The sequence below is a fragment of the Kogia breviceps genome, chromosome 13 (assembly GCF_026419965.1).
Source record: "Kogia breviceps isolate mKogBre1 chromosome 13, mKogBre1 haplotype 1, whole genome shotgun sequence".
Classification (NCBI taxonomy): Eukaryota; Metazoa; Chordata; class Mammalia; order Artiodactyla; family Physeteridae; genus Kogia; species Kogia breviceps.
Window position 1 is genome coordinate 23,205,386 of NC_081322.1, and position 141,933 is coordinate 23,347,318.

The following is a 141,933-nucleotide window of genomic DNA, read 5'->3' on the forward strand; positions in this document are numbered from 1 at the left end:
AAAGAACCTGAAACCTGACATACCCTAAGATATTCCTGATCTTAATTTGTAACGTTACTAGTTTGTAAACTTACAGGTAGGCTGAATATGGTGTTTTGAAACATGTGAACCAAACATATGCTTAAAATCACATAATACATTTAAAAAACATTAACCCACTGAGCATCCATCTATCTCCACAAGTTGATACTATTTCTTTTCATAAATTCAAAATTGTGGTACATTCCTAGAACATAAGATTCAGGAAAGACTAATCATATAAACCTTTCCCCAAAATAAAATAAAAACATTATACCCTTTTTGGGGGGAAAATACTACTGATGTGGTATAGTATCCTATGTATATTTTAAAATTCAGTCTTTCCTCACATGATTCCTTTAAATAAAAAATGGTATTTGTCATTATTGTAAAGTACTGTTTTAACTTTAATGAAGTTGAATCAACCTGGAATATCTAACACTTCTATAAGGGAATATTATATTTCTAAATAGGTTTTTGACTATAATATCTTTGTGCTTAATTTGCTTAATTCTTTTTTTTTTTTTTTTTTTTTGCGTTACGCGGGCCTCTCACTGCTGTGGCCTCTCCCGTTGCGGAGCACAGGCTCCGGACGCGCAGGCTCAGCGGCCATGGCTCACGGGCCCAGTCGCTCCGCGGCACGTGGGATCTTCCTGGACCGGGGCACGAACCCGTGTCCCCTGCATCGGCAGGAGGACTCTCAACCACTGCGCCACCGGGGAAGCCCTGCTTAATTCTTTTCAAAAGATGTACCCAATTTAATTCCATAATCACGGTCAATCCATCAATTACAGTCCATTCACCTTCTCCGCGGGCTGTCCCAGCTCTACTGTGTTCCTGGGGTGGCATCAGTGCGTTAGGGCATTCTCTAAGCAGCGGGGCCAGGCCCTAGCCCAGTCAGGAATGAAGTGCTTCCTCCCGCAAGGCTGTCTATGTGAGGCAACGGGGCCTTGCCTAGGATGCACAAAGCTGTGGTTAATTTGCTTAATTTTAAGAGCATCTTTTTAAAGGTACATGATATAAAATTTCCAGAGGGCCTAAATTGACATGGTTAGATCAACGCCAGAGCTAATGTTATGATCCTAAATACCCTAGTTTCATCAAGGGAGTAATTTAGATGCTGTTCATAATCTTCATTTAATACTTAAATTTTCCTAATCAAATATGTGAGTTTTGAGACTAATATCCGTATGTCGCACTGAACCACTGGTCTTTAAAATACCGAGAGTCATGGACTTGTTTGAATATCTACAGGACCTAGATCTGAAGCTTCGGTTTCATGATACCAGATTAAGATCTTCTGCATAAGTAGTGTGTATTTATTTATACAGATACCCCAAATATTCTACCACCCTGTTTGGAAAACAAATTTAATTTTTAACTCTAAATAAGAAATTACAATTTTAATGTAGTATAGAAGAATTATAAAAGTATTTCTAAACGCTTCTTCCTTTAAACTTCGACTAATTTTGCCTCATGCAATGGAATTGGAATAAAGGCAGAAATGCATATTTATTTGTAATACAACAGCATGTCTTAGAATACTCGTATCTCAGACAACATATAAAGTCCTGAAATTAGTTAATATTTTACATTTAAAAATAAACAGCCCAGTGCCACAAGATTAAACCCCAGACTCCAGATAAAAAATTTGGCATATTCCCCCATTACGTTTGCAGCTACAAAATACCAGCTGCTATACAGAAACTGTGTATTATTCATGGGGAGAAAGAAACCGAGCAGTCATGGTGGCCACTTTTACCTTCTTTGACATTAACTTATCCTCTATGAATCTTGAACAAATGGAGGTAGGTAGTGCCCCTACACTAAACATAGCAAGTACCTGAGTAAATATATTATCTTTAAATGAAATGATCACAGATGTGTGATACATTTGCTTTATTTAACAATCTTACCCTAAGTATCCTCTCTTAAAAGGTCCAAGAAACAATTCTACAGCAGAAGTGAACTCTAGAATAGACGTACCCAGAGGACAATTTTCCAGGATATCAGCACAACTGCCAATCAATTTCCACTCAGTCACAGAACCCATTTTCACTGAACCCTATAATAATTTTCTTTCTGAATTCTATTCTCTCCTTTTCCTCTCAATATTATCTTAGTTTAGCATATATCTGTCAAAGACTTTTCTCTTCCAAAAAGACAAGCATGGTGATCAGGGAGGGCCGTATGGAGCCCAGCCACCACCCAGCTCCAAAGTGTGATGGTTGTTGTGACCTTGTGCATGTCATTTAACCTCTCTGCGTCTCACTTACCTTATCTGCAGTGGTACTGACCTCATAAAGCTGTCGTGATGAGTAATGTAAAACTTACAGAGCAGTGCCAAGCACATAGTAAATGATCAGAAAGTTTAAACTATTATCATTCCAGTTTTTCCGTCAAACCAAACAGTATCCTCCTAAGCAGACCAGGGATTACAATGGAAAACCAAATCAGAGGTAAATCGAAGGAATAAGCATGTTCAGAAACACTGCCTTATTAACTTTTTCTAAGATATAATGATTAAATGTAAAGACACTATAATCAACTCCTAGTTAGTATTTGGAATAACTACATATATGTGTATGTAAACCCAAACATTTATTTAGAAGATACAAAAAAATCAGTATTTGTCTTGCTCTTTCTTCAGACTGTCCTCTCAATTTTCAATACTGCCACATAATTTTATAACTAAATTTTTATTACATTTAACACTTCAAAGAGCTATAATTTTGAAATAAATTTTGCTATGATTAGATAGAGAAAATCTACTCAGAAAGTACAGTATACATGAATTTATGGTACCTGTCCAAATATTACCAACATATAAATTATTTTGTAAAGTTATCTTACATACAGGATGTAAAATGCAAATAAAAAAATGGAATTTGTATTCAGAACAAATAGAAGCAATATTAGCTCCTATATGCTAAAAATATAAGACATTTTTTTTCTAAAGCACTCTAGATACAAATATTAACTGTATGGGCTGAGAACTTTTAATTTCAATATAATTCAACAAGGTACACAAGTAGAGCTCTATAAATATATCCCCTATAACAACCATATGCAAAACCATTTTATCACAAATACTACCAAAACCCTCTGGAAAACGTAATCTACAAACACATTTTTAAAGAAATTCTTAGTTTTAACAACTACAAAAGCAATGAATATCAATAAAGCTATTTGGCTTAAAAAATGAAGGGCAGTGTAATGTCAATCTCAATACTGCAAAGTTGTTTTTTGAGGAGGCAGTCTTGAGTTTCTTAATACAAGGTACTAAACATTTCCAAAAATAAATAAGACTTATTCTATACAATTTAAAGTCATCAGCTAGAGCTCTAAAAAGAAAAATTAAGCAGTAGATGAAAAGAAGGTATGCAGAATTAATGGTATAAAGTATGACTTTTATACAAAATGTGTACCACTCTTCAAATGTGTAAGGCTTGATATGAATTTTTTGGACTGAGTGTTGCACATCATTTTTAGAGTAGTCTCAAACCATTCAAAATTCAGAATTTTTATAACGTTTCGGTATTTCTGAAGTGAATAAATATGGTATAGGATGCAATTTAATGTCAACTTATCTATACTGTTCCACCCAGTAAAAATAAAACCTTTTTTGAGCTCAGGAAAGAATGTATCTTTTGAACGCTTTATCTCTCTATAAACTCCACTTTTAGAAATGTCAGAATTTTGTAATATGAACTAATATCCATCAGGAATTGGCCCAAGTTTAAAGAGAAAACTAAAAGGAGACATAAGATGTCAAATAGTCTTAAGTTTGCCCTATGTGATTATACAGTCATAATTACTTTTTACATGAAAGAAAAGTGCTTTAAAGTAAAAAATACTTTTGTAAAAGTTATTAGTATTATTAATACTTAACATCCAAGTCCAATTTTCCAAATTAGTTCCATTTTATCCATTTCCTTTGAAAAGTACCCTTCTGCCACAATGTAAACAAAAAATGGTCCATAAAATGGGACATTACTCACATCATAATTTGTGGTATGGGCCCTTAAATCGAGACCAAATCTTCATTAACCCAAGCTAGAGAGATTTTATCTCTTGCACATGCCCAAAGTAATTAATATCAACGCACTTTTTCTGTAAGCCTTGAAGAATTTTTATTTAACATAATGAGAGGTTTAATAACATATTAAATACTATGTAGCACTCTTCTGTTGCTGTTCACCAACTGTTTTTGTGACGGTAACTCCGAGATCTGGAATGCGATCGAAAATGAGAGTGTTTTGCTGTTTGTGCTTTAGTTTCAGAATTGGTATACCCTTTGGGGGATTTACATGGGGATCTTGCTATGGAGTCAGAATGTCTTCCATGTGATCTTGATTTTGTTCCTGAGCTAGTCTGCTTCTGAGGTGAGCTTGATTGTGATTTTCCTATCGACTTGGACCTTTTTTGCAAGGACTTGGACCTTGACCGTCCTCTAGAACCAGAATTCCTTCTTGGGGTTCTTGACTGCCTTGCTGAGGTAGATCGCCTTGGTAGTGATTTGGAGCGAGATTTAGACTGGCTGTAAGAAAATCGCCTGTGTCGGGACCTGCAAACATCCATAATATCAGAGTATATATTTCACACAAAAATAGTTAATAGGTTAAGAAACAACACTTTCAGGAACTTATATACTTTACATAACATTAGTTATGTTTTTATTGGTTAAGCTAAAAGAAACAACTCTAATTTTACCATGCATGCTTCTGGTTCAAACATAAGTACAAGTTTGTAATATCTGACCAAAAGATTTTGACTTTGCTAGATCTCAATATATCTTATGAGCCAGTTCTGAAAAATATATTTATTTTGCATATTTAGTCTGGGTTACATAATCCTAAGAGGTTAGAAAATCTGAAGGGAAAAAAAAGAAAGAAAATATTTAAAGCTTACCAAATGTTTATAAAGACAAAAACCTAGATGGAGGACTTCTGAATCTTGCCATGACAGAGTAGCTTGTTCTAGACTAATCTTCCCATAGAAAAGAGCTATATAAAAAAGCTAGACAACATTTATAAAACAACTGTTAAAAGGTTTTGGAGAATTACCAACACAAGCAGAACTCAAGGGGTTACAAGCCATGGCTCTTTTCCTAAGACCATTTTCCAAATGCCAGCATGGGAGACTTGAGCCCAACTAGAAAACAGCTATTAGACTAAGCTGCAGAGACAGAACTAGAATTCAGGGCCACGAAAATGGCTAGGACAGGAGAGACGAAAATCCCAGAGGTGAGGACACCACAGGCAACCCCCAACCCCTAAAATCTGCCTACAAGTTCCCCTCAGGTCACTGGCCATCTTCCAAGTTGCACATGCACAGGATGAGACTCTAAGAGGTCAGCAGAAAACAGCAGCTGGAAGATTTAAGAACTTAGCTGAGCAAGAGGGAGGGGATATGGGAATATATGTATATGCATAGCTGATTCACATTGTTATAAAGCAGAAACTAACACACCATTGTAAAGCAATTATACTCCAATAAAGGTGTTAAAAAAAAAAAGAAAAGAACTTAGCTGAAATTTTCTCAGATACAGATGCTGGTGAGAAACGCTGGAATTCAAGCCCCCCAAAATGTCAAGGAGCCTTGAGTGACAACACAGGCTTTCAATTAAGAAGTCAGAAGGGCCTCATCCTCCAGGATAAGGGTCATGCCCTAGGAGTAAGTGTAAAGCTGAAATGAACCAGCCTTAACAGTGCCTCAAACCAAGCCCTGACAGGATCAAGGTGATCTGCCAATGCTCTGCCTGCTAGAATAAAACAGCTCTCTTTGGAGAATTGTATCATCCAAAACCTCTATAATCTATCAACAGTAATGTCCAACATCCAATAAAAAAATTATGAGGTATGTGAAAAACAGACAAAAATGACTAAAAGCTAAAGAAAATAAAAGACAAAAGAAAGAGACCAAAATAATTTGGATATTGGCATTATTCAGAAAATATTTTTTTAAATTACTATGATTAATATGTTAAAGAAAATAAAGGAATTCCCTGGCATTCCAGTGGTTAGGACTCTGAGCTTCCACTTCAGGAGGCCCAGGTTTGATCCCTGGTCAAGGAACTAAGATCCCACAAGCCATGTGGCACAGCCAAAAATATACAAAAAAAGAAAAGAAGAGGAAAAGACAAAGAAATAAAAAAGATGGGGCATTTAAACAATACTGGAATCTATAAAAAGAATCAACGGGACATTTTAGAACCAACAACATGATATTCAAACTTAAAAAGTCATTAGGTGGATTTAACAGCAGTATAGATAGAGCAGAATTAAGAAACAACAAACTGGTTATTAGAAAAATATTATAGTGAAACAATGAGAAAAGAAATTTTAAGAAATCCAGAACAGAGCATAAGAGTCATCTGGTACATACTCATGTGGCCTAAGGGAAAAACTGAATAAGGTACAAGCAATGTTTGAAGAGATGATGGCCTAGAATTTTCCAAAACTAATGAAAGGCATAATAACTCACAATTTCAAGGAACTCAGTAAAGCTCAGGTAGAATAAATACAAAGAAACCTATGCTGGGCATGTCACAGTGAAATTGCTGAAAACCAAAGCCAGACAGAAATCTGAAAATCTGCTAGAGACCAGTAGACATATTACCTTCAAAGGAGCAACATTAAGACTGACTGTGGATATCAAACAATGGACTGACATTATTAAATAAAGAAAAAAACTTCCTATCAACTTATAACTCTATCTTTAGCAAAAATACCTTTCAAAAATGAATATAAAATGAAGATGTTTTCAGACAAACTGAGAGAATTCACTGCCATTAAACTTGTACTCTAAGAAACGGAAAAAATGCTTCAAGATGAAGGAAAATAATCCCAGGTAGAAGCATGGAACTACAGGAAGGAACAAAGAGCACTGGAAAGTATAAACATATTGATGTAGAATATATTTTAGAATAAAAGCACAGTCTTTTATTTTATTTTTATTTTTTTAAAAGCACAGTTTTTTAGAAATTATTGTTTCATTCCTGTTGTAGATAGTTGTAGAAAACAAAATGGGAAAATTGTCCTTGGGAAAAAAAAGAAAAAAAAGGATGCATATAAGCACTACTACATATACAACAGATAACCAACAAGGACCTACTGTATAGCACAGGGAACTACACTCAATATTTTGTAATAACCTATAAGGGAAAAGAATCTGAAAAAGAATATATGTATATATATATGAATCACTGTGCTATACACCTGAAACTAACAGAACACTGTAAATCAACTACACTTCAATAAAACTTAAAAAAAAAAAGGATGCTATATTTGGACTAGGGACAATTTTAACATTCTTCAGGAATATTTAGGAGTATATACACATTCACTGACACAAATTTAACAAAGATTTATGGAATATCTGAGTAAGGGACCGCTGATAAATGCTAGGGATATTAAGCATTAAGACAAAAGTCCTTGCTCCACAAAGAGTTCACAGTCTAATGATAGCAGCAAACTAGTTTTTTCCCACATCCACTAAAGGCAAAAGCAGTGACCTCTTTTTATCTAAGGTAATACACCACATACACTGAATATATTTTTAGTACGTTAGACTTATCTGTATGCTGACCCATACACATACACACACATACAACAATCTGATCCTTATGAAACTTAAGAGCTGGGTAAGATTTGCATTCTCTATAATACAACTTTACAAATAAAAAACACTGAGGTCAGAGAGGTTAAGCAACGGTCTTATAACTAGAACAGAGCAGAACAGCATTGTCTTGCAAGAAAATGTGTTTTTTTCTTTTTCTTTTTTTTTTTTTTTGACGCTCTGCATGCAGGATCTTAGTTCCCCGACCAGGGATCAAACCCAAGGCCCCCTGCAGGGGAAGTGCGGAGTCTTAACCACTGTACCACCAGGGAGTCCCCGTTCTTTCTATTCCTGATACTCCATGATAACTGGGATAACTGACACACTTCTTTTTTGTTTTTTTCTCCAGCCAAGCAGTATACTTTACTGCCACTAGAAGGCAGAAAATGCTGTGAATGTTCTGGTTAATCAAGGCTCTAACACATTTGGAAACTGCTTATATTCTTAATGAATCAGATGGGCAATTTTTTCCTTTTCTTTTACAAACTAAGTCTTTTTCACCAAGGCCAGTAGATATTATTCAATAAATTAGGGCAGTGCTACTTTAGGTACAATATTACATCTACTTTGATTTTTGGTTTATTAACCGTTCATTAATTTATAGTAACATGAACTGTTGAACATCACTTTCTTACTATTCATGTCCTTCGTGAAGCCAGAAGCAGTACCATTGGTACAGGTGTGACTTTCCTATACACATAGCATGTAAAATTTCTTAATTTGTTCCCACATTTTAGGTTCTATAAATATAACTTGTATTTGAGTACATCAGTGTTAAAATCTCAAATAATCGATCAGTAGGAAAATGGCTCTCCCTTAGCCATGGAACAAAATGAGTTATTCTCCACAGACAGACACAAGGGAGGTTTATATTCTTATACTATCAAAGTATGACAGAAAGAATCAAATTTCAGAACACAGTATGACTGTTCCTAAATATTTCTTTACCAATCTTGGTGATGGCTCAATCCTGACCTGGGTTCTTCTGGTTTATAAAAGGAGCTTAAGGCTTCCTCCTACTTGCATGCCTCCCTCAGAATGAGCCAAAATCAAAGCATTTGATTCATACCCAAGGGGAGGGACTGAGCTGACATGTAAGATTCTAGGGCTCTGAAGAGGCCACATTTTCTAGTAATCAAGATTCTTGGGGCTTCCCTGGTGGCGCAGTGGTTGGGAGTCCGCCTGCCAATGCAGGGGACGCGGGTTCGTGCCCCGGTCCGGGAGGATCCCACATGCCGTGGAGCGGCTGGGCCCGTGAGCCATGGCTGCTGAGCCTGCGCATCCAGAGCCTGTGCTCCGCGGCGGCAGAGGCCACATCGGTGAGGGGCCCGTGCCCCAAAGAAAAAAAAAAAAAAGATTCTTGGATATTTCTCTCTTCCTATCTTTTCTTTCCATTTGGCTGGAGGGACTGGAGCCAGGCCACTCCACAGTCTTGTTTTTAGAACTAGGGACTTGGGGCAAAGACTCTCTGTCTAGCTCTGGTACATATACCCTATGTTGGGCTTTTCCTTGCCTAGGCTCTTAGAGTTGAGGAATGGAAGGACTGGAGTTAAAGCAAGCAGTTCTGCAGATCATTTTTGATTTGAGGCTATGTCGTCATGGGATAGCATAGGGGTACGACATATGGCCTAGGAAAGCCAACTCTTTTTCTTTCTTTCTTTCTTCCTTTTTTTTTTTTTTTGGCTGCGCAGCTCAGCATGTGGGATCTTAGTTCCCCAACCAGGGATCAAATCTTCACCCCCTGCAGTGGAAGCACAGAGTCTTAACCACTGGACCACCAGGGAAGTCCCCAGGAGAGCCAACTCTTATTATTCATAGAAAGAGGATACTAGTGTAAACGCTGATCATTCTTCAAGGACAGAATTCACCTTAAAATTCTACATGACTATGAAAAAAATCACAACATTAAAACTCAAGATAAATAGTACCTAAGTGTTTAGGAATTTAGGCATGCTAGTACAATTTCAGTTATTACTTAAATAGCTTCACCAAGTAATTAATTTCCATTGTGATTTACTATTATTCTAACAGAAACAAACTCCTAGCAGGCAAAATAGATAACTTGCAAATATCTTTTTCTGAAAAATCTACCACTTTTATGTCTTCTTCCTACAATACTACCATACTTGGAATTTATTCTTGAAAATAATTTGCCTTTTATAAATATATTGATTTACATTAACTTTAGTCAACTTCCTTTCACAGTGGTTACACTGTATTTCTTATGAGTTTTTAATATAAGACTTCAAGATTCTTAATCTGGGAGTTCATTTAGGAAAATTTTATTTTTTTTAAAATCCTCATTTTATTTGTCAAGTATACACTTTTTAATATTTTGTTTTTTCCTCAGTATATATTTTCTACTAAAAAGGTTAAAGTTAAGTCTGTCATGAAATGAAAACACTGGAAGGTATCTAATAAACCCAAGTTAAAATAACAATACATGACAAATAGAGAAGAGCATATCCTTCTACAAAAGTTGATTCTTTATGTATATTAAATAAAATGATTCTGGTGGCCTGTTTTTGAAAACTCTTTAAAATGTTTTCCATTTTAAAATTAAGAAAATTAAGTTTTCAATCCCCTTGTATTTTGTACTCACTCTTTAAGGCTATCAGACCGCCGCCTATTTCTTCCCCATGAAGAACTTCTACTTCGAGTTCTCCTTTGGCTGGGACTTCTTGATCTCCTATGATCACTTGGAGAACAAGGGTGACGTTCTTTTGATTTCATTTGGCCTGGTGCTAGAATATGAAGTTCAAGATTTATAATTCATTACCCGAAAACCTCAATAAATAACCACTCAATAAATAAACTACTCGAACAGTATTTTCTGAAAGAATTTTAAATTTAAAAAATCTGCCATTGCTGAAACTCATTCTGCTAAATAAACAAGATCCACTATTTAGTCACACTTACTTTTGCGATCACCTTGTGCAAACTGTATTTCAATCTGACGGCCACATACCCACTTTCTATTGAGGTTATAAAGAGCATCTTCAGCATCACGAACATCTTCAAATATGACTAGCTGTTAAGGACACTTTGAACATCAGATATCAAATAAAAATATTATTTTTAAAGAATTGTTTACATGTGACATGAAATTATTAGGAAAAACAAGCTCAAGTTATTAAGCTCACATCTCATATAATATGAATAATCAGAAAAAAGTCACTTATTATCAAAACAAATGCCCCATTATGATTCACAAGAGTGAATCTAAAAATAAAAAGAACAGAAACAAATCTCTATATTTTTAATGTATACATCAGTGTAGCTGTAGTATGCATGTATAATTAGAAACATGTTATGAGAAAATGGTAAGTCCAACATTGGCCAGTATTATCAAATAAACTGTTTTAGACTCACCCCCTTCTCTTAGGTAAAAGATTTATCAGGTTTTTCACTGAAAAGAAATCAGCATGCAGAAATATTTATTCTGAAATTAAAATTACTCTTTCATTAAAAAGCTTTTTAAATTAATTTAGGAGAAATTACTTATAAACAAAAGTGCACACATATAAGTGAGCTAAAACATATTCAAAACTGATTTGGTTCTTTAAAAATGATATTTCTTCGAACCTACTGCTTTAAAATACCTGTATGTTTTTATTATTTGGGATATGATTATAAAAGAAATATATAAACAATCTGCAAACATCTGGAATTACATATATTGATTCCTAATACCCCACTAAACTCCCTTATCTATATAAATTATATATTAAACCTAAATAAATGGAAACAAATTATATAAAACAACTAAATAGTTGTATTTCAGGAGGTTGTTGCTGGCTTAACTTTTTAAAAAATAGAAAACAGAAAAAGCTCAAGTAATGCAATACAAAATGAGACTTTGGCAATTACCTCAATGTCACTTGATCTTGAACCTTGACCTTTATTCTTTAGGGCTTGCAAGATGGACTTTATAAGAGACGCAGAACCAACAACATCAGACTTGGCTTTGATTCTGGAACTCTGAGTAAATGTAGGAAAGCCGAAGTCTCAACCTGGTGTTGGCTTTGTCTTTTGCTTGATAAAGACTTCCCCTCTTCCAGGTCTTTATATCTGTGTCCACCCTCCCTCTTTACTCCTTGATGCTTGAACTTTAGGTGCCTTTTGTCTTGCCTGCTCGGTTTATGCTTGGATTCTAGCTAACAGGTTGGTTCAAACTGAGGGGCGCTTGCCAGCTACTGTGGACTGCTTTAGATTTTCTGAGATAAAGAAATAAACACATTTAATTAGGCAATATTAATCTCATAAAATATACTCCTGAGTACATATATGTATATGCACATGTATGTAGTCTATTCACATGCACACAAGTAAAATAAAGGATATTGAACATAAGCAAATCCTCTCGGGCGGCGGGTGTAGAAGTCAAGTGGAATGTAAACGTCTACTATAGGGCCATATCGACCAAACTCACGGCGCAAGTCCTCAGGCCTGAAGTGTTTTAGAAATAAGGTAAAGAAATATGAAGAGCTGGATTAAAATATTTTGCCTACAGAAATCCAGTTGAAACCTTCAAAAGAAAGTATATTATCTGGACTAGCATTATCTAAAATTGTCTCTCACAGGAATCACCCAGGGTTTAGCAAAGAAGGAAAAAATAAAGAAAACAACAAATTCTCAGGTCTCATTTTTGGAGATTCTGATTCATGACATCTGGAAATCTGTATTTTTACAAGCAGTCTAGGTGGGCTTTTACGCTTTAGTCAGGTTGAGGAAACACTAACCCAGGACATCCACTTTTTTTTTGCTTTTTTTTTTTTAATTTAAGTATAGTTGATTTACAATACTGTGTTAGTTTCAGGTATATACCACAGTGATTCAGAGTGTGTATATATGTGTGTGTGTGTATATATATACATTCCTTTTCAGATTCTTTTCCCTTATAGGTTATTACAAAATACTGAGTAAGGTTCCCTGTGCTATACAATAAATAGGTCCTTGTTGGTTACCTATTTTATATATAGCATATCCACTTCTGAAAGTTACTCCTATTATAAGACTTTTCAATTGTCAATATATAGAGTTCTATTAACTCTTTCATTAAGAACACATTCATCTCACTATAATTTCACATTTCTGTTCACTGTTTTCAGATAGCAAGAATTAGATTCTAAAGAAGTCCTAAAATTATTTCTCAGGCTTTAAAGAAAAATTGTTGTTTTACTAGTAAACATAAAGCAAAAATAACTACCATAATCTCAAATTTGACAAGTATTTTTGAGTCACTTATATGCTTTCTACTGTGATAGGTACTAAAGAGGGGACACCAAAGAAATACATGGCATAATATTTGTCTTCATGGAGCTACAATTTAACTGAAGAGATAAAATACTTAGCATTAATAGCTGACGGTTATAATACATTTATAAATTCCCCTAACAACAGATGTTTACAGATGAGGGCACAGACAAGTGAACTCACCTAAGGTCACGGAGCCAGCACACGCCAGAGCTGGAAGCAAACTCCCACAGTCTGACACTAATCTGGGTTCGTAACCACTCTACCCTGCTGCCTCATGGAGATCTTAGAGATTCAAAAATCAAGCTATGAGCACAAAACACGGCTCAGGAGATATGAGTATTTCAAAACATATTGTGTAGTAAAAAGACCCTAAGATGACCGCAAAGCTTCTAACTTGGGCAAATGGAAGAAAGATGGTGTCCATGATAAAAATTAGATAGCTGGAAAAGACAGTTCAATAGAAGAGGGAGGAGCAGCAAAAGAAGAAACTTTCAGGTTTAGAAATGACAAATTTGAAGTGATGGTGGAACATCCATAAGAATTTTGTAAGCAACTGAAAACGGTGATTATACGAATTATATTCGTTATTTTCTTTTCAAGACTAGAAGTCAGTGATTAATGCTAGAGATTGGATTTAGGAGTTATTACATAAAGATTCAACCAACACTGACTAAGTAGCCACTATATACCAGGCAGTGCCAGCAATATTATGACAAACTTTATTATATTTTTATTATTTATTTATTTCATTTACTACTCACTATAACATGTTCAATTATCTGCCTTCCCTGTGAGACTATTAACTTTAGATTTAGAGGACAGTGACAATGTCTTTTTTCTTTTGTTTATTCATTCAACAAATACTTATTGAGTATGTTCTATGGGCCAGGCTCTAGGAATATGGTAGACAACAAGAAAAACACAATTCCTGCTTCCATAAAACACAGACTACAGGGTAAAGATTCTCAACCATTCCTAAATATTGCAATCATTTGTGAAGGAGATATTATAGAAACAGGCATTCCAGCCTGATGCATTAATCCTTGACCTAATTTGTGCTTCCCATGGTGAGCCCCTGTTATGTTTAAAGTTTTTAAAGGCAATTCTGAGGCTCAGGATTGAGAACCGCTTCTACAGCAGGTGTCTTCACTAGTGTATCTCAGTACCTAGCAGAGTTGCTTGGCACACAGTAGGCGCTCAGTATGCATTTGCTGTATTAATGAGCAAAGAACACATTGTTACCATTTAATGGTCAAGGAGACAAGAGTGAGAGCAGTTACCTTGCCCAGAGGTACACACAGCCAGTAGCAAAGCTAGTATTCAAATAAATGTCTTAGGAGGCAACCAATTCCATTAACCAAATGTGAGCAGCTGACAGAAGAGGATCCTAGATAATATAAAAGAGGCTGGAGCAGTGTGTGTGTCACAGAGGCTTAGAATCCCAGAAGTCTGAAGGAACAAATCTCAAAAGAGCTGGTTCCCTTTCATTGTCTCCACTCCCTCACCTGTGAGCTGTCGTTTTGTTTTCATTTATTTTTGCATTTTTGGTGTGATCTATTTTGACATTCAGAAATGTATAGAGATAATAAAACAAACATCCATGTATCTACCAACAAGTTTTATTATATCTCAACACTTGCCCCATTTGCTATAATTTTTAGTATTTTTAAAGAAATATTACATCCTCCTACCTTAGAAACAATCGTTGGTGTTCCTCATTCCTCTGCATAACTTTGTATTTCTACTGCAAATGCACATAAATGGTATCAGACTATTTGTAAAATTCTGCACGTTTCCTTCTCCTCCCTTGAGATTTCTCCACGTAGCTCTAGTTCACTCATTTTAACTCTGTATTGGTATGGTTATGAACAAACCACAATTTATTCATACATCTTTCTGTGGATGAACATTTTAAAATGCTGCTTTTTTAAACTGCAAACTGTGCTGGAGCGCACATTATGATGCCTGTGCTTCCTAGAGCTCTTCAGAGTTCTCTGGAATGTACCACTAGCTATGCAACTGATGGGTTGGAGAGTACAAATATCTTCAGCTTCATTACATGTTCTCCAAAGTAGCCAAATCAACTTAAACATCTCAAGACATGCATCAGAATTTCTAAGGATCCAACTCCTCACTAACATCTTTTACTCCTTGCCATTCTGAAGGATATAAAGTGAATGTGTATCTCATTATTTGAATTTTAATTTACCTAAACACCAGTGAGGTGCAACATCTTTACATGCTTATGGGTCATTTATTCTAGGGGCAGAATTTCTGGGTTTTTTAAGAGGATGTATATATTTAATTTCTATGAAAGAGCCAAACAGTTCTGCAAAGTGGTTGCACCATTTTATACTGCCACCACCAACATGTAAGTTTCAGTTGTGCCAATCTTTGCCAACACTTGGTAATGTCAGTCTTTTAAATTTTAGCCATTCAAGTGGGTGTTAAGTGGAATCTCACTGTGGTTTTAATTTGCATTTCCCCAACAACAAATGATGCTGAGCACTTTTTCATGTGCTAAATGGACATTCAGATATTTTTCTCTTGAAAGTGTCTGAGTTTCTTGCCCATTTTTAATAACATTTGTCTTTTTATTATTGAGTTGTAAAAGTTCATTATTATTGTGAGAAAAAGTCCTTCGTGAGATATATGTTTTGTGAATATCTTCTTAGTCTTTGGCTTGCCTATTTACTTTCTTAATGCTATTTTTTAATGAACAGAAATTTTCATTTTGGAGAAATCTTATTTATCAATATTCCTTTTTCTTTTATGGTAATTACTTTCTTTTTCCTATAAGAAATCTCTGCCTATCCCCAAGTTATGAAGATATTCTCCTATGCGTTCTTCTACAAGCTTTACAGTTTCATCTTTTACATTTCAATTGATGATCCAGTTCAAATTACGTGAGGTAGAGGCTGCAGCACATTTTTTTCATATAATTAGTACATACATCCAGTTGTTACAGCACCATTTGTTGAAAGCCTTTCCTTGTTGAAAGACTTTCCTTTCTCTAATGGCTTTAGTGCCTTTGTCAAAAATCAAATGACTCTATATGTATGGATTATTTATGGACCCTCTATTTTGTTCTACTGATATATGTCTATCCTTAGGCCAATATCAAACTGTTTTGAGTACCATAACTTTTTAGTAAATCTTTAAGTCAGGTAGTATAAATCTTCCAGCTTCAGTGACCTTTTTCAAAATTATTTTGGCTATTCTAGATCCTTTGCATATTAATATATTTTAGAATTAACTTGTTAGTTTCTATTTTTAAAAAAGCATTTGATCAGGAGTGCCTTGAATCTATAATGTAATCAATTGGGACTGAGTTGATAACTTAATAAAATTTCGTCTTCCAATCTAAGAACAAAGTATATCTATCAATTTATGTTGGTCTTTGATCTCTCTTGGCAACATGTTATAGTCTTCTTCAATGCAAAGGTTTTTCATGTTTTTTTGTGAAACTTATTCCTATGTTTTTATGTGTTTTTTAAAAATAAATTTATTTATTTATAAATAAATAATTTATAATTTATTATAAAAATTATATTATAAAAATTATAACAAATTTACTTATTTATTTATGGCTGCATTGGGTCTTCGTTGCTGCGTGCAGGCCCTCTAGTTGCGGCGAGCAGGGGCCACTCCTCGCTGCGGTGTGCGGGCCTCTTATCACAGTGGCTTGTTGTTGCTCTAGGCGCACGGACTTCAGTAGTTGTGGCACGTGGGCTCAGCAACCACAGCTCATGGGCTCTAGAGCACAGGCTCAGCAGTTGTGGCGCAGGGGCCCAGTTGCTCCTTGGCATGTGGGATCGTCCCAGACCTGGGATCAAACCCATGTCCCCTGCACTGGCAAGCAGACTCCCAACCACTGCACCACCAGGGAAGTCCCACCTAAGTATGTTTTTTTTTTTTTTTTTTTTTTTTTTTTTTTTTGTGGTACGCGGGCCTCTCACTGTTGTGGCCTCTCCCATTGCGGAGCGCAGGCTCCGGACGCGCAGGCTCAGCGGCCATGGCTCACGGGCCCAGCCGCTCCGCGGCACGTGGGATCTTCCCGGACCAGGGTACGAACCCGTGTCCCCTGCATCGGCAGGCGGATTCTCAACCACTGCGCCACCAGGGAAGCCCTAAGTATGTTTTTTAATATTAAGATAAGTGGAATTTAAAAATTTTTTTCATTGTTTGTTTGCTGTTAGTATACAGAAATAGAATTTTCACTAAGTTTACCTCATATCCTAATAACTCACTGAAACTCATTACTAGTTACTATAGCTTTATGTAAACAAACATGTCACCTAAGAATAGGAACAGGTTTTACTTTTACCTTTATAATTTTTATGTCTTTTTTTTCTTGCCTTGTTGCATTGGTTAGGACCTGCAGTAAAATGCTGAATAGAGGTTGTGAGAGTGGACATCCTTGTCTTATAAGAGGAAAGCATTCAGTTTCACCATTAAGTATGTTATTAGCTGTGGGTTTTTCACAGGTGCCCTTTATTAAGCTGAGGAAGTTCCCTTCTCTTCCTAGTTTGCTGAGACTTTTTATCATGAATCTTGCTGGATTTTGTTTAATGCTTTTTCTACATGACCACTGATATCAAAATTAATGTGTCCTCATACACACAGTAACCAAAGAATGCTACTAAGTATATCCAAGAGAAGTACTTAGGTTGTACTTAGCACCCAACTTAGGTTGGGTGCTCCCCAACCTAACATGATGGTAAGCATCAAAATGGGAATGTTTTGAGATTTTGACATTACTTTGTTCCAACAGAAAACTATATCTGACATTAAAAAGATTACTGTACACAAAATGCCAAGATTTAAAATTAATATTCTTCCTGGTCCACATCTTACTTCACCAGTGAAAAAAAACATAACACTAATTATAAAACTATAAAATTTTAAAATTTTTCTTTAGTTCTTGTGCTCAATGTCATTCCTAACAAATTTAATGATAACCTATAATGTGTTTTAATGTCTTGTGCTTTATCATATGTATTAAAATGGCCACTTCAAAGAAACATTTAAAATAAAATTTGGCTTTGTTATAAAACTAACATTAAATAAGTATGAAAACAAGACAAAGAAAACCACTCAAAGGGATTTCTTTCCAGGATCATTTTCTATAATATATATATATAGATTTTCCTTTCATTTTTTATGTAACTGAAATCAAACTGTATTTATAATTTTATACCCTGTTTGTTTTAACATATATCCCAATGATTTTCTTTATAAGCATACCAAAGGTTAAAGCTAATTTAAAACGTGTCTAGGAGGCTTCCCTGGTGGCACGCAGTGGTTAAGAATCCGCCTGCCAATACAGGGGACACGGGTTCGAACCCTGGTCCAGGAAGATCCCACATGCTGCGGAGCAACTAAGCCTGTGCGCCACAACTACTGAGCCTGCGAGCCACAACTACTGAAGCTCACGTGCCACAACTACTGAAGCCCATGTGCCTAGAGCCTGTGCTCCACAACAAGAGAAGCCACTACAATGAGAGACCCGTGCACAGCAACAAAGAGTAGCTCCTGCTCGCCACAACTAGAGAAAGCTCATGTGCAGCAACAAAGACCCAACGCAGCCAAAAATAAAATAAATTAATTAATTATAAATAAATAAATAAATAAAATGTGTCTAGGTGTCATATTGCTTGTTAACTTATACTATATGCCACCTTGTACAAAAACAAGCTATTAATTAAGGTTACATGTGATGATTCTACTTTCATAACATTACTCAACAGCTGTGCAGTTTTAAGATCCTTAATGTCTCTAAATCTCAGATTCTTATCTGTTATATAAGGTTACTGAAAATTTAATAAGATAACATAGTACAGTTTTTAGTACAGTGCCTGGTATACAGTGAGTACTCAACAAATGTTAGCGATTATTATAATTTCATTAATACAAACCTCCTAGATTTTGACTGTCCCCCAGTGGCAGTGCTAGAAAGTCGTGAAAAAAATGGAAAAGGAAATCAATAAATATCAATTATCAGTCTTGATTATCTAGATCAGAGGTCATGTGTCACATGTGTATGTTTTATTTGGCCTACACAATGTTTAAACATTTAAAACAAGTCCAAATGTCTATACAGCAGTTATCAGCTGAAGCTTGGTAGCAGTCACTGTCCCCTTGAGATGGCACAAGTTCTTTTTCATTTGCCAGGGTCCATACCATCCTACTGTCCCTTAACGTGACACCTTCACTCCTTCATAAATTATGATGATTGCTCCTGATGGCTCTGGAGTCAAGCGCTCCAATATGTTTCCAGCTGTGAAGCCCCAGGTAAGTCATTAACACGCTGACTTGCAGCTTTCCCTTATGTACAATAAGATAATCCTGCATACCTATAAAGTTTGGGATGGGGGGCTGGAGAGTAAATTAAGCAAGCCCAGTGATACGAAAATGTCTATTATTTTAGACATTTATTAAAATGTCCACCCGCCCCGGCATTCCTTCTGGCCCCTATTAAGGGAGAATGACACTGTTATAAGAAGTCATTCCTTAACATCTATGTTCAGGTACTATGTAGACAGAATTCTCCAAAGAGGGGCGGGTGGTTTGAGTGCATCAGAACCGACCAGGGAAGTCTATCCAAACCGTTATGTTGGGTGTTTATATTGCACTCGGAACTTTAAAGAAAAACACAGAAATCTCATTCACTGAAGTTATCCTTTGTATATAGTAAAAAACTGCAACGAATAAAATTTAACCAGCACCACCTGTAAGTAGACCAGACTACCGACTACAGGCAAAAGGAATCGTAAGGCCCAAGGTACGCATTATTCCGTAACGCGTTCTCACCATCCCCAATTCCTTCCCATTTAGGAGGTAAGATGCGCGGCTTTATCCCGGTACGGCGACAAAGGGGCGAGACGCAGGCACTCACCCGAGGAACACTCAGGTCTAGAGGCGGGGACGAACCGGCTCCCGGGCAAGGGTCAGCCGGCGTCCCGCCGGTTCTCGCGGTGGGGATGGGTACCGGCCCGCCGCCCAGGTGCCGGGGGCGGTCAAGCGCGACTGGGCCCGGAAGCGGGGCCGCGGCGAGGCGCAACGCCGGCCGGGAGGGCGGAGGCGCGCGTCCCGCCCAGGCCCCGAGTAGCCCGAGGGCTCCCGCCGGCCCCGGGAAGGGCTCCTCCACGGAGCGCCCCGGCCCGGCCGGCGGGGAGGTGCTAGGCAGACCCGCGGGCCGCCGCCGGGCTCCGCCCCGCGGCCGTTACCCGCCCCTCCCCCGCGCCCCAACATGCGGCGGCACCGCCGCTCACCTGGTGGCGTCCGCGACGTTCCTGACGAACAGGGAGGTGTTGGGGGGCCTCGTGTAGCGAGACATGACCGCTTCCTCTGTTCCCTCCGGGTCTGCCCGTGGCCGCCGGGCTCGCTCCGTCTCCTGCTGCCGCCGCAGCCAAAGCAGCTCCGCCGGCCCCCGGCGCGACCCCCTCCCCTCCGCCTCGGCCCCGCCAGCGCGCAGCCGCAGAGGCGGGCGCGGGGGAAGCGCTGTGCGGCGCGAGTCAGTCGGTGCGGACCTCGCGGGGGCGGAGGCGGGGGCGGTGCCGACGCCGAGCGGGGTGCGGGGAGGGGGCGACGCGGCGTGCAGGGATTCCAGGGCGTCTGAGAAGGGGGCGGCGCAGGAGGCCAGGGATTGAGGGGATCAGGGGAGGGGGTCGCGCGGGGGTCCCGGAGTCAAATGGGGTTCGGGGAGAAGACGACTGGGGTCAGAGTGTAACAGGAGGGCAGGGACCAGAGAGGTCGTAGGGGCTGAAGCGGATGAGCCGGGGGCTAGAGGGCTTCCGGAGACAGGGTGGCACGAGGGGGGTTGGGCGGGGTGAAGGCTGAGTTCAACCGCGCAACAGCCGCTTGGCCGCTGGGGCCTTCATTCTTGCATCCTCAGCCCAAGACCTTGGCAATTGTTCCGCCTCCTGTCCCCTTTAGTGTTGAGACTCTTTAGGCTTTCAAACTGGGAGGATTTTTTTCTGTGTGTTTTGATTCTTCATCCATTATTCATTTAGGGTACGCCGCCGTTCAGCTCTGAGTACATTCATTCAAGTGTTTATTGAGCACCTGCTATACACCAGGAACTATTTTAGGTGCGTTTTAGAGCAACGAACAAGAGGCCAAGTCCCAGTCCTCATAGAGCTTACATCCTTGCGTGAAGAAGACCAGACAATAAAAGAATGAACAAATGCATACTTGGTGTAGAAGAAATCAATGAAAATGCAGAGGCAATTAAGCAAATTTAAATTATCCTCTCCCCGTCTCTCCAAAATGTCATATCCATCCCCTTCTGGTTATCCTGCCTTCACATTTGCTCCTGTGGTCAGTACAGCCTGTTACCAGGACTGTAGCCAGGTGACTTGTAATTGTTAGTAGCACCCCTTTTCATTCTCAGAAGTGGTTGCTTTTGGAGGGTAAATAATACGGTCACTCTACCTAGCCCACGGCGGTCTCAAAGGCTGTGAGAGTTTACCAAGGTCGGCAAATGCTTCTGTAATAGTAGCCATTCATTCAAAAAGTGATTGCTATGGCACAGCAAGCTCAGGCCTGGCCTGGGAATATAAGGGGTGGGGGAGGGCCCCCATTCTCAGGAAGCTTACAGTTCGGCAGAGGAGGCAGACTCGAATTATGGCACTAATGAACACACAAACTAGGCTAAGGGCTATGAAAAGAGCTACATGCTGCTAGAAGGGTACCTTATGGGGCTTGGCGAGCAGGCCTAGAAGGTCACTGAACTTTTCCCTGAGGAGTCTTGGAGAAATATTTGAAGAATGAAGAGGAGCAATCCATGCACTGGAAGAGCATGTGCAAAGGCTTTGAGGCAATACAGGAAATGAAAGGAGGCAAACAGGAGCGTCAAGCTGGAGAAGAACAGGAAAATGAGGCTGGAGAGCAGGCTGGGTGTATGATAGGAAAGTTTGGAATGCTGACTGTATGGGTTTGCTAGGGCTGTTGGAACAAATTACCACAAACTCAGTAGTTTAAACTGACAGAAATGTATTCTCTCACAGTTCAGGGGGCCAGAAGTCTGAAGTCAAGGTTTTGGCAGGGCCACACTCTCTCCAAAGGCACTTGGGGGGATCCTTCCTTGCTTCTTCTGGTCCCTGGTGCCTCCCATCTCTGCTTCCGTCTTCATGCGGCTTTCTCCTCTTTGTCTTACGAGGACACTTGTAATTTTTTTGTGTTTTTTGGCTGTGCCATGTGGCATTCGGGATCTTAGTTCCCCCACCAGGGCGCAAACCCGAGCCCCCTACAGTAGTAGTGTGGAGTCTTAACCACTGGACTGCCAGGAAAGTCCCAGGACACTTATCATTGGATTTGGGGCCCACCCAGGTAATCCAAGATGATCTCATCTCAAGATCCTTAACTTAATTGTATCTGAAAAGACCCTTTTTCTAAATAAGATCAGGACTTGGTCTTGTCTTTTCTGGGGCCACCATTCAACCCACTACACTGACCTTGCAGAGAAAAGAGACTTGGGAGGAGGTGAGAGTCATTAATAAACCTCCCCACTGACATATTAAGTGGAGTAAAAATTCAGTAGACTCTATGTAAACCATGAACCTATTTAGTTAAAAATATGTGTATTGGTATGTTCATTTATAAATAGAATTGTTTCTAGGTGGAGGCATTACACTCTGATTTTCACTTTCTTCTTCTTACCTTTGGTACTGTCAGATTAATTTATTTTAATTAATTTATTTTTGGCTGCATTGGGTTTTCATTGCTGCATTCGGGCTTTCTCTAGTTGCAGTGAGCGGGGGTTACTCTTCGTTGCAGTGTGCAGGCTTCTCATCGCAGTGGCTTCTCTTGTTGTGGAGCACGGGCTCTAGGCGCGAGGGCTCAGTAGTTGTGGCTCGCAGGCTCAGTAGTTGTGGCTCACAGGCTAGAGAGCAGGTTCAGTAGTTGTGGCGCGTGGGCTTAGTTGCTCCGTGGCATGTGGGATCTTCCCGGACCAGGGATCGAACCCCTGCATTGGCAGGTGGATTCTCAACCACTGTGCCACCAGGGAAGCCCCTGTCATATTATTTTTAAAATACTTTTTATAATTGGAAAAACCCTACAAAGCTCTTTACAGTTTGAAAAAAGCTTTTATTGGCATATCTGAAAAGACTTAGTGACTAGGTAGGAGGTTTTTTTCCTGTTCCTATTGATAGAAGTATTTGAGGAAAGGGACTTAAACTGTGGAAGGAGGTTCAATTAGAAACTTGAACTTTCAAGGTAGCTGGAATTGATTTAAAATAAGTTATGGAGCACACAGCTGTGGAGCGCTGAGCCACGCGTCATGCCCTGCGCTGCCCAGACTAGCGAACAATACAGTCAAGATGGCTAAAGCTGACCCAAGAAACGAAAGGGCAAGATGTCTGCTATGCCTTCTTTGTGCAGATGTGCACAAAGATGTGCCATTTTATGAAATGGCAAAGACAGATAAAGTGCGCTATGATCAGGAAATGAAGGATTACGGACCAGCTAAGGGAGGCAAGAAGAAGGACCCGAATGCCCCCAAGAGGCCACCGTCTGGTTTTTTCCTGTTCTGTTCCGAATTCCGCCCCAAGATCAAATCTACAAACCTAGGCATCTCTATTGGAGCTGTGGCAAAGAAGCTGGGCGAGATGTGGAATAACTTAAGTGACAGCGAGAAGCAGCCATGTATCAAAAAGGCCGCGAAGCTGAAGGAGAAACACGAGAAGGATGTCGCAGACTCTAAGTCTAAAGGGAAGTTTGATGGCGCCCAGGGTCCTGCTAAAGTTGCCTGGAAAAAGGTGGAAGAGGAAGATGAAGAAGACGAGGACGAAGAGGAGGAGGAGGAGGAATAAAAAAACCTGTTGATCTGTCTCCTTGTGAATACCTTAGAGTAGGGAGCGCCATGATTGACACACCTCTCGCCCGAGACGTGTCTGTTGCCCTCGTTAAGTTTAATTACCCATTTGGATCATGATCATATCGTAGTCTCTCAGAGTGCTCTAGCAATTGTCAGTGGTTCACATGAAGTGGCCATGGGTGTCTGGAGCACCCGGAAACTGTATCAAAGTTGTACATGTTTCCAAACATTTTTAAAATGAAAAGGCTCTTGTGTTCTCCTCACTCTGTGCACCTTGCTGTTGGTGTGACAAAGCATTTAAAGATGTTTCTGGCATTTTCTTTTTTTTTTAAATTTGTCAGGTGGTCTGTTAACTCTATGGTCATTGGCTAGGAATCCCGAGTTCTCAACTGTACATATCTATAGTTTGTAAAAAGAACAAAGCAACCGAGACACACTCTTGACGCTCCTTGCTGGCGTGGCGGCTGTAGGGGCGATGCCTTCCGGAGGGGCCGTAGCTCAGGGCGTGCACTGTGGGGCTGGACCTGTGGACACTGCAGTGGGCATACGTTTAGCTTCAGGATGTCTTGTTTCTGTATATAGAGACATAGCGTCCCGCTGCCATAGGCGGGGGGTTCAGCTGGCATGAGAAGTGTTTTGGATCCTTTTTAGTTGAAGTGCGGTAGTTTTAAACTGTTTGTTTTTTAAACAAGTCATAGACCTCTTCACTGTCAGCCAAGCCAAGAGCCACTGCATTGATGAAAGTTCAAGAACCTTCTGTACTAAACACGATCTGCAACATTCTGTTACGTTTTTTGTATGTTTAGAATGCTGAAATGGTTTTGAAGTTAAACAGTATTACATTTAAAATAAATAAATAAAATAAAATAAGTTATGGACATGGTAACTATGTGAGGAGATGGATATATTAATTAGCTTGACTGTGGGAATCATTTCACTATGTGTGTATATCAAATTATCATGTTGTACACCTTAGATGTATACAATTTTAATTTAAAATAATAAACAAATAAATAAGTTATGGAACCCTAATTCTTTATGTGGCTGTGCCAGGTCTTAGTTGCGGCAGGCGGGCTCCTTAGTTGCAGCATGCAAACTCTTAGCTGCGGCACGCATGTGGGATCTAGTTCCCTGACCAGGGATCAAACCCTGGCTCCCTGCATTGGGAGCACAGAGTCTCATCCACTGTGCCACCAGGGAAGTCCCTAATTCCTTATATTGCATGACATGTACGCTCTTCCTATTTCCAAGTCTGATTCGAGGCAACGGAGTGTAAAGAAGCATAAGTAAACTGCTTTCTAGTTGGAAGGCTGGAGGAGGGCCGTTATCAGGCGTGGACAAGTGACGAATGTTACACAGGGCTAGGCTGTGCCAGCATCTTGACCAGGTCCTTAAACCAGTTGACATGAGTGACCGATGCAGCTATGCTTTACCCTTCCCTTGGCGTTTTGGGGTACTCTTAAAGATGCAGGGAAAAAAGGCTCAGGTCAAGACTAATTACCCTGCCTGTCACCAGGTTCACAAACATATTAATATTTACCCTAAGTCCTAGAATTTAGCTAGGTGCATTTAGTAAAAGTATCACTTTAAGAACCATTGCTTTAGGGGCTTCCCTGGTGGCGCAGTGGTTGAGAGTCCGCCTGCCGTTGCAGGGGACACGGGTTCGTGCCCCGGTCCGGGAGGATCCCACATGCCGCGGAACGGCTGGGCCTGTGAGTCATGGCCGCTGAGCCTGCGCGTCCGGAGCCTGTGCTCTGCAGGGGGAGAGACCACAACAGTGAGAGGCCCGCGTACCACAAAAAAAAAAAAAAAAAAAAAAAAAGAACCATTGCTTTAAGGCATTAAATGGTACCCTACAGGCTTGGGAGAGTTAATGTTCTCTAAATTGCCAGAGAATTCCCAAGGAGTGTACCACTGGCAAAACCTGATAATTATTTAGTAACTATAGCCCCTGTTGTACAGCTGAGTTGAATGTATTGTTCTTTGCAGCAACTACTATGTCCTTTCCATTTAACACAGTTTTAATAGGAATTCCCTGGCAGTCCAGTGGTTAGGACCCCATGCTTTCACTGCCGAGGGCTAGGGTTCAATCCCTGGTCAGGGAACTAACATCCTGCAAGCCATGGGGTGAGGCCAAAAATAAATAAATAAAATAATAATAATAATACAGTTTCAAAATTACACTTTATCCTCACCACAAAAAAGAAATAATAATTATGTGATGTGATAGAAGTGTTAGCAAATTGTAATCATGTTGCAATATATAAATGTATCAAATCAATATGTTGTATACCTTAAATGTACACAATGTTAGTTAAAGCTCCAGAAAAATAAATAAGTAATTAAATGTTACAATCTAATGCTTCTTGGTTTTTCCCTATAAGAGAGAGACTTCGATTGGAAAATATTTTAGGAAAACATATAAGGTTATTTCTCATTTAAATAATGTCATTACTTTAGCTCACTTTTCAAAAGTAAACAGATTGTAAACCTCTCCATTGAAATCACAGTTCCATAAAGCATATAGCAAGAAAAATTCAAAATCTTTTTTCAACTTGTTAAAACTTGTCTTAGTGGACAAATCTTTAAGATCGATCATCTGTAAGTTATGTTTAAAATAGAGGCACATACGAATTTATTTCTAATGTTTGAAACTTTACTCCTAAGCCCTGTCTCTGGGGAAACTGCTGGTAACACACTTGTTCTCATTTAGAATCTAGGCGCTTAGATTTCCCCCTCATTTCCCACCTACCTTCACACACTCAGCTGGCTATTTCTTCCCTTTTTGTCCCTCTAGAGCACCTATTCCAAATGGTAAACAAGAGAAACACTACCCTCTCAATTTCATCTATAGATTTTTGGGGAAGGAGTGTGAAAGGAGAAAATGACTGTTTCTAGCTTATTTGTAAAGTTTAAAATTTAAGGCTACCTCTATTTCTAATAACCACAGATAAGAGATACCAAGACTGGTTTATAAGAACAAACAATGTATTTTTGTTTTTTGCTTTATATATATATATTTATTTATTTAAAGTTTAGTTGATGTACATTATGTTAGTTTCAGGTGTACTACATAGTGATTTCACATTTACATACATTATGAAATGATCACCACAATAAGTCTAATAATCATCTATCCCCACACAAAGTTATTACAGTATTATTGACCATATCCTTATGCTGTATATTACATCCCCGTTGCTTATTTATTTTATAACTGGAGGAAGTCTGTACCTCTTAACCTCCTTCACCTATTTTGCCCACCCCTCTACCACCCTCTGGCAGCCACTGGCTTGTTCTCTGTATCTATGAGTTTGTTTTTGTTTTGTGCAACACATATTTGTTATTCTACAGCAAACCTATAATTCACGTGGCTGTATAATGTTACTAACCTTTTTTCCATTTCTTAAATGGGTCAAAGTAGTCTAATTATCAGGTCTGTAATTAAAGAATCATGAAAAACTAGTACACTATAATCAGATTAATTAAAGAGTTTTTTGACTATCATAGTAGAGAACTAGACCTGACTGAAAATTAAGTTGTACTTGGGTATGCATGAGTGTCTTGATATTTGTATGATCAAAAGAAAGTACTTTGGAGAAATAAATTCTGGAGTAATGAAGTCAGCTGATATCATCTTATGCTGTGAACTCACTCCCCAACAGATGGTGCTAGCTCACCTCTAGTGAGAGCTATTCTGGTCTACCCTCCCTTAAAATGTACCATGACCTTGATGGTGAAAACTGATGTGGTGATTGGAATAGAATGCATTGTTAACCTTCTTCTATTGCCCCTGAACTTTGGCTTTTAAGACCTCATTCCACACAATCCAGTTGGAGAATCTATGGTCGTATCCTCTTGTGAATTTGATTTCTTCCATGGTAGCTATAGGAAATCATTTTAAAGGTCATTTATATGATAACAATGGATATTATTTAACTTTTTCAGAAAAGTCTGATTACAGAAGGCCTGTCACTTTAGGTATATATCCCCCCAAATGGCATTGAATCTTGAAAATGTTGGAGGTGGGTGTTTCTTCCTAACTTAATTTGACAAATGTTTAGTGATGATCTACTGTATATTAAACATAGTACTAGGAACTGGGGATGAAAATAGAAGTTATGCCTCCTGCTTCTGAAGGACCTAGCCCAGTGTTTCCCAGAGTTAAGTCATTTTCACATATCCTACGAGAATTTTGCCATAATGATGTACTTTGTTACCATTATATGCTTACTATTTTTCTTTATCTCATTTTTATTTTAAAAGAAAAATCTATCATCAATATTAATTTTTCTTAGAAATACAATTGATTTTATATGTTGACCTTGTTATCTTTTTAAAATATTTATTTTATTTATTTATTTGTTTTGGCTGTGCCAGGTCTTCATTGTGGCATGCAGGATCTTTTAGTTGCGGCATGCAGGCTTCTTAGTTGTGGCATGTGGACTTCTTAGTTGCAGCATGCATGTGGGATCTAGTTCCCCAACCAGGGAATGAACCCAGGCCCCCTGCACTGGGAGTACAGAGTCTTACCCACTGGACCACCAGGGAAGTCACTCATCAATATTCATTTTTAAAGTTTCATAGACAGAAAGTAATCATCGGAAAATATCATGAAGAAATAAATTCTAGCCAATTATTGTTATCTACAAAGTTTTAAGCCTGAGGCCTGCTCTCTCTTAAAAAAGGGAAATTAATCACACAATAATAGAGAGATGTTAAAGCCATAAGCACATAACTAAAACCTTCTCCCTAAAGTATTAAAAGGGGAATAACTCTCACACTATGCAATTCAATATTTAATGTCATATCAGTGTAACACGTAAAACCATCTACAGTACCACTAATGGTAAGTGTCCAACATTTTGGGGGACATTCTAGCTAGAGAGAGATGCATGTAAACAAATCATTATTATATAGTTTCATTAGTGCTATGTAAAGACATTTGGAATACTGTGTAGGATATGATGGAAACAGATTAGTCCTCTGTAGGGAAAGGAGACTGCAATTTATTTTAGAGAAAATTGATGTTTGAGCTATTTATTGAAGGATGAATACAAATTTACCAAGAAATAGAAAAATCAGGGCGTTTCAGAGAAAGTGAACCAGATGAGAAAAGGCCCAGTGTGGCGGGAGCAGTATGGTGTGCTGAACTATAGGAGAGGGAAGAATGAATGTTAAAGAGGTTGGAATGGAACTAGGAGACAAATTTTTAGAGGATCTGTATGTATACCATGCCAAGGAGCTTTGGCTTAATCCTTTTGGCAATGGGATTCCATCACAAGTTTTTAAGCAGGGGATTATGAAGATCAGATCTGTGTTTTATAAGGATGATTCTGACAGAAATGCAGAGCATGAGTTGGAAGGAGTAGTGAAGTAGAAACTGGTATAAGCAGATCAGTTAAAAGGTTCTTGCATGTGGTATGCTTTCTCTCTCTCTTTTTTCCTCATATGTCTGGGAGTACATTCTTTTATGTATGTATGTATGTATGTATTTAGTTGCGTTGGGTCTTTGTTGCTGCACACAGTCTTTCTCTAGTTGCATCGAGCGGGGGCTACTCTTTGTTGCGGTGTGCAGGCTTCTCACTGCAGTGGTTTCTCTTGTTGCAGAGCTCGGGCTTTAGGCACGCGGGCTTCAGTAGTTGTGGCACATGGGCTCAGTAGTTGTGGCTCGTGGGCTCTAGAGCGGAGGCTCAGTAGTTGTGGCGCACGGGCTTAGTTGCTCCGTGGCATGTGGGATCTTCCTGGACCAGGGATCGAACCCATGTCCTCTGCATTGGCAGGCGGATTCTTAACCACTGCGCCACCAGGGAAGTCCCTGATTTGTTTTCTCTTTTAAAAAAATATATTTCTTAAGTCAGATAGAGAAAGACAAATAGTATATGATCTCACTTACATATGGGTTCTTAAAAAATGGAGCTCACAGATTCGGAGAACAGACTGGTGGTGACCATTTTCACTCAACAAAATGAGTGAAGGTGATCAAAAGGTACAAATCTCTGGTTATAAGAAAATAAATCCTGGGGATATAATGTGCAACATGGTGACTATAGTTCACAATACTGTATTATATATTTGAAAGTTGCTAGAAGAGTAGATCTTAAAAGTTCTCATCATAGGAAAATAAAAATTTGTATCTATGTGTGGTAATGCATGTTAACTATACTTTTTGTGGTAATCATTTCACAATATATACATATATCAAATCATTGTTATATGCCTAAAACTAATACAGTGTTATATATCAAATATATCTCAACTTAAATAATATTTCTTAGCTTTGTTCACTGAAAAGGCTTAGAAACAATGACCAGTCAGTAGCACTCAGCACCCCGAGCACAGACTATAGTCTCTAAATATCATTTTCTCCTCAAAGGAGCCATGACTCTGAAAGAGTGGCTAATGTCATGTCTGGGGCAGGAAATGTACAAGATAAACCCAGAATAACTTGTCACATCAGAAGGAAAGAAGCCATCAAAGGCTTCTGGCATCCTGTCCAAAGGATTCAAAAGACAATACTAGGTAAAGAAGGGATAATTTGAGTATTGATAATAATAGCAACTGCAATGAATTAAAACATATCAAATATCTGTAAGAGTGCAAGGTCATACTTACACTAAAAAGCAAGTCTAATTGATCACCTTTTAAACCTAACTTTTCTGTACAAATTTATACCTCAGGGAAACCAAATGGTTGATGAGGGAAGTTTTCTTTCCCAAAGTATTTCAGTCAGTAAAATAAAGGAGGGGGATGGGAGGAGGTGGAGTGAATGGGGAGCAAGAGGAGTGGGCTGATGTCCAGTCATGTGTGCTTGTACAATGGCATTCGACTCAGAATGAAAGAAGGGGTGACCAACATGGGTGAACCCCAGACACATGATGTTGAGCAAAAGAAGCCAGATACAAAAGAATACATTCTGCATGATGCCATTTATATGAAGTTCAAAAAGAGTCCAAATTGATATATGTTGATAAAAATCAAAAAGATGATTGCCTTTAGGGAGTAGGGACTCCTGGAAGGGGGAATGAGGGAACTTTCTGAAGGTGATGAAAGTGTTCTACATCTACATTGGCATATTGGTTATACAGGTGTATATGGTTGTCAAAAGTCATCAAAGCATATACATTTACAATATGGTACATCACAGAATGTATGTGTATATATATATATATATATATATATATATATATACACACACATATATATACATATTTTTTAAAATTTTTATTTACTTTTTGGCTGCATTGGGTCTTTGTTGCTGAGCGCAGGCTTTCTCGAGTTGCGGCGAGCGGGGGCTACTCTTCATTGCGGTGCACAGGCTTCTCATTGCAGTGGCTTCTCTTCCTGCAGAGCACCGGCTCTAGGCACATGGGCTTCAGTAGTTGTGTCTCGTGGGCTCTAGAGCGCAAGCTCAGTAGTTGTGGCGCTCGGACTTAGCCACTCTGCGGCATGTGGGATCCTCCTGGACCAGGGATCCAACCCATGTCCCCTGGCTTGGCAGGCGGATTCTCAACCACTGTGCCATCAGGGAAGTCCCCTATATTTTACCTTAATAAAAATGTTTCAGGACTTCCCTGGTGGTCCAGTGGTTAAGACTCTGAGCTTCCACTGCAGGGGGCATGGGTTCCATCCCTGGTCAGGGAATTAAGATCCCACATGCTGTGCAATGCAGCTGAGAAATAAAAAGTTTCATAATTTTTTCTTAATTAAGAAGAGAAGAGGGGTAGTGGACAGTAATTTTGAGAAAATTTTAAAGTTGATCTCTCCATTCTCTGGGCCAGCTCCACTGGTGGCCTGCTTAGGCTGCCAGTGTGGGACGTTGCAGGGGTAACTACAGGGATCTCAGAAGTTTTTGTGAGCTGGTAGAGGTGTGGTTACTCCACAGAACTCTGTGGTGGGCTTCAGTGCCACGGAAGGGCTTCAAGCCACCACAGAGCTTGGCTTAGGCATCCTTGGAAAGCCACAGCCATGGTGGTGGAGCCATGGCTGGATGATGGGAATCCGGGCCCTACCCTCTGCAGCCTCCAGCCAGAGTCCATGGTGTGTGCACCTGTCATCGGCTTTTTAGTGGGTCTCATATTTGTTTAGACTTGTCTAGTTGTCTGGAAGCTGGCGTCATGTGAAATGGGAAATGCTGCTTTCGCAATGCTGGCTGAAATTTCACAAACGCTGGCAGCACAAATTCAAGAGAAGTGTCAACTCCTTGGCAAGGATGGCACTGTTCAACGGAGGACTGAGTCATCTTTGGAGAATATTAGCCTAGAGAAAGAGTCAACAAAATTTCAGAGCCTGGCGGACACCCATGGAACGCTGACGAGTACCAACTCTATCCTGAAGGAGGAAATAATAAAATAATACTTCCCTAATAAAAGAAGTAGATGAAAGATCCAGACACTCAAGAAAAAAGGAGCTGATGGCTGAAGTTGCAAGAATGATTTGGTCACTGAACTAGGAGTCACCATATCTCAATAAATTTTCCAAACAATAACGCCCTGTTGTCCCTCCAGATGGTGGGCCTTGGTCTGAAAGCCGAGGCCTCCTGTGCTGCCAGGCCACATTCACCCACCTCCCTCCAATGTGACGTTCTCGTCACTCCATATGCAAGCAGTTCCTGCAGAGACCTCCTTTTCCCTCTCATCCTCCTCTGGGAAGAGCTTATAGAGCCCCCTTCTTGGGCTGGAGTTTCTCCTCTACCCTCAAATCCTAAAAACAGAAGTGAGTTCCTTTGAAGTTAGTCCAAACTTCAAATGAACCGACTATTGGAACCAACATCAAGAAACTAGAGACTTTTAAAATCAGGTCTCTTCAGAATGACTTTTAATCTCATTTGTTAGCATTTTAAAAACTTAAAGGGCCATACTTGTGCTCATAATAACAATCAATAGAACTTTAGTTCTCAGAATAGGGTTTGTAAAATTATTTTTATATAAATGTTATAATTAAATAATTTTTACTTAATTTTTCTCTATACATAATATAAATATTATGTTTTCTTTAATTATACGTGCAGTTTACCAATAGCATACAATTCCAAGAGGATTCTATAGTTCTTTAGAGGGTCCCAAGCAGGATCAAGCCCGAGCTGTACAGGGTGGTAACCATCCAATGACACACATTTTATTGGCTTTCTCTCCTTGCCTGTATCACTCTCCATTTTCTGGGATTACCTTCCAAATAAGTTACATGCACCTGAGAGTACGTCTCCGGCTCCGCTTTCAGGGGAAACCAAGCTAAGATGGACATCGGAATGTACAGCCAGCCACACAATACATAACTAGGCCCTTCGGGCTGACTTTCCCTTGCCTTCTACTACAAGGGGTGTGGACACTGTCATCAATAAATGAAGCTTAGTCACATCTTTCTGAACTGTAGTGCCCGTTGTTAGAAAGACAGCATGTAATGGGGATGGTGTCATTTCCAGGCAGTGGATGCCTCCGGTCCATGAATTCTCTAGACCCCTCCCTCCCATCCTGCCCCCTTTCACACGTTCCTGAATGTATCGGTCACATTAAATCAATGAGACTAACTGAGCTGCTCCTTCCTTATTCCACTGTTTCTGTGACATCACCCAGGAAATTACTGGAACCTTTGGTCTTAGCTGTCCCTCAACTGTGGTGCCGTCTCACCCAGTGTCTGGCAGGCTAGTAATTCGTTTTCAGTAGAGAAGTAGCAAGCAGCTACATTGGGTAGTTTTAGGGGCCAAGAGCCTCGAGTTCTACACTTAAGCCAATCCTGATATACGTCAGAGACCATCTCATTAGAGCATTTATTGCACCCCCTCAATCTTGTGGTGCAATAAACAACAAGACCAAGCAGAGTACAGCACAGAATACCAAGCATAAACACTGTCTTTTTTTTGTTTTTTTTTAAATCACCTGCAGCCTTTCAGGCCAACATATGCTTCTCTGAACTGAGAGCTTCGGAAGTAGCATAAATGTTAGTTGCAAGCATCTCTGGGACTTATGCTAATAGGCCTTTAGATTGCCAATGAAAGCGATCTTGCAGAGACATTCTTAAAAGTCTAGTGATTTTTGGCTCTCTGTTCTTATTTAAGAGAGAAACACCAAAAATGGCTTGGAAACTTGGCCAGGATGTGTTAACTAGTGGCTTCACTGTACAGTTTACTGTAGACCTGTACTCAGGCCTTACTTTGTAGGTGTCCAAATGTTAGTGTCTGTAGGGGTTTTTTTTCTCTTGGGCTAGTTTTCTGTTTGTTTGTACTGTTGTTATTGTTCTGTACTTCAGGAGAGGGTGTAAGCCTGGCTGCTATTATTCTAGGAGTTGAGTAAGGGCAGGGGACTAAAGTTCTCACAACTCAGTATGTAAAATTTAACTTTACCTCCCTATTTTACCTTTTGTCTTACTTCCCTGAAATATTCCTGAGGCTAGAGCTCTGTTTTGATTTTTCCAGTGAGGATACCTGGAATGTCTTCTTCTGTTGCGGTGGGAAAGGTTTAGGTGCCTGGCTATGCAATGTTAGGGCCGGCATCTAGAGAACTAGCTGCTTTTTATTAGATTTTCAACTAGTCTTGTTTTAATCCACACCCCATTCAAAGTGACAGGTGCCTCCCATTCTGCAGCCGTTCTTGTCTTGCTTTATGGCTTTTCCGACTGCAGATGCTTAAATTTCAGCTTTCTCTGCTTTTTTAAGTTTCCACTTGTCCACCTGCTTGCCATTTTCCAAGTTGTATTCGAGCAGCAAATCACCTATCTGAAAAGACTACCTGTCTCAGCCTCCTTTGCATATAGTTCTGGCCAAAGGGGAAATGCTCTGAGAAACATCAGGAATGGCCCCTTAACGGGATTTGATTCGGCTGTGGAGCACATCCTTTTATCCTTCTCTTCTCCCTTCTCCCTACTGCCTGGAATGTGGACATGATAGCTAGAACACCAGCAATTATCCTGAACTCATGAAGGAACCTTGAGGAAGGAAGCCACATACCGAGGATGACAGAGCAGAAATATAGGAGCCTTGGTCCCTGGTGGCTGTGGAGTTACCCCGGACTAACGGTGGACTTCTTTTATACTAACAGAAATTCTGATAAATTCTATCATGTAGAATTTCCTTCAAAAGAGGGGAAAAGACTACGATACATTGATAACTGTGTATACTGCATTACTGAGTATCTTGCCTACAGGACAGAACTTCCTTTCTGACCAGGAGGATAAAAATAGACTTCTCTCTCCCTAACAATTTTACATATCTAGTGATTGGAAGAATTTTGAATAGACTGACTCATACCTCCTTTCCTTTTCATCTTTGTATATATGGTGCCATCCACTGCAGGGTAAAGTCACATTGTGATGTAACCTCTGGCCCTGCACCTTTACATGACGGGATCCCAGGTGAGTTGGCACAGAGAGCAATAGGAATATTCCTGGGAGCCATTTCTATTCCTGGGTGGCTAGCATCAACCTCTACACAGAGATACTGCATCACACATTATCACATTCCATGAAACCCAAACCAATGTATGCTCGGTTCAACTTCCCATTAACTGGCCACACTGTGGCCATTCCAATGTGACATGACTAAGGGAAGTCTATCAGAAGGAACATCAGAATGGAAGGAAAGAGAGGTCTTAACTGATCGTGATGGAAATAGCTTCGGCGAATTTTACTCAAACAAACATATGACCACATGAGATCATTTCTAGGCCCTTAATGGGCTTGGAAGGAGTCTGTGTAAGTGAGGGACCCTGAAGCTGAAGCTCCATTAGCTTCACAGTATATCTGCCTTGGGTAGGACAGGTGGAATAACATTTATCAAACAGGAACACTTAGTTTATTTATGGTGTTGCAACCACAGTACCAGGAAAAACAACAGTCACGATGCCCAAAATTTCTTGTGTTGAATGGGACTCTGCGACATTCTTTTATTCACAAACCCAACACTTCTCTGTGCTCTTAATCACTGGCTTCTGCGTAAATTCCTCCCAAATTTCACTTCTGTTTTTCCTTCTTTTTTGTGTGTGGTTGCAGGAACTTCAAACCTTTTTGTTGGACCTATTTCCAAGTATCTTGCTGACCAAGACACATTCTTAGCAAATGAGTCATGTTTACCTAAATCTGCTAATTCAGTACAATTTATTTCTAACTTATTAATACACAAAGTAGTTTTCAAACACATATATCCACATGATGCTTTAATCCTTTATGTAACTTCTATCCAGATATATCATGCATAATTTTATACTCAGGAAAGTTCCATGTTTTATATACTTATTAATTTTATAAATGTCCTCAGAATATATTCTTCTTTTGATCAATTCTACACTTCATTATAAGTTAAAGAAAATGGCAGTGTAGCAACGGAATGGTGGATAATTTCTCTGGCATGAGTAGCAGAGGCTAAAAGTAGAACCATTACTACAGTACTTTCACCTTACAGAGCAATCGATTATTTTTCATAAGATTTTTCCTCCGGATTGTTCTGTCAGCTTTTTAGGTTTTTCAACTTCCACAGGCTTGCTGTACTATCAGAATCGTGGGTTGGTTTAGCTGATTCTCTGTAGAGAATAAGTGCTAATAATTGCTGTTTCAGAAAACAAGTCAACCAAAGTTAACTGAGAAAACACTTGCTGAGATTCTATATTGATTTAAAAATATACAATAAAGCTATTAGTACTGTCCAAAAGGGACATAAGAAGCACTTTATAGAAAGAATTCAGGAATTTGAAAGTAGATTCTAGGTTAAGGTTTGAGGAGTTTGTTTATTTCACAGTGTTAGTATTTGAAGATCAAATTCTCTTAGCTTAGCAGCTATGATGGATCATCCTATTGTACAATGCAGAAACCCAGGTTTAATATGATCTCACATAAAACTCATTTAGCCATTAATTAAAAGTAGACAAATAGGCTGGTCACAGATTGGCAATTTTGGCCTTTTTACTTATTTAATTTAGCCTAGTTTGTTTTCTTCAACTTCACCTTCATTGTGTATTCCTGGGTTAAAAAAATGCATATTTGTTTGTGTGTTTAATTGTATTTATTACAGACTTAATTTTAAAAATAAAACTATTTAGATAAGACTACAGCAGTAGTAACATTTCACAGCTGCAAAATGTCTCCTTATTCCCCCTCTTTTTCTGTCTCCCCTTTATACACATTGCATTGTTAGTTTCTCTTAATAGTTTCTCTAGTGTTCTAAAATTATGTGGTATAAGGTCTGTCTCTTTTAATGATGAATATAAACCTTGGACATTTCAGTGTAGTAACTTTGACTTCAGGCCTTTTATTCCGACTTCAAATATAATTTTGGTTCACTTCCACTCAGTGGTATATACACTGTTCCACGATTAACTTTGTTCTGTGCTAAACTCTGGTATTAAATGTTATGGTCAAATCTGGGCTTCAAAGCTTTCAAAGCAACATGATAGATCCATATTACATGTCCTCATGATTGCAGATCTCTGCATGGTCAAGTGTTCCTGGAGAAAGAAACTGATCTCTTGGCAACAACAACTCTTGGGTAAAATTATAAACTAATTTTGGACAAGAAAAAAAAAACAAAAGCATCAACTGCTGCCATTTGGTATGAATTAGACAATGATAAAATATTTGTTTTTGTGAAATGATAATAGAAGTGACATTCTAGATTTTAAAAAATTGGCCAGCTATCATCATATTTGCCTGATAAAATATTGAATGAAATATCTCTTCTCTCATAATTCAGCTGGAATAAATTTTTCTCCTAATCCATATTAATTTATAACAAAGGGAGCTAGTTTTAGTGAAGCAGAGTAGCTTATAATAATTAGCTTATAATAACAATAATTAAATTTTGTTAGTTGACATAAAATATATGAGAGTAAATAGGACTGTGAAATGCAGCTTTTGAGGAACGCTTTAATCTGATTCATATTTATCACTATGAAAAAACATGAAATTTCAAGGAATGATCTCTTGAAAGGAAATGAGCATTTTCAATTCTAATGTTATCATAAATGTATATTAAGAATTTTTAATTTCTCAAGAAAAATACTCGGGAAGCCCTTATGAAAAATTTATCTAATTCTGTTAGGTGTCTACCATATGTCTCTTTTTAGAAATACTTATTATTATAGCCTATAATACCAAAATAAATCATCTGCTTTACTGATATGTAGTTAGCTTGGACTGCTGGTGTTTGGTATGTGTTATGGACTGAATTGTGTTCCCCCAAATTCATAGGTTGAAGCCCTGACCCCCAGTGTGATTGCCTTTGGAGATGGGACCTTTAGGGAAGTAATAAAGGTTAAATGAGGTCATAAGGATGGACTCCTTATCTAATAGGATTGGTGTCTTTATAAGTAGAGGAAAAGACACGAGAGACCTCTCTTTCTCTCTTTCTCCACTCTACTCCCTCTCTTCCTCCCCAGCAGAGATGGAAGGTCATTTGAGGACAAAGTGAGAAAATGGCTGTCTGCAAGCCAGGAAGAGAGGGCTCACCAAATGCCAATCCTGACAGCAACTTGATCTTGGACTTCTAGCCTCCAGAGAGGTGAGTAAATAAATTTCTGTTGTTCAAGCTACCTAGGCTCTGGTATTTTGTTACGGCAGCCTGGGCAGACTAATATAGTAGATAAAGGCACAATACAGACATAAAAGGGCTGTACATTTTATAAAATTCTGAATCTGCAGATTGCCAAGGTCTGATGTGATGCACAGGGTGGAGATGGCAGCACCAGGTTCACCCTGGAAAACATCAAAATACCACTTTTGGGGATTCCCTGGTGGCGCAGTGGTTGAGAATCCGCCTGCCGATGCAGGGGAGACGGGTTCGTGCCCCGGTCCGGGAGGATCCCACATGCCGCGGAGCGGCTGGGCCCGTGAGCCATGGCTGCTGAACCTGCGCGTCCGGAGCCTGTGCTCCGCAACGGGAGAGGCCACAACAGTGAGAGGCCCGCATACCGCTAAAAAAAAAAAAAAAAAAAAAAAAAAAAACACTTTTGAACAGAGGCAATATTTCCAGGTAAGACATTACAACATAAGTAATTTGATGGTGGTGATGCATCAACTTCGTTCAGCTGGTCACTAAATCACAGATGCTAACAGTATTTCAAGAGCTGCAGAAGAGACTGGGGACTTGCAATTTATATTACTGTTGATATTTCTATTATTGTAGAAATTCTATTATTTTCTTTCAAAGCATTTTGGATGCCTGGACTTTTGCAAATGGAGAGATGCAAGGCAAGGGCTTGATACTCTTATAATTAACATTTTTGAGTGCTTACATGATTACATGGCCAGGCCCTGTTCCAAGTGTTTACATAAACTGACTTTGTTTCATTCAGATAACAACCTACCTATGAGATTGCTATACAGGGACCATTACTTCCATTTTACAGATGAGGAAACGTTTACAATGCATTACATTTAAAGATCAGAGGGACTTCCCTAGTGGTGCAGTGGTAAAGAAGCCGCCTGCCAATGCAGGGGACATGGGTTCAATCCCTGGTCCGGGAAGATCCTGCATGCCGCGGAGCAACTAAGCCCGTGTGCCACAACTACTGAAGCCCACATAATCTAGGGCCTGCATGCCACAACTACTGAGCCCACGTGCTGCAACTACTTAACCCCGCATGCCTAGAGCCCGTGCTCTGCAACGAGAAGCCACCGCAATAAGAAGGCCGCGCACTACAATGAAGAATAGCCCCCACTCACCGCAACTAGAGAGAAAGCCTGCTCGCAGCAACGAAGACCCAATGCAGCCAAAAATTAAAATAATAATAATAATAAAAAATAAAAATCAGAAATAAGGAAAATTATATTTAAAAAGAAATTAAGAGAGCAAAAGGGAGAGGGGGGATGGGAGGGAACAATCAGAATCTAGGTTGTGCTAGGTCCTTTTTTCTCCCCACCCATGATCAACTAAATCACAGTGAAAAGCATGTCTCACTAGTAAACTGCGCTTTAGAAAAGAAAATATTTTATTGAAGCAGCTAAGCAGCATGATTAAAGAATGGGATCCTAGGGGAGTATCTTTACCCTAGAATGGGTCTTACCCATAACTGAGTCTAATCTCCTCATTTTACAGGTGAGAGCCTGAAGGACCCAAGGAGACGGGTAAAGTGTCAAGGACCCGGATGAGATCCGTCTCTTGTTGCTACATAAACAGAGGCTACACACAATTCAGAGGCATGTTTTAAAAATGAGAGCTCAACTAAAATTTGTTACCATAACCACTAATATTCAAATGTTCTCAGCTATTTCTTAAGCTAAGCTAGGAACTATCCCTAGAGTTGAGCAGAGTCCCCTAAAAGCTTTTAACTTGGAAATCACCATGCTATGGGAGAAATATATACAACACTGGGAAAGGTTTTGAGGTTCTTGCAGGCACTTCTTTTTCAATAAGCCACTTTATTGAGGTGTGAATGACATATAAAGAGCTATACATATTTAACGTATATGACTTGATGATTTTGGATATAAGTATATACCAGTGAAACCATCACCACAATATATGCCATAAACATATCCGTCACCTTCAAAAGTTTCCTCCTGCCTTATTATTATTAATTTTTGTGATAATGACACTTAACATAAGATCTACTCTCTTAGCCAATTCTTAATATTGTCAGCACAGCCACTATGCTGTTCAATAGAAAAGGACTTTTTCATCTTGCATAACTGAAACTTTGTACCCTTTGACCACTTCTCTCCAGCCACTGAACCCTCTAGCTTTGCTCCCGTTTCAATTTAACCAAGTGCCAGAAGCTTATTTTGTGTCATATTAACAAACAGTAAATATTTTAAATGTTATCTAGTAAAAAGACTTAACTTGGCTTTTGTATCTTTTCTGGTCTGCTACAAGTTTCCACCAGTGTCTCCTCTTTCCTTATTTTGGTCTCACACTTTGTAGCAAAACAGAAGAGGAAGCACTTTATGCAGAAGACCTTTGGGAACATTGTAATTGCATTTTTCCTAATCGGTTTTATTGGGTATTTCTAGTTTGCTTCCTATTTCATGTTCCATCATACCTCTAATTGTTAGATGTTTATTAATTTTTAGACCACACATCTTAAAATTTACTTATGGCTCTTCATTACCACATCTTTTATAAAACATCTTGGGTATTTTTAAGCACCCTGTGACCATCCACGTAATCCATTCCTGCTAGCAACTTAAAATAAGTAGCACCAAAATAACTGAGAAGTTTGAGAGGTGAATCCTCAGTAGATACGCACACGGTCAAAGTGTACACATTGCTTAAGAGAGGAATCTCTTGAAGGACCCTCAAGCACTGCACTGGGTCCAAGTTCTAAATGTTGTATCAAGAACAGAGGAGCCAAAAAAGTTCTCTCCATTTTCCCAAATCATAACCTTAGGAGAGAAATGCTCTCATCCAGCACAAGCCGGGCTGTGTCTTCACAGTGTTGTCGTCTACCAGCCTTAGGGAAATCAGGCAGAGGAGAAGCCTTTCCTCTGAGAGAACCTCACTGTCCTCGTTTCAGGAACCGTTATGTTCACCGGAGCAGCTAATCTCATTGCCAAGAGGGAGGGAAGTCAAAGGGAGCCTCAAGTAACTCAGTACCAGGACATTCCAGGCTTTAAAATAGCTGCCTTTACCTCATGAGCCATTTGAAGAAATCTATATAGAATTTGAAAACAAGCTGTAATAGAACCTTAGCCAACTGAAGCAAGATCCTGCCAGACATTTTTGCTCATTCCCTTTGCTTTTATTTTCCAGAGTTTCTTCCTCACCTTAAATTTTTTCCTGCCTACTCACTCACTCCCTGGATGGTTTGTCTTCTGGGGTATAACCATTATGCATAGTAGATACATGGACATGTACTTTCCTTAGCTCCTCCACTTTCCTTAGCACCACTGCTAGTCTTTTGGATGGTGGCATCCACCTCCTCTAACACACATCCATCCACTGGCCCCTTACACTCCCATTGGATGATTTTACCATCCACCCAGCTGTTCACACTAGAAAACTCAGTCATCCTGCCTCCTTTTCTCCATCATGTCCCCTTCCTCCAAACACATTCCATCAGACATCAGGTTTGGCCACTTCTGTCTGTGGAATGTTTCTGGATTCCAGGGACTTTGCAGGAAGCTTTTAGCTTGTCTCAGCTCAAAGTCTGTTTCCATTTATCTTTCACATTGTCATCAATTATTCTTCCAGAACAAAAATCTGGTTTTACTTTTCTCCTGCTTAATAATGTCCGATAGTGATCCACTGTCTGGATAGAGTTTTATCTCTTTAACAGTGTATACATAATTCCTCTATGTCCCTTCCCCCACCCAATCAAAGTGCACCTTTCTCCCTACCTGTTCTCTTGGTTCACTGCTTTCTGCCAAATGACAGACAGCTTTCCCAACACCTTAGCCCAGAAGTGGTTTCTTTTTTTTTCTTTTTGAAATATTTATTTATTTGGCTGCATCAGATCTTAGTTGCAGCACATGGGATCTTCCTTGCTGCACGTGGGATCTTTTAGTTGCAGCATGCGGGATCTAGTTCCCTGACCAGGGATTGAACCTGGGTACCCTGCATTGGGAACATGGAGCCTTAACCACTGGACCATTAGGTAAGCCCCCAGAAGTGGTTTCTTTTCTTTTTTTAAAAAAATAAATTTTATTTATTTATTTATTTATGGCTGCGTTGAGTCTTCATTGCTGCGTGTGGGCTTTCTCTAGTTGAGGCGAGCGGGGGCTACTCTTCGTTGCGGTGCGAGGGCTTCTCATTGCGGTGGCTTCTCTTATTGCTGAGCACGGGCTCTAGGCGTGCGGGCTTCAGTAGTTGTGGCTCGCGGGCTCTAGAGTGTAGGCTCTGTAGTTGTGGCGCACGGGCTTAGCTGCTCCGCAGCATGTGGGATCTTCCCGGACCAGAGCCCGAACCTGTGTCCCCTGCGCACTGGCAGGCGGATTCTTAGCCCTGCACCACCAAGGAAGTCCCAGAAGTCGTTTCTTAACGTGCATTTCTTTTTCTGGGTTCTCAACATATTTTTTTCTTCTCATTTCGGTCATGCTTTGCAAGACTATGTTGAGGATTTTATTTTATTATCTTATTTTATTCTAATTAAAATAATATCAACCATATCCAAGTCTGTTGTCTTGCCAAAAAGAGTTCTGAATCTGAAGTCCAGAATAATATCCAGTCTAGTCTTGTACAATTTGGCTAGTATTTCAACCATGGACAACATTGCTTTTCCAAGGTAAAAGAAATATTTGATCTACTATCCCCACCAAAGCACTCATTTGTCATGAATTTGCTGTCCTGAAAGTTATGGAGTTGGGTGTCATGGTGGCTGGTTTCCTGAGCAGTGAGAGAAGAGGTATCTTTCTACTTAAAAAACCAGTTCTTTGATGAGAATTCTTTCTACCCACCTTCCGTCCAAAGCAAAGGTCAAAATTAACACCTTAATACTAAACTCTGGGTATTGTATTATTTTTTTCAGATATAGCACCTACTAAAGGAAGAGAAGTATTCTTAATTTTTTACATGTTTCTGGTAAAAAGAATTACAGGCTCCTCAGTAGCAGCACATAGAGGTAGACAGTTGTATGAACATTACGGATATAAATGAAAGTGATAGTAAGAATTACTGAGTTGATCAGATTCAAGAAGGCCATATGTCCTATTCTATCAACTTCCAGAAACCATTCTTCCTGCCTCTCAACTCCCAGAGGTAAGGAATGAGAAGTCTGGGGTGAAGCATCACATTGATACACACCGTATCTGCAGGCAGTCGGCACAGTTGAGTGGCTAATTGCTACCATTACTCAATTAGCTTATTAGATTCAAAAACAATCAACCAACAAACATTTATTGACGAGGAAGGGCTGTATCACCACCGCACCATGTTAGGTGCTGGGGAACACAGTGAGAAAGCAAAAGAGTTTAAAGACTGGAGGGGAAGATACGTATTGAACAAATTATCACAATTTATTAAATAAATTAATTTAAGGATACAGTAAGTAAGAAATATAGGCTGCCAACAATGGAAAACCAACACATACATGCATGCATGTGCATACACACAGAACAGAGATTGAAATGAATCTATCTTTTCTCTACCTCAAGTAACAGCTTTATTAATTCATAACAAGCAATATAAATAGCAGCTTCTATATAGAATTTATATGTAACCCTTTTCTGTTGTTGTTTATAGCTGCCTGATAAGAGCAAGCAAACATGGGTACTACTGATAGCAACAGGCAGGGTTGCTGCAGTAAATTTTTTCAAAATGAGTGATATTTATGGGTCCTCATGTAAATAGACAAGCTGTAGATGCATTTAAGAATTTGGATGTCTACTTACATAAGCAACAGAGCATGGTGGCTGAAAGTAGCCCACTGGAGCCAGACTGGCCTCTGTTCCGTACTGGATCCACTACTTACTAGCTGTGTAATCTCAGACAGTGCACCTGTAAAGTGAAGATAAACAATCACATTAACAACCTCATAGGTTATTATGAGAATTAAATGAGTTAATACTCGTAAAGCACTTAGCACATGTTAAGCTCCTGCCACAGAGTAAATGCTCTACAAATGTCACCTATTGTATTTGCTCAAACAAGGCCATTTTTTAGCCAACTAGCTGAACACAATAATACTGAATCTCATAGATGCAGAGGGGATTTTTGCAGAAGTGTATCTCAGTAAGGTTTATTAAGCATAGACAAGGGGGTCCAGGAATTTAATACCACATTTGCTGTCTTTAGAGCTGCGTTTCAGTTAGGGTGTTGCCTGAGAATGACAGTATTTTCTGATTTAGAATGTGACATTTACTCTGATATTGTTAATATGTGTAGTAGTTAAAAATAGTAGTAGATAGTCTTCATGTATGTTAGCTTCCTTTAGACTTATTTTGAAAAAATACATTTGTCTTATTATATGAATATATTGCGTCCCATTTAACTGAATTGTAGCAAATTAAGGAAAGAGGTGATAGAGTATGAAATGTTGATGGAAGCTTTTACTATGTGGAACACCTTAGAATATAAATTTCTACAGTGCTATTAATAGTTATATCATCAACAACGTTTTTTCAGACTTTGTGCTTCACTCTGGAGAAAACAGTACGGCATCCTGAATTTCTTCACTGGGTAATTTAAAACCGAGTTATAATGTGGACACCAACTGCACACATGTTACTTGAGTTCAGCATCAAAGTTGTAAACAAAAATAGAAAATACGTTCTCTCTCAAAGCTGTTACTATTTAACAAAACACATTCAAATCAACAAAATAGTATTAATATATATATGACCATAAATGTTTTTATTAACTGTTTTGGGCTTTTAAAAAAACCTCATTTTAAATACTTAATTCTAATTCTACTCTACTCAAGTAGACTATAATAGCGAATATATATCTAGTGCTTACTATTTACATTCCAGGTGCTGTTCGAGTTCCTAGTAAGTTCTGATTCTAATAAGAAAACCATATACAGCAGTTTCAGCTTTTATGTAACACAGTAACCTCAAGGAGAATAAAGTGAGGGCGTACCGAAAACTTAACTACGTAGTCTATAGACCAGTGTTCTTTGTAAAGCATTTATATCGACACCCAGTTTTAAGAACTAAAACCCTTGTATAAATTTGTATTACTATTCTAGAAAGGAGAGTGCCGTTTTTCAGGGGACTATATTCCACTTGATCTGTCTCTGAGGCCTATTAACCAATAAAACCGTTCTATTCTGCTGCTCTGGGACATAAGCAACAACGAAAAGGAATAATGACCTTAGACCATAAATAAGTTGTCAGCACAGCCAAGAGGACAGAAGAGAGACGATGAGCCCCTGGACTCGGGTTCCTCCCACTGACCGGCTGCAGAAGAGGCGGAGCACGTTTCCGGCGAGGCGCTGGAGGCGGGGCGCGGGGGCTCGGGGGTGGGTCTCCCGGGAGCTGCGGAGACAACCTGCGCTGCGAACGCCTGGCGTGTGCGCAGGCTCAGTGGGCCGCTAGGAGGGAGCGACCTAGAGGGCAGTTGAGAAGAGCGCTGAGCGCTCACCAGCTGTGGCACGATGAGACCCGGAGAAGAGAAGCCGGTGGAGGGGGGCGCCTGCGCCGCCGTCTTCGAGGTGGAGCTGCTGAAGCTTCGCGCGGCGGAGTGCATCGACGAGGCGGCCGAGCGCCTGGGGGCCCTGAGCCGCGCGATCTGGAGCAAGCCCGAGCTGGCCTACGAGGAGCACCATGCCCACGGCGTGCTGACGCGCTTCTTCGAGAGCGAGCGCCCGGCCGCGTCGTGGGCGGTGCAGCCGCACTACCAGCTGGTCACGGCCTTCCGTGCCGAGTGGGGGCCGCCTGGGGGCTGGGCGGCGCCGCGCCCGCTGCACCTGGGCTTCCTCTGCGAGTACGACGCGCTGCCAGGCATCGGGCACGCCTGCGGCCACAATCTGATCGCCGAGGTCGGGGCGGCGGCTGCGCTGGGCGTCAAGGGGGCCCTGGAGAGCCTCCCCGGGCCGCCTCTGCCGGTGAAGGTGAGGTGGGGCCCGGGCTTGGGACTCCCATCGCCAGCCCAGGCCGGGACCGACCCGAGAAGGGCGGGAGCCGGCGCTTCCCGTGCGCCTCCGTCCCTTCCCACCCCGGGGCAGGTGTAGGGGACAGCCCTCGACGTCCTGGCTTTTGCTAGTGGGCAGAACCCCTGGATCAAAGTCAGTAGTTAATGAGTTGCCGACCTAAAGACATTTTGCAGATTTTTGCTTTTTCTCTCCTGCGTAGTTGCAAACAATTGAGAGGACTCTCTCCCTCAGGAAAGAACTTAGAACTAAGCCTGGTTTTCGTGATGGCTTATTTTTGGTAACAGGGGCAATCGCAATTTGCTGACAAAGTTGTGCAATCTCTGGGAGGAGGTAGTTATTATAGGGAAACCTGCAGACCCTCTTCGTTAGCCTCCAAAAAATCTTTTGTTTGTGGCAGTCCTAGGAGCTGTTGTGATTCGAATCATTGGAATTTGGATAGGAAATGTTCAGTCGTTAGAACTACAAAACCTCTAGAAGTATACAAAAAATGGGAAGAGAGTGAGCATTAACTACATGATCCTTAAGTCTTAAAGTTTATTTCGCGATTTTAAGAAATAGCTCGATCCTTTAAACGGGGAAATGTTTATGTTAGCCACAGGGCAAGTTTAACCTTGTGTTACTCTGTTTTTCCAGATGGTATATTCTTTCTGTGGGCTAAGATTCAGTCACCACTGCTCAGGTTAAGGGGAAGACTAATGTTATATTTTAATATTCTTTAGCCCATTTTTTCCAGTGTCAGTAACCTTTCTCTTTTATCCTTACAGTTCCATCGTTTGTGGCTTTTTCTCTTTAGCTGCCTTCTCTTTTCTGCCTCTGGGCCTTGTTTTTCACCTGGCTAGGTTTTTGTTTTGTTTGGGGGAGGAGGTGTTCTTTGCTATTGCATGAAGCACTGGAGAGATTTAGCTTTAACCAGGTTTATGAAAGGTTCAGAGAAGTCAGCAAGGTTTAACCTGAAAAGTCATCAGATTTAATGAGTCAAGGGTTAAGAGTAAAATGCAACTTAATTTAAGAGTTTGAGCGCTTTATAACTTCTGACTAAAGCAAGACTTTGGGAAATACACACACTTCTGATTTTGAATGGTAATACTCAGTTTTAGTAGGGTTATCTGTCGTATGTGAAAATGGAATTTATGTTGATTCTCTTTGCAAGCCAAGAACTTTTCCAACTTGTTTCATTGTGTTCTTATACGTGACCTTGAAAGTATATTAGTTGTTTATAGATAATTTTTCTTTTCTTTTAAAAATTGTTTGAAGAAGTTAAGTTTAAATATCAAAGTAAAATGTTTATTCTGTAAAGTTCTCTTTTGTTTAATTAGGTGTTTGGTGACCAATAAATCTGCCTGGTTGAGCTGGTGGAATCGAATTAGTAAGTTTGTGTAATAGTTGGCCGTTTCTAACCATGGTATTAAGATTTATTCAATGCTTTTCGTAAAGGATGAATGCATTAAGACCTTCTAAAGAGGTAGTTTGGTAAGGAAACAGAGTTCAGGTCTGAAGATCAGGGTATCTAATCCCAGCTCTGCTTTAAGCCTTGCTCTGTGATCTGGGGCAAGACATTTCACTCCATGCCTCAAAACCACCCTTCCCCAAATGATGATATAGATCGCTCACCTACCTCACAGGGTTGTTGTGAGGATAACTAATAAGTAACTAGAAAGTTCCTTACCAGTAAAAGGCTTATGAATAATTATATACATATTTACTAAAAGACAGTCAAAAATAAGCTTTAAGAAGTAAGTCCTAAATAATTTTGAGGAACTTAGTATATAGTACTTATCTCTTTTCATCTTTGACATTAGTTTTATAAAATTGTGTTATTTATAAGATTGGGAAAAGTTTCCTATAGAGGCTTTAGTACATACTTTGAGCCAAATTGGTATAATAATGTCAACTGCAAGTTTGTGGTGAATTTAGCACGGTAGACTTATGCCCACTGCCTTATTTGAGTCAGAGAACAAAACCTCTCTTCATAGTTTGATTTAGATTGTGAATACATATGCAAGGGAACCTGACTGATATTGCCTGCTAGGATTTTTTGTTGCTCTGACACAGGTATTTCTTTCTAGGTAATTGTTCTGGGAACCCCTGCAGAAGAAGATGGTGGTGGCAAAATTGATTTAATCGAAGCAGGGGCTTTTAAAAATCTTGATGTTGTTTTTATGGCCCATCCATCTCAAGAGAATGCTGCTTATCTACCTGATGTGGCTGAACACGAGTGAGTAATCAAGTTGAAATAAACTTCCTCGTGGAAAACAGGCTATTAGAATACTTTAGTGACTTAACTGGAGGCTAAAACTCCGTATTTCTGCATTTAAAAAGTAAATTGAAAAAAAACAGTAAATTGAAAGATAATGATGTGATATTTGATTTCCATTGAACATTTGGTAGGCCCCTTCTAATTGAGATTTAATATGGTGTTCATAATTGAGCTGTTAAAATACTGCCTAAAAAGCATAAGAATAGCAAACAGTATGTTGACACATATGTTCCATTTTGAATTGAGAGGAATCTGGTTTCTGGACAATGTCTGTCCTTTGATATGGAGTTGCATTTGCAGTTGAATAGATCTGCAAGAGACAGCTTTGTTAGACTTGGGAAGAAAACACACTTCTCTAGGTTACTTATTTTGAGTTCTTTGCAAAAAGGATAAATTATATTCCTGATGAAAAACTACAGAAATTGACTAGCTGTGGATTTGATTGGCATTTGCCATTATATCCTTTTCTGATTTGTCTGGTGCTGAAACGTTTTATTTTCTTTTTTATCTTTCTCTATGTTGAAAAGCTCACTTTTTTTGGTACCTCGGAGCATGCATCATTTAAGTGGTTTAAATTTTTTACATCAGAAATTTCAACCATAATAGTTAATGGTCCAGTTAGGGGTCTGGTCCCAAGGAGCCATGGCTCAGCTGCTTGAGGAAAACCCCATGTTCTCCTCTGCAGTAGCCTGGGAGTAATCGCAGAACCACCCCAGCAGTGCTTCTAGATTGTGTGTTCAGTTATCCTGCATTTCTCTGCATCCCTTGTTTTCAGAGCATGACTATTTTAACTGTTCTGGTATTTTTGGTCTTATCACCAGGAATTGGTATTGTGACAGTAGGAAGAATCTTTCAACTTCCGTTTCGGGGATGCTGTACAGTAGTACACCTCTGGAAAACCTTAGAGGTTAGAAATCTCTGCCAGTGCCTCTGGCTAGAAGGAACCAGTGGCTGCAGGCAGGCTTCCCAGTCCATTAGCCTTCTAGGATTTAGAGTTAGGTAGGCTTCTTGGCCTTGATTCTGTAGTCAGTCCATTGGGCCTCAGGCCTTTTCTTAGTATCTGGCTTCTTAGATTTTTCATTTGCCAACTTTTAAGATGGAAAAGAGAGCAAAGGGCTTCCCTGGTGGCGCAGTGGTTGAGAATCCGCCTGCCGTTGCAGGAGACACAGGTTCGTGCCCTGGTCCGGGAAGATCCCACATGCCGCGGAGCAACTAAGCCCGTGAGCCATGGCCGCCAGGCCTGTGCATCCGGAGCCTGTGCTCCGCAACGGGAGAGGCCACAACAGTGAGAGGCCCGCACACTGCAAAAAAAAAAAAAAAAAAAAGAAAAGAGAGCAAGAACAAAAATTTAATTTAAAAAATTACTAATCTATTCATGCTAAAAATCTGTAACAATAAATAAGTTAAAGCACTATGTCCCTATTAATCACCTTTTTCACATCCAGTCCCTTTCTAGAGATATATATTCTTCCAGGACTTTGGGAGTGTATTTATAGACATAAAATAGGTACATGTATAAATTAAATTTTAAAGGAGGATTTTCCCCCCTCTGAAATAGTCTGCTAAATATATTGTTGATCTGGCTCTTTTTAAAATTAAACAATGTGTCTTGAATATCATTCCATATCAGTTTTTTTAAATGTGCTTTTTTAAAAAAAAGAATATTTATTTATTTTTGGCTGTGTTGGGTCTTCGTTTCTGTGCAAGGGCTTTCTCTAGTTGTGGTGAGCGGGGGCCACTCTTCATCGCGGGCCTCCCACTATCACGGCCTCTCTTGTTGCGGAGCACAGGCTCCAGACGCGCAGGCTCAGTAGTTGTGGCTCACGGGCCCAGTTGCTCCGCGGTATGTGGGATGTTCACGGACCAGGGCTCGAATCCATGTCCCCTGCAGTAGCAGGCGGATTCTCAACCACTGCACCACCAGGGAAGCCCTTAAATGTGCTTTTTAAGCCTAAAATACTAATGCTGATTGATATAAAACAGGCATTAACATTTCTTTTCCTGTAGTTTATTGTGCTTTAATTGTACATAGATTTGAACCCGAGAAGAAAAGGTGCTAGAGCCATTTTCATAAAGGACATCGTTTTCCATTTTATAATATTTATCACCAGTTTTGTTAAAATTCCAGTTTCTGGGTGATGGTGATAAGATATAGTTTGAGGAAATAACAAGTATCCTAAAATTTAAAATATATATTTGGATTTTGTTTTTTTAATAGAATGTTTGGAATCAGTAAAGAAATGCCATGAGCCTCCTGAATCTAGCTCATTAAAAAAAAAAAGTCTAGAGTGACTTTTTAATAATTTAAATGTGGGTACTGTTAATCAGGCTTAAAAGTGTTATCCAAACAAGTCACCATTATTAATTTTTTTTTTGGAGTTATCAGACAAGGCCATGAGTCATGTGTTCAAAGAGTTAAAAAAACAGGTGGAGGCAAGTCATCTTTATAAATAACTATTTAATGTACAATCCTTTCTCTAAACCTTATTGTTTTTTATTGTATCTGAGTAGACTGGTATGAGAACTATTAGGAAGTGGAAAAACAATTTATAAAATTTTAAGGGGGACGTCCCTGGTGGCGCAGTGGTTAAGAATCCTCCTGCCAGTTCAGGGGACACAAGTTCGAGCCCTCGTCTGGGAAGATCCCACATGCCACGGAGCAACTAAGCCCGTACGCCACAACTACTGAGTCTGCACTCTAGAGCCCATGAGCCACAACTACTGAGCCTGAGTGCCACAACTACTGAAGCCCGCACACCTAGAGCCCATGCTGCACAACAAGAGAAGCCACCACAATGAGAAGCCCGCGCACCGCAACAAAGAGTAGCCCCCGCTCACCGCAACTAGAGAAGCACGTGTACAGAAACAAAGACCCAACCCAGACAAAAATAAAATTAATTAATTAATTAATTATAAAAAAACTTTTAAGGTATTAGTGATACAGGTATTCTGGAACATTAATAAAATATTGGTCAGGAACAACTGACTTAATGCTAGAATATTTTCTAATACTGTGAATATAATCTGATTTTTAGAGGTTGTCTTAACCCATTTCAAATGTCACCTCCTTTCTGTCTTTCCTTGACCTTTCCCCACCCTTAAGACAAAAAGAATTAGAGTTTTTTCAGACCTTTGATGTAGAACTATCACAGTACAGTGTAGAAGGAGACAGGAGCCATCTCTTTTGTAATTCAGCACTTAATACAGTATTGCATTATTCGTTTAAATTGAATTGTGTACAGATTTAATTTGTACAGGAGCTTGATTGAGCAAAGTTTTTTTCCTCTGCTTTTTTGGAATGCCTTCTTTGTGTTAGTCACTGTATTACATAATAATAAACTAGAACTACGGTATGTAAATTGCTACATTATTGCTACAAATTAATTCAGCAGTGTGAATTGAATTAATTTTGAATAATAGTTGGGTAGTTCTGATTACTTGGATTTTCTTACTTTGGTGATATTGAAAAAAGTAATTCCGAATGATGTTTTGTTTCCTAGTGTGACTGTGAAGTACTATGGAAAAGCATCTCATGCTGCTGCTTATCCCTGGGAAGGACTAAATGCATTAGACGCTGCTGTCCTCGCCTACAACAATCTGTCTGTGTTAAGACAACAAATGAAACCTACCTGGAGAGTTCATGGTACGAATGTCAAATACTTTGGGTGATAGACGGCGCTTAATATATTTCAGTGCAATATAATTCCTTAATATTTGATTTAAAAAAACATTTGGGAACATTTTATGTACTTTATAAATATTCCAAAAATTTTTAACATTTTCAGAAATTCCTGGGACAGGATACTAGATGTTCATTTATATATGGGTAAGAAGAGAGTTAAGATTATTTGTACATAAATAGAATGGTCATTTTGAGTATTAGAAATAATGTTTTTATGTAAGGATCTATGTTCTTTCTGTGGATATTTGAAAGTTAGAACTTGATTTTTCAGTTATCCTCACTGTCTCAATAACAAAATTTCATCATTTCCTCATTTTAAAAAAAAGTGGTGTTTACTGGTTTTATGTACTCAAGTGCTGTTAATCCTAAGTAACATCTTTTTAAATTATGTGTATCACCTTAATACATATACAGTAATAAAGTATTGTCTTTAAGGTACAGATTTATATTTTAGTTTATTTCCTTATGATTTAAGAAATTACTATACTTTAAGTTCTGTTCTTTGCCTGATTTTGCTATAGTCTGAAATTAGTTTGTAACTGCACTTTTACCAATTTTCTACCTTAGTTTCTTTAAAAAGAATAAACAGGAATATGTAAAAAATATTTTTTTAAAACAGGTCATATAAAATAGGTTTTGCATACTTATTTTCATTATTATTTTGAATGGATACATCTTCCTTCTCAGTCTAGTTCCAAATAAATGCATTTGTTTTGACAGTTGGTAGTATATTTTGTCAACTTTGACTTGCAATGGTTTCTTTTTGGCATGAAAAATTATTTTCCCAGAGCCAAATGCTATTTAAAATGGGATTCTTGAAGTATGAGGGTAATTATAGAAGCTCATACCATTGGTTTTTTTCCTTATGTCAACAGTTTATCAAAATGTACAACTATAATAAAGCGCACTGAAATAAAAGTCTCTCCCAGAAGGCTTAAGATAGTTGTAAAAATTTCTAGCAGTTTCTTTATAGTCAGGAATCATAATTTCTTAACATCGTATAAATTCCTCAGACTAAAGTACATATAGACAGTTATTTTTTTTCCTATTAGCGAGAAAGTGTCACACTGTGCATAGAAACTTGTTGTATAGCATCAGAATCTTTGGGTGGCATATATGTGACGCTAATAAGTTTAAGTTATTTTTCTTTATGTATATATTGGCTGAAAAACTTTATGGGTGTATTTAAGCTTAAAGAAATGATCTCCAAGCTCCAAGCTCAATTCCAGTAATTTGGTTCTTTTTATAGGTATAATAAAAAATGGTGGTGTAAAACCCAATATCATTCCCTCTTATTCTGAACTAATCTATTACTTCCGTGCACCCTCAATGAAAGAACTTCCAGTTTTGACCAAAAAGGCAGAAGATTGCTTCAGAGCTGCAGCTTTGGCTACTGGGTGCACAGTAAGAACTTTTAAGAGTTAATCTAAGTTATAATCAGAAGTATGTATGTGGGCTGGGGTTGTTTATATTAAGTTACATTTAGAACCTAATTTGCCTCCCTTTTATTTGGTAATCAGTGCCTTGAATATGCAAAACCAGTTGACTGAATAGTTGATGTGAAAATCCTTCATTCTTATTTATTTTACTCAGTGTCTGCATAGGGAAGACTGCAGTCATCTTATTACACAGGACTTAGAATAACTGATATTGCTGAGCTAGACTCCCTGCCTTTTTGCAAGTTATATTTTTCCTTATTGGCAGTTATGCTTTTGGAATTGCTGTATATAGTTCCTGTAAAGGGAACTTTATGACAAAATCAGCCAAACCTGTTTTTGGTGAAGTCACAGGTATGTGTAGTAGTGATATAAATACTTATGGCTTGCTGGAATGAAAGTTAAAATAGACACAGTAGTCAAGAGGTTTTGTTTATTTGTCTCATAAAGTCAGCAACATTTATATACCGATCATATAGGGCATACAGTGGGATGAGAAGCTCCAGAATTGCATAAATCTTGCCCTGGGGCAAGCCTGTAGTCTGGTTGGAGAGAGATAAGATCTGGATTGTGCCTCTCAGCCTCACTGATTCTGTAACTTTTGGAAATGTTATTTAATATCTCTGGGCCTCCATTTTCTCTTGAAAAATGGAGATAATGATATAATCTATCATAGGGTTCTTATGAGAATTAAATGGTATAATGTTTGTGAAGAGTTAGGGCCAACACCTCATACCTTATTTTTTTCTGCCCTCAGTAGACTGGAGATGTATGATTTATTCAGATAGTAAGTGATTCTAAGACAGTATATGTTAAGTGTCCAAAGAGTAAAAAATTAAGCATTCATCCCTTATTTATTTATAATTATAAATATACATATTTAAAATATTTATAACATAAATACATGAACTATTATCACTAGCTAATATCCCAAGGTATAATATTGCCTTATAATAAGGTTCATTGTTATTAGATTTGAGTCTATATTTAAGTCTTATTTTCCTCAGTTTTACTGAGATAAAATTGACATACAGCACTGTATAAGTTTAAGGTATACAACATAATGATCTGACTTACATACATCATGAAATAGATTATCACAATAAGTTTGGTGAACATCCATCATGTCACATAGGTACAACATTAAAGAAATGGAGGGCTTCCCTGGTGGCGCAGTGGTTGAGAGTCCGCCTGCCGATGCAGGGGACGCAGGTTCGTGCCCCAGTCCAGGAAGATCCCACATGCCACGGAGCGGCTGGTCCATGAGCCATGGCCACTGAGCCTGCGCATCTGGAGCCTGTGCTCCGTTTTACATCCCTAGTACTTATTTACCTTATAACTGGCAGCTTGTACCTTTTGCCTACTTCTGCCTAATTCCCCCTCCCGCCAACACCCGACTCTGGAAGCCATAAATCTGATCTACTTTTCTATGAGTTTGCTTGTTTTTGAAGTATAATTGACCTACAATACTATGTTAGCTCCTGGTATACAACATAATGATTTGATAGTTCTTTTCATTTCAAAATGACCATCATGATAAGTCTAGTTGTCATCTGTCACCATACAAAGATATTACAGAATTATTGACTGTATTCCCCACACTGTACAGTATTCATACCTGTGACTCATTTATTTTGTACTGAATGTTTATAATCTCCCTCACCTACTACTCTTTTCTCCCAAACCCCCTTCCCTCTGGCAACAACCTGTTTGTTCTCCTTATGACCCTGTTTCTGTTTAGTTATAGTTGTTCATTTGTTTTGTTTTTTAGATTCCACATGTAAGTGAAATCATACAGTATTTGTCTTTCTTTGTCTGACTTATTTCACTTAACATAATACCCTCTAGGTCCGTCCATGTTGTCACAAATGGCAATGTTTCATTCTTTTTATACAGCTGATTAATACAGCTGATTAATATTCCATTGTATATATGTATACCTTTAGCTATTGTTTTTACGTTTCACCTATTGATGGATACTTAGACTGCTTCCGTATCTTGGCTATTGTAGATAATGCTGCAGTGAACATAGGGGTGCATATATCTTTTCAAATTAGCGTTTTTATTTTCTTCACATACCCAGAAGTGGAATTGCTGGAGAGTATAGTAGTTCTATTTTTAATTTTTTGAGGAATCCCCATGCTGTTTTCCATAGTGGTTGTTCCAATGTAGATTCCCACCAGTAGTGCACAAGGGTTCCCTTCTCTCCACATCCTCACCAACACGTATTCAGTCTTTTTCGATAATAGCCATTCTGACAGAGGTGAGATGCTATTTCATTGTGGTTTTGACTTGTATTTCCCTAATGATTAGTGATGTCGAGCATCTTTTCATGTGCCTGTTCCCGTCTGTATGTCTTCTGTAGAAAAATGTCTATTCAGCTTCTCTGCCCATTTTTTAATGGAGCTGTTTGGTTTTTTGCTATTGAGTTGTATGAGTTCTTTGTATATATTGAGTATTAACTCCTTGTTGGATCTATTGTTTGCAAACATCTTCTCCCATTCAGTGGTGGCCTTCTTATTTTGTTGATGGTAACCGTCACTGTTCAAAAACCTTTTAGTTTGATGTAGTCCCATTCATTTATTTTTACTTTTTTTTCCCTTGCCTGAAGAGACATATCCAAAATAAAAAATTGCTAAGTCTGATGTCAAAGAGCGAACTGCCTGTGTTTTTTTCTAGGAGTTTTATGGTTTTAGGTCTTACATTTAAATCTTTAATCCATTTTGAGCTTATTTTTGTATATGGTGTGAGAACATTTAAATCTTTAATCCATTTTGAGTTTATTTTTGTATATGGTGTGAGAAAGTAGTCCAGTTTAATTCTTTTGCATGTGGCTGTTCAGTTTTCCAAACACCACTTATGGAAAGACTGTCTTTTCTTCGTTGTATATTCTTGCTTCCTTTTTTGTTAATTGACCAAAGGTGCATGGGTTTATTTCTGGGCTGTCTGTTCTGTTCCATTGCTCTATGTATCTGTTTTTGTGCCAGTACCATACTGTTTTGATTACCATAGCTTTGTAGTATAGTTTGAAATCAGGGAGCATAATACCGACTTTTGTTTTTCTTTCTTAAGATTGTTTTGGCTATTCATGGTCTTTTGTGTTTCTTTATAAGTTTTAGAATTATTTGTTCTAGTTCTGTGAAAAATGCCATTGGAATTTTTATAGGGATTGCAGTGAATCTGTAGATTGCCTTGGGTAGTATGGTCATTTTAACAATATTAATTCTTCCAAACCTTGAACATGGTATATTTTTTCATCTGTTTGTCTCATCTTCATTTGCTTTCATCGGTGTCTTATAGTTTTCTACGTACAGGTCTTTTACTTCATTAGTTAGATTTATTCCTAGGTATCTTATTCTTTTTGATGAGATCATGAATGGGATTGTTTTCTTAATTTCTCTTTCTGATAGTTCATTGCTAGTGTATAGAAATGCAACAGATTTCTCTATATTAATTTTGTATCCTGCAACTTTATGATATTCATTGATGAGTTCTAGTAGTTTTTTGGTGGCATCTTTAGGGTTTTCTATGTATAGAATCATGTCATCTGCAAACTGTTGACAGTTTTACTTCTTCCTTTCCAGTTTGGATGCCTTTTATTTCTATTTTTTGTCTGATTGCTGTGGCTAGGACTTCCAATACTAAGTTGAATAGAAGTGGGCAGAGTGGGCATCCCTGTCTTGTTTCTGATCTTAGAGGAAATGCTTTCAGCTTTTTACTATTGATTAGGATGTTGGCTGTGGGCTTGTCGTCTATGACTTTTTTTTAATTATTAATTTTTATTGGAGTATAGTTGCTTTACAATGTTATGTTAGTTTCTGCTGTACAGCAAAATGAATCAGTTATACATATACATATATCCCCTCTTTTTCAGAGTTCCTTCCCATTTAGGTCACGACAGAGCATTGAGTAGAGTTCCTTGTGCTATACAGTAGCTATCTCATTAGTTATCTATTTTATGCATAGTAGTGTATGTAAGTCAATCCCAATCTCCCAGTTCATCCCACCCTTGGTGGGATCCCACCCTTCCCCCCTTGGTATCCATACGTTTGTTCTCTACTTGTGTTTCTCTATTTCTGCTTTGCAGATAAGTTCATCTGTATCATTTTTCTAGATTCCACATATAAGCAGTATTACATGATATTTGTTTTTCTCTTTCTGACTTACTTCACTCTGTATGACAGTCTCTAGGTCCATCTATGTCTCTGCAAATGGCACAGTTTCATTTCTTTTTATGGCTGAGTAATATTCCATTGTATATATGTGCCACATCTTCTTTATCCATTCCTCTGTTGATGGACATTTAGGTGGCTTCCACATCCTGGCTGCTGTAAATTGTGCTGCAGTGAACATTGGGGTGTAGGTGTCTTTCTGAGTTACAGTTTTCTCTAGGTATATTCCCAGGAATAGTGTTGCTGGGTCATATGGTAGTTCTGTTTTTAGTATTTTGAGGGACCTCCATACTATTCTCCACAGTGGCTGTACCAGTTTACCTTCCCACCAACAGTGTAGGAGGGTTCCCTTCTCTCCACACCTCTCCAGCATTTATTGTTTGTAGATTTTTTGATGATGGGCATTCTGACTGGTGTGAGGTGATATTATAGTTTTGATATGCATTTCTCTAATAATTAGTGATGTTGAACATGTTTTCATGTATTTGTTGCCCATCTATATGTCTTCTTTGGAGAAATGTCTATTTAGGTCTTCCACCCATTTTTTGATTTTTTTTTTTTTTTATATTTAGCTGCATGAACTGTTTGTATATTTTGGAGATTAATCTCTTGTCGGTTGCATCATTTGCAAATATTTTCTCCCAGTCTGAGTGTTGTCTTTTCCTTTTTGTTTATGGTTTCCTTTGCTTTGCAAAAGCTTTTAAGTTTAATTAGGTCCCGTTTGTTTATTTTTGGTTTTATTTTTGTTACTGTAGGAGGTGGGTCAAAAAAGACTTTGCTGCAATTTATGTCAAAGTGTTCTGCCTATGTTTTCCTCTGAGAGTGTCTGGCCTTCCATTTAGGTCTTTAATCCATTTTGAGTTTATTTTTGTGTCTGGTGTTAGGGAGCATTCTAATTTCATTCTTTGACATGTAGCTGTCCAGTTTTCCCAACACCATTTGTTGAAAGACTGTCTTTTCTCCATTGTATATTTTTGCTTCCTCTCTCATAGATTAGGTGACCATAATTAGGTGCATGGGTCTATCTCTGGGCTCTCTATCTCTATCTGTTCATTGATCTATATTTCTGTTTGACTTTTGTTATTGAGGTATGTTCCCTCTACACCTCCTTTGTGGAGAGGTTTTTGTTTTTATTTATTTATTTATTTATTTTATTCTTGGCTGTGTTGATTCTTCGTTGCTACATGCAGGCTTTCTCCAGTTGCGGTGAGCAGGAGGCACTCTTCGCCATGGTGTGTGGGCTTCTCATTGCGGTGGCTTCTGTTGTTGCGGAGCATGGGCTCTAGGCACATGGCCTTCAGTAGTTGTGGTGCACGGGCTCAGTATTTGTGGCACATGGGCTCAATAGTTGTGGCTCGCAGGCTCTAGAGCACAGGCTCAGTAGTTGTGGTGCATGGGCTTAGTTGCTCCGTGGCACATGGGATCTTCCTGGACCAGGGCTTGAACCCATGTCCCCTGCATTGGCAGGTGGATTCCTAACCACTGCACCACCAGGGAAGTCCCCAAGAGTTTTTATCATAAAGGGATGTTGAATTTTGTCAAAAGCTTTTTCTGCATCTATTGAAATGATCATATGATTTTTATTCTTCAATTTATTAATGTGGTGTATCACGTTGATTAATTTGTGGATATTGAACCATTCTTGTTGCATCCCTGGGATAAATTGCACTTGATCGTAGTATATAATCCTTTTAATGTATTGTTGAATTCAGTTTGCTAATATTTTGCTGAGGAATTTTGCATTTATGTTACCTGTGATACTGTCCTGTAATTTCATTTTTTGTGACATCTTTGTCTTGTTTTGGTGTCAAAGTGATACTGGTTTTATAGAATGAGTTTGGAAGTGTTCCTTCCCTGCAACTTTTTGGAATAGTTTGAGGATAGGTATTGACTCTTTTCTAAATTGTTTGGTAGAATTCACTTGTGAAGTCACATGATTCTGGACTTCTGTTTATTAGAAGTTTCTTTTTATTACTGATTTATTTCATGAATTTCATTACTGGTAATTGGACTGTTCATATTTTCTATTTCTTCCTGTTTCAGTCTTGGGAGATGGTACATTTCTAGGAATCTGTTTATTTCTTCTAGGTTGTCCACTTTACTGGCGTATAATTGTTCATAGTAATCTCTTGGGATCCTTTTTTTTTTCTGTGGTGTCATTTGTAACTTTTGCTTTTTCATTTCTGATTTTAGTGATTTGGGCCCTGTCTTTTTTTCTTGATGAGTCTGGCTAAAGGTTTGTCAATTTTGTTTATCTTTTCAAAGAACCAGCTCTTAGTTTCTATATTTTCTTTTGTTTTTTTTTAGGCTCTATTTCATTTATTTCTGCTCTGATCTTTATGATTTCTTTCCTTCTACTACAGGTTTTGTTTGTTGTTCTTTTCTAGTTCCTTTAGGTGTAAGGTTAGATTGTTTATTGGAGATTTTTATTGTTTCCTGAGGTAAGCTTGTATTGCTATAAACTTCTCTCTCAGAACAGCTTTTGCTGCGTCTTGTGGATTTTGCATTGTTGTGTTTCCATTTTCATTTGTCTCCAGGTATTTTTATTTCCTCTTTGACTTATTTAGTGACCCATTGGTTGTTTAGGAGCATTGTTTAGCTTCCACACATTTGTGATTTTTGCAGTTTTCTTCTTGTAGTTGATTTCTAGTCTCATATGTGTGGTCAGAAAAGATGCTTCAGGGGGCTTCCCTGGTGGCACAGTGGTTGAGAGTCTGCCTGCCAATGCAGGGGACACGGGTTCGTGCCCTGGTCTGGGAAGATCCCACATGCCGCGGAGCGGCTAGGCCCTTGAGCCATGGCCGCTGAGCCTGTGTGTCCAGAGCCTGTGCTCCGCAACAGGAGAGGCCACAACAGTGAGAGGTCCGCATACCGCAAAAAAAAAAAAAAGAGAGAGAAAAAAAAGAAAAGATGCTTCATATGATTTCAGTCTTCTTAAATTTACTGAGACTTGTTATGTGGTCTAGCATGTTACCTGTCCTGGAGAATGTTGTATGTATCCTTGAAAAGAATGTGTATTCTGCTGCTTTTGGATGGAATGTTCTATATATGTATCTGTTATGTCCATCTGGCCTTAATGTGTCATCCAAGGCCAGTGTTTCCTTATTGGTTTTCTGTTTGGATGATCTGTTCCTTGATGTAAGTAGAGTGTTACCATGTTACAGTCCATTTCTCCCTATATGTTAGCTAATATTTGCTTTATGTATTTTGGTGTTCCATATGTTGGGTGCATATATATTTATAAATGTTGTATCTTCTTGTTGGATTGACCTCTTGATCATTATGTAATGTCATTCTTTGTCTTTTGTTACAATCTTGTTTTAAAGTCTGTTTTGTCTGATGTAAGTATTGCTATCCTGGCTTTCTTTTCATTTCCATTTGCATGGAAATGCCTTTTTCCATCCCTACACTTTCAGTCTGTCTGTGTCTTTAGATCTGAAATGAGTCTCTTGTAGGCAGCATATATATGGGTCTTGTTTTTGTATCCATTCAACCACTCTGTGTCCTTTTTTTTTTTTTTTTTCAGCCATGCCATGTGGCTTGCAGGATCTTAGTTCCCTGACCAGGGATTGAACCTGGGTCCCGGCAGTGAAAGCAATGAGTCCTAACCACTGGACCACCAGGGAATTCCCCATATTTGGATTCTTCTCTCTTTTTTGTATATGTATCTATTATAGACTTTGGATTTGTGGTTTCCATGAGGTTTATAAATAGCAATCTCTATACATTGTGGTTATTTTAAGTTACTGATCTCTTAAGTTCGAATGCATTTTAACGACCCTGTGTTTTTATTCCTTCCCCTCACCTTTACTGTTTTTGATATCATTTTACAACCTTTTCTTCTGTGTATCCCTTAACTCCTTATTATAGATATAGATATCTATCTATATCCTTCCTATGAGCTTTATAAGTGGTTGATCTATTAATATTACCTTTACTGTGTATTTACCTTTAGCAGTGTGATTTTTCCTTTTGTAATTTTCATATTTCTAGTTGTGTGGCAAGAAGTCCTTTTAACATTTCTCGTAAAACTGGTTTCGTGATGCTGAACTCTTAACTTTTGCTTGTCTGTAAAACTTTTGATCTCTCCTTCAAATCTGAAGGAAAGCATTGTCAGGTAGAGTATTATTGGTTGTAGGCTTTTCCCTTCCATCACTTTAAGGATTGCTATATTGTGCTATTCCCTTCTGGCCTGCAGAGCTTCTGCTGAAAAGTCAGCTGATAGCCATATAGGAACTCCTTTGCACAGAACTTGTTGCTGTCTTCTTTCTGCTTTTTATATTCTCTCATCATCTTTTAAATTTAAAAAAAAATTATTTAATTTATTTATTTACTTTTGGCTGTGTTGGGTCTTCGTTGCTGTACGTGGGCTTTCTCTAGTTGTAGCGAGCAGGGGCTATTCTTCGTTGAGGTGCGCAGGCTTCTCATTGCGGTGGCTTCTCGTTGCGGAGCACTGGCTCTAGGCACGTGGGCTTCAGTAGTTGTGGTGCAAAGGCTCAGTAGTTGTGGCTTGCAGGCTCTAGAGCACAGGCTCAGTAGTTGTGGCGTACGGGCTTAGTTGCTCTGTGGCATGTGGGATCTTCCCAGACCAGGGTTCGAACCCATGTCCCCTGCCTTGGCAGGCAGATTCTTAACCACTGCCACCAGGGAAGCCCCTCTCTCTTTCTCTTTAATTTTTGCCATTTAAGGACAGCATGATCCTCTTTGGGTTGATACTATTTGGGATTCTCTGTGTTTCTTGGAGTAGATGTCTGTTTCCTTTCCCAGGTTAGGGAAGTTTTCAGTTATTATGTCTTCAAATATGTTCTCTGCTCCTTTTTCTCTCTCTCTTCTCCTTCTAGACCCTGATAATATGAATGTTAGTACTCTTGATGTTGTCCCAGAGGACTCTTAAACTGTCTTCATTTTTAAAAATTCATTTTTCTTTTTTCTCTTCAGCTTGAGTGATTTTCACTACTCTGTCTTCCAGTTTGCTGGTCCATTCGTCTGTATCGTCTAATCTACTATTGATTCCTTCTAGTGTATTTCTTATTTCAGTTATTATATTCGTTAGCTCTGATTCTTTTTTATATTTTCTAACTCTTTGTTAAAAACTTCTGACTCCGGGCTTCCCTGGTGGCGCAGTGGTTGAGAATCCGCCTGCCGATGCAGGAGACACGGGTTCGTGCCCTGGTCTGGGAAGATCCCACATGCCGCGGAGCAACTAAGCCCGTGAGCCATGGCCGCTAGGCCTGCACGTCCGGAGCCTGTGCTCCGCAACGGGAGAGGCCACAACAGTGAGAGGCCTGCACACTGCAAAAAAAAAAAAAAAACTTCTGACTCCTCACTCTGTTCATCCATTTTTCTGAGTTTTTTGAGCATCTTTATGATTGTTACCTTAAACATCTTATCAGATAGATTACTTATCTCCTCTTCTCCTATATTTTAAATAGTCTTTTAGTAATATTTTATATTTTGGCTGACTTGTAGCATCTACTTAGGTTGTCATTGTTTCTAACTTAGATGTTGCTAAAAGTAGAATATTATCTCTGCCATTTTATAATTGGTTTTTGCTAATGCTATTGGGATTATCTTTAGTTTGTGGGAGTATTGCCCATTTTTGATTTAGTCAAATCTAAATCTGTAAATCCTCTTAACTGGGCACATATAAACTGCTTCTGTATCTTCATGCACTGAAATTAATAAATGAGGACCACAGTCAACCCTTCCGCATTATGAATCTTCTGTCTTGCTCAGGATATGTTATACCTTTCAGACCAGGCAGTGGTGTCAGTGTCAGTGTCAGTTTGTATATTGAAAATCTGTAAATCTTGATTTCTTTCTTTTAGAGGCTATAGCCTACAGCAGTGTTTCTTAAATATGTGGTTTTGGGACCACATGCATCAAAATTACTTGGCGGTGCTGGCTAAAATGGAGACTCCTGGCCTCTCCCACACCCTGTTTAGGGACTGACGTTGAGACTCACTGACTACGTGCCCTCATGTGCATTGGTGCATATATAATGTAAAGGAGATAGGGTCCTAGGAACTCCCGTTATAGAAAAACATACTTTTTTAAGGTAAAAGATTTGAGAGAGTTTATATCCTGAAGGGGAGGTGCCTCCTCTTAAACCTCTTTCTGTTAGAGAACTATTGCTAGTTTGAAAATTAGATAGTGAATTTGAGTTTCTTAATTCAAAATTTGTTTTATAATTTTTTTATTAGGTAGAAATTAAAGGTGGAGCACATGATTATTACAATGTTCTTCCCAATAAGAGCCTATGGAAAGCTTATATTGAAAATGGAAAAAAGCTGGGAATAGACTTCATTTCAGAAGATGCAATGTTGAATGGCTCTTCAGGTGATTAAGTTCTTTCAAACATATCATATGCTATTTGAGGAAGGGAAGTACCATCCATGGTTAAATGGTTTTGTTTAACAGCTTTCGAGGTTGGGGGAGGTATTGCTTGTGATTTTTAATGAGATTTTTCACAAACTTAATGGGTAGGGGAAAGAGACTAATGCACTCTTCAGTGAATGTAGAATGTCAAGTGAACAGATTTGTTTTTAGAAATCGCCAACATACTCTTTGCTTTATATTCTAAATATTTCTAGTGTTTAAATTTGCTTAGTTCTAATTTTTAAGTAAGCTACTTAAAGGGGAAATAGAATTTTAATTCATCTCCAGTCATCAGTAAGCAGGTTACTAAGGACTTAGTTATATGGGGGCATTTTCAGTTTCTGAGGAGTTGTTAGAATTTAAATAATCATAAGCATATCAGGTTATTTTAGTTTTTTTTTCCTTTTAAGAGCATTATTACTAATACATTTGCATGTTAGAAAAGCCTCTCTTAAAATATAATAATAAATGTTGATGAAATAGACTCAGAGGGACTTGGAGATAAAAACAGGGTGTTGATGTCATTCAGTGAGGTAAGAGTTCAGGAGAAAGAGCAGGCTGGAGTATGGTGGGTTGGTATTAATTATTAGTTTGTTAAATTTGAGGTGTTCACAGGACTTCTAAGGAAAGCTGTCCGGTAGCCTGTTCCAAAAGTTGTTTGGGTGGAGACTTAGGGGTTGTCAATACATGAGAGGTGATTGAAAACATAGGTTTCCATGTTGATGAGGTTGCCCAAGTACACAGGAGGAGGAGTAGCCCAGAGACGAAACCCTAGGGATCACCAGTACTCAGGTGACAGGTGAAGGAAAGTGACTGGAGAGGGAGACAGAGAAAGCCAGACAGTCAGGAGAGTGGAGTCATGGAAACCAAAAGAGTAGAGAATTTCTAGAAAGGAAGGAGCAGTCAATCATGTCAGGTGCTATAGAGATTAAGATAAGTGTGCTTTCGTGTCCATTGGACTAGCAATTAGAAATTCATGGTTTGTCTTAAACTTTCCAAGGATCTACTGATTTTGGAAATGTTACGTTTGTGGTTCCTGGGATTCATCCATATTTTTACATTGGATCTAATGCCTTGAATCATACAGAACAATATACTGAAGCTGCAGGTAAGTGTTATTACAAGTGAATGTTTTGGCACATACTCTTTTTTTTTTTTTTTTTTTTTTTTTTTTTTTTTTTTGCGGTATGCGGGCCTCTCACTGTTGTGGCCTCTCCCGTTGCAGAGCACAGGCTCCGGAAGCGCAGGCCTAGCGGCCATGGCTCACGGGCTTAGTTGCTCCGCAGCATGTGGGATCTTCCCGGACCAGGGCACGAACCCGTGTCTCCTGCATCGGCAGGCGGACTCTCAACCACTGCGCCACCAGGGAAGCCCGGCACATACTCTTTTTGTAGTTGCCTTTCTCACTGTTTAGTTTAGCCTATTATTACTTCTTTACCTAACAGCACCTCAGGAAATACTATATTGTGGTGGGCAGTTGGAGAGGCAATTTAGATATTGAGAGCTAACCAGAAAACTAATAAAGTAATTGTAATACCTATGAGGTTATCTTTATTCATTTTATCTACCTTTTAGGATCACAAGAAGCTCAGTTCTACACTTTGCGAACGGCCAAAGCTCTGGCAATGACTGCATTGGATGTTATTTTTAAACCAGAGCTGCTAGAAAGCATCAGAGAGGACTTTAAATTGAAACTTCAAGAAGAAGAGTTTTTCAATACAGTAGAATAAAAGGAAGATTTAGGAGCCAGTCACGGATCATGAAGAAGAAGTGATGATTTTCTTCCTTAATCTTTTTTAATGAGGGAGGAGGGCATGGCTTGTTTTTCAGTCGTAAGGGAGTCATATTCCTCTTACCTGAAAAGTGAGGACATGATGTGGAGAAAACACATTACCTCATATCTAGAGTGAAAATTTCACAAATCTGTTTATGATGGCGTTGTTACATTTCAGGGCTGGTGTGTGATGGCATTTCATAAACAACCTGGATGACACATGGTTTATCAGTGATAACATTTTATAAATCCATATGTTGTGTGAGTGTATTTTGAAAGATCCAAGAGATTTCAAGCCTTATATCCAGAATTGCCACATGAAAGATTTTTTTTGATATAGGGTGGTAACATTGTCCTATGAAGTTGTTTTAAAATTCAAGTTCTAAATTTAGGGAAGGTTCATTTGGAATATCTGACTATATCTGTTTCGGTTTAGAGAATTTCTTCATTGACAGTAAAAGTACGCTTTTTATCAGAAATGCTATGGGGAAACAACTAGAAACTCAGGTACAAAGAATAAGCTTTAGTTTTACCATTTGAAGGAAAATGAAAATGTTCTTTTTTATATATAATTTACTCTGAGAGGTGGCATTAAAATGCCATTCCTCATTCCATATTTCAGTAATAGAAAAAATGGTAAATAGATAGGATTAGACTCTTCCTGTAAGGTGTTTGCTTGGTAGCCCCATGTGTTTCAGAGGAATTTAATTAGAGGAGTGATGTCTGCTTATCTTTAATGTTAATGCCATATAACTGATCCCCTCTACCTAGCAGCCCTATTCAGGTTTCTTCTCAGAAGCTAGCCTGTCCAGCTTGAGTAAACTCAGTAGTTTATTAAATTTAGGGGACAGAATTCTAACCCTCCTTAAGCCCCATGCTAGCTCAATATAAACTAAAAAGCATTGTCAAGTTTTTTCCTGGTGTGACTTTCTTGAACATGATAAAAGAATGTGAAACAAGTATCCGGTAAAACAAATATTTTAAGCTGTGACTATAGTAAAGGTCCAGTAGACTTTATTTTAAAGGGAGTCCTCAAATTTGATGTAAGCATTCCAGAAATGGAAGGGGAAGGAGGGAAAAGTGAGCATTTGGCCTCTGCTGCAAGCACGTCACTCGGGTGCTCTGTGCCTTCCACTCCTCGTTTGGAAAGTTAGGTTAGATCCTTCATCCTTACAGTCCTTTAAACCTCTAATTCCTCCGGGAAGATCCCACATGCCGCGGAGCTGCTGGGCCCGTGAGCCATGGCCGCTGAGGCTGCACGTCCAGAGCCTGTGCTCCGCGATGGGAGAGGCCACAACAGTGAGAGGCCCGCATACCGCAAAAAAAAAAAAAAAAAAAAAAAAAAAAAGAAATACGTGCATAAACCTCTAATTCCTATTCTATCTGAAACTATTTAAAGTTGAAACAAGGAGAAGGGAATTAGGGTGGAGAGTTAGTAGTTGAGAATTGCTTTTCTTCTATATCAGAGGTCTGCAGGCTGCGGCCTAATTTGGCAAGCAGCCTGATTCTGTATGGCTAGCATGCTGGAAATGGTCTGTACATTTTTAAAGGGTTGTAGAAAAAAGTAAAGCATCAGAGACCAGATCGTGTGACCTGCAAAACCTAAAATATTTACAGTCTGGCCCTTTGTAAGATAAAGTTTGCCAGCCCATCCTATGTAACAGTAAAATGAAAACTGTTTCTCTTTGACTATATCATATAATCAGATCTTCTCCTAGAAGAAAACTTGAAGCCTCTGAATTGAAAACATTAAGAAAGAGATGTAGACAGCAGTGCTCTGTGTTGACCGTTATAATGCATCAGTGGTTTCTCCTCATTTAGGGTTCTGGCTCTTTCGAAGTTTGCTTTCTTTTAGCATTTACTTTGTTCTGGGATACAGCTACCCTGCTGCCTTAAGGCTGTCCTCTGTGCAAGCTGCTCTTCTAACCCTTCACATCAGCTTTTAGAACATGATCCTCCATGACACTCTGATTATTTATAATCTCAAACAGGCATGGTTCGTATGTATTTTACAAACAGAATAGGGATCAACAAAGGCTTCACGCTGAGAATTGGATATGTCCAAGACCTCTGGTTTATAAAAACAGAATTTCCTAATTATCAATTTAATACATTTCTCAACTACAAGCTTCAAATTCCTTATATAAATCCTGCACTTTAAGGAATGTGGTTTTATTTTCTAAAGCCTCGCTAAAATTCTAGGACAGTGATTGTTAACTGGTGTCCTGACACACTGATATTCTGTCTTTTGTGAACTGTCATAAGTTAATTGTTACTCATACAAAGTATTTGTGATGAATTTACTTTTTAAAAACGAATCAGAGAAAATGTCAGGTTAGCATTCTGTTGTTGCCGATTCACTTGTGTTCTGCTAAGCATCCTGCATGAGAGAGCAAGGTGTCGAGTTGCTGCTGATGTGCAGGGGAGAGGTACAGTCTGTACTAGTGCTATCCGCCACAACCCAGTCAGAGGAGGTAATGTTGACATGCCGCTAAGATTGGTGTCCCTTCTGAGTTTCCGTAAGATTTTGTTTTCCTTTCAACATTTAAAAAACATGGTCAAAATATGGGATTACCCATTGAAATATGTCCTGGATTTATCATGTTAGAAAAGAGGTTGAGATGCTCCAGAGTTTATCTAGAAGTATATATATTTTTTCCCCAGATCTCACCTTGACATTTTACATTATTTTACTTTAAGTTATTTAATATAATTCAGAATTTTTAAATCCCATTTTACTTTTTATATATCAATGAATTAACTGAGCCATATTACACTAAAAAGTGTAAATAAATAACAAATCAATGCTGAGTCAAAAAATCTGTCCAGAGGAACAACTGTAGCTAATCTTCACTATGCCATTTGAATTTGGGAGCCTGCTTCATTTGTAATGGTAGTTTTTCCTTTTGGAACTAAGTTCTTTCTTTATCCTCATACTTCAATGGCATGTTTGGAATGTGCTAAATTTTCATAAACATTTATACTTAGCTTAAATTATCATTATTGATTAGTCCTCATATTTTGGATTAAGTCTCCAAAGATTTTTGAAGATAAATGGGGAAGCACTCGATTACAGGAGAACAGTGTCACTTCTAGATAAAAAGGGTTATATATAGCACTTTATATTTAAAAGATGAATATTTATTTTTAGGAGGTTGACACATGAGTAGGACTTTTTCAAAATTTTGTGTCTTGATTTTGAGGAAGAGGGAAACTAAGTTTTTCTCCCAGAATTAATTTGAATGATGACACTTCACTGTCACTTGGATTCAGTGATTGTGTGTTATTCCTCCACTAGATTGTATGTTCTTTGAAGCCATTGTCTTCTCAGTATGCTTAATTTCCTTCAAGTACACTAAAACCTGACTCATCTGGAAAAAAACAGGCCAAGCTGAGTTCATGTAAAGTTTAAAATAATATAATTTTTAAAATATTGAATTAGTTTCTGAGAGATACAGGTGGACCTGCTTGAGGTATCTTTGTTTTTATGGAAAATGCTTTTATTACATGCCTTTTTTTTTTTTTTTTAACTTTCACTGTTCACAGGCTGAACGGAAGGCCTTTTCCTCAAATAGCAACTTTTGGCTATCTTTGTTAAATTAATAGACTTTAAAGGTATAATTCAAATTAATGGTTTAAATTTATTTACAGATTGAAAATGTTTTCTCTTTTGTGACTTAATTTTAAAAGCAGGCCTGACTGAATATGGGACCTGTATAAAACAATTATACTGAACAATTATATTAGACTGAGTATAGCTAATATTTAGCTTGCCTCTTAAAATTCTCAGACTGCTATTCAGTTTTTAAAACTACCCGTAGTTTATGAACTACTCAGGAAAATTTTCCCTTTTAATTGCTTCTTCCTGTAGTACTCATAAGGGCTGGGGCATTTAAGATAAACTAGAACATTTTCATGTGTTTATGAAAGTGTTTTGATTTCCCATAATCCTCCAAAGGACTGTTTATTTACTGATGAGTTGTGTTGATATTTTTGCTGTTATAATCTCAGCAAAGGAGTTCAGTGAACGTTTGTCGAGGAGAGCCTACTTCTAAGCACAGGGGGTAAGACAAAGAGTAAGATATGGTCCATGCCCCCAAAAAACTTGTGGTTGATGGTAAGTTCTCATAAGACTTGCTTCATCTGAGCAGCACTGGGATTGAGGGAACATCTGAAGGCCGCCGTCTTGGAAATTTTTGAGGAAGTGTTTCTAAAACACTTAAAAATACCTGAGTCATGTCAGTCTGTTTGAATAGAAGAAATCGATATGAAAAGTCTTTTCTTAAAAAAATGACTGTCTTATTTTATAATATATTCTTTTTAAAAAAACATTTCTGATAGCTGTGTTTTATACATTTCTTTTTATCTGAAGCATCTCTGGTCTTCTGGAAAATGTCCTACGTAGTGATCGCCTTCAGACTATCACGGTAAATTTTCATTGTAAAATAAATTAATTGTCTTTGTGCCAGCTAGCAACTCTTTATAAGTCTGTAAGGTATGCAAAACTACATCTTTATTTTTTTTACATACTTCAAGCATTTTACAAACCAATTAAATAGTTGAGGATAGTGCATTTTGACATGTATGAAATAATTTTTCAAGTAAGCAATCAGTCTCTATTACCATCAGATCATAGTCATTTAAAAAATGTTTTAATACATACATATTAAAGTATGTATGAAAAATCTAAAATGTTAATAAATATGTTTATCAAATAGCAACGGTCTTGGGGTTTTTGTCAACATACTTACAGAGTTTTTAAAATATATGAAGATAAAGCACAGTTACCCAAATACAATGTGATATATTATATTCTCTTATGCATCAGTATTACAGATGTTGATTTGCTTTTAAACTTTAAACGTCGTATTATTTATATGAGAACTTTAAAAGAACAATTAAGTTCTTTTGTTTAAAAATAAATGTTTTACTAGTCTCAGATGCTGAAAAATGCCAGTGCAAGTTTTACATGGTAAGAGGTAGGTACATAATTACAGTATTGAATTTTCTTAAAAAAATTTTTTTCAACTTCAAAGTAATTCCACGTAATAACTCAAATGCAGTAGAGCAGGTTTTTAGATTCTTAACAATGGCTAAAGAATAAGTGCCTCACGTAAGAAAAATTACAGGTGTCTGTGTTTTTTGGTTGAAACTTGGTTTCAAAATAGAGTCCAAGTCTCTTCTTTTTTTCCAGTGATTAAAATGTAAGATTAGCTTTGGTTGGTTCAGTGGATAAAAGCATCCAATCGCCATGAAATATAAACCTCAGAAATACAAAATACAAAAGAATATCAGGTCAAGGTCTTAAATAGACAAGAATCTCGTTGAGGTCAAAGACTAAGTAAACATTGCCCCACCCCCACTGGGTAAACAATAAATTGCATTTGAGAGAGTTTGAACTTTTATCTATTTGTTGTGTCACTAATGCCTGACAATATTCTGTTTGGCTCAAGAGAATGGAAAGCAGTTCAAAAACTTCATGTTTTCCCACTTGAGCTTAATTTATTCATGGAATACCAAACCTTCTAGGTCCAAGCATTGTTACCGCCTGTAAATGATACGGATTCAGGATTCACGACCACTTCATGCCTTGTATCTGATCTGACTCATTCCCTGCAGGAGGATCATGTGTTGTGTATGAGGACCTTAAAGAGTTTGATGTGAACCTAAGTACCCGTTGATTGTGAGTAAAGAGTTCAAGTTTGCTTATAGCTTGATAGAGGGGTAGGATGCCACCTTTGAAGAAGTAGACTTAGATGCAGTAGAAACCGAAAGTTTTAAACTATTGTCCAAGCCCCATTCATCTCTGAAAGTGGTGAGGGGTACTAAGTTATCGTTCAGCCTAATGTTTCTTTAGAGATGGAGCAGTTACCCATAGCAACTGTTTGGTATACCTCCCATTGTCTTTATTTTTTAAATTATTTTTTAATTTTTTAATAACTATTTATTTATTTATTTTGGCTGCGTTGGGTCTTTGTTGCTGTGCATGGGCTTTCTCTGGTTGCGGCGAGCGGGGGCTACCCTTCATTGTGTTGCACCAGCTTCTCGTTGCGGTGGCTTCTCTTGTTGTGGAGCACGGGCTCTAGGCGCACGGGCTTCAGTAGTTGCAGCATGTGGGCTCAGTAGTTGTGGCTCCCGGGCTCTAGAGCGCAGGCTCAGTAGTTGTGGCGCACGGGCTTAGTTGCTCCGCGGCATGTGGGATCTTCCCGGACCAGGGCTTGAACCCGTGTCCCCTGTGTTGGCAGGCAACTTCTTAACCACTGCGCCACCAGGGAAGTCCTCCCATTGTCTTTAGAAAGCTTTTAGCTTCTGCCCATTTATCCCAAGTCACAAAACCCACTTAGGTGGGTTGTGGTTGTGTGTTTCTTAAGAGAAGCTTCCTTGTAAAAAAAAAAATATGTATATAAGAAGTTTGGGATAGAAAATCCCAGCCAGAAAGAGATTGCAACCATGGTTATTTTGGATTTTTATCTCTCCAATAGTTAAAGTAGGTGTCTCCAATCAGTTTTTAGCCCATGTTCCCCAGCTTCTGATGTTGCTATTAGCCCACCCACTCTCTGCCACTTTTTAAGTTCTGGCTTAAATATTTGTTCCATTGATCCAAGGTTGGACAAAAATGAATTTAGAAAATTAAGGGGAAAAAGCTACAAAGGCTTAGAAATTAACATACCAAGCACAAATTTCCTATTCTAAGATGATAACCGATAATTTGACTAATAAAACGTGTTTTCTGTCCTCATGCCAATATGTCATAACCTCATTTATTACCTATTAATATATGGCCTGATCTATCCATTCCCACTGCCAAAGAAATATATTTTCTGCGTATTCAGAAGCATGTTATTCATGTTGAACCAGTTGTTGATGTTTTGGTTATTTGCGGGGTTTGTTTATTTGTTTTTAACTGTGTCTAGGATCCTCATTCTGGCCTCATTTGCAGACAGCCATCATTGAGCTCAGGGTAGAAAAAAACCTAATTCCAGCTCTGGTTACTAATTCCTTTCACATGTCCTGAAGGGCCAGCTCACCCTCTTTCAGCTCTCTAGAAGGCCTATACAAACTGAAATGGAATTCTGATAAGGGTGGAGAGACCCTTGAATTAGCTCTCCTGGAAATTTAGAATTGAAGTGAGGCCATTTAGATGATGATGAGCTCTGGAATTTTAAGGTCAACAAATCTGGAGCTGAATGTCATGTGTGAGCAGAGGACATTCTTCATAACAAATAAAGCAATCAACCAGAAAAATGTAAAGGTAGCTGCCTAGAAAGAGGAGCTGTCTAAAATCTTTCCATTTCTCACCAGGCACAGCTCTACCTCTCTCTGTTTACTTCATGTCTGTGTAGTTCCTCTGTTCTTCTTAAGCTAGTTTGAGTGGGTTACTATTCCACAGAATCAGATACCACTAGGTATAGTTTAATACCTTTTGTGATGTTTAAAGTCTTAAAAAGCTAAGGACCTGAAACTATACTACACACAATTTGTTCAACATAACAAAGAGTATTGGTCTCAAATCAGCATCCATTCTATACATTCATTGTTAATATGAGGAAGTAGTCTAGAGTGTGACAAGAATATATGCTTAAGAATATTCATCACAGTATTATTTTTTATCCAGTATTAAAGAAAAGATTGCCTTGTACATCCATAGTATGGAGTGATTTTATTGGCTGCAAAATACAGGGAGTTTTTAGTAGGAAAAATGGTCATACTACGTCATGGAAAAGAACCTATATCAATTTGTATCTAAAATATGATGGCAACTGTATAAAACTATATAGAAAAAAAGATGAGCGGTAATACTAGTTGCCCACGGCTGATAGGATTATGAATGGTTTTTTTCTGCTTTTTATAACTTGAACTTTACAAATTACCCCTGCCCCACCAAAATAAAGGTGGAAAAGAAAGGAAATACACCTCCCAAATCTGTACTTAAATTTCTGGTGACTCAGATTCATACTCCCTTAGAATTAAAAAAAATTTTTTAACTCAATTGAGCTTTGTGGTAGAGGGATATTTTTTAAATATTCCTGGAAAAACATTTCTTCCTATTTCGTAGAGGCATTTGTGTTCTTTAATCTGGGTTTGGTGCTTGAGGGCTGTAGACTTTAGGAGGGTTCTTTACCAACCTGAATGAGATCAACAAATCAGCTATAGCTCTGAACACAGTGCTTATCACATAGTAAGCGCACAATATTGAGTTGATTAATGTATAAATGCAGCTCTTATATCACTTTTTGTGAATGATACTCAAAGGCATATGTTTAGGCGAACCTAGTTCAGTGCTTTGCTCACTTGAATGCACATAAGACTCACCTAGGGCACTTGTTAAAATACAAGTTCTGGGCTTCCCTGGTGGCGCGGTGGTTGGGAGTCCGCCTGCCGATGCGGGGGGCGCGGGTTCGTGCCCCGGTCCGGGAGGATCCCGCGTGCCGCGGAGCGGCTGGGCCCGTGAGCCATGGCCGCTGAGCCTGTGCGTCCGGAGCCTGTGCTCCGCAATGGGAGAGGCCACGGCAGTGAGAGGCCCGCGTACCACAAAAAAAAAACCAAAAAAAAAAAAAAAAAAAAAAAATACAAGTTCTAACTGGGTGTGGGGTGGAGTTTGAGATTCTGCTTTCCTAACATGTTCCCAGGTGATGCCAGCACTGTTCTGGGAATTGCATTTGTCCCAATTAAAAATAAGTGCAGCAATTACCCCAAAATGGAACTCCAACTTGAGGAATTCCATGGTAATTAAATCTTATTATGGAACAGTATTACAAAATGGGAAAAGAGTTGTAATACTGTAGCTTAAATCCTTGACTGTACTGGAGTACAGTCATGCCATATTTCATAACGAAATACCATTGTGCAAAGATTGTTAACTATTTGTAATGGCAAAGCCAGTAACTATTTTAACTAAGTTCATATTAAGTTGTAGTCATGGTAAATTGGGGAAAAGCCAGAACATTAAAATTGATTTTTAAATAAGGATAGTTATATTCAGATGCACAACATGAGAAAACAGTGCCAGTTTGGGGTGAAGACTGAGAAATTTTCAGATTATCATTTTCAGATAATTTTTTAAGTTATCATTTTTTCATACTTGAACTATTTTTCTGGGTGTATCATTAAGTTGGGCAATACTAAAGTTGGTTGCTTTCCAATAGCTCTAAGAGAAAGAAACCTACTGGAAAATTACAAGTGGGATCCTGTTAGAACACACCTGAGTGAGATTTAAAACTTGGCCTTTGCCCAAAGGAAATCTTGCTGTAGTAGCCAGGAAATTTTCCTAAAGCAACTTCTGTGACTCTTTATTTAATCCTTATCAAACACTTACGTTGACCTGCAAAAATTTCTTTTTCCTTGGAATCCATCATTTTTAGGGACAACGTTCTGGAATTAACATTTATCTAGGTTCTACATTGCATCAACAACAAATATTCAGATTTTATTTGTTGCCAACACCAGTTTTCTTGCTCCAATGGCTTTTCCCCAGCCACTGGGGAATCACAAAGTTTATAAATTGGAGAATCAAAGTTTAGCTAAGTAAGGAGGGTTCAGTCTACAAAATGCCAAAGCTACTGTTCAATTGATCAGACTAGTCAAACTGTCAGACATTGTATAGACCCAAAAGACATTGAATTTTATCTCTCAGTCACTAGGGTTGTGTTTAACCCTCACTTGGGGACTTCCCTGGTGGCGCAGTGGCTAAGAATCCGCCTGCCAATGCAGGGGACATGGGTTCAAGCCCTGGTCCAGGAAGATCCCACAGCTGTGAAGCAACTAAGCCCGTGCGCCACAACTACTGAGCCTGCACTCTAGGGCCTGTGCACCGCAACTACTGAGCTCATGTGTTGCAACTACTGAAACCCACGCACCCTGGGGCCCGCATGCTGCAACTACTGAGCCCACCTGCTGCAGCTACTGAAGCCCCAGCACCTAGAGCCCGTGCTCTGCCACAAGAGAAGCCACCGTAATGAGAAGCCCGTGCACTGCAATGAAGAGTAGCCCCTGCTCACTGCAACTAGAGAAAGCCCTCGTGCAGCAGCAAAGACCTAATGCAGCCAAAAATAAATAAGTAAATAAATAAATTTATTTTTTTTAAAAGAGCTACTTGAAACCCACTAAACTCACCAATAGATAAATTGTTTTTGAAGTAAACAGAGTTCAGAAAATACTCTGATCTCAAGAAAAATCAAAGATGTCTCCTTCCACACAAAGAAACTAACACAAAAAAATCATTGGAAGAAAATAGATTAAAATTAAATTCAGAATATGAAATTGAAAAGTTAAAGCATCCCATTATTTTGAGAATTGTGATAATACTGAACTTAACTAAATGGTGTTATTCTAACGTTATTGGTGTGTTCACTGGATAATGTGCTTTCTTATTACTGCAGATACAGGAATTTCCCATACACAGAAACTCAGTTGTAACACAGTTGTTCTTAATAACATCAAAATGAAATTGTTTCTTTCTCAACATACTTTATCGTGATCACTGTGACTTATATCCACACACAGTTTTGAACACCACGGTCAAGCCCACAAGTCCGTGTTCCTGAAGGGTGGAATGCAGGCTCAGACCTGGGATTGTGAGCAATGCTCCACCGGATTGGAAATATAAAATAATTAAACAAACTGGTCCTTCACCACAGATGGTTTGAGAAGCACTGGCCTTGAACATTGCATGCTACATAGTAGGTGCTCAGAATTACTTGCTGAATGAATGAATAAATAAAAAGTTGCCACTGGTAAAAGAATATTTCCTCATACTAGTGTTTATGTATTGTGCGCGACAGTTTGTTTACTTGTTCAGTATTCCTCCGTTATCTGTAATAAGGTGAATGAGTACTGGGTTAGGAGTCTTTTACCTAAGTTAACCATCTTATCAATACATGCCAGTCAGTCTTTCTCTGCCTTTAAAATTGCCTCCTTCGAAACAGCGAATGTGAAAGTACTTTTTCCTTTTTAAATAAAACTGGGTTTTACAAATGTGAGGTTTCATTGTAATTAATTTTTTTTCTTTGTTTCAGGTGTACAGCATTATAATTCGACGTCGGTATATACTGTAAAGTGATCGCCACCACAAGTCTAGTTACCATCCATCACCATATGGTTGAGCCCATTCACCCATTTCTCCCACCCTCCCAACCCCTTCCCCTCTGGTAACCACTAATCTGATCTCTGTATCTATCAGTTTGGTTCTGTTTTATTTTGCTTGTTCATTTCTTGTGTGGTTTTGTTTTGTTTTGTTTTTAGATTCCACACATATGTGAGATCATATGGTATTTGTCTTTCCCTGTCTGACTTACTTTGCTTAGCATAATTCCCTCTAGGCCCACCCATGTTGTTGCAAATGGCAAGACTTTGTTATTTTTTATGGCTGAGTAGTATTCCATTGTGTAATGCATATACCACATCTTTATCCGTTCATCTGTCAATGGACACTTAGGTTGTTTCCATTTTTTATTCTCTCTAAAACCTAGTGTCACTACACTTCTCTATGAAATATGAATTATGAAAAAACTATAGAATATTGGTTAGGAACATAAAACACAGGAAGAGAATATTGCCGTGAAATAAAAGCTGGTCTGACTAGCCCCAGTGCTCTCTTGGCTAACACTCTGCACATCTTTGTGATGTCCACATTGTATCACAACAATAATAAGAAACCCTCAGACTCCTGGAGTGCCTTTTGAACTATCCAACAGAATAAATTATTTTTGATATAGTTTTAGTCAAGTGTACTTTACAGTATTTTAACTCTAAAAATTAATTTTTCAATATGGCCATATGGTACCTGCATATTAACCAGGCAATATTATTAACCAAATCTTCCTACTCTCCAGTCATGCCAACAAAAGTTTATTAAGTACTATAGATGCCCACATATAAGGCGAGGTTTTCTCCAAAATTATCAGAAAAAAGAGTTGCTTTGTATTTGGGTCTTTACAAAGTCAAATTACAGAGTTCTCTCTCAGTTACATAGGTTTGAGAGCAAAGTACTGTCTTGGGAAAACATTACCATGGAAATCACCTCAGTTGATGCTACTTTTAAATGCTTGTAGAGGTCACCTGAGAGAATTGCTAGAAAAGATAGCAAAGAAACTTAACATGAATTTAATAACTTATTCTTCATAATCACTAGTATAGATATCAATGTAAACAAGCCTTTTAAAGATAAGTTTAAAAAACAATATGTGATTATGTTTCAAAGATCAAGAGTAAATAAAAGATGCACTGGATATACTATTATGCAGCTGAATAATTCCCACGGGCATCTGTTATAGGCTGAATTGTGTCCTCCCCAAATTTGTATGTTGAAGCCCTCACCCCCCAGTGCAACTTATTTAAAGATAGGGACTTTAAAGAGGTAATTTAGGTTAAATGAGATCATAAGGGCTGGGCTCTAAGCCAGCATGACTACTGTCCCTAAAAGAAAAGGAAGCGACACCAGGGATGCATGTATTCAGAGAAAAAAGCCATGTGAAGACACAGTAAGAAGGCAGCCGTCTGCCAGCCAAGGTAAGAGGCCTCAGGAGAAACCAAACCTGCCGACACCTTGATCTCGGACTTCCAGCCTCCAGAACTGAAAGAAAATAAATTTCTGTTGTTGAAGCCGCCCAGTCAACAGTACTTTGCTCTGGCGGCCTGAGCAGACTAATACAGCATCCTATATGTTGATTCGAATGGTGGAGTTTCCCAAATGGGGTAGATGGAAGTTCAGATTACATGCCCCAGAAACCTGCCAGATGGTTTAAAGTGGCCTTGCTCATGAGGACAACGCAAGTGGCAAAGGTGTTTGTGAAGTTTAATTGAAATTGTTTCATAAAATAAGCATGAAAAAGGTAATGTTCTAAAAATAGTTTTTAAATATTAAAAGTTGACGTTCAATTATTTCATCTATATTCCTTTACGCTTTTCTACTAGAGTTTGCTAAAAAATCTCTTTTTTTTGATGAGCTTTTATTGGAAGAAATGGGAGACTGCCTTGTAATTAGGCTTTCTGCAAATTTGGGGTTTTTTTAAAGATTAGATTAAAGTATAGCCCTCAGTAAGAAATAACAATTATTTAGTATAGGGATCAGTCAAATTAACTTTGGAATAAAAATGGCATTACTGTGTACAGAATTTAGTTGAGTTTCAAACAAATGCTGTTGGGATAAATTTGGTAGGGGTTGATCCTGTAGATATATGGTATGAATACCATAATACACCAGATTAGAACACTCTCCTTTATCCCATGCTCTTACATCAGTAGCCATTGTTTTCTGGTTCACAGAAAATGCTGGTATTCACTGAGTATAAATGGAGATGTCCAGTGATGTGCTCCCATTTCTTTTTTTAAAATTCAGAAACTGTGTATTTCTCATCCTGAAGAGTTACAGGTAGTCCCAAATTATGCATTTCCTTGAAAAGTTTTTGCAGAAAAAAATCAGTCTATTCCCGAGGTCCTCAGTGAAGATATCACATTACTGACTTCACTTTGAACTTGGACATGCTCCAAGGTGGAGATCCATTAAGCAGTAACTATTAAACAGGGAACACTTACACACAAGTTTTCTAGGCTAGTTAACTCTATGACAAAACTGACAAAATGCATGCATATACCCTCTTCTTCAAAGTTTCCCAACCAGGGAAATTTCCTACCCAAATCAGAAGCCATTGCACCCAATCAAAAGAGCTTTTCTGGTGAAGAGGTAAAACCTCAGGAACCACAAGATGTAAATAAAAGGAGGAATATTATTGCCTTGTATTGAAATCAAGAAGCCATTGCACCCAATCAAAAGAGCTTTTCTGGTGAAGAGGTAAAAACCTCAGGAACCACAAGATGTAAATAAAAGGAGGAATATTATTGCCTTGTATTGAAATCAACATGGGGAGATGCATATAAAATAGGCGAGAGGCTATAAACTGAAGTAAGAATTTTGATCAAAGTGGGGTTTAGGTGCATGTATGTTCCATGTAAATGAACTTTAGGTGCTTCCCAGTTCCACTTGTTCCAGAGAATTGAGTGACACTCATGTAAGGGACATGGTTCACATGAATAAGCATTTAGGGTCTAAAAGAGGTTGAACCACGGTGTGGCCACCTCACTGGCAGCGTGCTTTTCTAGGGGATCTCGGTAACAACTATCATCAGTTGCTATGGGTGTCTCTACCTGCAGCACTGAGTATAATGCTGTGTACACAATAGGTGGTCAGTAAGTGCAAATTAAACCAGTAAATGTCTTGTCAGTGTAGTTTTGGAAAGATGGAGAGGGGTGGGTACTGTGAACTTTCTTTTCATCATAACCTTAAATTATTTTTCATCATTCAGGTATTTCTGTAGTACATATAGAAGAATGTGAAATTTATAGAATTACAGGCATTTATGAGAAAATCGACCAGTATATTAAATTGAATAAGATGTATGCAGCTGGAAAAATGATTCTGGAGTATTTATCGATGGCGTGAGTGTCAATCTTCATGCTCACGTAGCTGCTCCTCTGGCTTTTCCTCTGCGGGGAGCCCCTCTCCGAGGCCAGCGTCAGCTGCACCATCATCCTGTCTGGCTTGTCTCCGTTCTCGGGCGTGTAGTTGCCCAGGTCGTTCACCTCCCCGTCACTGTAGCTGCCGTCCAGCAGGACCGCGTGTGGCTGAGGCAGCCCGCAGGTGCAGGGAAGCTGCGGACACAGCAAACGCACGTTGGGAAGCGAGCTCAGCATGCTCTCTCAGAAGCCCTTCCAAGGAAGCTGCCTAGTGGCGAGCATTGCCTTTTTCTAGTTTCTATTATGGGGTTGGGTAAATAATGGTGGTGGCACAGTAAACATTCTAGAACAGCAGGTAACCCATCAACTGTTAGGAAACATCCCGTCATATCAGAGACCCACAAGAAGGTTCATGATCAGATAATCGGCATGTTCTCCATGAGATCATAAACTGATATGAGCCCTGATAAAAATGTTTACAATTATTGCATGCATGTGTGTGTGTGTGTGTGTGTGTGTGTGTGTGAGAGAGAGAGAGAGAGTGGTAGGGTGGGGGGTTGGGGGGAGGGATGGGGGGGAATTTGAAAGGTGTGGCATTGTGGGGATAGTTCCTCCTATGTAGCTAGAGTTTTCTGGAGGAGATACCATTGAATTGCAGACAGGAGGACGAAAGGGAAACCAGGTAGGAGGGAAGATGGTCTGGGAAGGGATGGGAGATGTATGAGGTCACATGTGGAGGAAAATTTCCTAGAATGGAGGATACGTTTACCTGGAAACTTTTTTTTTTTTTTTGCGGTATGTGGGCCTCTCACTGATGTGGCCTCTCTCGTTGCGGAGCACAGGCTCCGGACGCGCAGGCTCAGCGGCCATAGCTCACGGGCCCAGCCGCTCCGTGGCATGTGGGATCTTCCCGGACCGGGGCACGAACCCGCGTCCCCTGCATCGGCAGGCGGATTCTCAACCACTGCGCCACCAAGGAAGCCCTCCCTGGAAGCTTTTATATATATATAAATACATATGTATAATATATATATTATATGTATATGTATATATATATAAATATATGTATATATTTTTATATATAATGTTTATTGAAGCATTTATTATAGTGGCAAAAAATGGAAACAATATACTGCCCATTAGTAGGGGAATAAATCATGTTACATCCAAGCCATTTATTATTATACCACTATTAAAAAGAATTTCTTGGAAAAAGAAATTCCTGGAAGCTTCTTTTTTGATACCTTAATGTTCATAAATCATTTGTTCCGCGGTGTTGAACTGCCATTTATTTTTATCACTGAACTACCAACACCACCAAGATTAAAGGGGCCACGTCTCAGTTAACTTGGCTTAGCAGCTCCTGGTATATGGTAGGTGCCAAATAAATACTTGAATGAATGAAAGAAGTAGCCCAGAGTAAATTTCACACCGTTTTTGTTTGCTTTTCACACCAACCCATGAAGTAGGTGGAGGAGGGGATGTCACCGTCCCATTTTACAGAGGAGGTTGGACCTGCCCAGGGGTCCAGAGCCAGTCCAGGCCCCCATTCCAGGGCAGACACTCCAGCTCAGGGTAAAGTCACCTTCTCCTGGGGCTTCCGCTCTTTTCGCTCCTGCACGGTGGTCAGGTAGTTGACGGCCGCGTACTCCAGCACCGAGAGGAACACGAACACGAAGCTGACCCAGAGGTAGATGTCCACGGCCTTGACGTAGGACACGCGGGGCATGGAGGCGTTCACACCCGTGATGATGGTGGACATGGTCAGCACGGTGGTGATCCCTGCAGACACAGTGAGAAAGAAGCATGGGTTTGTCTTTCACCAAACCCACGGATAGCTTCGTGCCTCTGTTCTTCCTCCCAGCTGCTCCTCTAGCCTAGAAGGTCTCCATCCCTGCCCCCTCTGTCTAGCAAACACCCGCTTACCCTTCCAGTTTTAGCTTTTATGAAGCTTATCCTGTTCCTCCATCCCCCATGCTCACACTCTGCTGGCTCTGTATCCCTGCATCTGCATAACAGCCTTTGCATTGCTCTCTTCTTCGGCAGAGAGCCCCTGACAGGTTGGCAGGGTATTTCCATTCAATTGCACAAAACAAAGGTTGCAGGGGAGTTCCCTGGTGGCCTAATGGTAAGAATTCCGGGCTATCACCGCCCTGACCCGGATTCAATCCCTGGTCGGGGAACTGAGATCCCGCAAGTCGCGGGGCACAGCCAAAAAATAAATAAATAAAATAAAAATAAATGAATAAAAAAACAAAGATTGCATATATGAGCAGGTATGTTTATTTCTTGTAACTCCTTCTCCAAAAAAAGTTTTATTTTAATCTTTGTGCCCTTGTTGCTGGTGTAGAATCTTGCGGTCCTGGGCCTGTATTACCAGCTGTCAGGGCAGCTCGGGCAGAGCCCCATCCCACTACGCTGCACCGGGCTGCGCGTTCTGCCGTGTTGACTTGAGGACTCAGTCAATTTTACCAAGAATGATGTTAACCTCATTTATGGGAAACAGATTTTTTAAACTAGAATGTTTATTTATTGAGCACAGTAACTGTTCAAGATACAGAGCAACCGTTACAGGCCAGGGCATCTGTCAGTGGAAATTTCCCCAAGATTTCAAATTAAGCACAGAACATTTGCTTGGCAAACACCAAATCACAGCGGATTGGGGTCATCTTAAGGGCCAGCGCCAATCCTATTTCACTAAAACCTGGTGGGTCATCTCTCCCTTGAAGCTCCTGGACGTATTAGCAATGGTGCCGTGTGTAGAATGGGTGTGATATTTAAAGCGGGGAAGAGAGTTGATAGCAAATAGCTGTTGATGGAAGGCTTGTAGAGTAGGGATTCTCAGACTTGAGTACGTATAGGAATTACGGGGGTGGGGTAGGGGGGTGGGCAGTAAAACAATGATAATAATAGCTAGTTCGTGAGCTTTTTAAATGCAAATTAAGTGGGATAATGTATGTAAAACAGCCCAATACTTCACAATTAGTATCAGCTGTTACTATGTTACCTTATGGATTTAAAGCAGTGACAGACACCAAGGATAAGGTGTTTTTATCTTTGTGAACCAAGGCAAAAGCTCACGGAGACTTGATCAACAGATCAATGAGTAAGAAGAGGAAACCAGTCAAGACAGGAAAAGGTAATACATGCGCAAGAAAGTGGAGGGCTTCCCTGGTGGCGCAGTGGTTAAGAATCAGCCTGCCAATGCAGGGGACACAGGTTTGAGCCCTGGTCCAGGAAGATCCCACATGCCGTGGAGCAACTAAGCCCGTGTGCCACAACTACTGAGCCTGCGCTCTGGAGCCACAACTACTGAGCCCACGTGCCACAACTACTGAAGCCCGCGCACCTAGAGCCCAAGCTCCACAACAAGAGAAGCCACCACAATGGGAAACCCACGCACCACAACGAAGAGTAGCCCCCGCTCACTGCAACTAGAGAACTCAGCAATGAAGACCCAATGCAGCCAAAAGAAAATAAATAAATTTTTTAAAAAGGAGAGATAAATTGAAGAATAATTTGCTTGCAATAAAGTGCATAAATCCTAAATATTGAGCTCAATGAATTTATATATTTCTATAACTACCATACAAATCAAAATATAAAACATTTACAGAAAAAAAAATTACTGGGGGAGCTTGTACAAAATGCAAATTCCTGGTCCTCTCTCAGAGCTTCTGATCCTATACATGTAGATGGGACCCTGGATTCTTCATTTTAAACAATTTCCCCCAGAGATTGTCACAAAGATCCCTTGGGCCACCTTTGGAAAAACGCCGTTACAGAATGTGTCTTTCTTAGGCAGGTGGGCAGAGAAAGCACCACAAACCAGGACCACCCACCCCAGAACTCAGCTCTAACAAGATTAAAGATGAGTTGTTTACATGGGAACCTATGGGGACCTAGAAACAGCTTTGCTGCATAGATTTTTTTTTTTTTTTTCTTTTTTGGCCTCAATGCTTTTGGGATCTTAGTTTCCAGACCAGGGATGGAAGCCAGGCCCTCAGCCATGAAAGCACAGAGTCCTAGCCATTGGACCACCAGGGAATTCCTGCTACATAGATTCTTAATAGTGGCATTTTACCTGTGAACGAATAACAAAGTTTTTCCAAGTTACAATACCAACAGGGGTTCAGGGCCAATTTGGAAAGAATGGTTTTATCTGGAAGGAATTACTCGTATTTTCAGATATCTGGAATGTGCACTTGAGAGGTTTCTTACCTAAAGGGACTCTGGCAGGCACAGCTCTGCGGTCGATCCAGAAGGACACCCAGGACAGCATGACCATCAGGGTGGCAGGAAAGTAGGTTTGCAGCAAGAAGAAGAAGATGTGGCGACGCAACGTGAAGTTAATGTAGAGACGGTTGTACCAGCCTGGGGGACACAGGAAGAAAGAGAACACACAGCAGAGCCACTCAGCTCCTTCATAGGACAAACTATTCAGAGAATCATAAATGCCTTAGACACTTCCCTGGAAACTTACCCTACCTTTACAAAGGGGAAGTGAGAAAACCATGGAACAGAGTGATTATACGATAACTCATACCGCATGGGTGAGTCCTTCTCAAGGAATTTTGGCCCTCATTCTGTATGTAAAGGGAACCAGGCCATTGAAGACTCTTGTTACTCAAACTACAGCACAGGGCCCGGCAGTACCACCATCACTTGGTTGCTTGTTGGAAATGCAGACTCTCGGGCCCCACCCCAGATCCTACTGACTCAGAACCTCCTTTTAACACTCCTCCCCACGTGATTCCTATACACGTTAAAGCTTGAGATGTATGGATTTAACAACGCCCGTTGGATTTCTTATGGGGGAAAATATGTTTGAAGTTAAAATACCAAGCTTACTACAACAATGCATTCAGGCTATGCTTTAGCTCCACCCTGTTGTTCTTTACAAGGAAAACTTACAGGGAGGAGTTGAAAGGAACAGGAGAATGGTGGAAGGAGAGGAAAAGGCAGGATAAATTTGACATGATGAGGTCTTAAAATAAAATGGGGACTTTCAACATTAACTAGAAAACTTGGCATCCAGGACAATTTTAGTGCAATGGTTATAATTATAACAGCTCCAAAAAGTGACTGTGGAGGTGCTTACAGACTGCCTGTGTCCTTCTCAAATTGGTGTGTTGAAACCTAATCCTCTATGTGATGGTATTTGGAGGTGGGGCCTTTGGGAGGTGATTACATCATGAATGGGATTGGTGCCCTTATAACATGTGTCTCGGAGATCTCCCTCGCCTCTTCCCCCACGTGAGGACACAGTGAGTCTCTGAACTAGGGAGCGGGCTCTCATCAGACACTGAATCTGCCGAGACCTTGATTTTGGACTTCCCAGCCTCCAGAACTGTGCGAAATAAATTTCTGTTGTTTGGAAGCTACCCAGTCTATGGCACTTTGTTATGGCAGCCTGAAATGGACTCATGCAAGGAGGAAGGTCAACATGCTAAGAGTCAAAGGAATGGGGGATCCCCCAAAGGACCAAGACTGGTGGGTGATGTATGCAAAAGATAAGAGATGCGGGATCGCCACATGCTGGAAGGGAGCAGTGCCCTGTTACAGATCAGAGAGACTCAAACGGTGGCACTTCTCTGTGTCGTCAACCATGCGATGTTTTAGCAACAGAAACTGCATAAAGATTAGAGCAAAATCAGCCTGAAAGGTAATTGGTCAAGAAAGAGGCAAGGGTTGGAGAGAGTGAAGCTCAGCTGCAACCTCAGCTGCCAAGAGGAAGACCACAGCGCCTGCCCTCTGGAAACGTCGGTGCGGGGGAGGGTTGGCAAGCTTGCCCAGGCCTTTGGTTCAGAAAGCAACAACACTGCCCACAGAGAATGACCAATGACCAGTAGTTCCTGCACCGTGGCTCACAAGAGGGTCATAAGAGGGCCCGTGCAAGCAGTATGGTAGGGGGTATTGGTTAAGAGAGAAGTACTCAAAGGGGCTGAAGCCAAGAGAACGTGAATGGAAAACAATAAACCTGCAATTGGACTATTTATTGCCCATAAGAGAGGGCGCTCTGGGAGTTATATCAGGGTGAGATTCCCGCTGCTAAACTGGCGATGCCGTCGTCTCAAATAGACCTCCCCACGGGGCTTATGTTGGAGCCCTTACCAGCATCTTCTAGGTTATCACTTCTGATGCTTCGGAGGTATCAAAAAATCACCCTCACCTAATGCTCACCACCCTCTAGACCTGATCTAGAAGTCCAGATCCTTGGTTTCAAATCCAAATGGCACAGGCTCTGCTCACTTGACAACAAATTCACAGGCTTCCTGAGATGGAGGATGCCCCGCCCCTCTCTTAGCCCCGTCCCCTATTAGCCCCGTCCCCTATTAGCCCCGCCCCCACCTGTGCTGCTGTAGAAGGCCAGTTTGGTGGTGGTGTGGAACTCCTGGATGAGGAACTGGGAGAGTGAGATCCGCTCATCTGTCTTTAAAGAGTCATTGCCTTTCTTCCAGTACAGCATGAGGTCGTCTTCCGTGTAAGCATCTGAAAAGACAGAGACAGCGTCAGACGCCAGCAAAGACGACGACGACGAGCCTGTCTGTGAGGCTCTGCGGGGATTGGGATAAGATCGTCTGAATAAACAAACCGCAGTCTAAATGAAGCAAAAGTAAATCCAAAAAGACAAATCTAATTCTCCTCAGCCTTCCAAGTCATCAGGGCAAAGCCCTCAGGTCTAAATGATTATCATTGCTGCAAAAGTGCTCACCGCTCAATTCAGCCTTAAACCAGATGAAATCGCTATATTTGTAGACCAGAAACTACAATTTGCTCTTTAAAGAAATGTTTTTTGCAGGTTAAAGAGCGGCAACATTTCATATGGTTCAGCTTTCTAAACCATGGGTGATTTAGACCTTTCTTCTTTCAAAGGGTGACGATGCATTATCGATGGCAAATACCTTCAAACACTCTCTCAGGTAATACGGGCTGCATTCTAGCAAGAAAGGACCCATAAAGAGATGCGGCAGAGCAAGTCCCTTCCCTGCAGGCTTCCGGTTGCTCCAGCTCAGGGTAAAATCAAAGCGATTGCCCTGAGGATTGCTTCCCCTCTGGGGCTACGCTTCCCCATCCTGACCGCTTAGCTGAGCACACACCACCTACCCCAGCCAGGCAGACCTACCCGCTGCCTCGGCAGAACTGGGATAAAACCCTCAGGGCTTGCCGGTCCAGTCTGCTCGTGCGTAAACTGTTCTTTCTGGGGCTCCCCGAGGCTCTATTTTATTCCTCTTTTATTCTGCCTCTAACCTTTGACCTGTGTGACGGCTGCTTTCACGTGTCCCCTTGGCCAGGTTATAGTAAGAACCCAGTGATTCCATCCGACACTAATCCAGGTGCTGCTGGGAAGATGCTTTGTAGCTGTGACACCTACAACCAGTTCATGTGAAGTAAAGGCGATGATCCGGATTAATCTGGATGGGCCTGATCCAATCAGTTGAAAGGCCTTAAGAGCAGACCTGACGTTTCCCGGAGGAAAAAGACATTTCACCTGTGGGCAACAGGGCGGGCTCCTGGCTAGTCCTGGATGCTGCCGCAGCCTTGCTCTTCCTGGGGCTGGTGTTTAACTTTCCAGGGCGCGCACGCGCGCGCATGTGTGTGTGTGTGTGTGTGTGTGTGTGTGTGTAAGTTTCCCGAGGTCCCTTAGTTGTACCTGAGCATCTCAACCACCACCTGCACTCACAACGGCTGTCCCCTGGGGCAATTGCTGCCAAACTTGTTTTTGCCAGGAAATTCTTTCCTCAGTGGAAATCTTATTCAGAAGAGCCATAAAGCAGATCCAAAAGGAACTTTCTGGTGGGCTGCATGTGTGAGTGCTGGGCTGCGGGGCTTGAAAGGAGACCCACATTTGCTGAGCTCTCTGCTCCCCCTCCCCGAGCTCTTGCCCCGGCGAACTGGGAAACGTCCAGGTTCCACAGCACCAACGTTCAAAGCCATTGCCATGGGCATTAAAAGGGTCAGTTATGGGAATAGAAGGTTTTAGTCCCAAATTTGTTCCCGATTTTCAAACTTACCCAAGACTTGGTTTCTATCTAAAAAGTCATTTTAAAAGCATAGTCACAGACTAGGAACACACCCTGCTCCTGCCCCTGAGGGTCAGAGGTGTTTAGAGTAACTTCAGATGTGTGTGTGGATACCTGGGCACAAGCCTACTCACAGCTCTCAATTTCGAGCGAGCACGTTTGTGTGTCCAGGGGAAACCGGCTGAAGTCCATGTTGCACATGGCGGTCACTGTAACCCTAGAAACAAAAAGACAAAATCCAAGTGTGCAGAGGCTGCAAAGTACAAGTGCAAAATGATAAAACAAGCAGAAAGCCCTCTGCTTCCTCCCAGTACAACTGCCTCCTTCTTGTAATTCATAAGCAGTGTGCCAGGGTTTAGAGAACCAAGCATTTCATGTGGGATACCCACATTGGAATACTCCTGGGTGTTTATGTTTAACCCCAGGGCCAGTGTGGGGAAAACAATGACGGCACTAAACTCCCATCACATGCAAGCATTGTAGTGAAGCAATGGTCTCATTCGATAAAACAATGTGAGGGCTTCCCTGGTGGCTCAGTGGTTGAGAGTCCGCCTGCCAATGCAGGGGGCACGGGTTCGTGCCCCGGTCCGGGAAGATCCCACATGCCGCGGAGCAGCTGGGCCCGTGAGCCATGGCCGCTGAGCCTTCCTGTCCGGAGCCTGTGCTCTGCAACGGGAGAGGCCACGGCAGTGAGAGACCCGCCTACCGCAAACAAACAAACAAACAAACAAAAAAGTGAAATCACAACTCATCTGATATGGTTTCTTAAACCATAGGAGTATATATTGCTCTCCTGTTTCAGATCATTCAAATTCTTCTTTTATTGATTTTATTGATATTCAATATTTGTGTCCAATGTCTTAGAAATAATATTCATGAAGGGCTTATGCCAGCTGCCAAATTTGGCACTTTTTTCTTTTTACAATGTTGATATTTCTATATTGATAATAACATCTACTAGTGGATGCAGGTGTTTTTAATGGGTAATTCCATGGAGATCACAGTAATGGAAAACCACTGGAAGATCTTATGGTATCAACATGCAAGCACTTGTTGGCATCTAATGGTTTTGTTTCAGAGTTTACACAGGAAAGTAAGATTCTGCATCAGAGAAGAAGCAAATGCAGATTGTCAGTCATGGAAGAAAGATCTCCCACCCAGTGTGGAATCCCATGGCAGGTTATGATTAACAGTCATTGGCTAGTGACCATTTTTCCTTCAACCACAGAAAATTGGTTATGTATAAGTTGTAAAAATTATCTGGATAATTCACAGCCAAAAAGGAAAAAAAATTCACTTGTAAATGGAAATTTCAAGGGAAAGAGCTTTCTTGAAGAAATTAATTATCCATATATTCACCTTATTTTCCTCGTTCCATTTGAGTGTTGTAATGGTTGTGTTCTGGGAGGGTTTCCGTACTGTTAACAGCTGGGTCATCTTATCTCCCCTAGAAATACTGATATACAGGATGTTTTGCGGGGGGGTTGTCAGGCTGGCCCCTGACTTGGACACCCAGTGCGTAGCCAGCCTCCCATTTCTCTGGGCACATCACCAGATAACCACAGCTGATAGCATCACCAGCAAGAAAGAAACTAGGAACTAAGCTTAGAGACACTTGTGGCACACTTTGGGGACATGAAATATCAAATGCAGGCAGTTTTTGCTGTGAACAAAAGGATTAAACAGCTCTTCTCTCTGTATCAGTAGGTACAGGAACAGATGTTTTTAGAACCACAGACATCATCAGACTGGTTCTTGGCACCCTGACTTGCTGCTTTTCCACTTGTAGCCCACACACTGAACAAGCACAGTGTGTGGTGTGATCTCACCCGTGTTTATTATTATGCTTCCCCCAAGTCCCTTTGAATTGTTCCGGGGGGAGGATGGTCCCTTGTCTTGGATGAAAACTTGCCAGGTCCTGTGATTTTCCTGCTTACTCTCACGTGACAGTCAAAACCCTCAGAAGTAACAAAACACATCTCACTTCCGAAATGAAAAGAATTTCGGTCCGAGATATTAATCAACACTTCAAATTTCATTCACATTGAGACTTCTGCGCCCCCCCCCGTCCCCAGCTAAGGTAGAGCTGGCATTTGAGTGGTCACTGTCTGCCCATCTCTGGTCCTCTCTTACCTACGTGGGCGGAAGTGAGGGCGGGGGGAGGGCAGGACAGTTCTCTGCTGAGGGTGGCTTCAAGCCCTCTGGGCCTGCTACACAGTTGAAGAGGAGACTTTCTTTCCTGTGTCCTTCATTCCCACCACTGGACACCTGCATCCTTCAGCCGCATCTCCCATACCAGCTCTTGGCTCACCCACTGTCCATCCCGCACACACTGAACTACTCCTGACACCCCTGGGAGTGCAGACCAAGCCCACCTGGCTCTGCCCCTAGGTGGTTACATAGCTCTTCTCTCGCCCACTAACTGCAGTGTCCCCCAACTGTAGGCACACATGCTCCAAGCTCTCCAAGTGGTCCCCGTGGTCCCACTGCAGGAGTGCCCCCAGCTCTCCCCCAAAACATCTCCTCCTCCCACAATCACTGACTCTCATATCTTGAAGCTGACTGGGAATTCAAGAGCCATGGAATTGGTTTTTCAAGCTACCTAGTGTTTTGGTCTAGTCCTCTGAATCCCTGGTGTTATTAGATCGTGTTATTTTGTTGGTGGTTGTTGAGCAGAAGATGTCTTGGCAGCGGCCTCAAATGTGAGGACCCCTGGGAGAATCAACCCAACATGGCTTGGGTAAGGGGTTGCATACCCTTGAGCCACCTGGGTACTCCTGTGAGAGGAGGTATTTCAGGCGCTGCAGAGGAATACCCCATAACCCTGCTCTGAGTCTGGTGTCTAACTGCTTAGATTCCAAGCCAGCATGAGTAATGAAAGATTATCATAAATATTTCTTTGGGAGATGGGGGTGGAAATTCAGCTTCGACACCGCCATCTCTGATTCTAAAGATACACTGCATCCACGCAGACACCCCCTATGTAGACACTGGTGTGTGGATTCAGCTTTACCAAAACCAAATCTGTAAAACTGAAATGCACCATCAGTACAGCACAGAAGGAGTAAATCTCAGCCAATAGCTGAGTCGCTTCTCTGTGAAGGCCTGCAGCTCATCTGCACACTCCTTCCCAGGGGGAGGCGGGCACCACAAGTTTCTAAAGTGGGCGTACAGGGAAAGCCCCACTGCATGCCTGTACTTAAGGAAAGCTTCCCCAGCTCAGTGCTTGATGAGCAATTAAACATTTCTAAGGCTACTGCACAGCACAGGGAATAGAGCCAATATTTTCTAATAACTGTAAATGGAGGATAGACTATCAAAATATTGAATCACTATGTTGTACACCTGAAACTAATGTAATATTGTAAATCAGCTATACTTTAATAAATAAATAAAAGAAACATTTCTAAGGTATCTAATCTTGTGAGAAGAGAAGATTTTATTCTTTATGTTTCCTAAGTGATGCTCAAAATACCATTTAAAATCATCAAGTGGCCCGGGGTCCCCAAAGTTTCTCAAGGAGAACACCAGGGAGAAGGGACAAAAAACAAGCCTGAGCTGGCCAGGCAAGGTAAACAAATTTTCTTCTAAACCAAAATTCCAAATCGGAAATTGGGAATCGGAGGAGTTGAAGGAGGCAGGTCTTTGAGAAGAATACGTTAGCTACTTCTCTGACCCCTATTAGAGAAATAAAACTTTCATTAAACGTTTGAAATTGAACTTGAATAGGGCATAAATCATAAGCATCAGCCTGAGAAATTTCCCCAAGTGTATTTGCAAGACGAAATAATTCTTTAAAATGTTTACTCTGGGACTTCCCTAGTGGCACAGTGGTTAAGAATCCACCTGCCAATGCAGGGGACACGGGTTCGCGCCCTGGTCCGGGAAGATCCCACATGCCACGGAGCAACTAAGCCCGTGCGCTACGATTACTGAGCCTGCGTGCTACAACTACTGAGCCCAACGAAGAGCAGCCCCCCTTCGCCATAGCTAGAGAGAGCCCATGCACAGCAACGAAGACCCAACACAGCCAAAGATAGATAGATAGATAGATAGATAGATAGATAGATAGATAGATAGATAGATAGATAGATAGATAAATGTTTACTCATGTGTAGAGTTAGGTTTTCTTGATGTTGAAAAGTCGGCAGCTCCTGGAAAGTTAGAAGCTAAGCTGTTCAAAGCCGAAAAGCAGAATTCCCTGGCGGTCCATGGTTAGGACTCCGCTTCGACTGCAGGGGGCACCGGTTCCATCCCTGCTCGGGAACTAAAAATCCCACAAGACACACGGCGTGGCCCCCCCAAAAAAGGTAAAAAGCAAAACTGCTGTGGTGGGACCAGTGATGTTCCTGGTTGACAAAAGTTCTCCCTTCCTCGCAGCTTCGGGAGTAAGAGGCCTCCGAGGGAAAGAGGCCCAGAAGGAGGCCAGGAAGGGCTCACCTGAGGCTGTAGAGCACTTTGCCGTCGGGCTGGACCCGCAGCATCACGTTGTCCGTGGTGGTGTCGTGGATGAAGGAGCGCTTGGAGTGCACGAAAAACATGTCGGGGACCCAGATCTTCTTCACCAGCCGGCCGTCAAACGTCATGCTGAGGTTCTTAGTGCTCGGGAAGGACAGCCTCTCGTCTTTCCAGTAGTGCCGCAGGTAGAGGGTCATCGTGAAGTCCTGGGGGCCGAGGGCAGAGAGGGAGACCCCCCCCCACTGAACAGCTGGGTGATGGCAGGACGCCCTGTACCCCAGGCTGGGGCGGGAACTGAGCCCGGGAAGGCCTTGCTTCTAGTCCCTGGGGTTTGCTGACGCAGGAGGCTCTCGAACCCTGCTTGGGGCGGGGGGACTCGGCAAGAGGCTCTACAGAGGGGGGAGCCTGAGCCCCACTCCATCCTCTGACACTCGCCTCCGCTGGGCGAAGGGTGCTACCGCCGGCAATGAGACCCTCACCGCTGCCTGAGGGCTCCCAGCCCATGCACAGGGCCAGCCCCAAATGCCAGACAGTTCAAGCCTCTGGAAGCAGCCCTCAGGCAGGGAGTGGAGTTGGGGGAAGGGTTGGGAGTTGGATAAGTAGATACGATAAGATGATAAGATGGGGCTTCCCCGGTGGCGCAGTGGTTGAGAGTCCGCCTGCCGATGCAGGGGACACGGGTTCGTGCCCCGGTCCGGGAAGATCCCACGTGCCGCGGAGCGGCTGGGCCCGTGAGCCATGGCCGCTGAGCCTGCGCGTCCGGAGCACAGAGAGGCCCCAACAGTGAGAGGCCCGCGTACCGCAAAAAAAAAAAAAAAAAGATGATAAGATGGATAAGCTCCCGGGCCCTCAGCTGGGACAACGCTGAGGTGAGCTCTGTGCTGACTCGGAGTACCTCCGAGGGACCGAGCCTCACACAGACCTGGTTGGATGGCACGACCCTTTCTGCTTCCTTCCCCTCCCCTGTCCCCAGCCTCTTCTTGTGTTTCCTGGGATCGCCAGCAATAACCTGCTTGTGCTGGAATGCTTGTCTCAGGTCTGCTTCTCGGGGAACCCAAACTAAGATAAGGCCCTAAAAAGTCCTGTAAGTCAAGGAGTTGTGGAATGTTCTATTTTTTATCTAAGCCCACTAAAAAGGAAAAACAAAGGAAACTTTTGCTTTTTCTGCATTTTCACAGCCAGACACAGAATCCACAGCAGTAGCATATATCTGGCTCCTTGGACCCTGCTGTTTATGTTGGAGAGCCTTTGCCCGGAGAACAATCCCAGTGGCAAGACCCTGGACAATGCGGCACGGAAGATCATGTTTGTCATCTGGTTCTGTTTCATACCAACTGGGTAGCTTTGAGCAAGTGTCTCAACCTCCCTGAACTTCTGTAAAATGAGTGTGGGAATTCCCACCACCTGGGGAGTTATGCGCCCGGTGAATTCTGGTGTGTGGAGCTCCTGGCCCAGCGTAGGCCCGGTGGGAATCTCCCTGTCTGCAGCTCTGGTTAGAGAAGCACTTACCATGTCGACCTCTGAGATGCTGTCCAGGCTCTCCACCTGCACATCCACGCCAACAGGAATGGCCGGGCCTGGGGACAGGGCACGGCAAGAGCATTTATTCTTTTCACTTGAACTTTGACTGTGAATGAGACAGGCGTAAGGGAGCATTTCCCCTGGAACCTCCGTGTCTTGTCAGATTTGAAGGTTTGGTGTCCCACATGCCAGGATAAGCAGAGATAAAAGGGTGGAGTCATGGGCTGGCTCCCTGGAATATTCCAACTAAGGTGAAAAACAATGGTTTTGGTCTGAATCACCCAGGTGATTCTGAAACAATTAGATTAATATAAAGCATCTGTCTTTGGTTACACATGCTCATCTAAGGGGAAGATGAAGACCTAGATCAAAGTCAGGTCCCATCTAAGGAGCTACTCCTCAGCAGGAGGTCACACATTTTATTGTTTTTATATTTACCTCCTGGTTTTGTACCCTCTTTCATCTTGGAAGCCAATGTCTCTGGCCATAACGAAGGCATTGCTTGGTAAATCAGTACACAAAGTCATATTCAAAACATTAGCCAAGCCCACAGATCTGCATCTTTGCTACATGATGGAGTAGCTTCCACGGGGGACGTGATACACTGGGATGGATATGAAAACATTAGATTTGGGGGGGGGGGCGCTGTTTCTAGGCCATAAACACAATATTCATAAAGAGAAAGAAAGTATTATAAGGGAAGTAAATTGTTGCCTCTTTTCCTCCCTGCTTTTAGGCGTGTAGGGCAGACATGGAACACACTTAGATCATCACAGAGTAAAAAGGTGGGTTTGGATCCAACAGCAGCTGATTATGGACTGGACAGAGACTCCCTTCTAGAACCTGTTTATTCTTTAGGCAAAGGTGACTGGAAGAAACAAAAGGCATGAGAATGATTTCTGAAATAAATATTTTTTTTTTTCCAGGGAAAAAAACCAGAAGGATGAAAACCCTATTTCACACTAAGAAAGCTGAAATCTGTCAGCTGCAGGCTAAGCTTCAGAGGGCTCTGGCATCCCTCAGCACTAAATCATTATTTTTCTCTAACTATCTTCATTTAATTAAACCCAGCAGACCACACTCTGCCCTTGGATATGGACCCAGAGTTCTGTCTGCCAGCTTCCAGACGAGAAGAAATTTAGTCCAAGATCGTTCTTTCTGAGCATTTTCAGGAGGCAGCTTTGGGCTGCAGCTGCCCTGTCTTCCCGTTGCCGTCCTCACAGCCAGCTGCTGGGCTCCCCGATGCTGAGCCGTCCTTGTCAGCGGTGGCCCGAGGACAGCTCGGCTGGGCTGGCCTGGCCACCGACCAGCAGCCGCCTCCCAAGAATGCGTTCAGCAGAGCCCAGGGCAGGCCGGCCAGGGGAGGTACTCAGATGATGCCGGGGGCTCAGAGGCCTTGTCCACCAAGCACAACCAAGGCAGACTTGAATGCAGGGAGCAACGCTGAGCGGACCCTTGGCTTGATTTCTGCCCACAGACGGGCAGAAGGACCTGTAGAAAGAAGCCAAGCCCCCAGAGTGCGTGTTTCATACCTCCAAAGCCAGGCCTCATGCTGAAATCGTGGTCATCTATCCTCAGGAGCTGTTCTGACTTTGTCAGTGGCGATTTGGTAATATCAGGGCTGCGCTTAAGAACTGGGCTGCAGAGGGGGAGAAAACAGGTTGATCACATAACCTAATTAAGCCAGATAAAACCCATTTGCATTCAGACTCGATCTTGACACGTTTGATGGGATGTGTTATTTCTTCTTTAAAGCTGCTGGAAATCCTCTCTTCCTTTCTCCAGCTTTCTGGATAAACGAACTGACCCAGAAGGTCCAAGACAGGGGTTTAGGAGTATGAATGAGGAGCTTTAAGAATACCAACATCCAGGCCCCATCTTAGAGGTGCTGATTTGGGTGGTCTGGGAATGGGGCCTGGACACTGGTGTTTTTAAAAGCTTCCCAGATGATTTCAATGTGTAACCAAGGCTGAGAACTGCTGGTCCTGGGCTTACTAATAAGTCTAACTCACCCAAATCTCCTCGGCCATTTTGGGCAGGTTGGGGCTGGAGGCAAGAGGTGGCGGGTGTGGGCTGAGCCCAGCTCCCTTGGCCTCTGCTGGCCCATCCTGTGGAGGGAGCATGGACTTGCCCTTGCGTCAAATGCCAATCATCCTGGCTTCCTGGGAGGCAGTTTCTTGTGCTTCTGCTTCTGAATCGCATCTAGGGCCATTTTAATTTATTTCCACTTTTTCTAAATAGGCATTATATTTGCAGGGTTTGACAATTTTTTAAAAAGAAAATACACTATTGTAAAACAGTTATACTCCAATAAAGATGTTAAAAAAAAAAAGAAAGAAAATACAGTGAAAAGTTGGCCTCTTACCTGTGCCTCCACCCATCCCATTCCCCCATCCTCTGGTACCTCTCTTATTGGTTTCTGGTCTATCTGTCCAGAGTATCTTGTAGGTACAAGTAAATACAAATATATATTCTTAGATCTCCTACTTTTTTCCAGTTTCACTGAAATATAATTAACACATAACATTGTCTTAGTTTTAGGTGTACAACATGATGATTTGATACATGCATATTTTGTGGTAAAATTATCACTGCAATAAATCTAGTTAACATCATCACCTTACATAGTCACAGATTTGTTTTTTCCTTGTGATGAGAATCTTTGAGCTACTCTCTTAGCAGCTTTCAAATATACAATACAGTATTGCTGACTATGTCACCATGCTGTACATTACATCCTCAGGACTTACTTATCTTATAACTGGAAGCTTGTACCTTTTGATCCCCTTCACCCATTTCACCCACCCCCATCCCCACCTGTGGCAACCACCCGTCTGTTCTCTTGTGTCTACAAGTTCGGTTTGTTGTTGTTGTTGTTTTGCGGTACGCGGGCCTCTCACTGTCGTGGCCTCTCCCGTTGTGGAGCACGGGCTCCGGACGCGCAGGCTCAGCGGCCATGGCTCACGGGCCCAGCCGCTCCGCGGCACGTGGGATCTTCCCGGACCGGGGCACGAACCCGCGTCCCCTGCATCGGCAGGCGGGCTCTCAACCACTGCGCCGCCGGGGAAGCCCTACAAGTTCGTTTTTTCAGATCCCACGTAGAAGTGAGATCACAGTATTTGTCATCCACGTTGTCACAAAGGGCCTCCTATTTTTATATACAAAGTTTACATATTATATAAACTCTTATACTTTTTCTTTCTTTCTTTATACACGACTTGGATGTTTTCCCCATAGCAAAGTGTCCTAAGCCTCGTATTCTATTTCGCACTGCACAGTGTTCCATCGCTCATGCGCTCCGGCCTCTATTGGTGGACACGTGAGTTGCTGCCAGTCTTTTGCTGTTACAATCAGTGCACGGCCTTCACTTACCCATCATCACCATCTCTAAAACCCACAGAAACAATGAATTGCTCTCCTAGTTTCTCCTTGTCCCAGCACCAGTGTGTGTGCTCTCCCGGGTAACACACACACACACACACTTCTTCCTTTCGATGCACATTTCCCACACTTTGGCCTGCATCAGCATCTCCTAGAGGGCTGGTTCAAACCTGGGTTCCCGAACCTCTCTTTGCCGCAAAGCTTCTGATTCAGTAGGTCTGGGCTGAGGTCTAAGAATTTGCATCTCTAATGAGCTCCCAGTTGCTGCTCCTACCGGTGGTCAGCAGACAGTACTTTGAGAACCACGGCCCTGATGCATTCATCCTCAACACACAGTTTCCTTCCTTATAACTGGCTCCGTCCACATTTAAAGTCCTTTGCTATCTGCTTTCCTGAAGAAAGTCCTTATCCTTTGGGGTCGGGGGTGGGGAAATATGTCTGGGAGACAGAAAAACAGAGCTCTGCCCTCCACTGACCTGCCTGCTCTGTGCCTATGGGCATCTTATTTCCCTGAGACTCGGTTTTCTCGCCTGATTAAAGGTGAAGCTCTGTGACCTGACCAGGGGTGTGAGGGGCCAGTGAGATCGTGCGTGTGCATGTGCTTTTCAAACTCTAAGGTGGAAACGCAAATGGGAGGAGGCATTGTCGTTTCTGAGCCAATTAGGAAGATTCCTCCTAAAGGAAGGAAATCATTGTGCTGGCGGCAAAGGCAGCGGCCCAGGGGAAGAACTGGAACTAGTGAATCAGGATGGAGCTACACTGCTGGTGGATGGAATGCAGGAAGCTGGGGTCCCCACTGCTGCCCACCTCCTCTCTCTCTCTCCCACTGGAGCCGGGAGCCCCCTCCCTTCTCCTCCTTTTCAGCTCCCTCTCCGTCTTGTCCCACCCTCTGCTTCCTGCCCCTTGGCCAGGGGTTGGGGTGCTGCTGAAAATCACTGCAGCCGAGGTGTGGGGAAGAGGCCCCCCTTAGGATGGTGTGTGTACACCTCTGGCCAGTGTCTGCCTTACTTGAGGGCATCTTTGTGCGCTCCTGGTCTCTGTCTTTGAGGCTTACCATGAAAATTAAAAATAAAGGTGTTCTAGAGAGTCTAGGTACTCAAATCAACAAAGCATCCCTCACCCTCCAGATTTGCTCCAAATCTAACCAGAATAAAATGTGAAAGAAAAAAAAAACAACTATGAAGCTGTAATGCATTAATTGAGCTTTTTGGTGAGCATTTTCGCAGGACCCACAGGAAGAGGAATTGGAGGATTAATTACTCAGAAGGCCTGATTTGAAAAGGTCTGACCTAAACTATCTCCCCCACTGAAATTGATGGCATTCTTAACCTGGATCGACCATGAAGCTGTCAGTACGGAGAGGAACACATTGCCAGGTGGACTGCATCTCTTGGGCATCCTTGCCCCCCGGCTTAGGGATTCAGCCAAATGGGCACTGGCAGGAGATGAAACACAGAGTGTTTATTCTTCCTTCTCTCTCTGCTTTGATGCCAGGGACTAGCAATGTCTGTGTTGCTCTGTGATTACAGGTAATCGCAGTATCGTCGATAAGCTCCAATAACACAATTTACCCTTCAGGCCTATGGGTGGTCATGGCTTCTTTCTGTTCCTAGTGCTTGGGGGGCATCCACCTGCCTGGTTGCTTCCCTGAACCCTTTGCACAGCTCTGCGAGCAGTCCCTTTGTTCAATTGGTTAAGCCCTTTTGAGTGCGGTGCTGTTTTCTGTCAGGATCAGACTGATGTCCAGGGACACATCAGGGCTGACGCATAGGGATTATGTCATCCGTGGCAAAGTCGAGCAGGGGCAGGTGTGCGGGAGCAGGTCCCGGGGGTGGGGGAAGGGCTAAGATTACAGGGAGGGCGGCCTGTTGGGCTACGGACAGATGGTCCGGAGGGGCAGGATGAGACCACAGGCCACCGAGGGCAGAGTCCTCTTCATCTTCAGCACTTTGCACAGTGCTGGGCCCCCGTGGACTCCCAGCACGTGTTCGTGAATGAAGGAAGGGCTCAGCCCCTTGGACAGGCACCAGAAAAGAGAGCCAGGAGGGACCAAAAGAGGGGGTAGGAATGAAAATCAGGTTTGGCCCTGGTCTTACTGTGGCTTTGGGCCAGCCTGAAACAGAACTGGGCACTGACTAAAGGGAGGTTTGTCAGATTCTGAGATGTCACTGCCTTTGCCGTCATGAAGCTTAGATTCTAGCTTAGAAAAAACTGATAAATAGGATGCTTAAAGTCTTTTATTTTTTGGCCTCACCACACGGCTTGCAGGATCTTACTTCCCAGACCAGGGATTGAACCCTGGACCATGGCAGTGAAAGTCCCAAGTCCTAACCACTTGACCTCCAGGGAACTCCCTTAAAGTCTTTTTTTTTAATTGTTGTTGTTTAATATTGTAAAATAACTTTTTTTCTGTTTACATGCCCATGTTAAAACTTTTTGAAAAATAGATTTAAGCATAAAGGAGAGGCTGAAAACCACTAAGAAATAACCTGTGCCATCCTGAGTATATCCTTACACTCCTGAGAGAGAGAGAAATACTGTAAGTTGCTTTTAGCTCAAGTTGCAATACATCTTGAAATATTTTTCATGTCATCAGCATCTTTTTACCAGCCAAGGGATTATTAACTTTGAAGTGTGACACACATCAAATAATAGGAATAACTAACACTGCTCAAGCACTCTGCCAGTTATCATGCTAACTATATTACACGTATTAACTTGGGTTAGTGTTCAGAACAACCCGGTGAGGTATGCTTTGCCACTGTCCCCATTTTATATACAAGGAAACTAAGACACAGAGGGTTTGAATAACTTGTAAAAGTGAAGGAGCCAGGAGTCAAATCCAGAGGCCCTGGTTCTGAGGGTGAGAGGCAAGGCTGGCCACAGTGTCTCGATGGAAGACCCGGTTCCCATTGCCTGGAATTTGGGTTCGATGCACAGCATCCACTCTTACCTTTCCCCTCACAGAGAAGCCAGCATGGACCTTGCAGAAAACTGGTGGCCACTCACTGATTCAACGAGTGCATTTATTGAATGAGTCCCTGGAAAGTTATGAAGAAGGAATTGACACGCCCCAAGTTATAATGATATAGGATGACATTTGAGACAGCTTTTTAGAATGAACAACGGGTGTACGTGTTTTTGTTTTTTGTTTTGTTTTGTGTGTGTGTGTGTGGTACGCGGGCCTCCTCTCACTGTTGTGGCCTCTCCTGTTGCGGAGCACAGGCTCCGGACGTGCAGGCTCAGCGGCCATGGCTCACGGGCCCAGCTGCTCCGCGGCATGTGGGATCTTCCTCGACCGGGCCACGAACCCGTGTCCCCTGCATCGGCAGGCGGACTCCCAACCACTGCGCCACCAGGGAAGCCCGGGTGTACGTTTTTTGAACATCTATTGATATCTTTTTTCTTTCCTCTTGGAGAGAAGGAAAAGTTCTGGCCTATGGTTCTTCTTCTTGATGTTTCCTTGCTGTAGTTCCTCATCAGTTTGTATGTGGATGATGTTTGCTCAAAACATTTCCCAGAGGTTAGATAAAACAGGGATGGCGGAGTGCGAGAAGCTAGGGATCTGCAGGAAATCTCATTCAGCCAATAGCAGCGCACTTGATAAGTTATACTTCACTTTGCTGATTATTTCACCTCTGAGAAGGTGGAGAACTTAATTTTGACAAGAAAGCAAGAACTAGCTAATGAACCATGGGACCCAGCAATTCCACCCCTGGCTGTATATCCAAAAAAACAAAAAAATTTAATTCAAAAAGACACATGCACCCCATTGTTCATAGCAGCATTATTAACAATTGCCAAGATATGGAAGCAACCTAAGTGTCTATCAACAGATGAATGGATAAAGAAGATACGGTCTATATATACAACGGAATATTACTCAGCCATAAAAAAGAATGAAATAATGCCATTTGCGGTGACATGGATGGACTTGGAAGGCATTATACTTAGTAAAATAAGTCAGACAGAAAGCAAAACACTGTATATCACTTATATGTGGCATCTAAAAAATAAAACAAAGGGGAGGGGGGGCAAGATAGGGGTAGGGGATTAAGATGTACAAACTACTACGTATAAAATAAATAAGCTACAAGGCTATATGGTATAACACAGGGACTATAGCCAATATTTTATAATAACTATAAATTGGGTATAATCTTGAAAAATTGTGAACCACTCTACTGTACACCTGTAACTTATTTAATATTGTACCTCAACTACACTTCAACTTTTTAAACATCCAGACAACAAAAAAAAAAGAAGAGGGCTTCCCTGGTGGCGCAATGGTTGAGAGCCCGCCTTCCGATGCAGCGGACATGGGTTCGCGCCCCGGTCCGGGAGGATCCCACATGCCGCGGAGCGGCTGGGCCCATGAGCCATGGCCGCTGGGCCTGCGCGTCCGGAGCCTGTGCTCCGCAACGCGAGAGGCCACAGCAGTGAGAGGCCCACGTACCGCAAAAAACAAACAAACAACAACAACCAAAAAAACCCTTCACCCTCAAAATGAAATCTAGAGAACTTAGGCATACAAGGCCCATAATAAGCCTCCTGCCCACCTCCCCAGCCGCAGCTCCCCCTCTGCTCCCCTCTTCTTGCAGCTGCCAGTTATACCCCCCATGCCTTTGCTCCTGCTGTCCCATCTATCTGGAAGGTCCTTTCCACTAGTCTTTGTACACTTTCTTACCCAGACGATGCCTTGCACACCCAGATCAATATCACCTTCTCCGGGAAGAATTCCTGGGCTTCCCTCCTTCCCACTGAAGTCAATACATTCATTAGAATGTGCTCCATCCTGCACAGAGGGGGCTTTCTCATCACCCCACCCACGTCCCTGTGCACTCTATGTCGGAGGGACTCTATCTCATACATCTCTGTGGCCCCAGCTCCTAACGGTTTGCAGAGCTCAGATTTTACTAAGATATATACAAAATATGGAAGGAGAAACACAAACCCACAGGTGTATTCCAAAGAGATGAACGGGTCCATAAGCAATGTGGCAAGAAGACCAAGGTGTAAACGAGGCAAGGCTCAAAAAAGGTGCTAAAGACACGCAGAGTTCTTTAAAGTTGGATTCTGAACCAGTTCAGTCAGTAGAAGGAATAGTGCTTGGAGAAGATGGAGACAGTAATTCTGCTAACAGAATCCAATTTTACTTTGATATTCTCCACCAGAGAGAACGGTCTTCAAGTTGGGAAGGAAAGAGTGAAAAGAATTAGTTGCTGACCAGCGTGGTGAAAATGATAACCTGAGATAATCTCCCTCAGTGTTTCTCAGCCTTGATCACACACTGGGTTCACTTGAGAGACTTAAAAACTCCCAGGCCACACCCCAGACCAAGGGTGGGACCCAGCCATCAACAGCTTTCAGACCTCCTCAGCCAACATAGAGAACAACTGCTCTAGCTTTTGAAATGGAACTCAAGCCTACAGACCCAGATGAATTACAGCTCAAGAAACTTAAGGATCCTGCAGCAGAGAAAACCTGGAAAATAGGAGAGAAGCCAGAAAACTGGAGTTGGAAAGACGCTTTCTTGAGATTCATAAAGCAGAAAAAAAGAGTATCGTAGAAACTGCTGAGGTTAAGCTCCAGGTTGATTCCTGGCCATGTTCTAGAACTTTGATTACAAAGACGACTTAGGGACATTATTGGGTCCAATCATGTCAATAGCATGTGAGTTCAGACAGGGCAAGACACCCTAAAGTGGTCTCCTTTCCCTGGGCAGGGCCTCCATGTGGGCAAATCAGGGAAGCATCACTGGGTGATGTGTAGACTATAACTGTCCTCAAAGCAAAGACACGCTCTACGGGGCTCCTGATGGATGAGGGTCTGCACTGGCGTTTCTGATCTGTGTCCACCATAGGACGGCATAAATGAGGCCCAGCGTCTTTATGGGTTTTCGAGCTTTACAGTCAAAGTTCTTTGACATGCATTGGCCCACACGATCCTTACAATAACCCTGGGGTGATAGACATAATTGACTCCACTCTATGGAAGGGGCAGACTTGAAGATATCCAGCGACTTGTCCAAAGTCACGGTGTGAGAATGTGGCAGTGGCAGGTCCCAAAGCCAGGCGCCCTTACAGTTTTAGCCTGACTTCCCACCATGGTTCCTCTGGCTTGGGAGCTTTGGTGATGGATTCTTGGGGTTGCCGGTAACTGTTCGTGCCCAAGCCAAAAGTTCGAAGGAAATCCTCACGGACACACATCCAGGGCTCCATCTTACCTTATAGGAACAAAAGTCGGGGCTCTGATGGTAAGCAGGGTTAGGGGTTAGGGAATGGGCCACTGGGGGGGTTGTTTTATGTCGGTGGCCAGGGAACACATCCCTGAGAGGGTGACAACCTAGCAGAGGCCTGAGGGAGGTGAGAGAACGACCTGCCGATTCCGGAAAAGAGTGGTCCAGGCAGAGGTACATCAGGGGCAAAGGCCATGAGACGGGACTTGCTTGCTGTGGCCAAGCTGGTTGGACAGCAGAAAAGGGAGGAGACCCACGCCAGACCAGCTGCACTCTCTCTGCCGCTGAGCTAAGGTTGAACATGGGCTAGTGTCTTGGGTTTTCCACCCAAGTGATGCTGCTGTGACGTTTGCACACCCTGCTCTTCTGCACAGGTCTATGAGGCAATGCCCTGTCGTGGCAGGGAGGGCACCGGGCAGTTAGGGGGCTGGCACACTGCCGGGAGCCCCGGCTTTTCTGACTGAAGAGGGAACACGGCACGTTCCTCCTCTCCCCAAGTCCGTTTCCTCTGCCATGAAATAAGGGGTTGGGCCACAGGGCAGCTTTGAGACCTTTCAAGTCTGTTCCAGAAGCATCATCCCTCAGACGTTCGAGGTACTTTACAGCTCTAGTCCTATTGGCAGACGGTGATGTGGAAAGGGTCAGTCCACTGTCAGAGCCCCACAGAGACGGTTTTGTGTTCCCCTGGACCCACCAGCATGTGGGGGGTGTGTGTGCATTTAATTTTTATTTGCTATATTTATTTATGTTATCATAATGTTATTTACATTGCATTCCTTGAATTGCTATAGAGGCTGTGCATTCATCCACATCATGAGTCAGTATTGTGTATTTTCCCTCAAGTATAAATAGTTTATTTCCCTTGATTCGTCACTAAGTGGATTTTGGGGTAAACAACAATCTCTCTTTCAAACCACTGCCTCTAAGAAGGTGTGATAGGTAATTTTAGGTGTCAACTTGGTTAGGCTATGGTACCAGTTTTTAGTTAAATGCCAGCCTAGATGTTGCTGTGAAGCTGTTCTTAAGATGGAATTAACATTTAAATCAGTAGCCTTTAAATAAAGCAGACTATTCGTTCATAATGTGAGTAGGTCTCATCTAATCAACTGAAGACCTTAGGAGAAAAGACTGAGGTCCTCTGAGGAAAAGGGAATTCTCCCTGCAGACCACCTTCAGATTAGAGCTGTACCATCAACCCCCTCTGGAATTTCCAGCCTGCCTGCCCCATAAATTTCAGACTTGGTGGCCCACAAAATCATGCGAACCAATTCTTTAAATAAATCCTCCTCCCCCTGTCTCTCCGCACACACACACACACACACACACACACACACATATTACACTATATATATGTTACACAATACACATATGTGTGGGTAAGATAGATAGAGAGAGAGAGAGAGAGAGATAAATAGGTATTACATACATCCTATTGGTTCTACTTCTGTGGAGAGCCCTGACTCATCCAGAGTGTGAATATTCCTTGACACCTGAAGTCTGCATACCCGTGGGAGAGCTGAGTCACCTGGACCCAGAAGGCTGTGTCTGGTGTGGGTGGGACCAGCCCAGCTTGGATGTGGCTTCTGTGTTATCTTGGGTTCCTCTGATCAAGCCTTCTTCTTGCCACCATGACAGACCCAGGTTCCCACCAAGCTGATGGGTCCTCAACTCGCAGACCTGGCCTGCTGTGGCCCCCCAGGGAGACAAGAGGGCACAGTAGGAGCATGTTTGCTCACCTGCTTTTCAGGTAAAATCTCGACCTAGATCATCCCTTTTTCCTTGTACGTATCTCTGAACATAAATTCTCTATGCCTTCCCATTTGAAGACACTGCATTACTTTTTTTTTTTTTTTTAGTTTAAAGCTCTGGATTTTCCCCATCTATCCTCTTTATCAGAATTCTCAGGTTGTATTTTTTCCACATGTTATAGAACATTCTACTTTCTAACTTGTAGATCAATATCTGTCCCTAAAACCAACACCACCTGCTTTATGAGCAACCTTGGTTTAGTGACCAATCCTATTCACAATGTACCTCTATGGCTTTGAACATTTTAGACTCACAATGAATGTCTTATGAGTGGAATTCCCATCACTAATTAAATACACTAGCTGTTAAACAAAACAAAACAAAGCGTATGTACATCAAGGAGCCTGCGATGAATTTGGGAATGAGAAGTTGCTGGGTGACTTCTCAGCCTAGTGACCTCCCACCCTCTCACCCAAGGAATGGGGAGGAGACCAGGCCTAGAACAGGGGGTCACAGATCCCAATGTCACAGAAATCACAAGTTACAATCACTTGTTGGAAGTTAGATTTCTTTAACGAGGCTGCTCGTGGTATTGGAAGGGTCACTGATTTGGCACCATTCAGACTTCAGTTTGAATCCCAGGGTGGCCACCAACTAGCTGTTAACCTTGGGTGGGTTACTTGATCTTTCTGATTCCCAGTTTCCCATAAAATGGGGGAATAATACTAACCTTAGGGGATCATTGTAAGGATTAAACAACAAAATGTTAGCTAGAACCACGCAAAATGGCTGATATTCCACTGTTTTTGAAGTATCAAAACATTCTCATATGGTTCAACCCGACTTTCACATCCATGAATAGAACTTCCTGTTCTCATTGTACGGTGGTCAGAGGAGGGCACAGAAGTAGAGAAACAGGGGACGTGGAACTCTGAGGGTACACGGGGTGGCATGAGTTCCATACCTTCCTGGGCCTTTCTCTCCTCATCTTTAAAAAGAGGGGATTTCTAAAGTCTTTGATAGTCTGACGTTCTGTGAAAATTATTGGATTAAGGTCTGTCACCCCCACTGAACTGTCAGCACGTCACGGGAAGGAGTGAGGTCCACGTTCCTCACCGTTGCCTCCAGTGCCTGGGGCAGTGTGGTCAATACATATTTGTTGAATGAATGAATGACTGAAGGAATGAGTGAGTGAAGTACAGGAATAGCAAGGGTTAGGAGTCACTCAGTTATTCATGCCCAACATTTCTTGAGCATCTACTATCTACCAGATATTGTACTTGAACCTGGGGAGACAAGAATAAATGTGTTGGTTGAGCCCTTGTTCTGAACTGAATTGTGCCCCTCCCCAATTCATAGAGTCCCCTAATCCTTTGTGTGACTGTATTTGGAGATAGGGCCTTTAGGGAGGTACTTAAGGTTTTTATTTTATTTTATTTTATTTTTTTGCGGTACACGGGCCTCTCACTGTTGTGGCCTCTCCCGTTGCGGAGCACAGGCTCCAGATGCGCAGGCTCAGCAGCCATGGCTCACGGGCCCAGCCGCTCCGCGGCATGTGGGATCTTCCCGGACCGGGGCACGAACCCGTGTCCCCTGCATCGGCAGGCGGATTCTCAACCACTGCGCCACCAGGGAAGCCCAGTACTTAAGGTTAAATGGATCATGAGGGTGGGCCCCAGACCCAGTAGGACTGGTGTCCTCATACGGAGAGGAAGAGACACCTGGATCCTCCCCTACCCACCACCCCCCTTCCCATTGGCGAGCACAGAGGAAAGGCCATGTGAGAAGGTGGCATCTACAAGGCAGGAAGAGAATCCCTACCAGAAATCGAATTTGCCAGCATCTTGATTATGGCCTTCTAGCCTCCAGGACCATGAGAAAATGAATATCTGTTGTTTAGGCCACCCAGGCTGTGGTGTTTTGTTATGGCTGCCTGAGCAGACAGCCCGCAAGGGGCTCACAGTCTAGAAGCTGAGACAGATGAAGAAAAGTGATAATGCTGAATGATTAGTCCTCTGAGACAGGACCCATCAGGGCCTGTGGAATTTCGGAAGAAAGTTACCCGAGACTTGAGAGGCAGGGGGTAGGGGAGGGCCAAGGAAGGCTCCTCAGAGAAGGTGACATCTGTGCTAAATATTAGAGGAGGAAAAGACTTGAGCCAGAGGAAGTGGGAAGAGACGGGTGTCATGAGCGTGGGACCAGCCCAGCAGAGGCTCAGGGAGCCATCGGTATGAGGGGCGGCTCACACCCAATGAGACAGAAGCACCAAGTGGAGACTCAAAGTTCCAGCAAACTCTCTGGAGGATGAAGGGATGAGATGAAGAGAGAACACTAGTAACTTGAGAGAAAATTGCATTCCACGGTGTTTAGGGCAATCAGAGAGACGCTGTCCATAAGCCGGACGCTTGCGCTTTGTCAGGACAGGGTGTGACAGCGGTACCTCGTGCGCGATCACTGCCTCCCTCCTGGCCTCTGCCTTTCATCACCTGAACCCGCTCGTCTCCCCTTGCCTGGAAGCTCTTGGCCGTCTCTCCCTCTCACCTTCTCTAGTCTCAGTCTCCTAGTTCACAGCCAGGTTTCTTGTTAAGCGTGAACCGCATTCACTCCATTTTCTCTTCGCAACGCACCACCACCCTTCCCTTCCCACTGAGGTTGCTAATGGCTCTTCATACCGTATCTCTTGGCCCGCTCCCATCTTGGCCCTCTACCTAACTGATTTTTTTTTTTTTTTTTTTTTTTGCGGTAAGCGGGCCTCTCACTGTTGTGGCCTCTCCCGTTGCGGAGCACAGGCTCAGCGGCCATGGCTCACGGGCCCAGCCTCTCCACGGCATGTGGGATCTTCCCGGACCGGGACATGAACCCGTGTCCCCCACATCGGCAGGCGGATTCTCAACCACTGCGCCACCAGGGAAGCCCTACCTAACTGATTTTGACTCTGGTGGGATCTGACCCTGGTGATCGCTCCCTCCTTCTGGAAACCCTTGACACAGCACTGGAACACTTCTCCGGTCTGTAAGCCTCTTGCGGGCAGAGCCTGTATCTGATTCAGTCATTGGCGAGGCACCCATTGCCCAGGGCACTGCCTGCCCTGTAACAAGCAACTGGTAACTGTCCCAAAGATGCTCCCTTCGCCTCCTTGATACCTCTCTATTCCAGAGCTACATCTATTTCTCTGGTCCCTCGTTTTCAGCTTCCTTCCCTGAGTCCTCTTCCTCCATCCTCTCCTTAAATGTTGTTCGTCCCCAAGGCTCTGTCCTTTGTCCTGCTCTTATTTTATGCTACACGCTGTCTTTGGGTCACCTCATCCACCACCACCTAGGAGGACTCTCTTTACAACTACACCTCCAGGCCCGAATTCCCTCCCAAGCTGCGGACCTGTAGGCCTTCCTGTCAACCGGACAACCATCTCCTGGTATCTTGCAGGCACATCCGGGTCCACGCGCTCATACTGAACTCATCAACTTTTCCCCCAGACGTGCTTCTCTTCCTGCTCTCCCTTCCCTGGTACCACCCTCTACCCAGTTATACCATCCAAATACCTGCTAGACTTTCACCCAATCTCATTCTGACAAGTCTACCTCCTTAAAGCTCTCATCCGTCTTCTCCATCCCTGTTCATTTCATCCTACTCGCATTATCCTAGTTCAGGCTCTCACCATCTCTCATCTGGTCTAAAGCAGACACTCTGGATGACTTTCTCTGTCCCCCCCGCCCCCCGTAGCACTTTTCCCATCCTCCTGCCATCCTGCCGCCAGTGTCACCTCTCCAAAATGGAAATCAGCTGAAACTATTATATCCTCTCTACCTTCAGAGTAAATTTGAATTCTTTAGCAAGACAAAGCAATATAATGGTACTTTGTTTCTGATGGGATCAGTTTACCCTCCTAGAGCTTGAGCCAGCATTTGTCCAGGGGCCTGTGGTATAGACAGGCTAGATCTGTATTCTTTTTTTTTTTTTTTTCTGGCCACACAGTGTGGCTGCAGGATCTTAGTCCCCCAACCAGGGATCAAACCCGTGCCCCCCTACATTGGGAGCACAGAGTCTTAACCACTGGACCGCCAGGGAAGCCCCTAGATCTTCATTCTTCCAGGGAGGAGACAGAGACCATAAGGATTGCTTCATTCTAGAAACATTGCCCTGGCATTCTGATCTTTACCGAGAGTCAAGTACGGCACGAAATGTAAGGAGGCAGGCACTTCCTCTCAGGTCCCGCAAGGGCCTCCTTAAGTTTTGCATCCACTTTACTTGCCTCACCCCCATTGTGTGCATGAGCTCACCTTGCTTCCTATGTTATTATTATGACCCATGAAACGAAGCCTGGATACAAATCACCAGCAGCTTATGAGTTTAGAGTCTGGCTGAAATTAAGTGAGCCTTTAAAAGTTGAGGCTACATAAAAACAAAAACCTGGCTGGGTTCACCATTCTGGAAAGCAATTCTGCCAGTTATATTGGAGCTTTCAATGCTCTTCTGTCATTTGACCCAGTACAATTCCAGGAGTCTATCCTAATTAAATAATCGTGTATGTAGACAACTACCCTTATGTACAAAGATATTCATACAGAATATTTATAATTACAAAGAGGAAGCAATTAAATGTCCACAAATAGAGGAAGATGCTTAAATGGTGGTAATTATACACTATTATGCATTATAGTGTGGCCATTCAAATGATAATTCTATAGCTTCAAATAAGCAGACAAAATCATTGTATTAAATATAATGAGGTTACAAAATTATATGCATAGAATAATCCCAGACTAGTGAATACTCAATATATGCTTAGAGAAAGAAAAGACTGGAAGAAAATACACAAAAACGTTAACAAGGTTACTTCTAGGTTTGGGGATTATGGGTGATTTCTGTGTGTTGAAAAAATTTTTGTTCCTATGGTTTTTAAAATAATGGTCATATATGGCTTTCATAATTTTTAAAAAGTGAAAGTTCTTTTAAGTCATTTTTTAAAGAAAATCTATTTCACTCTCTAGACTTCTCTTCCTCAATGGTATTTACTAATAGGTCGCCCCTCCAGCTCTGGCTTGGGAGAGAGGCTGAGAAGTTTTGGGGGGCAACCCATAGGATTTGTTGCTGTGGTTGTTTTTAATCCTCGAGAGCACATTTGGTTCAGATCATCTCTGTGGCAGCACGGCTCCACTGATTCCACCGTTTGCCCAGCAGCTTCTGACTCTTGACTGTAACAGGACATATGGCTTGTGCACAGCAGTCTCTGTCTGTGTCCCGGGCTCACCATGACCACTGGATATTTCAGCTCCTAGCTTTGTGATGTTGCTAAAACAGCTTGAGACAAGCGCTGTGAGCCAGAGCTGGCTGTTCCGGATCCCATGTGTGGAGGGCTCTCTCAAACACAGAGCTGAGGAACAAGACACCCAGCCCAACCACTCGCCCCAGACTCCAGAAAGCTGGACTTCCTTCCATACTAATTGCTTTTTTATGACCTCTATTCATGTTGCATTCAGAGATGAAGAAAGCTGAAGCTCAATTTGGACTCAGGCCGATAAAGAACCAAGAATCAGTGCCCTTCCTGCCTCCATCTCTTCCTCAGTGAAAGAGAGAGAGTTGGATTAGGGGGATCTCCAAATGTCCTCTTTTACTGATGCATATCGGACAAGCAGGTATGCAGGTATTCCATTACCAGCTCTGTCACAGAACTGCCCAGGTGAGACCCATGCTGAGGGATCTGTCTGGCTCTGTCTAAGCTCCCTCCGCAGGCTGGTACGGCCAGGGTGACGTGTACCGTGTTGGTAACCAGCAGCGGCTGGTTCTAGGGCAGGTCCATCCCTGCATCCTCCCGATTTACTACTGGTGGGGACAGCCTAATGATCCTCCAAGCCATACAGCTTGAAGACAGCTGCTTTCTTCTCTTTTAAAAGATTTTAAAAGGGACTTACACATCTAGCAGAAATAATTAGAACTCACAGAATCATTCTCACTAATCAGAGGTCCCATGGGTTATTTGAGAAGTCCCAGATTTGCTCTAACCTAGGATGCAAACATCAAATAATTGCCCTTATTTTTTTTTAATGTGCATATATTCTTTTATCCAGTATCTACTTTTACCCAGGACAATTCCTAAGAGATTGAAGAATATGCAATGATAGCACTGTATCAAATCTAGCATCATTTAAAAAGAAAACATAATTCTAACTTCCTAAAAGGGGGAGTAGGCAGAAGCAGGAAAACAAAGGGAAAAGGAGTAAAAAGGCAAAAGGCATCCACGGGAAACACCATATATTGTAAACGATTCCACAACAAAACCAGAAGCTCGCTTTACATACCCTCTTCCCCTAAATCCTCGATCAGGAGAAGTCCACCCACCTGCCTTTCTTCGACATCTCCTGTACGTCTCTTTGTCGCCAGTGAACTCTGCTTTCAGTAGCCAAAGCCCACAGCCACCACAAAAGGAAAAGGCCAACTTTCATGTTCTGGACAGCCAACATGCGTTTCCAAATCCAAACCGTTCTCTCAAGAAACAGCAAAAAAGGAGAAGGATGTTCTTTTTCTCTCTTAACACATTATTGTTCTGTTCATTATTAGAAAGATGTTTACTCATGCAAAAAATAAAATAAAAAATCAACCCACAGTCTGTAATCTGGAGGGCAGGAGAAAAAGCAATTTCCACTAAACCTATAAATCCTCCTACGTCAGATGTCAGGGATTTTCTGAACTGAGGTTGAAGTCCTGTGTCCCTGTCAGACAATTATTTTGGCCGGTCTAAATGAGTTCATCGTCAGACGTGGTGAATACGTTCGTAAAAGGTCTGTATTTTCTGTTCCAACAGAATAGAAGGAAGTAAAAACAAACCAAAGCAATTTCCAAAACAAGATATACCTGAGGTGCTGCACTGCTTCTTAAGCCCCCAAAATGAGCTCCTCCCTGGATCTATTTACAGCTTTTCGCCATTATTATTTGCTTTAGCTGAGAGCTGGATTTGGACGGTTCCCCACCCTCACGCCTTCCTGTGGTTGAATCTGTGGAAACTCAGGGCTCTGTACCTGTGCCGTTATCTATCTGGCTGAGGTTGGGAGGGCTAGGGGGAAGGAGGTTTTTTTTTCGGTCTTTGTTTCTTGCACAGTAGGAGTGAAATTCTCTTGTCAGTTGTACTATTCATATTGTGAACCTCATCAGACCTTTCACGTTTGGAAAATATCAGTAATAAATTAACAATAGCGATTAAGTCTGAGTTATCTATTGTTAAAAACAAGACAAGAGGCCCAAAATGGAGTTGCTTATGCTAAGCTTCACATCACCAAAAGGAGACAACTTCATTAGTTTTAGCTCTCCCAGAAATGGAATCTTAAACCAGTCAATGAGGTGTCACTTGATAAGCGCTAGCTAGCTAATCCGCCTGGTTGACCCCTGCTGTCCCCTAAAGGAAAGTAATCTTGCAATAACCAACCTGCTTTTTTATCTAGTGTTCCCACTCCCTTCTGCCTGTAACAGTCTTTTATTTTGTACCACTCCTCGGAGCTCCTTTCTATCTGCTAGACTGAACGCTGCCTGCTTCACGAATTGAATAAAGTCAATAAGAGCTTCAAATTTTACTTATTTGAATTTTGTTTTTTAACACTGTAGATAGTTTTTCTTTTCCTTTGATGCTTGATCAAAGACTCCGCTATAATCTACAGGCCAGAGTTTGTGGTTTCAACCAGGAAGGACAGTCACAGAGCCTCGTGGAAAAGGACAGCAACTTTCAGAGCATATTGGTAGATGGAGTCAGGATTTCTAGGATTCTTTATAGTTGAAAAGCAAAAAGTTTTCATCACACTGCTAAACCAAGATCTAGCAGAACAAGAATTCATTACACAGAACGGAACGAATTGATGGGGGAAATGTTATTGAAGTTATTTGGAATATTGTTGATTTGTTCTATTTCCTGGATATGGAAGGAAGCCCTTTCTTCTTCTTCTTATGCTATCTGTAATTCACAATAATTTTGTAAATTCTGCTGTTGTAAACCAAAATGAGACACTTAAACATGATATATGAGTCTCACTGACACAATTCCCCTCCTCCGAATTCAGAAACTCTTACACAATACCCTTACTTCCCATGGCAGTACAGTGGCATAGGTTCATTATCAACATGCCTTCCCAGTGAGCTCCCTGGTGGCCTAGTGGTTAGAATTACGGGCTTTCACTGCTGTTCCCCGGGTTCAGTCCCTGGTCAGGAAACTGAGATCCTGCAAGCCACACAGCACGGCAAAAAAAAAAAGTATATATATATACATACACATATATATATATACATATATATGTACATATATATACATATACATATATATGTGTGTATATATATATGTGTATGCAAACACACACACACACACACACACACACACACACACACACACACGTGTATCTTCCCTTCACAGATATAGAGAACAATCGAGAGGTTACCGGTGGCGGGGAGAGGGGCAAAATGTGGAGGACTGGGAGGTACAAACTATTGGGTATAAGACAGGCTCAAGGATGTATTGTACAACATGGGGAATATAGCCAATATTTTGTAATAACTGTAAATGGAATATAACCTTAAAAATTGTATTAACATTTTTTAATTAAAAATTAAAAAACAGGGCTTCCCTGGTGGTGCAGTGGTTGAGAGTCCACCTGCCGATGCAGGGGTCACGGGTTCGTGCCCCGGTCCGGGAAGATCCCACGTGCCGTGGAGCGGCTGGGCCCGTGAGCCATGGCCGCTGAGCCTGCGCGTCCGGAGCCTGTGCTCCGCAACGGGAGAGGCCACAACAGTGAGAGTCCCGCGTACCGCAAAAAAACAAACAAATAAAAAATTAAGAAACAAAAAAACATTTTTTTAAAAAAAGACTATGTCTTCCTTTTTACCAGAATATAATTGGAAGAATCAACTATACAATCAAGGCCTTGCCTGGAATGGTATAGTTGAGAATGGTGTTCCGTTAACTAGGGGTGACAAGCCATTTTAAAGAACAAAGTTTGGCTGTACTTATGAAGCCAATGGCTACAAAGTCCTCCCAGGAAAACTAGCCTGGGACTACTTTATAGGATCCAGCATCACACGTAGCAAGGAAGGTCACTTCCAGGCAGGCTTTTGTGGTAGTTTTTGAAACTTCAGGAAGAAAAATTCACCCAAATATATAGGTACTGCAGGTACCTACCTTAAACCAGCCAGAAGAACCTAGAATTGTTTAAGAATTAAATTGGCATGAGACAGATTAACAGGAAAAAATCAAACAAAAGTTTAATAATATGTATACACGGGAGAGACCCAGGAAAACTGAGTAACTCACCAAAATGACTTAAACCCTCACTTTAAATACCATCTTCTGCTAAAGATGAAAGAGGATGTCGCAGGGAGCTCATTTGGCACCTCAAAGGGGAGGAAGGCAATTCACTTGGAGATGAAAAAGCAAATGTTTGGTAAGCAAATGTTTGCTGGGTCCTATAGAGACAATGGGACACAGAGAGGAATTTTAACAAACAGATTTTGCTAGGATCCTTCCTGTCCATACACCTAATTCATACTACAGTGATCTATGGTGATATCCCCCTTCCCGGAACAGGTCCTCTATCTTCATTCTTTTAGGAAGTTAGGGGGAAGGTCAAGAGTTCTTCCCGAGTCCTTCAGGCCTTTGATGGTTTTCAGCTCAAAATAATCCGCATGCCAAAGAGCGACATTTGGGGGTGGCAAGTTTTGCTCCCCTATAATAGCAAATAAAAGTTGCTTTTAAAAGTTCAATCTAAGATTCCTTATAATTTCCAGGCAGAAGTTTATTTGGAATCATTCAATACTCTATGACTCTAGATTTTTGCAAAGCAGGATGAAGGAGGCCTCTTTGGTGAATTATCACTCTTGACGCACCTAGTTCAGTAATCAAGAATAATCTTGTTGATCAAGAATAATCTTTCTTTGAAATTATGTATGATCACAGGGGAAGGAAGACTGTCAGGAAGTGAGAGAGTAGCATGGACATACATACACTACCAAATGTAAAATAGGTAGCTAGAGGGAAGCAGCCGCATAACACAGGGAGATCAGCTCTGTGCTTTATGACCACCTAGAGGGGTGGTACAGGGAGGGTGGGAGGGAGGGAGACGCAAGAGGGAAGAGATATAGGAACATATGTATATGTATAACTGATTCACTTTGTTGTAAAGCAGAAACTAACACACCATTGTAAAACAGTTATACTCCAATAAAGATGTTAAAAATAAAAAGACTGTCAGGAAAAGCTGTCAAACTTTGAAATGGGCAAAAGAGATTACTGGGGGTCCTTTCAACAGAAGGCTAAACCTTGTCCAGTGGACTCTCCAAGGATTTTCTGATCCTCTAGGGATGTGGTTTGGATTACCTTTGGTTTTGTTTGGTTTTGTTTTGATGTGGAGAGTGGTAAATATGTTCTTTTTTTGTATTTTTTAATTTTTTCTTTATTTTTTTATATTGGAGTATATTTGATTTACAATGTTGTGTTAGTTTCAGGTGTACAGCAAAGTGACTTAGCTATACATATACATATATCTATTCTTTTTCATATTCTTTTCCCATATAGGTTATTACAGAGTAATGAGTAAGTGTTCCCTATGCTATACAGTAGGTCCTTGTTGATTATCTATTTTATGTGTAGTAGTGTGTATATGTTAACCCCAAACTCCTAATTTATCCCTCCCCACCTTGCCTTTATACTTTGGTAAACATAAGTTTGTTTTCTAAGTCCGTTAGTCTGATTTCTGTTTTGCAAATAAGTTCATTTTCCATTTTTTCAGATTCCACATATAAGTGATATCATATGATATTTGTCCTTCTCTGTCTGGCTTCACGTAGAATTCTCTAGGTCCACCCATGTTGCTGCAAATGGCATTATTTCATTCTTTTTTTATGGCTGAGTGATATTCCATTGTATATATGTACCACAACTTCTCTATCCATTCGTCTGTCAGTGGACATTTAGGTTGCTTCCATGTCTTGGCTATTGTAAATAGTGCTGCAATGAACATTGCGGTGCACGTATATTTTCGAGGTATGGTTTTCTCCAGATATATCCCCAGGAGTGAGATTACTAGATCATATAGTAGCCCTATTTTTAGTTTTTTAAGGAACCTCCATACTGTTCTCCATAGTGGCTATACCAATTTACATTCCCACCAACAGCGTAGGAGGGTTGATTGTCTTTGACCAGGCTATTTTACAACTCTGTGAAGGGTAGTTATTAACATGTAGAAAACTGATAGTAATGCATATCTTTCCTATCCATAGCTATGCAAATTATTCCTTTTGTCCACTAGAAAATATAAATCTCTGTAAATCAAATCCTCATTTGAACCAGTTATAACATCCTACTGGCCCCCTCACTAATTAATGAGTTAAACAAAATCTTTGACACATGTTCATTTTATAGTTATATGAGTCATGATTAAATCCTCTTATATAAATCAGCCTAAAGCACTTTAAATAAACACATGTTGCAAACAGTCAACATACAGAAATAAAGGCAGAATATGTGATGTCTCCAGAGGTCAATGTAAGCTAAGCATGATTAGATACTTAACTGACAGTGACTTGCTGATCTGAAGAACCAAAGTAGCAAAGAGGGAACATTCTGGAGTTGAGTACATTAAAAACCTCAGGCCACGAAGGCACTGAGGGAGACATTAGATGGCTTTTTTTTTTTTTTTTTTTTGGCTGCACTGTGTGGCCTGCAGGATCTTAGTTCCCCAGCCAGGGATCAAACCCGTGCCCCCTGCAGTGGAAGCTTGGAGTCTTAACCACTGGACCTCCAGGCAAGTCCCTAAATGGCTTTTTGATGCTCAGATTAGAAAATGCCTTTGTTTCTTATTTGGAGGACCCTGGACTAGCTCCAGGGGCCAGGAGCCTGGACATAACCAAAGAGCAAATCCGGATGGCCTCACACATGCACTTCTTAAGCTTTTCTCTGTAGCTTAGCAGAGAGCTGGCTCAGTAGGTCCGAGTTAGCTCCGTGGGAGAACAGGCTGATACCAGCTGCTGAGCCTTCCCAACAAGGCCACTTCTTCCTCTACCAGGAAGTTCCCATGGCAGAGCCGGAGGGCAGGGGACCTGTCTTGGAGCCATTTGGCCCTGGCAGACCGTGCCCAACCCAACTCAGGGGGATCATGAAGGCTTAGAAAGCCGTGTGCACTTTGCTAAAAAAAAATTTTTTTCCCATTAACACCACATGACTCTGCTGCAGAGTATCTGTGCCCTCTCTGCAGGACATGGACATGGGAGGAGTTGTCAAGAGGACATGGGCCTGAGAGAACCAGCTGGGGCCAACCCCCAGATTCAGGAAGGCAGAGGAGTTAGGAAGCAGGATCAAGCCTTACTGGGGATCCAGACTGACTTAACCAAGTATTGGATTTCCAGACCAATTTTAAAAACCACTGTGTTTTTTTGTTTGTTTGTTTCTTTCTTTGGCTTTGTTTTGTTTTACCAAACCGTCCTTTCCCTTTACTCAGTATACCAGTCTCCTCTTTTTCCACTTCTCTTTTTATTCCTCAATCATCATGCCCTTCCCTACATCAAGGTAAGGCAGCCAGGGTAGTAACTCCTTCCGTGGAGAAAGGACCAGGCAGCAGTTGGGACTCGTTTACTTTCTCATTGCCTCTTCTAGGCTCTGCAAGTGTCCCCTTGGCTCCCGCCCTCAGAACCAGCCAACACTCCACGCCATAGGCACTCACTGACTGAGAGGGTCAGCTTCAGACACCATGCTCCCGACCGCTCCCGGACGATGACCCCAGGCCCACATTAACTGTTTTCGGGTTGCTCCCTCTAGAACATTCTCTAGCTACATGCCCACCAATAATTCTCTGGCTCTGAGTTCAGTGCCTAAATGTGGTTTCCCAGCCTGGATTGGACTGGACCTTGCCAGGTAAGGAATTAGGCATAAGTGAAAGAACAAAGGAAAGGAATCTTTTGAAACAATGACCAGAAGCATCCCTGATACAAAGGGTGTATGACTCACGTATTGCCTACAAACTAAGCTGCTGCTGTAATCAAGACATTTAAAGATCAGCAAATAAGATAGAAGAGTAAAAGTTCAGAGGCAAATAGTCCAGGCTGATGGGGATATCTCCTCTGTATGTTGGTCTTTCTGTCTTGCTGCTTCTTCTTAGTGCGTGGTCCTTAGATGCATGGTTAAAATTGGGTTGCCACTAAGATTGTGGCCCAGGCCACCGGAAGAGGCAAAGAGAAGGAATGAAAGGCAAGCAGTTTCGCAAGTGACACAAGAGCTGTACTCATCACTTTTATTCACATTCCATTGGCAAGAACTTGGCCACGTAGCCACTCCTAGCTGTGAGGAGTCTGAGAATTGCAGTCTCTAGCTGAGTCACCTTCTGTCTAGCTAAAACTCCATCGCTGTGGGAAAAAAGGAGAATAAACTGGGGGGAACACTCAGCAGTCTGCCAAACTCCCCAATTTTGCTTTCCATCTTAGGAATCGGGTAGCAGTGACTTGAATCGCAACTTCTATTCCTATAAACCCCTTTCGCTGGGGTTTACTGGGCCCCTTTCCTCCTTGGCCCACTTTATATGTAGAGCTAAACATTCCAGATCACTCAGAGCATCCAGACTAAAGAGAGAGGGGACAAAATGTCAGTCAGACCATTAATCTGAGGCATGTTGAGAAGGCTGTGGTATTTACGGCCAGCATCCACCCCCGTTCTGCATCGCTATTTTAATTCAGGTCAGAGTCCCTGATCCCTAGGTCTTTTAAAGCCCATCTGTAATGTGCACTCTCTTTGTCATTTCCCTGTGGCCCCTTCCCTGTTGAACCACCAATCCCACTAAAAGCACTTAGATTATTTAATTCAAGTTATTTAATATAGCAATGACAATAGGCTATCTGGAGACTACCCACCATCTATACTGAAATTTGCACGATTGATGGGAAGTCTAAATTAACAAGAAGCTTCTAGTTACCTAGAGTTGACTTTTTTTTAACAGTGTAAATCTTGTGATCTGAACATACCTTGTTGATATCCCTGACTAAGATTTTAATCAACAGTGAGGCATATCTGTTTTGCTCATCACTTAGAACATTAGCTGGTAAACAGCAGGTGCTCAATAAATATTTAGTAAATGAATAAATGAACCTATTAAATGCCCAATGTTTTTATTTCCTAAGGAAGATAATGTATAAATTTGTTTACATTTTTGTCTAAGTTTAATTTCAAAATATTCTAAAATATTATAAACAATTTCAGATCCTCATGTATTAATACATCTTGGGAAAATTTTTAACAACAATGTTTGAAACAAAAATTATTTATGACTAGTATTGATTTAATTTTTTAAACACCATACCATAATTGCCCCAATTTTCTCACCTTGAAAGTTCATCCACATCCAAACCATCCTATTTAGCTCTTTTCCTCCATAAAAAACCTCTCCTTATCACAGTAGCTCATTCTAAGCCCTTTTTGCTGTGTACTGATAACACTTATTCTATACCTCTTAACTTGAGCATTTCATTTTCTGCTGCCTAAAATATTTGGCTACTTATTTCCCATATACTGTATGAGTCTTCTTTCTCTAAGGACATCTTTTAATCACATTACTCAGCACAAGACTTTGTATACTGTTGGCTGAAAAATTACATATCTTTTTGATTCTTTTTCTTTTTTTGGCTGTTCTGCACAGTTTGCAGGGGGATCTTAGTCCCCCAACCAGGGATTGAACCCGGGCCATGACAATGAAAGCACCAAGTCCTAAACACTGGACCGCCAGGGAACTTCCCTCCTTTTTGATTCTTTATTTCTCATAATTATGGCCGAATAATAACTGTTTCATGAATGCTTAGACCATTTATCTGGTGATTCTCTGAACAATCCCTCAAACACTTGGCCAAAATCCTTGGAATGTTGGGCCCCCTGATCTCCTTCCTGTGAGGCAACCACTACTTCCTGCTCTGGCAAGCTCTTTCCAGCAGGAGCCACAAGAGGCTTTTTAAATGTGGTTTTTGGTTTAAATTCATTAGAAGTTATGAATATAAACTAGCAATGAAAAATCAGTAATAAAAAAACACATGTATAATCCCCCAACCTTGAAAAAGAGAACAGAGACTTCCCTGGTGGTACAGTGGTTAAGAATCCACCTGCCAATGCAGGAGACACAGGTTCGAGCCCTGGTCCGGGAGGATCCCACATGCCGCGGAGCAACTAAGGCCATGCTCCACAACTACTGAGCCCGCGAGCCACAACTACTGAAGCCCACGTGCCTAGAGCCCATGCTCTGCAACAAGAAGCCACCACAATGAGAAGCCTGTGCACCGCAATGAAGAGTAGCCCCCGCTTGCCGCAACTAGAGAAAGCCCGTGCACAGCAATGAAGACCCAACACAGCCAAAAATAAATAAAATAAATTTATAAAAAAAAGAAAAAGAGAACAAAGTAAGACAGCACTAAAGATTTCTCTTTTTTTAAACTACCGGGGCTTCCCTGGTGGCACAGTGGTTGAGAGTCCGCCTGCCGATGCAGCAGACACGGGTACGTGCCCCAGTCAGGGAAGATCCCACATGCTGCTGAGCGGCTGGACCCGTGAGCCATGGCCGCTAAGCCTGCGCATCCGGAGCCTGTGCTCCGCAATGGGAGAGGCCACAACAGTGAGAGGCCCGTGTACTGCAAAAAAACAAAAACAAAAACAAACTACCGTAGTTTGCTATGTTAGATAACTTGAATTTTTCCCTCCATCAGGCTAGAACTACAAATGAGAAGAGCACTTATGAAGTACACAGTATTTTCAGCACAGTCATGGACATATTGGGTGACTTTGTACATGTTTTGAGTTACTGTACTGCAATCTCTCACTTAGACATAACCCCTCTAAGTTATAGATCCATCTAGGACTAGGAATAAATAACAAGTATCTCTAAAGCACTGGGTTAATGAAAAGGATAATATCACAAAATTATATGCAACAACATCCTCAGCAAGTGACCCACGGAAAACCAATAGATAGTTTAAGATAAAAAATAGTCCAAAGTAGCTCCTCTCAACCATTATTTCAGCGCACCCAGTGGGTGGCCTTGGGAAAAGTGAAGGGAGCTCATTAATCCATATACGTATGGTATCTGCAAAAAATAAAGGCTTGACCAAAGCAGGTTTAAACAGAAATGTATTATCTCACAAAACAAGAAGTCTAGGTGACAGGGTTGCTGGATTTAGTGGCGTCACCAAAAACCTGGGTTATTTCCTTCCCTCCTTCTTTTTCCTCTGGCCATCTTACCCACCTTTACAATATGGCTGCCAATAGCAACAAGTTTCCTCATTCATATCCAGAGGGAGAGAAAGAGGGAAAACTTTTTCCCAGATCATAGAAGATAAGCCCTACACTTCAGTCTGACTGGGCCAAGTAAAGCCCTAAGTCCATCCCTGGACCAGTTACATATACCAGGTTAAAACATACTCTGATTGGCTTAGACTAATCAGGACCCTCTTCTGGACTGGAAATGGGACAGATGCTGGAACAACACCCAGGTTCTGATTCAGGAAGAAAGGAAACAGGGTGAATGCTGGCTCTGCAACCAATGGTGCCCACAGGTGTGAAGCATCCGGAGACTGAACATATTATGTGCCTTTGTTGCTGTTTCCAAATGCCCAAGTGGCTCCTGTGATTTAAAAAATGCAGACCGGGAACTAAACACACACACATATGAAAGGAACAGGGGGAGGCGAGAAGATGGCGTAAGAGTAAGACGCGGAGATCACCTTCCTCCTCACAGATACATCAGAAATACATCTACACGTGGAACAACTACAGAACACCCACCGAACGCTGGCAGAAGACCTCAGACCTCCCAAAAGGCAATAAACTCCCCACGTACCTGGGTAGGGCAAAAGAAAAAAGAATAAACAGAGACAAAGAATAGGGACGGGACCTGCACCAGTGGGAGGGAGCCGTGAAGGAGGAAAGATTCCCACACACTAGAAGCCCCTTCGCGGGCGGAGACGGCGGGTGGCGGAGGGGGAAGCTCCGGAGCCACAAGGAGAGCGCAGCAAGAGGGCTGCGGAGGGCAAAGCGGAGAGATTCCGCAGAGGATCGGTGCCGACCGGCACTCACCAGCCCGAGAGGCTTGTCTGCTCACCTGCTGGGGCGGGCGGGGGCCGGGAGCTGAGGTTCGGGCTTCAGTCGGATCCCAGGGAAAGGTCTGGAGTTGGCGGCGTGAACACAGCCTGAAGGGGTTAGTGCACCACGGATAGCCGGGAGGAAGTCCGGTTGAAGTCTGGAGCTGCCGAAGAGGCAAGAGACCTTTTCTTCCCTCTTTGCTTCCTGGTGCGCGAGGAGAGGGGTTTAAGCGCGCCGCTTAAAGGAGCTCCAGAGACGGGCGCGGAGCTGCTGAAGAAACGGGAGACTTTTTCTTGCCTCTTTGCTTCCTGGGGCGCGAGGAGAGGAGATTAAGGGCACCGCGTAAAGGAGCTCCAGAAACGGGCGCGAGCCGCGGCTGTCAGCTCGGACAGTAGAGACGGGTGTGGGACGCTAGGGTTGCTGCTGCCGCCACCAAGAGGCCTGTGTGCGAACACAGATCATTATCCACACCGCCCCTTCCGGGAGCCCGTGCAGCCCACCACTGCCGGGGTCCCGGGATTCAGGGACAGCTTCCCCGGGAGAATGCGCGGCGCGCCTCGGGCCTGTGCAGCGTCACGCAGGCCTCTGCCGCCGCGGGCTCGCCCCGCATCTGTGCCCCTCCCTCCCTCCCCCCCGGCCTGTGCCAGAGCCCCCGAATCAGCTGCTCCTTTAACCCTGTCCTGTCTGAGCAAAGGGCAGACGCCCTTGGACGACCTACACGCAGAGGCGGGGCCAAGTCCAAAGCTGAACCCCAGGAGCTGTGCTAACAAAGAGGAGAGGGGGAGGTCTCTCCCAGCAGCCTCAGAAGCGGCGGATTAAAGCTCCACAATCAACTTGAAGTGCCCTGCCTCTGTGGAAAACCTGAATAGACAGCAAAATATCCCAAGTTGAGGAGGTGGACTTTGGGAGCAAGATATACTATTATTTTCCCCTTTTGTCTTTTTGTGAGTGTGAATGTGTGTGCTGCTGTGTGAGATTTTGTCTGTATAGCTTTGCTTGCACCATTTGTCCTAGGGTTAGACGGACCCATTTTGCTGTTTTTTTTATTTTTTTCCTTTTTTTAATAGAAATTTTTCTTCTTAATAATTATTTTTTATTTTAATAACTATACTTTATCCTACTTTATTTTGTCTTCTCCCTTTCTTTCTTCCTTTCTTCCTTCCTTTCTTCCCTCCTTCCTTCCTTTCTTCCTTCATTCCGTCCTCCCTTCCTTCCTTCCTTTCTTCCTCCCTTCCTTCCTTCCTTTCTTCCTCCCTTCCTTCCTCTCTTCCTTCCTCCCTCTCTTCCTCTCCTCCTTCCTTCCTCCCTTCCTTTCTTCCTTCCTCCCTTCCTTTTTTCCTTCCTTCCTTCCCTCCCTCCCTCCTTCCTTAGATCCTTCCTTCCTTCCCTCCTTCCTTCCTGCCTTTCTTTCCTTTCTATTTTTTCTCCCTTTTATTTTGAGCCGTGTGGATTAAAGGCTCTTGGAGCTCCAGCCAGGCGTCAGGGCTGTGTCTCCGAGGTGGGAGAACCAACCTCAGGTCACTGGTCCACAAGAGACCTCCCAGCTCCACGCAATATCAAATGGCGAAAATCTCCCAGAGATCTCCATATCAACACCAAGACCCAGCTTCACTCAAGGACCAGCAACGAACAGTGCTGGACACCCTATGCCCAACAAAGAGCAAGACAGGTCTACAGCCCCATCCATTAGCAGAGAGGCTGCCTAAAATCATAATAAGGCTACCAACATCCCCAAACACATCACCAGATGTGGACCTGCCCACCAGAAAGACAAGATCCAGCCTTGTCCACCAGAACAGAGGCACTAGTCCCCCCCAACCAGGAAACCTACTCAACCCACTGAACCAACCTTAGCCACTGGGGACAGCCACCAAAAACAACGGGAACAACGAACCTGCAGCCTGCAAAAAGGAGGCCCCAAACACAGTAAGATAAGCAAAGTGAGAAGACAGAAAAACACACAGCGGATGAAGGAGCAAGATAAAAACCACCAGAACTAACAAATGAAGAGGAAATAGGCAGTCTACCTGAAAAAGAATTCAGAATAATGATAGTAAAGATGATTCAAAATCTTGGAAATAGAATAGACAAATTGCAAGAAACAGTTAACAAGGACCTAGAATAAAGAGGAAGCAAGCAACGATGAGCAACACAATAAATGAAATGAAAACTACTCTAGATGGGATCAATAGCAGAATAACTAAGGCAGAAGGAAGGATAAGTTACCTGGAAGATAAAATAGTGGAAATAACTACTGTAGAACAGAATAAAGAAAAAAGAATGAAAAGAACTGAGGACAGACTCAGAGACCTCTGGGACAACATTAAACGCACCAACATTCAAATTATAGGGGTCCCAGAAGAAGAAGAGAAAAAGAAAGGGACTGAGAAGATATTTGAAGAGATTATAGTTGAAAACTTCCCTAATATAGGAAAGGAAATAGTCAGTCAAGTCCAAGAAGCACAGAGTCCCATACAGGATAAATCCAAGGATAAACACGCCAAGACACATAATAATCAAACTGTCAAAAATTAAATACAAAGAAAACATATTAAAAGCAGCAAGGGAAAAACAACAAATAACACACAAGGGAATCCCCATAAGGTTAACATCTGATCTTTCAGCAGAAACCCTACAAGCCAGAAGGGAGTGGCAGGACATATTTAAAGTGATGAAGGAAAAAAACCTACAACCAAGATTACTCTACCCAGAAAGGATCTCATTCAGATTTGACGGAGAAATTAAAACCTTTACAGACAAGCAAAAGCTGAGAGAGTTCAGCACCACCAAACGAGCTTTACAAGAAATGCTAAAGAACTTCTCTAGGCAAGAAACACAAGAGAAGGAAAAGACCTAAAATAACAAACCCAACACAATTAAGTAAATGGTAATAGGAACATACATATCAATAATTACCTTAAATGTAAATAGATTAAATGCTCCCACCAAAAGACACAGACTGGCTGAATGGATACAAAAACAAGACCCATATATATGCTGTCTACAAGAGACCCACTTCAGACCTAGGGACACATACAGACTGAAAGTAAGGGGATGGAAAAAGATATTCCATGCAAATGGAAATCAGAATAAGGCTGGAGTAGCAATTCTCATATCAGACAAAATAGACGTTAAAATAAAAACCATTACAAGAGACAAAGAAGGACACTACATAATGATCAAGGGATCGATCCATAAAGAAGATATAATAATTGTAAATATTTATGCACCCAACATAGGAGCACCTCAATACATAAGGCAAATACTAACAGCCATAAAAGGGGAAATCGACAGTAACACAGTCATAGTAGGGGACTTTAACACCCCAGTTTCACCAATGGACAGATCATCCAAAATGAAAATAAATAAGGAAACACAAGCTTTAAATGATACATTACACAAGATGGACTTAATTGATATTTATAGGACATTCCATCCAAAAACAACAGAATACACATTTTTCTCAAGTGCTCATGGAACATTCTCCAGAATAGATCATATATTGGGTCACAAATCTAGCCCTGGCAAATTTAAGAAAATTGAAATTGCATCAAGTATCTTTTCCGACCACAACGCTATGAGACTAGATATCAATTACAGGAAAAGATCTGTAAAAAATACAAACACATGGAGGCTAAACAATACACTACTTAATAACGAAGTGATCACTGAAGAAATCAAAGAGGAAATCAAAAAACACTTAGAAACAAATGACAATGGAGACACAACGACCCAAAACCTATGGGATACAGCAAAAGCAGTTCTAAGAGGGAAGTTTATAGCAATACAATCACACCTTAAGAAACAGGAAACGTCTCGAATAAACAACCTAACTTTGCACCTAAAGCAATTAGAGAAAGAAGAACAAAAAAACCCCAAATTTATCAGAAGGAAAGAAACCATAAAGATCAGATCAGAAATAAATGAAAAAGAAATGAAGGAAACAATAGCAAAGATCAATAAAAGTAAAAGCTGGTTCTTTGAGAAGATAAATAAAATTCATAAACCATTAGCCAGACTCATCAAGAAAAAAAGGGAGAAGACTCAAATCAATAGAATTAGAAATGAAAAAGGAGATGTAACAACTGACACTGCAGAAATACAAAAGATTATTAGAGATTACTACAAGCAACTCTATGCCAATAAAATGGACAACCTGGAAGAAATGGACAAATTCTTAGAAATGCACAAGCTGCCGAGACTGAACCAGGAAGAAATAGAAAATATGAACAGACCAATCACAAGCACTGAAATTGAAACTGTGATTAAAAATCTTCCAACAAACAAAAGCCCAGGACCAGATGCCTTCACAGGCAAATTCTATCAAACATTTAGAGAAGAGCTAACACCTATCCTTCTCAAACTCTTCCAAAATATAGCAGAGGGAGGAACACTCCCAAACTCATTCTATGAGGCCACCATCACCCTGATACCAAAACCAGAGAAAGACGTCACAAAGAAAGAAAACTACAGGCCAATATCACTGATGAACATAGATGCAAATATCCTCAACAAAATACTAGCAAACAGAATCCAACAGCATGTTAAAAGGATCACACACCATGATCAAGTGGGGTTTATTCCAGGAATGCAAGGATTCTTCAATAGATGCAAATCAATCAACGTGATACACCATATCAACAAACTGAAGGAGAAAAACCATATGATCATCTCAATAGATGCAGAGAAAGCTTTTGACAAAATTCAACACCCATTTATGATAAAAACCCTGCAGAAAGTAGGCATAGAGGGAACTTTCCTCAACATAATAAAGGCCATATATTGACAAACCCACAGCCAGCATCGTTCTCAATGGTGAAAAACTGAAACCATTTCCACTAAGATCAGGAACAAGACAAGGTTGCCCACTCTCACCACTCTTATTCAACATAGTTTTGGAAGTTCTAGCCACAGCAGTCAGAGAAATAAAAGGAATCCAAATAGGAAAAGAAGAAGTAAAGCTGTCACTGTTTGCAGATGACATGATACTATACATAGAGAATCCTAAGGATGCTACCAGAAAACTACTAGAGCTAATCAATGAATTTGGTAAGGTAGCAGGATACAAAATTAATGCACAGAAATCTCTGGTGTCCTTATACACTAATGATGAAAAATCTGAGAGTGAAATTAAGAAAACACTCCCATTTACCATTGCAACAAAAAGAATAAAATATCTAGGAATAAACCTACCTAAGGAGACAAAAGACTTGTATGCAGAAAACTATAAGACACTGATGAAAGAAATTAAAGATGATACAAATAGGTGGAGAAATATACCATGTTCTTGGATTGGAAGAATCAACATTGTGAAAATGACTCTTCTACCCAAAGCAATCTACAGATTCAATGCAATCCCTATCAAATTACCACTGGCATTTTTTACAGAACTAGAACAAAAAATTTCACAATTTGTATGGAAACACAAAAGACCCCGAATAGCCAAAGCAATCTTGAGAATGAAAAATGGAGCTGGAGGAATCAGGCTCCCTGACTTTAGACTCTACTACAAGGCTACAGTAATCAAGACAGTATGGTACTGGCACAAAAACAGAAATGTAGATCAATGGAACAGGATAGAAAGCCCAGAGATAAACCCACACACATATGGTCACCTTATCTTTGATAAAGGAGGGCAGGATATACAGTGGAGAAATGACAACCTCTTCAATAAGTGGTGCTGGGAAAACTGGACAGCTACATGTAAAAGTATGAAATTAGAACACTCCCTAACACCACACACAAAAATAAACTCAAAATGGGTTAAAGACCTAAATGTAAGGCCAGACACTATCAAACTCTTAGAGGAAAACATAGGCAGAACACTCTATGACATAAATCAGAGCAAGATCCTTTTTGACCCATCTCCTAGAGAAATGGAAATAAAAACAAAAATAAACAAATGGGACCTAATGAAACTTAAAAGCTTTTGCACAGCAAAGGATACCATAAACAAGACCAAAAGACAACCCTCAGAATGGGAGAAAATATTTGCAAATGAAGCAACTGACAAAGGATTAATCTCCAAAATTTATAAGCAACTCATGCAGCTCAATAACAAAAAAACAAACAACCCAATCCAAAAATGGGCAGAAGAACTAAATAGACATTTCTCTAAAGAAGATATACAGATTGCCAACAAACACATGAAAGAATGCTCAACATCATTAATCATTAGAGAAATGCAAATCAAACTACAATGAGATATCATCTCACACCAGTCAGATTGGCCATCATCAAAAACTCTAGAAACAATAAATGCTGGAGAGGATGTGGAGAAAAGGGAACCCTCTTGCACTGCTGGTGGGAATGTAAATTGATACAGCCACTATGGAGAACAGTATGGAGGTTCCTTAAAAAACTACAAATAGAACTACCATAAGACCCAGCAATCCCACTACTGGGCATGTACCCTGAGAAAACCATAATTCAAAAAGAGTCATGTACCAAAATGTTCATTGCAGCTCTATTTACGATAGCCAGGACATGGAAGCAACCTAAGTGTCCATCAACAGATGAATGGATAAAGAAGATGTGGCACATATATACAATGGAATATTACTCAGCCATAAAAAGAAATGAAACTGAGTTATTTGTAATGAGGTGGATAGACCTGGAGTCTGTCATACAGAGTGAAGTAAGTCAGAAGGAGAAAAACAAATACCGTATGCTAACACATATATATGGAATCTAAGGGAAAAAAATGTCATGAAGAGATTAGTGGTAGGACGGGAATAAAACACAGACCTACTAGAGCATGGACTTGAGGATATGGGGAGGGGGAAGGGTAAGATGTGACAAAGTGAGAGAGTGTGAGGGATATATATACACCACCAAATGTAAATTAGATAGCTAGTGGGAAGTTGCCGCATAGCACAGGGAGATCATGTGCTTTGTGACCACCTAGAGAGGTGGGATAGGGAGGGTGAGAGGGAGGGTGACGCAAGAGGGAAGAGATATGGGAACATATGTATATGTATAACTGATTCATTTTGTTGTAAAGGAGAAACTAACACACTATTGTAAAACAGTTATACTCAAAGATGTTAAACACACACACACACACACACACACACAAATAAATAAATGAATGCATTAAAATTAGTAAAAAAAAAAAAAATGCAGATCCATTCTGGAAGTGTTTGGGAAGTGCAGCTGAATGCATAATGGCTTTTAGCCATGTCTTTTCTCTACAAAGAGGTATTAAAATTATGACTATAGTCATCTGATTAGAAAGGAAAGAAGGAAGGCAGGCTCTGTGTGTTGTTAACCTTTGAATTACATTGCATTTCCTGTGGGAGAGTCACTGCAGCCCTGTTGCCCTCTACTGGAATCATAGCAAAATTGTTGAACTTTTTATTTGTTTCCAAGCCTGTTTTTAACCGAAAAGCCTAGGCTTCTAGGTTCAAGTCTAACTTCGCAAAAAGTTGCCTAGTTTCTTGTTGATGGACTGTGATATGCTTGTCATGGCTCCAGGGGAATCATTGTGGAGAAAAGTGGAAATACTTTGAGATTAATCCAGGTCTAAAGCCACAGAAACCATGAGGAACCCCTTAGGGGGTCTGCTGGGATGGAAGAGGGCATGCAAATGTGGGGTTCCCTCAGCAGCATTACGTGGTCTGAGGGCTGAATGTAAAACACAAGGATTTTTTCTGTTGTCTCCAAAGCAACCCAACTACTGAATAATTGTAGTTTGCAATTGAATGGTCCTTTGGCATTTACGAAACATTTTTACATGATTCATTTGGTCCCAAGAATGAGCTCTGGAAGCAGGCATAGCAGGTTACTACCTCCACTTCATCAATGAGGAACCTGAGGCCCCAAGACATTAAGTTATTTTCCCCAGGACACGTGGTTAATAAATAGGAAAATTTGTGCTTTCAATCCCAGGGCCTGTGCTTTTCCATTGACTCTATACCCTCCTCTCCCTTCCTGGCTGTTCTGTAAAGTGATTTTATTATCTTACTTAACATGTTTCCCAAGGCATTTTGATGACAACGCAGAACTTTTTAAATTTCATTTATTTATTTATAGGTTTATAGGTTCTTATTAGTTACCCATTTTATACATATTAGTGTATAGATGTCAATCCCAATCTCCCAATTCATCACACCACCATCACCACACCCCTCACCCTGCTTTCCCCCTTTGGTGTCCATACGTTTGTTCTCCACATCTGTGTCTCTGTTTCTGCCTTGCAAACTGGTTCATCTGTAACATTTTTCTAGATTCCACATATATGTGTTAATATACGATATTTGTTTTCCTCTCTCTGGCTTACTTCACTCTGTATGACAGGTTCTAGATCCATCCACGTCTCTACAAATGACTCAATTTCATTCCTTTTTTTGGCTGAGCAATATTCCATTGTATATATGTACCACATCTTCTTTATCCATTCGTCTGTCGATGGGCATTTAGGTTGCTTCCATGACCTGGCTATTGTAAATAGAGCTGCAATGAACATTGTGGTACATGACTCTTCTTGAGTTATGAATTTCTCAGTGTATATGCCCAGTAGTGGGATTGCTGGGTCATATGGTAGTTCTATTTTTAGTTTTTTAAGGACCCTCCATAGTGTTCTCCATAGTGGCTGTATCAATTTACATTCCCACCAACAGTGCAAGAGGGTTCCCACAACTCAGATCTTTTAGTTAATTAGTTCCAGATTATTTCCTGCTAATTAGAGGAACTGATTCATTTGAATGAAATAGAGGGGTTTTGGCAATGGTAAGAATGAATTCTTTGAATGAAAAGTCACATTTGGAACTATTCAACTGTTGAAGAAAAGAATGTAATTTCATTTATGACAAAATAAACAAGAGGCTTAAAGTGAACTCATGGGTAAATGTACAGCAGAAAAGGACAGTTGAGCAATTTAATATATGACTATTCTAGGGGTGGAAAAAATTTCCCTTCTTCCATTCTAGGTTCGTTGGCTGGTCTAATACGTAAATTGACTTAAGACAGATTAACAAGAGAAAACCAAATTTAATTTTGACAAGAGTCCCACAACAATTTGAGACCTAAAGGTAAGTTGGGCAACTGAGACTTATATGCCATCCTGAGTCAAGGATTGGGATAGGGGCCCCGGGGTCTTCAAAGGCAAGGAGGGTAATTCACAAGAAGATAAGAAGAGCAGGTGTTTGATGATTAGATGTTCACCCTGCCATGAAGATAGGTCATTCAGATAAAATGTTATCTCTGATAGTATCTCTCCTTCAGGACCAGGCCCCTTATCTAAATTCTTTTAGGCAGTTAAGGGAAAGGTAAAAGTTTTCCCTGAGTCTGCTGGGTCTTGATTGCCTTCATCTCAAAATAATCCACGTGTCAAATTGGCCTATTTGGGGGTGACCTATTATGCTCCCCTCACTATTTAACTTTTTTCAGCATGTCACTATCTTGTTTTATTCCTTTTTTTTTTCCGGTTATGCAGCATGTGGGAACTTAGTTCCCTGACCAGGGGTCAAACCCGTGCCCCCTGCAGGGGAGGCAAGGAGTCTTAACCACTGGACCACCAGGGAAGTCCCAGCATGTCACTATCTTGGCTCACAGATTAACTTTGGTTGCATATAATTTCTTAAAATAAGTTAACATAAATTCCATTTTTTCTTTGAATCTGTTGACAAAAATTTTTAAACAGCAAGCTTCAGACTGTATTCATTTGTTGACATGTTTCCAAATGATTTGGTTCTTTGCTTTAAGGAGAGAGAAACCACTGAAGATCTTTAAGAGTCAGTGACACAAAAGATTTTTGTAGATTTGTGTGCACCTTCTGCCCTCTGAGGGTTAGGATTAGGATTTCTCTGGGGGCTTCTGCAATCACCCTGCCACCCCACCGGGAGAACACCCAGGACAGCTCAGATGTGAACATCGCAGGTGTGTGGAGGATTGCAGCCCTTGACCGTTGGTGGCCCAAGTGTACAGAATCATGACCCTTCCGGCTGCCATAGGTGCTGGGACTCCCTCAGGTTAACCTACCTCATTTACCACCAGAAAACGCGTCCAGGTGGGTTATTTGGTTTTATTTGCTTTTTCCAAGTGGTTCTAAAGTCAAAGGAGGTTCTTGTTTTATTGGTTCCATTTAGTTACAACTAGTATTTCCTGTTTTTAGTCAGTGCTGGAGATAGAGCCGGCCAATCCCTGGTGATTGTGGGATTGGAGAGGTGACTCCTGCTTCTAATTGTTCTGTAGAAAATGCAAAAGAGAGCAATGGCGGTGGTTTTCTCAGTTGATTCTTCTTGAAGTGTGTATAGTCAGTCGTTTCAGGAGTTGCTGAATGAAGTTTCATCTAACTTTAGAATTTCCACAGTTCACGCTCTGAAACCTCATTGTTAGGGACGTGTAACTTTTACACATGGTTCGTTTGCTTAAAAACCACGTTTTACTTTCAGGTCCATTTACAGGCATTAATTGGTAGTCCCTAGTAATTTTTTAAAAATTGAAGTATAGTTGATTTGCAATGTTTCAGGTGTACAGCAAAGCGATTCAGTTTTACATATATATGTGTGTATATATATGTATAACTTTTTCAGATTCTTTTCCATTCTAGGTTATTACAAGATATTGAATATAGTTCCCTGTGCTATAGAGTAGGTCCTTGTTGTTTACCTATTTTGTATATAGTAGTGTGTATCTGTTAATCCCAAATTCCTAATTTCCCTCCCCCCTGCCACCTAGTAATTTTTAAATGGAAAAGAAAAAGGAAAGCTGGGCTGCCCGTCCCCACCTGTCCGCACCCAGTCTTGCAAACAGCTTCCCCAACTCGGTTATTCACGACCTCTCAGACAGAAGGAGGTGGGCCCTGAAGTGCCTTAGGATTCTATAAGAAGCGAGTCCAGACCGTCCAGGCACTGAGGACAGAGACATTGAGTAAATGACCAAATGGCCTTGGGTGTGGAGAGGCTCTCTCCTTAGCAGTCAATGCCGTGGGGCATTTCCCACCTCCGTGGGACACCACGCTGTGTGTCCTGAGAAAGGCAGCCACATGTAGGAGCTCACGGGATTTTGTTCCAGCTGGTTAGGGGTTTTGATTGTTCTGCAGATACAAAGTTTACCCCAAGAATATGGCTGACTCAGCCGTCTCACTGCAAACCTCCAGGAAGACCAAAAAGGGAAATCATTAAGATTTTAGGCAAACTTTCAGCTTCCTTCTGTTACATTTAGGAGATAACATGCCAAAGAATTTGAATATAGCAACCCTCCCACGAGGAAAGAAAGGCTGTGGATGAAGGCATTTACTGTACAGTGGGCGGCTAGGAGGAGGTATGATGAGAAGTGTTTAGAAAGGCAGATGGCACAATAGTAACAGCTCAGATTTGAGCCAATTCGACCTGGGTTCAAATCCCAGAGCTGCCATGTATACCTGGGTGGCTTCTGGGTATAAACCTGCCCAGGCTTCAAGTTCTTCATCTGTAAAGTGGAAAGACATCAACTGCACTTACTTCTTAGGGAGGTAAATGAGTTAATAAACAAAAAGTGTGCGACATGTAAAATGTTCCACTGTAGTCTCTCAAGGGAAAACTGTGAAGTTGTGATAGATACCACCACCACCTTGCCCTTAGAGCTTTAAGCTAACATTCTCTCATTTGCTTCTCACACCAACCCTAGGAGGTCGGCTAGGTAGGAATTAATGCCTCCGCTTTACAACTAAGGAAACTAAGAGCCCAGGGATGTTCTCCACCGTAAAATGGAACAATTAAGAGCCCATCAGGATTGCCTCATCTCTAAATTGTAGACATGCCTTTTCAAACCAAGCCCATTTTCTTCATTTGATTGCAACTGATAGATAACAACTTTTGCAAACTGCATGAATTTTGCTTCATCCTGCCAACTTCTACAAATTCTTCACTCACCCTTGTGTCCTCCCAAAGCAAAGTTCAAGTGTATGTTCGCCACCTCTGAGCTTTAGTCCTGGAACTTCTTTTCTTTTTTTTTTTTTTTTTAACATCTTCACTGGAGTATAACTGCTTTACGATGGTGTGTTAGTTTCTGCTGTTTAACAAAGTGAATCAGCTCTACATATACATATATCATCATATCTCTTCCCTCTTGCGTCTCCCTCCCACCCTCCCTATCCCACCCCTCTAGGTGGTCACAAAGCACCGAGCTGATCTCCCTGTGCTATGCGGCTGCTTCCCACTAGCTATCTATTTTACATTTCGTAGTGTATATGTGTCCATGACACTCTCTCACTTCGTCCCAGCTTACCCTTCCCCCTCTCTGTGTCCTCTGTTCTCTACGTCTGAGTCTTTATTCCTGTCCTGCCCCTAGGTTCTTCAGAACCATTTTTTTTTGATTCTGTATATATGTGTTAGCATATGGTATTTGTTTTTCTCTTTCTGACTTACTTCACTCTGTATGACAGACTCTAGGTCCATCCACCTCACTACAAATAATTCAATTTCATTTCTTTTTATGGCTGAGTAATATTCCATTGTATGTATGTGCCACATCTTTTTTATCCATTCATCTGTCGATGTGGTCCAGGGATTTCTTTTTTTTTTTTTTTTGCGGTACGCAGTCCTCTCACTGCCATGGCCTCTCCCATTGCGGAGCACAGGCTCCGGATGCGCAGGCTCAGCAGCCATGGCTCACGGGCCCAGCCTCTCCACGGCATGTGGGATCTTCCCGGACCAGGGCACGAACCCATGTCCCCTGCATCGGCAGGCAGACTCTCAACCACTGCGCCACCAGGGAAGCCCCAGGGACAAGCCCAGCATGTTTCTGTGCTGCTAAGTCAGGCACACACTCGCACACACACCGGCACACCTGCCAGTTTCTTTGTTTATGACTTATAAAGTTATTATTCTTTTATTTAACTTATTTATTTTAATTATTATAAGAGGCTTTACTTCTCCAAACTGGAAACAATCCAAATATCTATCACAGGAGAATGGATAAAGAAATCACAATTTATTCCAACAATGGGCTACTTCTCAGCAGCAAACAGGAATGAACTACAGATACCTGTAACTACATGAATTCATCTCAAAATGTTATGTAGAGTGAAAAAAACATAAAAGGGTGCCTACCTTATACTACCATTTTTATGCAGTTTTAGAAATGACAGAACAAATCTAATGGTGATACAGAACATTGGTTGTCGGGTCATGGGGAGGTGAACATGAGGACTGACTGGAAATATAGGATGCCAGGAGGCTCTATGACGTGTCACAAATGGTCTATCTTTCGACAGGAAGGTGGGTTAAAGGGTATATACATTAAAATTCATTGCACGGTACACTTAAGGTCTGCACATTTTACTGCATGTAAATCATGTCCAGTAAAAACTGTCAGCTGAGGGCTTCCCTGGTGGCGCAGTGGTTGAGAGTCCGCCTGCCGATGCAGGGGACGCGGGTTCGTGCCCCGGTCCGGGAAGATCCCACGTGCCGCGGAGCGACTGGGCCCGTGAGCCATGGCCGCTGAGCCTGCGCGTCCGGAGCCTGTGCTCCGCAACGGGAGAGGCCACAACAGTGAGAGGCCCGCGTACCGCAAAAAAAAAAAAAAAGAAAAAAAAAGAAAAGAAAAGAATCAAGGGAAACAGTGAAATTAAAATTAAACAAATGCAAAAGCCTAAGGTTTTTGGAGAGAAAAATGACCATAATCTATGTGTAGCACAGCATCTAGAGCATAGTGGGTACTTACAAACAGTAGCTTTCGTGTTGCTTCAGCAGCACATACCATATACTAAAATCAGAACAGTACAGAGAAGATTAGCATGGATGGCCCCTGCTCAAGGATGACAAGCAAATTTGTGAACCGTTCATATTTTCTATGCATAACAAAATCACTTTGCTATATAGCAGAAACTAACACATCTCTTTGTAAATCAACTATACTTCAATTAAAGAAAAAAAAGAACGACAACAAAAAAACAGTAGCTTTCATTAATTCCTCTTGTCAGTACTTACTGAGCATCTAACGTGCCCTATTATGTACCCTGAGATACAGCAGCTAAGAAAATAGACAAAAACCCTTCCCACTGGAGCTGACGTTCTAGGGCTTGTTACCTCTGTGATTACATCCTCTGCTACAGCTTTCACCCATGTGCACTCTCTCTGCCCACAGGAGGAAGGAGAGAGGATCATGGCCATGCTGCTCTCTGCAGCCCTTCCAATGCCACAGCAGCGCAGATATGGGGGAGAAGAGGTGCCCTCTGGGGGAAAAGGAAAGGTGATGGGAGGAGGACGTGGATAAAGGCTGGAGGCTAGAAGAGTCTGGCAACCGGAGGACCAGGACCTGGGATTGGAATCTTCCTCCCAGCAGTTTGGGCCAATCTGATGTCAGAGCAGAAAACCAAAGCTCTGCAGGTGGTGGTGCCTGCCTGTCCCTCCCACCTCCGGCCTCCATTCCACCCGTGTCAGGAGGCCAGGTACCTTCTGGACTGATGGGAGGAATGTTGATAGGAGAGGATGGAAACTTCCCCTGAGCCCTTTGTGTCTCGGATCCCAGAGCTTTATAGGAGGAAAACGTAAAAAGTGAAAAGGTTTTGGGGCCAGAAGGCCCAGTTCCACTTCTGGCCTGTAACTTGCCATCTTTACCTCTTACCACCTTTAAAGCCTACTGCACTGGATTCTTGGAAGGATTAAAGGACTGGGCTCCTGTAGAAGCACCTGCTCATAGTAGGTTAAGTATCCCTGTTGGGCTGGTTTGGTTGCCCAAGATCGGGGTGAACAGATCCCTGGGAAGAGCAAGGGTGGGCTTCTTTTCCTCAGTGCCACCCCCTTTATGGCTGGGTCCACAGCCCGGTCCCCACACACCCTGCTCATTCCTGCTCTCCTATCTCCCAGGGTCCTCCCCCAGAGCTGACCCTGAAGCACCCCCAGAGAGCCCCTTGTATCCCAGGGAACCCAGTTTGCAAACTATGCAAAACTCTCCCAGAGAAATTTATTTCAGACTTTAGTACCAGCCTTTTAAAAAGAGTTAGTGTTGGGCTTCCCTGGTGGCGCAGTGGTTGAGAATCCGCCTGCCGATGCAGGGGACGCGGGTTCGTGCCCCGGTCCGGGAGGATCCCACATGCCGCGGAGCGACTGGGCCCGTGAGCCATGGCCGCTGAGCCTGTGCGTCCGGAGCTTGTGCTCCGCAATGGGAGAGGCCACAACAGTGAGAGGCCCGCGTACCACAAAAAATAAATAAATAAATAAAAATTAAAAAAATAAAAAGAGTGCTGTTAACAAAAACAACCAAAAAAAGACTTGAGAGTACAAGAAAACCAGGAACTCTGGGGACGGGGCTCAGGCACTGAGATTTTTTTCATCAGGTCCCCAGGTGACTAAACCAGGGCTGGGAAGCATGGATTAAGGAGAATAATCACAAGGTAGAGGAAGTGCGTCAGTGCACAAATGCATAAGATGCTTTGGAAACACAGGTGAGTTAAAAATAAATTAAGCCTGAGCAAGGGAGAGGATGTCAGGAAAAGTCACAAAGGGGAGGTGACATCGGAGCTCAACTTTAAATAATGAGGGAAGGTGGTCTCTAGGGCCTCCCTACTTGAGATATGGTCTGCAGACCGGCAGCACTGACGTCTCTGGGACGCTTGTTAGAAACGCATAATCCTAGGCCCCCTCCCAAACCTACTGAATGATAATCTTCATTTTAACAAGATCTACAGGGACTTCCCTGGTGGTCCAGGGGGTAAGACTCCACGCTCCCAATGCAGGGGGCCCGGGTTCAATCCCTGGTCAGAGAACTAGATCCCGCATGCATGCCACAACTAAGAGTCCGCATGCCGTAACTAAAGATCCCATGGGCCGCAACTGAGACCCGGTACAGCCAAAATAAGTTAATTAATTTAAAAAGTTTAAAAAATAAATAAGGTTTGTTAACAAGGTCTCCAGGTTACTAATAGGCACGTTAAAGTGTGAGATGCCTTGGGCTAAATGGACAAGGTGACAAGTGCATTTGCCATCATAAACCTGGCCAGTTTAGATTCATCAATGGTTTCCTACACCTGAGGTTGGTTTTTCTATTTATCTTTTAAACCCCAAACCTAATGTTCTCAAGGATTGACCCGAATGCCATTCCATGATGACATCTGCAGGTCTGAAGGTGAGGACTGAGTGTTTTAGTCAATCCGCCAGTGGGGAATGTATTTATACTACAGGTGTGGACACTCTCCAATGGCTCTGGAGGTTGGACAGGCTGGGATGTAGGGCCCTCCTGGCACCAGATTTAGCTCTCAGTGCAGATAGGCCAGTGTACTCGCCCTCAGACACATGTTGGGCACACAGCCTTCCTTGTGGGTACCATTTTAACCTGTGTCACATTTCTTAGGGATTGGTGCGGAGTTGGGGGTGGGTAGGCCCCTCTGAATGGCTGCACGTCCCACAGGCCAGCTTCCAGCCTCAAGGAGCCAACCCCGTGTCCTAGTTTAATTCCAGGTTCCATCTGTAGGGATAACTCCAGGCTGACATGTTTCAGCACAACCCAGGCCAATTTGGGTTTTATTTTCAGCCCCTTCTCTGTCCATCTAAGTAAGGAAATAAATCACTTTTCCCTGAAAATACCGTGAGAAATGAATTGTTTCACACAAAGCCCACCTACCTGATGTGTTCACACAGTTATGGAAGGCAGCACTCTTCCGTGGGCGTGTACTAGGGGAAATCCTTCCAACCTTGGCAGGATTTATGTGAGAACTGAATTAGGAACCCTACATCCCGCTCTCACCGTGGCACCAGGCACAGAGAAGGCGCTTGATACGCCATCCTTTACACAACACAGCTGCCCACACTGTGAGGCACGCGAGATCCTAGTTCCCCAGCCAGAGATGGAAGCCTCGCCCCCTGCAGTAGCAGCTCAGAGCGTAAACCACGGGACCGCCGGGGAAGTCCCGGTGCAGTTGCTTTAATGTCTGTCCTCCCGTCTTCTGCGGCGGCTGAGGCAGGTGGCGTGCTCCCTCCCGGCAGGGCCCACCCCACGTGCACGGAGACGGAGCACGGCACGAGTCCTGGAGACGGCTGCTGCCCAAGCTCTGTCCACAGACCTGGTGGCTGGGTTATAGACACTGTTCTTGGACCACGCCCCCCAGTTCCAACTGAAGAGTTTGGGGAACCCACCACTGAGACCACAACCTTCACCCGCACTCGGTGTGCCATAGTGGTATTTTTAAGTCCTCTAAGTAAACAAGAGTCTAACGTAGTCTTCCATGGTATTATTATTTTTTTGGCTGCTCCACGCAGCTTATGGGCTCCTACCTCCCTGACCAGGGATGGAACCCACACCCCCTGCACTGGAAGCGTGGAGTCGTAACCACTGGACCGCCAGGGAAGTCCAGTTTTCCATTGTAAATAGCAGTTCTCTGAACATTTTTCCTTCTACCTACATAAACCTCTTATACAGGAGAGAACGGTCCCTCTTCTTGGCCACGGAAGGCCATCTACCTGCATGATTTATCCCACCGAGCCTCTGGACTCCATCTTGCCACATCTGCCATATTTCTTACCCTTCTCAATTTTTGTGGTTATTATCTGCCCCCAGCCCTACCCTCCTCCACTTGAGAGTATGCCTTCTTCCTGCATCTGTGACATAATCTTCTGGTTCTCCTTCCATTTCTCTGATCAACCCTTCTCTTCCCACCTAAATAAATACTCCCAAGCTCTCGTTTGCAGGCCTTCTCTCTTCCGCTTCTCTCCTTAGGAGTTTTGTCCACCTTGAAAGCTTTATTCATTGAGCGCATCAGGGAGGGTAGCCCAAATCTCTACCTCCCTCCAGCCGCAGACCAGCGTTCATAACTTTTTACACAACGCAGCTGCCCACACTGTGCGACACGCGAGATCCTAGTTCCCCAGCCAGAGATCGAAGCCTCGCCCCCTGCAGTAGCAGCTCAGAGCGTAAACCACGGGACCGCCGGGGAAGTCCCGGTGCAGTTGCTTTAATGTCTGTCCTCCCGTCTTCTGCGGCGGCTGAGGCAGGTGGCGTGCTCCCTCCCGGCAGGGCCCACCCCACGTGCACGGAGACGGAGCACGGCACGAGCTCTGACATCTCCACTTACTTGTCAGACCAGACTCCTCACCTTCCACTGGAATAGCTCCTTCACCTGGCTTCCCGGTCTCCGTCAATGTCAGCACACAGGCGGAGGTTCTCAAACATCACTGAGCTTAACATTATTGTCATTATTTTCCTGCCTCATTGGTTCCCTGAAACTCAGCAGCTTTCCATTTTCCAAATTCATGCTCTCCTTTCTGCTGAGGTTTACAGAAAGATTAAACCAAATCAAAGTGGTTTCAAAGAGCTCTGTCTAAACTTACTCACAGCCCAGAACATGGATTATCTTGGACATACGTGGCCCAGACCAGACCGTCCCATTTCTTCCCCAGGTTTATTCTAAGCGGAATGAACCTGGAACGACCCTTGACACCAGGGTCATGGAACTAGAAGGATGAGAACCCAAGACTTTTGTGCATTTGGTGGAGTGTCTGCTCACTGTCCCCTAAACACACCCAAGCTTTCCTTCTCCGTGTTAATATTCCCTCCCCTGCTTTCTGCTAGTTGAAATTATACCTATCCATTGCTCAGAATTTACCATAAATAACACTACTCCCCAAATACTGTCATCTCCCCCTCCTTTGAACCATGCCCGCCGCCACTGTAAGCTTCTTAACGACTGAAAGCTGTTTCCCATGCATTTCTTTATCTGTCACTGCCCCATCCCCTCACCCAGGCACAAGGCCTTGAAGACAAGTGCACTATACATGTTGGTTCCTTATTTGTCAAAGAGGTATGTCTGATCATCAGTTTTTGTATAACACCTATTTCTTTTATTCTTACATGCACATTTTTCACAATTTAATATGGGTGAAGTCAGGTTTCATCTTATAATCATTGGCTGCTATAATTTAATTAGCAGCACTTTTTCTTTCTTGGTGGTACATAAACTATGGGTGCATCTTACATTTGATAGTGTCTTAGATTCAGTGAAATAAAGTGTCATTCAAGCATCCCTGATAACAATTATGTTTACTCCTCTATCTTCCTGTCTCTAAGGTGAATCGTTCTGTTCTCAAAATTTCCTTAGTTCCTGTTCTCTACTCCTACTGTTGTTTCCTTTTTACCTTATTTAATTTTCTACTTTTCTCAAGTAGAGTCAGATTATCACACTGCAATAAAGCTGCGCTAAATCTGATGGTGTCATTGGTTCATGGTCCCACATGATAAAATGCTATTTATGGGC

General features: G+C 41.6%; 3 protein-coding genes, 1 long non-coding RNA gene and 2 pseudogenes across 13 annotated transcripts; 3 read left to right on the top strand and 3 right to left on the bottom strand.

The window, feature by feature from the left end:
• Positions 1 to 4,126: 4,126 nt before the first annotated feature.
• On the bottom strand, positions 4,127 to 20,341 carry SRSF12 (serine and arginine rich splicing factor 12). 7 transcript variants are annotated; one of them, XM_067011454.1, is made up of 6 exons: positions 20,172 to 20,341; positions 18,816 to 18,848; positions 11,981 to 12,087; positions 10,558 to 10,659; positions 10,241 to 10,382; positions 4,127 to 4,585 (listed from the first exon to the last, which is right to left on the bottom strand). In XM_067011454.1, exons 1-6 carry the CDS (start codon positions 20,234 to 20,236, stop codon positions 4,216 to 4,218), a joined length of 819 nt encoding a protein of 272 aa, XP_066867555.1. In that variant the 5' UTR covers positions 20,237 to 20,341; the 3' UTR covers positions 4,127 to 4,215. The 7 variants fall into 7 exon arrangements, with proteins under 7 accessions (XP_066867555.1, XP_058939241.1, XP_066867556.1 ...); XM_059083258.2 differs by lacking the exon at positions 18,816 to 18,848; XM_067011455.1 differs by lacking the exons at positions 11,981 to 12,087; positions 18,816 to 18,848 and adding an exon at positions 11,509 to 11,855 and having other exon boundaries at positions 10,558 to 10,681; positions 20,172 to 20,257.
• A 2,822-nt stretch (positions 20,342 to 23,163) lies between these two features.
• On the top strand, positions 23,164 to 23,976 carry LOC131767858 (high mobility group protein B3 pseudogene; annotated as a pseudogene).
• Positions 23,977 to 30,963: 6,987 nt separating this feature from the next.
• Positions 30,964 to 46,041, bottom strand: LOC136792432 (uncharacterized). The gene is made up of 3 exons (XR_010836221.1): positions 45,389 to 46,041; positions 43,967 to 44,072; positions 30,964 to 31,978 (listed from the first exon to the last, which is right to left on the bottom strand). It is a non-coding gene; the product is annotated as an uncharacterized lncRNA (long non-coding RNA).
• Positions 45,418 to 78,758, top strand: PM20D2 (peptidase M20 domain containing 2). 2 transcript variants are annotated; one of them, XM_067011460.1, is made up of 7 exons: positions 45,418 to 46,128; positions 48,237 to 48,385; positions 51,928 to 52,070; positions 53,359 to 53,513; positions 63,921 to 64,056; positions 65,096 to 65,203; positions 76,885 to 78,758. In XM_067011460.1, exons 1-7 carry the CDS (start codon positions 45,673 to 45,675, stop codon positions 76,926 to 76,928), a joined length of 1,191 nt encoding a protein of 396 aa, XP_066867561.1. In that variant the 5' UTR covers positions 45,418 to 45,672; the 3' UTR covers positions 76,929 to 78,758. The 2 variants fall into 2 exon arrangements, with proteins under 2 accessions (XP_066867561.1, XP_058939233.1); XM_059083250.2 differs by lacking the exon at positions 76,885 to 78,758 and adding an exon at positions 65,671 to 66,778 and having other exon boundaries at positions 45,433 to 46,128.
• Positions 78,759 to 80,221: 1,463 nt separating this feature from the next.
• GABRR1 (gamma-aminobutyric acid type A receptor subunit rho1) lies at positions 80,222 to 112,149 on the bottom strand. Of its 3 annotated transcripts, none has more exons than XM_059083252.1 (11): positions 112,024 to 112,149; positions 98,713 to 98,753; positions 98,181 to 98,189; positions 95,856 to 95,962; positions 94,312 to 94,379; positions 92,785 to 93,008; positions 88,479 to 88,561; positions 86,672 to 86,812; positions 84,542 to 84,694; positions 81,906 to 82,102; positions 80,222 to 80,515 (listed from the first exon to the last, which is right to left on the bottom strand). In XM_059083252.1, exons 1-11 carry the CDS (start codon positions 112,147 to 112,149, stop codon positions 80,222 to 80,224), a joined length of 1,443 nt encoding a protein of 480 aa, XP_058939235.1. The 3 variants fall into 3 exon arrangements, with proteins under 3 accessions (XP_058939235.1, XP_058939236.1, XP_058939237.1); XM_059083253.1 differs by lacking the exon at positions 98,181 to 98,189 and adding an exon at positions 98,512 to 98,520; XM_059083254.1 differs by lacking the exons at positions 98,181 to 98,189; positions 98,713 to 98,753 and having other exon boundaries at positions 112,028 to 112,149.
• A 24,276-nt stretch (positions 112,150 to 136,425) lies between these two features.
• Positions 136,426 to 136,538, top strand: LOC131740289 (U6 spliceosomal RNA; annotated as a pseudogene).
• Positions 136,539 to 141,933: the final 5,395 nt, after the last annotated feature.

Bases quoted from the DNA above. Each gene is read 5' to 3' on its own strand.
- PM20D2 (XM_059083250.2), top strand. From the start codon at position 45,673: ATGAGACCCGGAGAAGAGAAGCCGGTGGAGGGGGGCGCCTGCGCCGCC. The intron at 52,071-53,358 runs GTACGAATGTCA...TTCTTTTTATAG, and splicing joins ACCTACCTGGAGAGTTCATG to GTATAATAAAAAATGGTGGT. The intron at 53,514-63,920 runs GTAAGAACTTTT...TTTTTTTATTAG, and splicing joins CTTTGGCTACTGGGTGCACA to GTAGAAATTAAAGGTGGAGC.
- GABRR1 (XM_059083252.1), bottom strand. From the start codon at position 112,149: ATGTTGGCTGTCCAGAACATGAAAGTTGGCCTTTTCCTTTTGTGGTGG. The intron at 84,695-86,671 runs GTGGGGGCGGGG...TGTGTCCCCCAG, and splicing joins GGCCTTCTACAGCAGCACAG to GCTGGTACAACCGTCTCTAC. The intron at 82,103-84,541 runs GTAAGAAACCTC...CTGTGTCTGCAG, and splicing joins GCCTGCCAGAGTCCCTTTAG to GGATCACCACCGTGCTGACC.
- SRSF12 (XM_067011454.1), bottom strand. From the start codon at position 20,236: ATGTCTCGCTACACGAGGCCCCCCAACACCTCCCTGTTCGTCAGGAAC. The intron at 12,088-18,815 runs GTTTGTATTAAT...AAAACACTTCAG, and splicing joins GGACAGTCAAAATCTAGGAG to GCCTGAGGACTTGCGCCGTG. The intron at 10,383-10,557 runs GTAAGTGTGACT...TTCATATTCTAG, and splicing joins TGCACAAGGTGATCGCAAAA to CACCAGGCCAAATGAAATCA.